Below are 142,862 nucleotides of genomic sequence, written 5' to 3'. Positions count from 1 at the left end.
GTGTCCCACTAACTGGAAAAGAGTCCTTTTGGGAGCTGCTATTGTTGCCTATGAGCTGTGGGACAAACAGGCTCTGTGGGATGCGCCCTACTGCCAGCTCATCAATAACATCATTACAGTGGAGGACATGTGAGTTTGTCAGGTTTGGGTAAACTTCCTAACCGTTTTTCCTATACCCCATTTGCCCCCATAAAGTTTACATGTTAAGAAATATTTTTAAAGGTTACATAGTGCAGAGAACTGAAAGAGGCATAAAATTACATACTTCTTTCTATCTACCTTTTGTATACCAATTCATATTCCTCGTCATTAATTAGTTGGTCTTGGTGTATTGTTGCACAATGTGCATGGTAATTTGAAATGTGTTTCTCTGGTGTTTTTTTACAAACATTTTACAAGCTAGCTACCAGAACAACAGTACAGTAACTATCTTCGTGGCATTCTTTCTTTTTTTATTGATTTCAGAGAGGAAGGGGGAGAGATAGAGAGAAACATCAATGATGAGAATCATTGATTGGCTGCCTCCTGCACACCCCCTACTGGAGGGGCATCGAGCCTGCAACCCAGGCATGTGCCCTTGGCCTGCATCTAACCTGAAACCCTTTAGTCCGCAGGCCTACACTCTATCCACTGAGCCAAACCAGTTAGGGCTTATTTTTAGTTTTTTAATGGTGAGTTGGCTGAACAGCCTACCATTTACAGTCAAATTTTCTGAATAGCAACTGCTCCGTTTTATTTATGCTTCTGAGGGAAATAATAACCTAAAAACACACATAGATGTTGGGAAGTTTTAAGAAAAGCTGATAGACATGAATTTTCAATTTAGATGCAGAATGTGAACATTCCAAATGGTAGCCAACAGCAGGGGGACGAAACCAATGTACACTAAACCCTGGTGTAATGCCTTCCCACCTGCATGTTTCTCTCTTTCCCTCTCCCTTCCTCTCAGAAATCAATAAAATATGTTTTTAAATGAATAAATAAATAAATACAAATAAACAGAAGGCATATATTCTATACTCATGCTTTTCTTCCATGATTAAAGATCTATTAATAGACCTTTGTTAATCCTATAAAGGGGCTGTATTTATACATAATTAAAAGATAGTACTGGAGAAAATATAGAAGGGATAGTAAATTTTATGTATTTCTATAGGAAATAAATCCTGATTTGCTGATTATCAAAACATGATCTGATTTATGTGTCTATAGACTTGTGGCCATAAGAATAGAAAAATAATTTTGGAAATAGATTCTGTTCGGTTTAAAATTCAACAAATAAGAAAATCTCCTATGGGCTCCTATTCTGACCGCTCTCCATACAGGAGAAATCCACTTTCACCAACCTGTCCAGTGGGTAACATATTAAAGCTTTAAACTAAGAAAACAGGTTTGTTAGAATTTAAGCCGCTCTCAGGATTGTTCTGGTGTTTGTCATTTTTGTAGAATTCACTCTATCACAGGAGTGCTGTGCAAGTAGAACAATTTACTCTCATTTTAAATTTATTTACGCAGCAAGTGACAGGAGTCCGTCACATCGCAAAGCACTGCTCCCAAATTTCCTTTCGCACTTTATTGAACTCACCCCTGTGGGCAGGCGCCCCTTCTGCTCGGGCAGGGGCAGGGGTGCTGAGCAGGCAGGATGCAGCCTCACGTGGGAGAACACGTTTGGAGTCTGACTCCGTGCTCGTATAGGTCAAGTCCTAAAGGGGGCTTAGTCCAGCCAGGTCATCTATCTTCCATGTTTCTGTCTCCATAGTTTAAAAAGTGCAGCCTGTCCTGTCAGTAGGATTAAGGTGAACAGAAACTTCCCTTTTGTCCTCTGCTGTTAGTCCCATGCACTGGGTAGGGAAGGGATTTCCTTTCCCCAAAAAATGTGGCTGATTTATTTATTTACTTATTTATTTTCGATGACTCCTTGTTGCCTCAAGAGTGTTGCCCTGTCAGATAGTAGTGGTGGCTTCCCATGGATCCATTTGTTGCCCTGGTGATGTGCCGCTTCACTTGTTGGTACTTCTATATATACTTCCACAAGCCCCTTCCTGTGAGGGGCCTGGTGACAATGCCTGCAAGTTTTTTAGGGCCAAGAAGCAGCACACATCATTCCTTTCCTCTGAACACGACAGCGGGCCCTGGTCAGTGAGCCAGGAGCATGAATCCACAGCTGCCCTCCAGGGACTCTGAGCCCCCCAGTCAGCAGCAGGAGAGCAAAAGGGGGAGGGGCGGTCACCTCTTCACACTCCTCCCAACTCCAAGTGCTGGGATGCAGGAAGGATCTCAAAGAGCTGCACCTTGTTTGATGGGTAGAGTCTTAGTACAGCTGGGTAACCTGGACTTGTTTCTAAACAAAATTCAGAGGCGTCCTAGTAGCTCAGAATGATATCTTTGAAGACAGCCCAGTTGACTAAAGTTGTTCTGTGTTGGTTTTGTCTCCTCCTCCTCCTCCCCTAGGAATGAGATAGAAATGCATTTTTTAAGTTACATTAAGTTTGATACTGATGTTCCTGCCAGTCTCTATGCTAAATATTACTTTGACCTTCGATACTTAGTGCATGAAAACAACCCTCTTGTTCTAGTTAAAAGTCTTTGCAAAGAAAGATCACAGAGCACAGAGGTAAGGCTGTGGAATCACTAAGTGGGGTTTTCTGTCAGTCACCTAAGCCAACATCTGTTGAAAAATTCTATGAAGTGATGATTAGGAAAATGGAAAGCTTTTTAAAATTAACATATTACGGAAGAGCTTCTGAACCCTTTTGCATCATATTGCTGGTGCTTTGTGGTTTATACAGGATCCCTCATTATTAAAAAATTCTAGATCTCTTTTGTGACAGTAATTCAGAATATTTTAAATCACATTTAATCTGTTCATGGTTTTCCATGTAGCCCTCTACCCTTTCTTTTAACCATATATTTCTTATAATTGTATAACTAATCATGTTGACAAGCATAATCCACTTCCCACTCATAAATTAGTTTGCAAATTCATCTAACAGTTCAGTCCCATGAGTTTATTAGACAGAATATTAGTGACTAACCTGAGGGACCTATATTTAGAATGTATAGTGTGTGTTTCAAATCCTGGCTATAGAAAGCACATGGTGTTTTAATGGAAATGGTAAAGTACCTGGGATAAAGAAGTAATATTTGTGGCTTATCAATTTGGGTGAAAATACAACAAAATTATTCACAACTGAAATGGACACTTTTAACACGGACAGTGTCTGTGGTACCTTGGTGGAACTTTAGAATAAGATGTGTTTCTACCATAATCAACATGCAAGTGAAATCGGTCCTTATGATGCTTCAGTCATTAGATCTTCCCTACCTTCCTGTAACGTTCAGCACTGTCCCACTTCATTACAGTTTGCTTGGAGTAGATAGTAACTAAGGAAGATTGGATAGAATTTGAATAGCTCACAAAACACTGATTTTGCCCAAGTGTATGTTTAGTATGTTTAAGGAACAAATGTTCAGGCAACAGATGATATTGTTCCTTGACATCACTGAGAACCCAGAATTTAAATAATTCTAAATTCCCTTGCTCTGGCAATCGAATTATAGCCCTTAAGGGACTTCCCTTAGTGAATTTTCAGAAAGAGGCATCCACAGGACCTGGCAGTGTAGACCTCAGCTACCCAAAGGGGCAGGAACTATACGCTATGTAAAGGAGTGTGAATGGGTGGCTATCAATGATGCTTTTTTTAAAGGTTGGAACCCTTTTTTTAAATTGTATTTGGTTTCCTTTCCTAGGTTATTTCCAGATGCTATCAAGAAAAAGACCTGCGCAGAACTTCTATAAAAAGATCTCTTAGCGCTGACAATGTTATTGGCAGGCAACGCACCAAAGCCATGCTCTCTAAAGAAAATGAGGGGTTGTAACATCATGAGACCCTCATCTACAAAAACTACAGAAATACCACCTCTTATTCTAAAAAGCAGTGGTAACAAGCACTTAAAAAAACAAAGGAGGTTCCTGGCTGGCTTGCCTCAGTGGTTAGAGCATCAGCCCACTCACCACAGGGTCCTGGGTTTGATTCCCAGCCAAGGATGTGTAACTGGGTTGCAGGTTTGATCCCTGGCTCCAGTTGGGGCCCGTGTAGGAGGCAACCAATAGATGTCTCTCTCACATAGATGTTTCTCTCCCTCCCTTCCTCCCTCCCTCCCTCTTTCCTTCCCTCCCTTCCCCTCTCTCTATAAATCATTGGAAAAAAATATCCTAGGGTGAGGATTAGGAAAAAAATAAAAAGACATAAATAAACCAGAGGTTTCTCTCATATCTTAGTGCAATTTTAAACTTTGATATTCTGTGCTTGGGCATCCAAGGCACCCCTGCAGAAGTATAAATGCTACAAATTTATAAAGCACCATTTAAAATTTAATTAGAAAACTTTACAGGAAAGATCCAAGATGGCTGTGTAGGAAAACGTGGATAATCACCGACTCATACAACTACATCAAAATTACAACCATTATTCAGAACTGCCTGAAATCTGGCTGAATGGAAGTTCCACATCTAGAGAAATAAAGAAGAAAGTACATCTAGACTGGTACAAGGGGTGAAGGCATGGAACTGGATAGTCTGATACCCATCAGAAAAGAAAAAAGAAAAAAAATCCAAAAATATGAAGATAGTGTAAGGAGCATATGGGGCCACTTCAAGGGTGCCAACATTCACATCATGGAGGTGCCTGAAGGAGGAGAGACAGAGCAAGTTATTGAAAATCTATTAGAAAAAATAATGGCAGAAAACTTCCCCTGCCTAGAAAAAAAAATAGACTTACAAGTCCAGGAAGCACAGAGAGTCCCAAACAAAAGGAACCCAAAGAGGCCCACACCAAGAAACATCATAATTAAAATGCCAAGGGTTAAAGACAAAGAGAGAATCTTAAAAGCAGCAAGAGAAAAGCAGTTAGTGACCTACAAGGGAGTACCCATACAACTGTCAGCTGATTTCTCCACAGAAACTTTGCAGACAGAAGGGAGTGGCAAGAAGTATTCAAGTGATGAATAGCAAGAACCTACAACTGAGATTACTCTACCCAGCAAAGCTCTCATTTAGAGTTGAAAGTCAGATAAAGAGCTTCAGAGACAAAAAAAAAAGCAGCTAAAGGAGTTCATCACAACCAAACCAGTATTACATGAAATATTGAAGGGCATTCTAAAGAAGAAAAGGAAGAGGAGGAGGAGGAGGAGGAGGAGGAGGAGGAGGAGGAGGAGGAGGAGGGAGAAGAAGAGATCAAAAATATGAACAGTAAAATGGCAATAAATATATATCTATCCACAATTAAATCTAAAAATCAAAAGAAAAGAAAAAGGAGTCCAATGAACAAAATAAACCAATGAATAAAATAGAACCAGAAGAATGGAAACATAGAACAGACTGAAAAATCTATCTCAGAGGCAAGGGGGACATGAGGGTGGGAAGAAATGAACCAAAGATCTGACATGCCTATATGCATTACCTATGGACACTGACAATAGGGTGGTAAAGGCCTGAGGCAGTGTGGGAATTAGGTGGAAGGGGCAATGCACAGGGGAGGGGGACATCTGTAATACTCTCAACAATAAAGATTTTTAGCCCTAGCCGGTTTGGCTCAGTGGATAGAGCGTCAGCCTGCGGACTGAAGGGTCCCAAGTTCGATTCCGGCCAAAGGCACATGCCTGGGTTGCAGGCTGCATCCCCAGAAGGAGGTGTGCAGGAGGCAGGTGATCAATGATTCTCATCATTGATGTTTCTATCTCTCTATCCCTCTCCCTTTCTCTCTAAAATCAATAAAAATATTTTTTAAAAACAATAAAGATTTTTAAAAGTAAATAAAATTACATTTCTCTTAAACTTATTTAGTTTTGTAAGTTGTAAATAATCTCTTAATTTTCTGTTTCAGCCCCCTCTTGAAGATGGCAAAGACTGGCTTAAACAAAGAAGTTTAATATTTAAATATTAAGCATTGTATTTGTTTCAGCCTTCATTGAATGAAACAAAATAGCTTAATATTTAAATATTAAACATATTGAACCTTTATGACACATCCCTCCTTGGCTGAAACAAAAAAATCCATTTTAAATATTAAATGTTTTTTTTCAGCCACAATTGGCCAAAAAGTATTAAAATTTTAATAGTGAGCTGTTTTGTTTCAGCCAATATTTGCATCTTGAAGAAGGGTCTGAAACAAACAATTAAAATTAAAAGCTTAATATTTAAAATTTATGAAACTAAGTAAGTTTAAAAGAAATTAAAACTTCAAATGCTGTTTTGTAAATCAGTAGCATTTATACTTCTACAAGTGCCAAAGCTTAAAAGGCACTAAGACTTTATACCTTGTATTTTTATAGAAATGTCCTCCTCTTTTAAAAATAGTTCTCTGTGGTGGAAATCCAAGGTGATGGCCCAGTCGGTGGAAGTTACCCTCACCTCTTCCCAGGACCAAACTGGGATTACAATTAAAATATACAGCAGTGATTTAAAACCATTTTCATCTCATGGAACACATAAACTAATTACAAAAATTCTGCAGCATACTAAAAAATGTATTTTCTGCCTATCTGACAAAAATAATAGATATAATCTTTATTCGTTCACCCCAAATGGCTATTGATTTGTTGGCTGTTGCCATTTTTTATTTGACAATCTAAGGGGAAAGACTAAATAGTCAGGTATTGCATGTTTTAAAATTGTTTGCAGCACACCAGTTGAAAATAATTAACCTAGAACAAAACTTAAGAACATATTAAACACACACACACACACACACACACACACAAATATCTAGAGCCAATAATGTCAGATTCACAATTGCTGTCATCCAATAAAAAAAAATACCAGGCAGGGAGCAGGAGCAGAGTAGAGGGGATCAATGGAAGAAAAAAAGGGACATCTGTGATATTTTCAACAATAAAGATAAATTTTGAAAAATAAACATCATGCTTACTTTGAAAGAAAGACATAAAAAGGAAAGAAAGAAAGAAAGAAAGAAAGAAAGAAAGAAAGAAAGAAAGAAAGAAAGAAAGGAAGGAAGGAAGGAAGGAAGGAAGGAAGGAAGGAAGGAAGGAAGAAAGGAAGAAAGGAAGGAAGAAAGAAAACCTACCAGACAAATAAAGAAGCATGAAAAATAGTCTCTATAATGAGAAGAAAAATCAACCAATTGAACATGACCCAGAAATAAGATGACAGCAGACAGGGACATTAAAAGAGTTATAACCATATAAGAAAGTATGGGTGTGTTAAGGTGGGACAGGGAAGGAATAAAAAGACATGAATCAAACTCCCAGAGATGAAAGAACACTTGAGAAGAAAACACGGAATGTGATTAACAGTCAACTAAATACATAGAAAGAAAAGATTAGTGAACTTAAATACATAACAGAAAACTACACAAAATAAGAGAGAAGATAAAGAAAAATAACAGAGCATCAGTGAACTATGGGCCAACTTAGAGCAGCCCAATCTATACTTATAATAGGGTAGTATGCAAATTGGTTGGGATGCCGTCACATGACGACTGATCAGCAGGAAGGCGGGGCAGCAAGCTATGTGCGGGGGAGAGCTACAAGTGGCGGTGGGCGGGGCAGCCAGCTGAGGCAAGTGGCAGCGAGCTACTCATGCACAGATTCATGTGCAGGGCCACTAGTATATATATAATTGGGATCCCCAAAGCAGGGTGGAGGAGGAGGAAATGGTGATACAAAATATTTTTCAAAATATCAAGAAGACAGTGGCGCAACACCTATAAAGGGCTGAAAGAAAAATATTGTCAACATAGAAATCTTTTAATGATACAGACTTTTTCTGTTATATAAAATCTGAAAATATTCCTCCCCTGCGAAGCTGTGCTACAAAATTGTGAAAAGAAGTCCCTCCCACAGAAGAATGATGGGACCCAAAGAAAACTACTTGAGAGAACAAAGGTCTCTAGAAACAATAACTAGATGGGTAAATATAAAATCATTTTCTCATTTTAATAATGACACTAAAATAAGAAAAATAAACGGGTTCTCTTTATCCGCATCCTCGCCAACACTTGCATGATAAAAAGTTCTGGAAATAGATAGTAGTGATGGTTGCACTGCATTATAAATAAATTTAGTGCCACTGAATTTTGCACTTAACAAGGACTAAAATGGTAACTCTTTTTACTTTAATTTTATTGTTGACACTTTTATAGCTGTCCCCATTCTCCCCTCTTTGCCCACCTCCACCCAGCCCCCAGCCCCCATTCCTTCTGGCCATCTCCCACACTGTTGTCTGTGTCAATGGGTTATGCATATATGATCTTTAATACCTTCTCCTTCTTTCATCTAGTCCCGCCTCCCCCAGCCCCTCTGCCAGCTGTTGGTCTGTTCCATGTACCCATGCCTCTGTTTCTATTGTGTTCATCAGTTCATTTTGTCATTAGATTCCACATATAAGTGAGATCATATGGTATTCGTCTTTCTCTAACTGGCTTATTTCACCTAGCATACTAATCTCCAGGTCCACCCATGCTGTCACAGAAGGTAAGAACTCCTTCTTTTTATGGCCATGTAGTACCCCATTGTGTAAATGTACCAAAACATTTTTATCCGCTCATCTACTGATGGTTGGGTTAATTTGCATACTCACTCCTGGTTGGCTGACAGGTGTCATGGAGGTATGGTCAATTTGCATCTTTCTCTTTTTTTAGTGTAGATTCTCTATCATCTCTAGTTCTTGGGGTGCTAATCCTCAATTTATTGTGTCCTGACTGTACCTCACGGTGGATCATTTCCTCGGGCAGTCTATGGATTTAATTGTGAGCACTTCTTTAGCAAGGTGCATTGGTTTTTTAGATATTCCATGTGCCTTTACTCATAAAAGTGTGCCCTAGGGAGATTGTGCATCTGCTTTTGTCATAGCTCTTGGGAATTCCATCCCATTTAGGACCCATTTTTATAATAATATCTGGCCTTCAGAATTTCAAACCATATGACCAGTACTAGTTCAGATCTTACACCTTTGTGTGGGGTTTTAATTTCTCAGAGGAGTCCCCTTCTCATGCACAAAGCTCCTAAGGCACAAACTGGTTTGAGACCATGAATGTGGTCTGTCTAGTGCTCTTGTCACAGAAGGGCCAGCTCTCCAGGATGCTGCTCTTAACCAGCAGTCTTAGTTCCGGCCACTTGCCTGGTGAGGGCCACATTGTTGCCCCCATCCAGGTATGGATACTAAAGTTCCAGCCCATGGTCATTCAGACCTCTGTCTGGCATCCGTGCACTCGGGAATTCTTGGACATGATTTCATAATGGCATAACTTTAGTTTTCAGTTCCATCTTCTGTTATGACCCCTAGATGTTTCTTTTCAGAAAACAAGCTTTCTCCATTCTATACAGAATCCTGCTGTTTGGAGTGGGAACGGTTCTGAACAACTCTTGAAACTTTTGGAGTGGGAAGCGTGGCCTCAGCTGCGTTTTGAGTTCAAAAAGTTTCCTAAACAAGACTCTCTCAGACCGTATTATTAGCACCATTGGTGTGTTGCCATCTATTTTGAGGAGGTACACAGACATTAGCCATCAACAACTCTTAGAGCATCAATGTTTTTCAGTTTTTTACCTTTTAAAGTAAATTCAAATCTCTCCTATTTGATAACATGATTCTCACTTTATAAAATTCTGTAAGGTAGAAATGTTTTAAATATCTGATCTTTTAGGTGTGTTGAGGTTTGTTAAAATAAAAAAAAATTAGGAAGTTACTCTGAACTGTAATCATCACCCTCTTAGGTATCATCCGAAGGCACCCTCCACAGCAAGTTATTATCAAATTAGTCTTTAAAAGTAATCACCGCGCTTTATAACAAGCAGAAAATGACATTTACTTTCTGTATCTTTTCCAAAATTCTCATTTTCATTAATTCCAAAGTACAGTTTCTTCAAATACATAATTTCTAAAGTACCTGAAATTGTTGCCTAGTTACCATAAGAGGAAAATGAATTGGATCTCTTCCCTCATGATAAGTCCATTCCTAAGCCTCTACAATCAGCCCAGTAAGCACAACGGACGCCTGCCTGATGGGGCATTCCTCACCGTGCCTCTTCTCCAGGCCAGTGGCCACTCCTGCTCCTGAGATCTCTGGCATTGGCGCCATGCTCTCCATATCGGTAGGAGAAATATGAAGTGTGGAGGGTTGGGTACCAGTAGGCACAAATTGGGGGCAATACATTGGTAGGCTCTGATTTTTATCTACATCACTGAGATGAGGTTTCCTCAATTATATGACACCCAAACACAGTAATGGTAGGAGGAGTTACCTTTCAAAAACAAAATTTGTTTCTGACTGTATAGGACATCTCCAAGACTTTTATAAGCTCTTTTTGCCATTTGTCACAGCATTGACAAATGACAAAAAGAGAGTTTTTGAGAGAGTTTTCTTTAAGAGAGTTTTCTAAGGAAAGGGTAGGAGTTATTGCTCATTTTACAGCAGAAGCTGCCCAGTCCTACAGGCCCTCAGGTGTCCGCAGGGCACACCTGGAGCATCCAGGCTGGTACTGATCTGAGACCTTTCTTCATGCAAGTTTTCCCTTTTCATCAAGAATCTCAATTCAGTAATTATTTCTAAATAGTCCTTCTCTTTGCCCAATGGGTGGGTCTAACCCTCTTATTCCAATTCCATGTCTCACCTCCACCATTATTGAATTTCCCACATGTATCACCATCCGTTTGACATTGTTTCTATAAATGCTGACTCTGATTAATATAGCTTGTAGAGTAACAGCATGCTTGTGTACAATTCCTAGGACCTGGTTGAAGTTGGTGAGTGATTAGAATATCGACCCTTGAACCAAAGGGTCACGGGTTCGTTTCCAGTCAAGAGCACGTAACAGGGTTGCAGATTTGAACCCGGCCCCGGTTGGGGTGAGTGCCGGAGGCAATAAATGTGTCCCTCTAATCTTGATTTTTTTTTCTCTCTCCCCCTCCTTCCTTCCTTTGCGCTCTCTATAAAAATCAATGCAAAATATATCCGCGGGTGAGGATGAAAACAAAATCCTAGGAACTATCTTCAGAAGATACAGACTCCGACCTTCCACCATCCCAGTTCCGGGAGTTTTGCTGACCTTCAACTGCAGAACCAGGATGAAATAGAACCAGGAGGATCAAGAGCAGGAGGACCGAGACCAGGAGGACCGAGACCAGGAGGACCCAGACCAGGAGGACCGAGACCAGGAGGATCAAGAGCAGGAGGACCCAGACCAGGAGGACCGAGACCAGGAGGAACGAGACCAGGATGACACACACAAGGCCATCACTTGACCAGTTTCAAGATGTATTGGAATGGACTGTGCAGGGCTGCATGCAGAGAACTTTTCAGTCCCCTCCCCTTGATCTTTGTTTGCTTTCCCTCTCCTTCCTCATGAAAAGCCCAGCCTGCACTGAGATGTTGAGACAGACTTTGTGACAAGAGCCTCCCCATCTTCCTAGTTGGCAGGCTCTTGAATAAACCACCTTCCTTTTTTATCAACATCTGTCTCATGAGTTTGGCTTTCGTGGCCCCAGGCTCCTGAACTTGGGTTATGGTTAAAACTGGTAAATACATGATATGGTGAGCCAGCCAGGATACATGGACCCTGGTAAGTCCCAGTGGGCCCAGCCTGGGTTCCCAGAGGGTTGTGGCAGGCTGACCCCATGGCAGGGGTGGCAGGAACTTCCTAGCAGCTGCCAAGAGCTCTTCAACTCATGGGCGTCTTGCTCTCCCTCTCAAGGCATCAGCCACTTGAAATGCTTCGCTGGTGAAAGGAAACGGGTGTCTGGGAGTCAATGGACCCCAAAGCTGGGTAACGTCTGGTGGGCACACCAGGAGCCACTGCCCCGCCGTCTGGGATTCTCTGAATCCTTTTGGATTCCCTGGGAACCAATAGGCACTGCATGGCGGCAGGCACGGCCCAGGGACTAAGAAAAATCCCAGTTCCCAGGTGTGGGATTTGGTCGGAGCCCCCTTTTGGTTTTGGTATTTGAATTTTGGTGTATTGTTTGCTTTTCTTCTCGCCTACCTCTTGTGGGGTGTCTTACTGATTGTGTTCTTGATTTGAAATAGAATTACTTAAAGAAACTTGCTTAGGAGCCATACTGCTATAGAGCTGCTTGCTCCTTCCTGTTTGTCTAGTTGTAATTTTGTGTGTAAACCTTGACTGTTAAGCATGGGGGCCTCCACATCAGTACTGAGTGGCAGCCTCTTGGGTCACATTCTGGCCACGAGTGGTCCACCTGTGGTTATGAGCCAATGGCCAAGAAAAATATGGATTTTTAATTGTAACACAGCTTAACCCCTTTATATTTTTGGGTTTGAAGAGTGATGGCCCCTAAATAGTTCTTCAAACTACTATACTATGTTGCAATTGAAGTTGTTTTGCCAAAGGCCTGGTAAATGTGATATGGTCTGTTACATGCAAGCTTTCATGTTGTTACATCATAAGAATTCTGCTCAGAAAGATCTAGATTAATGGTTCAAAGAGGGAGGGAAAGTACTTATTTCCCTCCCAGACAGTAAAACTCACAAGGAAAGAAGTCTTTTAAACATTCTAAATCTTCCTCCTTGAGGTCGGGGAGCTGCCTTAGCCCAGGGAACAATGAGGAAAGTAATGCCACCCCCAAACCCCACACAGGCTGTGCATGCAACTGGAGCGACTGCCCCACCCCCTGAATGTGAGGGAATAAAATGGTACTTTTCAATGCAAGCTGCAGGGCCTGATATCCCCCTGCCGTTTCCCAGCTTCCTAGAAGTTGTCAAGGTCATGTTATCTTTTTTTAAAAAATATATTTTTATTGATTTTTTACAGAGAGGAAGGGAGAGAGATAGAGAGCCAGAAACATCGATGAGAGAGAAACATCAATCAGCTGCCTCCTGCACCCCGCACCGAGGATGTACCCGAAACCAAGGTACACGCCCCTGACTGGAATCGAACCTGGGACCATTTAGTCCGCAGGCCAACGCTCTATCCACTGAGCCAAACCGGTTTCAGCCATGTTATCTCTTTATGCCTCTTTAAATATGTGAGTGTATCTGTCAATGAAAAAAACATGTTTCTGAAAATTATGAAATGTATTGTTTTTAGTTGTCACTAAAACTTAAAATTTATAAGAATTTAGAATTCTAAGTTATAAAAAAAAGTATATGCTTTTGATAATAAAAAGTATAAGTTAACACAATATTTTTTTAAATTGGAAGAAAATAAATTGTTCTTAAGTTAGTTATTTTTGAATGGGTTAAAAAAAAAAAATGGCCCTAACCGGTTTGGCTCAGTGGATAGAGTGTCAGCCAGTGGACTGAAGGGTCCCAGGTTTAATTCTGATCAAGGACATGTACCTTGGTTGTGGGCACATCCCCAGTAGGGGGTGTGCAGGAGGCAGCTGATTGATATTTCTCTCTCATTGATGTTTCTAGTTCTCTATCCCTCTCCCTTCCTCTCTGTAAAAAATCAATAATTTTTTTTTTTAAACGGAAAGCGACTAAGAGAGACACAGAGGTTCATGGATGTCACAGAAAGTTCATGCAAGTTGCATAGGGTCTTTGCAAGTTGAGGAAGGATTGTGTAGAGGTAAGAAGCAAAAACAGAAAGAATAAAAGGAAATTGAAAAATGAAAAAGAATTTTAAAGGGGACATACATATTACAGGAAGAAAGGACAATGAAGGAGGAATGAATACTCATGAAGGTAAATGGAAATGGGGGGAAGGGAGGGAATAAGGAACAAAAAAAAGGTACTTAGATAGTAAAACGGAGTGGTAATTTTAATGACAAAAGAAAAAGCCAGGAAGTGCCACTTAATTTTTCAAAACCAATTGTAATTTCCCCATTGGAATCCCAGGTACAACTGACACCAGGGAACTAATGAATTGCTTTCTTAGTCTGATATACTTCCATTTTGAATTCTAAATGTTATCTTAAAATATTGTTACAAAAAAAGCAAATTCTTTTGTCAATTGCATTTATAATCAAATCTATAGCCATATCATTTTAAATATTTTTTGCCATTTATACACAGTCATTACTTAACTTATGCATTTGCAAAAATGTTACATCTTCTGACTTATTCTAAATATGAATTTTTAAGAATACATTTTCAAATCATACCTTTAAAATAAATAAAGATTTCTAGAACTCTAAGAAGTAACTGGAGTCATAGAAATACTGTCAAATAATCAAGATAAATAAGAATTGATTATGGGACTGAATAAACTGAAAATAATTATTGTTTATGACTTTGTTAAAAATATTGCTGATTTTTAAATTTTTTTCTTTGTTTTCTTAGAGCAGTTTTGTGAATTGTACCTTTTAATAATCAATATTAAGATGTATTTTTCTCCAAACTTGATCTCTCCAGAATTTAAAAACTCTTTTAATAAGTGACTATTCTTATTTTCATGGCAATATGTTTGTTTGCATGAATCCAATAAGCATCTGATTTCTTCATAACAGAACAATTGTAGTTTTATTAACCAAGACTTTGACTGGAATGTTATGTTTGCGAAAGTCATGCCTAGACTCTGTCAACAAAAAACTTTAAAGAATAAAGATTGACTTTAAAGCCAAGAAAAATCCTTTGGAAAAATGTCCTGGTACCTGTCCTGGGAAATGACAAGGAAAGACCTGAAGACATTTTGGTGAACTTGAAAACATGAGGAGTTCACCCAAACCTGTAGGTAATCTACAGGCAAAGCCTGATAGCAACTGTGTGGCTTGGCTTTTTGCCCTGAGAGGCTATTTAAAATTCAATGAAAATTTCTTGTGAAATTCTAGCAAAACAGATTTTTAAACGCTATGTAATGAATTGCTCTTTCTATTGGGTTTATGCAATAATAAGGCTAAATTGAAACAGGACTTAATACATTAGATGAATTGGTTATAACTTGACTGCTTAATAAAAATAAGAATAATTTTTAAAAAATAAGTTTCAATAAAATCTATAACACAATTATAGATATTAGACTCTAATTCAGTTAATTGTCAGTAAATGTTATTTTTCACCTATAACCTAGACTGGATCCTAAATTCTTCTAGTTTTCTGAAATATTTTGGACATAATGCTCTAATTTCAATGGAAATGAAAGAAAAATTGTAAGTGGAGAATTGTAACTCATCCCACCATTCTTTTTTGTTTCTATAAATGCTGACTCTGACTAATGTGTGGTTTTCAGATAAGCAGCATGTTTATATGAGAATCCTAGGAGCTAACTTCAGAAGATGCAGACTCTGATCTTCAGTCACCCCAGTTCCAGGAGATTTGCTGACCTTCAACCATAGAACAGGATGATGTAGAACCAAGATGACCAAGACCAGGATGACACAAACCAGCCCATTACTCGACCAGTTTCAAGATCCTTATCGGAATGGACTGTGCTGGCCTGCACTTAGAGAACTTTCAACCCCCTCACCTTGATATATCTTTGTCCTGTTTGCCTTCTCCCTCCTTATAAAATCCATGCCTGCACTGAGATGTTAAGATGGGCTTTGCAAAAAGAGTCCCCCGTCTTCTCAAGTGTCTGGCACTTGAATAAACCACTTTCCTTTTTCATCAATATCTGTCTCACGAGTTTGGCTTTCAAGGTGGCAGGCAGCTGCAGGTGAGTTTCAGTTACATTATTATCATAAATCTTCTCCCTGTTATTCATAAAATGAGTCTACATGTGTTTCACATGAGCCAACTGCACATTTATTACTTTGGCTTGTGTTGACTATTGACTACAATCTTCTAAATTATAACAGGTGAACCAGTGTTATCAATGCAGGAATGGTAGAAATGACTGTGACAAATTTTCAGAAAGACAAACATGACTTGGTATATATCTTGTGATGGGAAAGTATTCTAACATATAAAAGACATCTGAGCCCCGATTGGTTTGGCTCAGTAGATAGAGCATTGGCCTGCAGAAAGAAGGTCCCTGGTTTGATTCTGGTTAAGGACAAATTCCCGGGTTGTGGGCTCAATCCCCAGTAGGGGACATGCAGATGCTTATACTATAAAAAAATTTTTTGCTATAAAAGAATTATTGGAACAATTGGCCAAACTTAAATGGGGAGTATGTATTATTAGATGGTATTGTTAATTTCTGGATTCTGGCTATGTAGGAGAGTAGTCTTATTTATTGTAGGGAAACACAAAGAAATAGTTAGGGGTGATGTAGTGTCAAATTGACAACTTACCCTCAAATGAGTAAGGAAAATAAAATTCTCTGAACTGTGCTTTCAACATTTCTGTGAGTGTTTCAAAATTTAAATGTTATTTCAAATTTTTAAAAACAAAAAAAGTACATTCAGAAGGGTCAAGAATTACATTTATATTTATAATATCAGAAGCAGCATCCTATATAGTAAAGACTTAATATGCTAAGTGTCTGGTGATCCGGTCTTCCACTCAACCAATCAAAGCGTAATATGCTAATGATATGCTAAGGGTGCTCAACCACTCACTATGATGTGCACTGACCACCAGGGGGCAGGTGCTCTGACTGGCAGGTTAGCTTGCTGCTGGGGTCTGGATAATAGGGACTGAGCGAGACGGGACGGACACACCCTGGACCCCTGCAGCTGTCCCTCCCCAGCTGGCCAACCTCCTGTGACCCTCCACAGCCCTGATAGTGCACTGGTGGGGTCCCTTGGCCTGGTCTGTGCCCTCTCGCAATCTGGGAAACTCAGGGGATGTCAGAGAGCCAGTTTCGGCCTGATCCCACAGACCAGGCCAAGGAACCCCGAATTCGTGCACCGGGCCTCTAGTTACTTATATCAGAAAACTAAAAAAAAAAAAAAAGCATAACAATTTTAGATAATGACCTCAACTGTTTAAAAATATAGAAGGGTTATTATAAAGAAATACATTAAAATGTTAATATTATGTAGATCTATGTGGAAGGACTATGGTTTTTTGGGGGCATTTTTTTTTGGGGGGGTGGGGGGGCTTGCATTATATACAGAAAGAATGGGAAGGCTCACTAGAACCAAGTAGTAGAATTTAATCATAAAGTTGGTAGAAATGAGGAAAGGGATTAGATGAAATATATATAATAAATAGCAGGATTTAATAATAGAGTGAAATTGCATCTATATCTTTATTTTCTGATAAGTCAACTATGCATACTCAAACTGTATTTCTCATACAACCTAGACCTGAAATGCAAGCTAATGACTTCCTTTGCTGCTTAGCAATAGAAATAGTGGTGGGTTCCAAAGCTGGAGGAAGGCTGGTTGCACTGGATTTATTAAGAAACTAGAGGCCCGGTGCATGAAAATTCATGCACTGGAGGGGGGGGGGCGTCCCTCAGCCCTGCCTGCCCCCTCTCACAGTCCAGGAGCCCTCAGGGGCGGGAGTCAACCTGGCAATCAGGGGAAGGCAACACCCTTATCACACCTCTGCTGCTGCTGGCCCTTGTTACCTGAGCCTCGGGCAGCCCTAAGCAGCTGGGCAGCTGCCATCTGAGGCTTGCCTGCGCCTCAGGCATTGGCTGGGCAGCTGCCATCTGAGGCTTGCCTGAGCCTTGGGGCAGCCCTGGGCATCTGGGGGACTGAGGGGACTGGGGGACTCCAGAGGCAGGTGCATGGAGTGGCCAGATCCACCTGGGGGCGGGCCCAGCCATGCAGCGCACCTGCCGCCCCAGCGGGGCTGCCATCTTGTGGCTCTGGGCGCTGCCATCTTTGAGGGTGTGGCAGTCAATTAGCATATTCCCTCCTTATTGGCTGTGGGTGCTGCCATCTTTGTGAGGGGGCAATGATCAATTAGCATATTCCCTCTTTATTAGATAGGATGGTCAAAAATATACTAATCCTGTACTACTATATGTAATACTTTAAACAATAAAAAAAGAAATTAAAAAAATAAGAATATACTAATCCTGCCTACTGCTATACCATGGGAATCCAAGGGTTTTTCTAAAGTCATTTTTCAAGTTTTATTTGACTCCCTGTGTCTAATGTAATCTTTAGTTAAAAAGTGAGTTTAGTCTTGATTTTAGGATGAATTTTAACATGTACTTTAATCTTTCTAGGAACCTTAACTATGTAGTCTAAATTTGGTTTTAAAGTCAAGATATAATTCACATAGCATACAATTCACCTTCTTAAAGTATTTGTTTGGTTTAAAAGGTAAGTTTTTAACATGGCACAAAAATTTCTCAGAGGAAATAAATCTTCTTTTAAATAATTCTACAGAATTGTGTGTTTTTAAAGGATGCTCATATTTTAACATTTGGAAGGAAAATGATGAGTTGAAATGAATGGGGAAAGGTCTGGGTGGCCCCTTCATTCGCTTTAACTAAGGTAGAGACATCTGACCTGGCCACCGCAAGCCGAAGCAGTAAAAGTAAAGTTGATCTTCAATGGCACCCCCATCCCATTTTCTTTTTTTCCTTCTTCCTTTTTTTTTTTTTTTCCACTTATTCCCCATCACTTCCCTTTGGCCCTACCTCTGGACAAACTCCCTTTCCCAAATTATAATCCACCTTTGGGCTGTATTGTCACCGTGTCACTGGTGGTGTTTTCTGACCATCACAATCCACTGAGCAGTCACTGTGGCTCAGGCTCTTCAGTGGAGCTGTGGGGAGTCATGCCCCATTAACTACTGCTCCTGGGAACAAGTTCCAGCCCTGCTCAGGCTGAAGTGGGGTGTGGCTGTCCTCTCTCTCCCCTTTCTCTTCCTCTGTTCGTTCAGTAGGGGGCGTACAGGAGCATCCAATCAATTATTCTCTCTCATCATTGATGTTTCTGTCACTCTTTCTCTCCCTCTCCTTTCCTCTTTGAAATCAATAAAAATATATTTTTAAAAGTCACCAAATTATTTAAATATATAGATTATTATACATTAATTATGCCTCGCTAAAGCTGTAAAAAAATGTAAAAATTAAAAAGCTGTATAGCCCTAACTGGTTTGGCTCAGTGGATAGAGCGCCAGCCTGCAGATTGAAAGGTCCCAGGTTTGATTCAGGTCAAGGGCATGTACGTTGGTTGCGGGCACGTCCCCAGTGGGAGGTGTGCAGGAGGCAGCTGATTGATGTTTCTCTCTCATTGATGTTTCTAACTATCCCTTTCCCTTCTTCTCTGTAAAAAAACACACACCACAATAAGCCGAAACCTGTTTGGCTCAGTGGATAGAGCGTCGGCCTGCGGACTCAAGGGTCCCAGGTTTGATTCTGGTCAAGGGCATGTACCTTGGTTGCGGGCACATCCCCAGTAGGGGGTGTGCAAGAGGCAGCTGATTGATGTTTCTCTCTCATTGATGTTTCTAACTCTCTATCCCTCTCTCTTCATCTCTGTAAAAAATCAATATATTAAAAAATAAAATAAATTTTTTTAAAAAAATAAATAAATAAAAAGCTGTACAAAAATCTTACATGTCTTGTTCCTAATGGGGCATAGTTACTGAGACATCCTTTCAGATACTGTCACATGTCAACAAGGCAACTTCACATAATGGTTAAGACTGTGGAATAAGATACTCAGGTTCTGCTATTTTAGCAGGTATGTCACGTTGGGCAACTTCTCTGTTTCTCAGTTTCTTCCTCTGTACCTTCTTCAATGGGCTGCTGGTAGGAGCCCACACATGATGGAGTGACACAAAATAAACAATAAATATCAGCTATTGTGATTGTCCTTAACCTTTACTGGAGGGAGCATTCAACATGTTTGCTTAATTGCCTATATTTTATGATGCATTGACATCTTAGGGCCTTGCAAATCTGGGGGAAAACCAACCTCCTAGGTAATTCCTACAGACAGCAAACTTGCCTTTGAGCATGACTTTATTTTTTTTTTTATTGAGGTATTATATGTGTACATATCTTACCATTGCCCCCCCCCCCCCCCGCCAGCATGACTTTAAATGCAAGCCAACCAATTCAGCCACCTCCTTTAGCCAACTCTCCCACTCTAAACCAACCTGCCCTGCCCTAAATCACCCCAGGACCAGGTAACAGACAACTAGGGACCACACCTAGGCCCACAGAAATTATTCAAACTAGTCAATTCTAGGCCTGCTCAGCTTGCCTACCCCGCCTCTCACATTCCTTCCCATAAAAATCATAACAAAGGCTCTGCCCATGCTTTCCCCTCACTCTTCCTGACCAATTCTGGTGCTCCTCCCGTGTGGCCCTGAGTGGCACGGTGTGCCCCCTTTTCTTGTGAATTGTATGTAATAAACTTCTTTTTTAAAGACAATTGTCTTCCTGTCTGTCACTATCCATGACTGAAACAAATTCCAGGTATAGTTTTATTTATTTATTTATGTATTTATGTGTGTGTGTATGTATGTTTGTATTTTATTTATTTACTAGGGGCCCAGTGCAAGAATTTGTGCACCTTGAAAGGAACTGTGGGCCATGAGGCTGTGGTGGGCACAGGGGTGGGTCTCAGCCCATCCTCTGCACCCCCACTCGGCCCCTCCTGCCACAGCCCCCAGTCCTCTCTCTGCCGGCAGCCACACTACTGCCGCTCCTGCTGCTGCCGCTCCCATGCACTGACGGCACCAGCCCTGCTCACACCCACTGACAGCGGGAACAATTGGGGCCGGCGCCAATAGCGGGTGTGAGCGGGGCCAGCACCATCAGTGGTGTGAGTGGTGGCTGCTGCCCCAATCACCCCTCAGGAACAGGGGGAGGTGGAGAAGCCCTCAGGGCCGATCGGGTGCTGGCAGTGGGTGTGAGCAGGGCCGGTGCCTGCAGCAGGTGCAAGCACCGGGCAGGACCACAGGGTGCAGGAGCAAAGAATTTTCAGTAACTACCATAGGCTCACTCAGATGACAGCGACCTTGGTCTGGCGCCCCCACTCACCTGCTCTACCATCCCACCACAACCGAAACCCACCATGTTCCATGCACACCCCCTGGTGGTCAGCACATGTCATAGCGACCAGTTGTTCAGTTGTTCCACTGTTTGGTCTATTTGCATATTAGCCTTTTATTATATAAGTTTTTTGGGGTTTTTTGGTTAATCTTCATCTGAGGATATTTTTCCATTGATTTTTAGTGAGAGTGGAAGAGAGAGGAAAAGTCAGAGAGAAACATCAATGTGAGAGAAACATACCGATTGGTTGCCTCCTGCACAAGCCCTGACCAGGACCTGGGCCAGGGAGGAGCCTGCAACCAAGGTAAGTGCCCTTGGCCAGAATCAAACCCGGGACTCTTTGTTCCGCAGGCCGATGCTCTATCCACTCAGCCAAACCAGCTAGGGCCCAGGTATATTTTTAAATGGAGGGTATTCTTAAGTCTGCAGACCCTTATTTTGGGAGAAGGCAATGGTTAGGAGTGGGGGAATCCAAAGAGGGGAGGAGCGAGCTCTGTCTGATGTCCCACAACCCCACCACCCCAGGAAAGGGGTCCCTAAGGCAGAGTGAGTCCTCTAAAAGTAGGACCACTCACCAGTGCCGTGCTCATGGCAGCTCAGAGCCAACTTCTAAACTTTCAGGAATTTTGTGAATCGGTTGTTAAGCTGTTGGTAGCTTGAAACCAGCCACGATGACAGTATTTATACCACAGAAGTCTACACACTCTACAAATGTGACAGATCAGGACTTTCCCACCACCACCTGCTAACACTGTCTGTTAAATGTTTACATGTGATGAACAACATAAACTGATGGACAAAAATAGATCCAGAGACATAGAAGCATTGAACAGACTGTCAGACCTCAGAGGGAAGGCAGGGGAGAGGCGGGGTAAGAGATCAACCATAGGACTTGCATGCACGCATCGAAGCATAACCAATGGACACAGACAGTAGTGGGGTGAGGGCCTGTGCTGGGGGGTGGGAGCGGACAGGGAGAGTTCAATGGGGGGAAAAGGAGACATGTAATACTTTCAACGATAAAGAATTTTAATTACAAAAAATGTTTACATGTGTACCACTGCCTCTAATGTCATATCTGCTTCTCCGTTTGTACTGGAAAGACAGAGTGAAAGGAAGCGTTTCCCCCTGGAGCTGCTCCAGACAGGGCATCTGCAGCCCACTCCCAGGACCAGCGGGGCCCGGCCCGGGACTGGGGTTGACCCTTCCATCATACTCCACACAATGGACCCCAGATCTCCAGACAGACCTCATTTCCCTGCCTGACACTTCTCGTCCCCAGTGCCCCAGCCTGGATCAGCCCAGTTCCCCAGATGCTGAACTGCCAAGTTTGTCAGTGTGGGACCAGTAGACCCTAATCATGGCCACACTAGGGAGAACTCACACCCCAGTCCTCATGCAGCCAGAGGGGGAAGGAACTTCCACTCCACCCTCCAGTGGGAAAACCCTGGGGAAACATCCAGGTCTTCTCCGATGGGTGTGCTTGGCATAAAAAATCAAGGGTACCCAGGAGAGCCCTCTTTTCTCTCTCCTGGCTCTGCCCACCACAGAGCAGGCACACCACTGATGGGGCAGCTGGTGAGTCCTCAAAGCCCTCCCACCCAGCTCAGATCAGAAGTAACGCTCAGCTTGTGGTTGGGGCCCATGATCACCCTCTGTCCGCCACCTGCACCTTTCAAGTGGTTCAGACTCAAAAGGCAGGAAAAGGAGCCCCTAAAACCTAAGCCATCTGTGAGGCCCCATCCAACATCACCCCTTCACATCCTATTGCTCGCCCCTTGTTCCCCCAACCACACGGACCTTCCTCCAGTTCCTGGAAAATGCCAAGTTCACCCCCAGCTCCGCATCTTCCTCAGTGCTTCCCAGGGCTGGTTCCTCCTCACCTCTCAGGTCTTGGCTCGGAGGCCACTCTATGAGACAGCCGCCTCCATCATATAACCCTGGCTTATTGTCTGGGTTTCTGAAACTGCATGTGCTCACCTGTTTATCTCCCTGCCCCTCAGGTCTTATCCGTTTGGTTCACTGCTGTGACCTAGCACCTAGGACAATGCCTGCAAAATTGCAGAGGATTAGAAATGTCTGTTGAATAAACTGAATGTTTTGGGGACAAGGGGAAATGAGTATTTTTCTTTATTTTGTTTGGTTTTTTTTTTTTTTTTAATCCTCACCCAAGGATATTTTTCCATTGATTTTTAGAAAGAGTGGAAGAGGGAAAGACAGAGAGAAATATCAATGTGAGAGAAGCACATCGATTGCACACATTCTGACCAGGGCCTGGCCGGGGGAGGAGCCTGTAACCGAGGTGCTTGCCCTTGGCTGGGATGGAATCCGGGACCCTTCGTCCGCAGGCCAACGCTCTAGCCACTGAGCCAAACCAGCTAGGGCGAGTGTTTTTCTTTAATAGCAAAATATAGATTATGAAAAACTTGAAAATACAAAAAAAATACAGTTTAGAACCTTCTTTAACATTTTGACCACAAAAGACGAGTCACACCTGCACTTCCTGTGTCTTCTCCATGCATGTAGGTATAATCAGTGGTGTGGGTGCACATGTAGACAGTCCTTCCAGGCTCCTCAGGGACCCCTGACTCCCAACCACACTCTTGTGCACCCATCCTGTTTCTGAGGACCGCCCTGAGAATGACCCTTCGTTGGAGACCTCTGGGGCTCAGTAAAGTGTAAGGCTTTGCAACGTAAGCATGAGGTAACGATGGTCTTCCCCACTTCCAGATGTGGGGACCAGACTGGCTGCTGTCACAGAAGCCACACAACTGACAAACAATTCCAATTGTCTGGCAGTGCCAAGGCCTCCTTTCTCCCTACCTTTGGCTTTCAGGGCCGTCTAGCCCTAATTACCTGCCCTCTGCAAGGTGCTTGCTCATTAATGAAAACTGAGACGGTCAGGGACGGGTGGTGAGTCATAGCCACCAGTCCGTAGACTCCTTGGGGCAGGCCCTGATGATGACCAGACAGTGGGGCAGGCCCTGACACAGGATCCTCTCCGCCTCCGGACCCTCCCACTCCAGCCCCTGCAGTTCCAGGACCCCGAGCTTGGGCATGGTGCGGCAGGAGGAGATTATTTCAGCCGGGGAGAGCATTTCCAGGGTGCCGCGCGGGGCCTGCAGGCACAGGCTCTCCAGCGCCGGCATTCCCTCCAGGACAGACAGGCCGGCGGCTGAGAGGCCCGTGACGGTGAGCCGGATCTTCCGCACATCCCGGAGGTGGCGGCTGATGGCCAGGAGGGTGTTGTCGGCCGAGAGGGCACAACCCAGCACCTCCAGCCTCTGCAGGTAGCTCAGCTCCTGCAGGCTTGCATCCAGCCCGGCCTCGGTCACCCGGTACGTGCCACCCAGCACCAGTGAGCGCAGGGCGCGGAAGCACGTCAGGCCCTGCAGGTGCTGGTCCCGAAAGGCAGGGACGCGGTCCAGCACGAGGCACTCGAGCAGGGGCAGCACAGTGGGGTCCTGCCCCTTGAGGAGCCAGGCCATGGGAATCTCACAGCTGTGCAGCTCCAGGGTCCTCAGGGTGCAAGGCAGGCTGGTGACTGGCACCATGCTCAGGTCAGCACGGTGCAGGCAGAGACGCTGGAGGTTGGGGCACTTCTGGCCCAGGGCCCTCATCAGGGCTGGGGACAGCTGGGGAGCCTGGGAGCCTGCGGACAGGTAGCCACACAGCCGCAGGGAATGGAGTCTGGATGCCATGTACCGGCGAAGGAGGTGCCACATGACTTTAGGCCGCATCTGTAAGAGCCAAAGATAGGGGTGATGAGGAGGTGAGAGACACAGGGGATCTTTCAAGGTCCCCGCCCGCCTGGAGTCAGACAAGCCCCAGCTGGGCTTCTCCTGCTCCCCTAGAATTGTCCTTCCACCACCAGCCTCACCCGACCAGACACCTCTCTGGGAGGAACAAAACAGTTCAAGTCCACCACTTTGACTCCCAGAATGGAACAAAGGCAGTGAAGGAAAGAGAAGATCATAACAGATCTGTCTTTAGCAACAGACTGGATTCTCATTACGATCTGGAGTAAAACAGCAAAGCAACCCCCCGGGTTTTTCTCCCTTTTTCAATGACCACCATGGAGAGAAGTAAGCAGTGTAAAATAAAACTGAAAAAGGCTAAAACTGCCCAGGGTACATTAGATCTAGGTTTAAAAAAAAAAAATGCCATAGACTGATAATAGCGAAAGCTGTCAAAAATTTACCCTAGGAAGTTAGCCTTAGTAGAAAACAAACCAATAGTGGCCCGGATCAGGCTGGTTGGCTGCTGCGGTGCGTGTCATAGCCATCCCTCATTCCACCGTTCTGGTCACTGGGCTTTTATCTCTCTCTCTCTCTCTCTCTCTCTCTCTCTCTCTCTCTCTCTCCCTCTCTCTCAAATCAATATTTAAAAAGTAGTGCATTATCTAAACTTTAGAAACACATGAACAATACTGTATGTTGCTAATGGGTACACATATAGGAAGTGAATAAAAACGCTAAAGGAAGGCTACAATTCCATTTTAGAATAGTGGTTACCTCCGAGGAGGGTTACAAAAAGTGCAATAAACTTATCAATAAATGTTGTGTGTATATATGTATGTTTCACATGACCTGCAGTAAATACAGCCAAAAGCTAAAACAGGTTAAGTCTTGGTGGTACCTATTTATCTGAAACCATGTTATCCTCTATACATTTCTATACATTTGAAATAGTTCATCATAAAAACAAGAAAGGTGAAATGCAAATGATAGAGAGTGGAAATGGTTTGGTTGCACTACTCAGGAAGTTAATTCTGTTGACTATGGAAAATGATTTCCCCACGAAGCCTCGGTAATAATAATCCTAAGTGATAATCTCACCAGCTGCCAGCATTTATCGTGTGCCCACTGTGTGCACTCAGACGCTAAGCCCATTCCGCGCACTGTCTCGGTTATTTACATTTTGGAGATGGGGAAACAGGCCGGGAAGGTCGCAGAGGAGCAGGTAAGCGACAAGGCCAGGTGGGGTGCGCCCCGGAGCGCCTAGGCTGGAACCGCGCACAGGGGCGCGGCCCAGGCCCGCCCGGCCCACCGCACTCACCCTGTAGACGGTCAGGTCGACGTGTCGCCACAGCCACCGGTCGTCCACCAGCCTCTTCCAACGGTGACAGACCCTGAGGAGGGAGACCGGCGTGAGCGCAGCCCCAACCCTGCCTGGCCCTTCGCCCCCGCCCTGCCCCCCTCCCCCCGCGGCGCGAGGCCGCACCTGGAGAGGCGAATCCGGTCCCGCACCGGGAGGTAAGAGAAGATCTCCAATAGGACCGAGTCCGGCAGGTCCGAAAAAGTGGCCATGACCCCGCCGGCTGGCATTTCCACTGCTGGCTAAAGGAACTCCGGGACTCGCCCGGGGGCGCCCCCGGAGGCGGGGGGAGTGGGGTGCCAGCTGGGGGTAGCCACGGCTCCGGTAGCCGGTGGAGAGTTTTAGCTTTCCTTCTGAGCGAACGCGGTGGAGTGTCCCTGCCGCAGATCTGCCCCGGCCGCCAAGGAGCCTTCAATTTCAAAGGAGAAATAAGCTGGGAAGGCGTGGCTGGGCCGCGATGACGCAAGGGGGCGTGGTTAGTACTGTGACGTTTCGGGGCGGGGACCAATCCGGAAGGCGTGGTTAGGGCGGTGACTATGATCGGGGGGCGGGGACCAATCCGGAAGGCGTGGTTAGGGCGGTGACTATGATCGGGGGCGGGGACCAAACCGGAAGGCGTGGTTAGGGCGGTGACGATAATCGGGGGCGGGGCGGGATGGGGACCACGCCCGGAAGGCGTGACAGGAGCTGTGACGAGAGGCCGGGGGCGGAGCTGGGGCGGTGAGGAGGCCGAAGCCGGGGTTAGGGCGCCCCGGCCTGGACCAAACTCAAAAGGCTGGCTGAGGCCAGGGAGCGGATGGAGAGAGTCTTGGAAGGCGGGGCTGGGAAACAAGGTCCAGCTGGGAGGCCGTAGCTGAGGCGGTGAGGAGCCCTGGGAGCCTGGCGGAGAGCGAGGCTTCTACTTTTTAATACTTAACTATGCTTTTTGATGCATGTGCACGAGGATAAATTTGTTGCAGTGGGATAACTTAAGGGGCGTGTTAAGTTCTAGCCGGCTTGGCACAGTGCATAGAGCGTGGGCCCGTGGGCTGAAGGGTCGCGGGTTTGATTGGGCACCTACCCAGTCAATTCCGTGTTTGATTGCAGACCCCATCGCGGGTTCCACTCGCGTGTGCGGGAGATAACCAATTCACATCTATGTTTCTCTCTCTCTCTCTGTCTCCCACGCTTTCACTCTCTAAAAATCAATTTTAAAATGTCCTCGGGCGGGGATTAACAAAAAAATAAAGGGCTCTCTTATAAAAAAATAAAATAAAGGGCGTGTTGACATTTCATTTCGATTGATAGTAACAAATTGTTCTCACGGAGGCTGAGTTGACAATCCCATCAAATATCACTCATTTTTAAAATAGCAATTCATAAGGAAAGTAAAACTTATTGAAACATTTTCATATTGATGAGTGTTCAGGTTGCTTCCAGATTTACCACAATTATTGGAGCTAAGCAATATATTTGTACATTTATATGAATGTATATGTATTGTAGGGGTTCAGAACAAGTCACCCCAAGATGTGCCTCTGAGGTATGGAGATTGTTTTGAGCTAAAGGCAACTTGAGCCTCCAGCGCCTAAGAAACTTCTGTTCCTCCCTTGACTTCCTTTGACTTGAATTAGGGGGCTTGTGCATAATAAGAAATTGAGATAACTTCACCTGCTTGTAGGACAGGGCAAACTTCTATTTGTTAAGCATCTGCTCTTCCCATCAGCCTGCAAAGATGGTTAAGCCCTTAAGGCACCTTACCTCAACCCTAGCTAAGAATATCTATGCACTCATTGTTCCTTTGTCTCTGAATCTCCTGCATTTGGGGTCTCTCACGCAGGCAGGTACATATATATGCAAGTGATAGAAAGTGGAAATAGTGGCAATAGTCGGGGGTGGGGCGGGAACCTGGACCAAACTCAAAAGACATTTGGTTGTTTTCTCCTGTTAATCTATCTGATGTCCATTATTAAATCAGCTGAAAGAACCTTGAAGGCAGAGGAAAATTTCTTCCTCCCCCGTAGTGTGTGTGTGTGTGTGTGTGTGTGTGTGTGTGTGTATGCATATATACACCTCCTATGTTTTTGTTAAAGATAAATAACCAGGAATCACTTTGATGGCTTAAAGATAAAATAAAGTTTAGTTTTGAATAGGTTTTGCTAAATCACACCCTCAAAAGCAGGCGTCCTCAAACTACAGCCCGCAGGCCAAACTACAGCCTGCGGGTGTTTTTGCCATTTTGTGTTTTTACTTCAAAATAAGATATGTGCAGTGTGCATAGGAATTTGTTCATAGTTGTGTTTTTTTTTTAAACTATAGTCCGGCCCTCCAACGGTCTGAGGGACAGTGAACTGGCCCCCTGTTTAAAAAGTTTGAGGACCCCTGCTCAAGAGCCTACAATGGCAATAAACATGTTTTTAATACAATACACACTAAAGCAGGAATTGGAGCAATTGAAAACTGTTTTCAAAAGAATGCAAAACTCGTTAAGATGTATACATTAAATTTTGTGTGTCAATTATATCTCAGTAAAGCTAAAAGATACATCTGTATGCTCGCACTTATCCATAAATAAGAAGTAAACACTATGACTTTCACATATTAGATTAAGAGATGAAGCCAGAAAATGCCCACACTGGCCTTGGTGTGAGGCCACAGACCCTCTCCACCAGTGCAGGAGGGCAGAATTGACACAAACTCTTTGAAGACAGTTTGGCAATATAGATTGCAGCCTCTATTGGACCCAATACTACTACTTCTAGGATCTCAAATTGTCAAAAAGAGTGAGGTGGGTTTTTCTGTGCTGCTTGGAACAACCTATAGGATATTGTTTGCTTTAAAAAAAAAAAAAAAAGTGTAGTGCCCTAGCTGGTTTGGCTCAATGGATAGAGCGTCAGCCTGCGAACTGAAATGGCCCAGGTTCGATTCCGGCCAAGGGCACATGCCTGGGTTGTGGGCTCAATCCCCAGTAGGGGGCGTGCAGCAGGCAGCTGATCAATGATTCTCTCTCATCATTGATGTTTCTATCTCTCTCTCCCTTCCTCTCTAAAATCAATAAAATATATATTTTTAAAAAGTGTAGAGAGCAGTGTATATGTGTGTGTGTGTGTGTGTGTGTGTGTGTGTGTGTGTGTATTAATATACTATTCTATACCTCCTATGTTTTTATTTGTATAAGATAAATAACCAGGAGTCACTTTGATGGCTGGAGATATCTATAATTCCAGTAAAACAGATACACAAGTTATTGTACCTTTATAAAGGCCTGTAGAAAAACTCAATTGGTTGGGCATCATCCTGAGCACCAAAAGGTTGCTGGTTCAATTCTCTGTCAGGGCACATGCTTGGATTTCAGGCTCAATCTCTGGTAGGGGGGGGGGGGTGCAGGGAGCAGCCAATAGATGCCCTGCTCTCCCATGGATGTTTCTCTTTCTCCCTCTCCCTTCCTCTCTCTCTCTAAAAATCAATAAAAATATCTTTTAAAAAACTAAATCATTAGCCCTAGCTGGTTTGGCTCTGTGGACAGAGCATCAGCCTGTGGACTGAAGGGTCCCAGGTTCGATTCCAGTCAAGGGCACATGCCCAGATTACAGGCTCCATCCCTAGTAGCGGGTGTGCAGGTGGCAGCCGATCAATGATTCTTCCTCATCATTGATGTTTCTATCTCTCCCTCTCCCTTCCTCTCTGAAATCAATTTAAAAAAAAAACACAAACCCTAAGTCATTAGTTTCTGCCTTTGACATAAATCAAAAGGTCCTTGTCTCTTTTGAAACATGTTAACACATTTGAAGATGCAGAGATTATCTTTAGAAAATGGAAACTTTTAAGGATAGTTGTTCCTGGGAAGGGGCTGGGGTCTGAAGGGTAAGCAGACTTTATGTGCTATATATATACTTCTGTACTTCTTGAATTTTTACCAGGTGCAAGTATTACCTTTAAAAAACATAAATTCCAAATGTTTATTAATAAATCGAACCCTTTGGTGTTTTTTCTCAAAGAGCACAAAAAACAATGCTTCCTGCTCTGGCAGCCATCTTGTGACTGGGAGAAAAGATCAAAAGGATTGCACAGAGGTCAAGTCACGTGGCAGGACCGCAGCCCAGATCTCTCTGATGCCAGGTCGTGGGCCTCTGTCACAGTGTTCTGTGGTCTCCATCTCCTCTGGAAAACCCAAGCCTCCGTGCAGGGGCAATGCCTCCTGGGCTCCCGCTCACCGCACCTGTCACAATGTGCGGCAAGGACCGCTTCATCCATCTTTTTACTCGTAGGACCACCTTGGTCACTGCTGTATCTCCAAGGCCTGCTGACACACTGAGATGTCGGGGAAAGGGACCTCCTGAGCAACTCCCTCCACCCCTACGATCATTCCCCCCGTGGTGAACCCTGGGTGGGAGGGTTGCCTTTAAATTCAGCAGAACCCAGGTGTCCCTGCTCTCGGTACTTACAGGAGGTTCCTAAGAACCATCTTCTGCGCTGCCTGCAGAGTGAAGGGAAAGGATCCCCACATCCAAGCCCTTCCTGTGGGTCGGAAACCCGGGAACAAGGGGGGCTGCCCAGCTTGCTCCTTGCGTCATGACCCGGAACTGTCCTTCCTGGGAAGCACCTACCTCGCCCAGAAGGAGCCAATCTGGCTGCAGATCCTACTGCCTCCCGGACCGGGGGTGGGGCTGCCCTGGACCTTCCATGGGCAGTCACTGAGCCCCTGCATGGGAAGCCCCAAGTTATAATGACCAGAGTGTGGGATGGTCACGCAGGTGTGGTGTCCCGTCCCCTGAGGCTCCTCCCCCCTCACCTGGGTTCCGAGAAGTGTCTGTAGCCCTGGCAGCCTAGGCCTGGGACTTCCCATCAGTCCACCTGGAGCTGGCAGCCCGCACCCCGCACCCCAGGATCCTCACCGCTCGCCATGGAGCCCAGCCCCCAGCAATCCCAGACTTTCTTTTCCTCCCCTTTCCATTCTCCCCCAGCCCATAACTCAGCATCATGATCGTGTGCTGCAGCTATCTTTGATCACACATTGAGAAATGAGAACTTTAAAAAAAAAAAAATTTACTCCCCCACCCCCACCGCCAATTACAAAAGGAACATATGTTCATCGTAGATAACCTGGGAAAATACCAAAAATCGAACAAGGAAAATTAGCCTCAGCAATTCCATCTGGTGGTGTCAACGTAAGAAACATCCAAACTTGTGGAGAATTTTTATAAGAGTTTATCTGAGCCAAACTGATGACCTGTGCTGGGAGGCAAGATCTGAAATGCTCCGGAGAATAACAGTTTTGCAGCTTTTATGCATTTAAAGTTAAGGAGGGAACCTACATGCAGATGAGAGAGAGCAAGGCGGGGATTGGACTACATGATAGTTAACAAGATTACTGCTCTCTCGCTGGGGGTGAAGCTTATTACAAAGATGATGATCTAGGTGCACAGAAACAATGGACCGGGCTTGCTTAAAGCAAATATAACTTTACAAAAACAGCATATGCCTGGGACGAGATTACCCACCTTGACCTCCCAGTTTGGAATTTATGATCAGAGCACCCTGCGAGATTACTTTTTTCATCCACAGCATTTAGGGAGGGTGACCCCTGTCTCATCAGCCCTGCAGCACAGGGGCTACACTGCAAGTTTAAGATCGCCGCAGAGTGGGGGCGACCTTTCTTTAAGACACAGGCCTGGAAAGTTTTGCTTGTGCTGTTTCCAGTTTCTTTGCTGATGTTGTCGGTTAGCGCGCAAAGTCCATTCTAATAAGTGCTGGCACCCAGGCCAGGATCAGGCGGTTCCCTCCTTCATTGACTAGTAGAGGCCCGGTACCCGACATTCATGCACTAGAGGGGGAGGGGCGGGTACCTCAGCCGGGCCTGCGCCCCCTTGCAGTCCCGGACCCCTCAGAGGATGTCCCCCTGCCTGGCTTCTGGCTGAGCAGCGCTCCCCCTGTGGGAGCACACTGACCACCAGGGGGCAGCTTCTGCATTGAGCGTCTGCCCCCTGGTGGTCAGTGCGCGTCATAGCGACTGGTCCTTCCGATTGCATATTAGGGTTTGATTCGTTAGGATAGTCTGCACCGCAGGTGTCCCAGGAGGCGGAGCAATAGCCAGAGGGAAGGCCCAGCCCTGAATGAAGGCAGGGCCCCCCCACCCCCACCCCCACCCCCGGGATGAGTGCAGGGCTCCACTCGCTCCCAGTAGCTGCAGTGAAAGGCTCCGTCGGGCTCAGCAGCGGCAGGTCACCTACCCCTCCCCAAGTCACCCGGGCCCCTCTAGGGACCCCACCCACTGACGGTGTCTCCCCTCAGCGAATGGAGCCTCAACCAACGAGCTGGGCCCCGCCCCTGACCTCTGACTCTCCCTCCAGGGGGCCGGCCCCACTCTGGGCCCGCGCACCAACCGCAAGGATCGCCCCGCCCAGTCTAGAGCCCCTAAGCCCCGCCTGTAGGGCCGGCCCTATTACCAGGCTCCGAGGAAGGGGCGGGGTTTAGGCTGCGTACTTCCGCTTCCGGTTCCCAGCGCAACTTCCAGTCCCCGCTTTGCTGACGAGCGAAGAGGTTGTGGCGTCGGCAGGTTCCAGGCGATTCCAGGTGACTGCTCGGGTGGGGCGGTCCCGAGGTGGAGAAAGCGGACGGGATCCGGCCATCGGCGGTCCAAGGGCCTGAAGCGGGGAGGCGCGGCGGCCTGGGCTCCGCGGTCCCGGGACACGGAACTTGGGGCCCCAGAGGACTCGGGTCTGAGGAGGTGGGAAGAGAGCGCAAGTTTCAACCTGAGGTCTTGGGGTGCGGGAGACCCTTAACGTGCTGACCCCCGCCCTGTGTGGCTCCGGACAGGATGATCGAGGTTGTTTGCAACGACCGTCTGGGGAAGAAGGTCCGCGTCAAGTGCAAGTATCCACGGACTGCAGAGGGACGGTGGCGGGGAGCGGGGTCCTGGCATAGGCATCTGGGTCGGTGCTGTAGGGGGGCGGGGGGCCTGGCATAGGCATCTGGGTCGGTGCTGTAGGGGGGCGGGGGGCCTGGCATAGGCATCTGGGTCGGTGCTGTAGGGGGGCGGGGGGCCTGGCATAGGCATCTGGGTCGGTGCTGTAGGGGGGCGGGTGGGGAGCCTGTAAAGTGCAGTTAGCCCTGCAGTGCCCTCCCACCACCCGTACCGTTTCCCTTAACTCCTCTGCGCCAGCACCGATGACACCATTGGGGACCTCAAGAAGCTGATCGCAGCCCAAACGGGGACCCGTTGGAACAAGATCGTGTTGAAGAAGTGGTGAGTGCAGTGACCCAGCGGGGCTTCGGGGGCTCGGGGACCCGGGGACCAGGCCGGAGGTCCGGGTGGGGGGCGTGCTTGCCTCCAGGGTGAAGACCGCCTTAGGTTTCTGTCTGAAAGGTGTCTCTCCCGCAGGTACACGATTTTTAAGGACCACGTTTCTCTGGGAGACTGTATCCTTTTGTGTGATTTCTTGAGGAAAGGGCTCCACACCGTGTCCTGGTCCTTGGTTCCACACCGGGTCTGTCAGAGACTGTGCTCATACGGTGTTTAACCAAGTATGTAGCACTTGGTAAGCATTTGGAGAATTCGAGTCATGTCGTTATTTTGCTGGGGGAGGAGGGTGGTTGGTTGGTGAAATATTTCGAGGCTTAGAAGACACTTTGAAGCAGGTCGGGGTGGAGTGAGACTCTGCCATGTCTGCGGTGCAAAAGGAGCAGGAAATGTTATAGTTTGTATTCTTTCCAAATCAAAATGGCCCAGTCCAGAATGGCTTCCTTGGCCCTGGCCTGAGCGAGCAGGCCCCCTGGCCCAGCTGTGAGAGATGAAAGGGTGGGGGCCCGGATCCACATTAAAGGATTCCTTAACACCTTCACTTCAGATGAAATCCATGATGGCATGAACCTGGAGCTCTATTACCAATAAAGCGGATTTCCTTCCTCGTCCCCTGTCCCCCCTCCCCTTTTCTCCTGCTCTCAGCCCCAGCACTGGAATGGATGCTTGTTTTTAAAGTCCTGTTAATAAAAACTTAGAACAGCTTCATTGTTGTCATCTTTGAATGAGGCCTGTCTGATGAGGGAGGGTTGGTAATCTGATTGTCACTATACTCTCAGTGCCCGATGCCCATTATGAGTTCAAGATTGACTGGGTCAGTGAGGGAAGAGCAAGCCAGGAGACTGGGAGCCTGTGTGGGTTCCTGGAGGGCAAGAGATCCTGAGATTATTGTCACCCTGAGAGACCCAGGGCCCTCTGGGTAGGGACAGTACTTAGGAATACAGGTTCTGGATTGAGACAGACTGTGGGTGGAATCCCAGCTCTTTTATCAACAACGACCTGGGCAAGTTACTTGACCTCCCTAAGCCTTCATTTCCTTTTCCAAACTGGAACTGATAGTTCATGGTCGTGTTGCCAAGTGTAGATGAGATAAAATGAGGGTAAGCACCTACAATTCTTGGCACTTACAAAATCCTAGTGGACAGAGCAAAACAGCGTGGCTTAGGCTGAATTTTGACTGATCATTAGTAGTGGGATTTGGGGTCATCAGCTTCCTTTGATCTTCAGTTTCCTCTTCTAAAATGGGGTACCATGATGATACCCACATCTCAATGAGATAATGTGCGGGGGCCTGATGCGGCGGGGGCCAGACATGGCGGGGATCTCCCTTTTCCGAGTCCCACGCGGAGAGAGATGAACGAACCGGTTCTAAATGGAGGCAGCCAGGGATTGAGAAATATTAGAAATAAAGAAAACTAGACGCAGAAATAGATTCATGAAGCTGGGAGCTGGGTGGGCCGCCATTTTCTCTGATGGAGAGGCAGCATGACGAAGACCCTATGCAGCGCAGTTTATTTTATAGGCCTAGATTTACATATCTAGTCCCGCCCCTGCCGACACCTGGGGCTGCTATGAAGTCAGAACTGATTAACATGTCCAGCCTTATTGGGGAAGCATGTTCCCAGGGTGTGACTCGGCCTACGCCCTGAGTTCAGCTGATGATAATTAAAAGAAATGCCCAGGTGTCTTCCCAGGCGGCCCTCTACATAATGCAGTTAGAACAGCAGGATGTCTGTTACGTAGTGTTACCAGCTGTCTCCAGTCTTCTTCTCTCAGGTGTGAGTAGACAGGACACCAAACACCCCATCTCTGTTCCCTTAGCCACAGATCCTGGGGCCGACCTTGTCCCTGTCCTTTCCCAGAGCCATATTCTGGAGGCCTTTGCAAGAGCTTCACCCAGAACCTTGCTCTATTCTTTCTCCCCTCTCTGGTATTGACCTAGCCTATCCTCAGTAGCTCAACACAGTCAACTCCAGCCCACTGCTCTCCCCCGCCCCCCAAGCTCCTGCCAGCCTCTGCCTTGCCTTCACCACCAAGCTTCTGGGGAGATAGACCTGCCAGCTGCTTGGGAGGCTGCTGGCCTGGAGTCTGTTGAGAATGGTTTCTCTTTGGACTCTACCTGCCTCTTGGCTTCCCTTCTATCCCTAAGACAGACATGTCTGTTTCCCACTACCCTCGCTCTTCCTACCCTTAGAGCTCAATATCCCCCTTTTATCTATTAAAAAAAAATTTTTTTTAACTACAGGACAGCCTTTTATTAACCAACTAGAGGCCTGATGCATGAAATTCGTGCAAGAGTAGGCCTTCCTTCCCCCAGCTGACAGCACAAGCTTCGCTCCGGCACCCTGGACTCAGGCTTCCCTTGCAGAGGGAGGCCCCGCCCACCGGCCACAGCCCACCTGTCAGTGGCCCGGGCCTCCCTCTTCAGGGCGATCGTGGGGTGATGGCCGGGCCCAACCAATCGCATCGCACCCGCCTTGGCTGGCCTGCTGCCAGTGGGTATCATAGCGTGGTCCCGGATGGTCGTCCACATGGTCAATTTGCATATTACACTTTTATTATATAGGATAGATGTCACCCCAATAAATGTAATTTAAAATATATAAAAAGAAGTTAATGTAAAACCTAAAGTAAAGCAAAATAAACTACATGACAGCCTTGACAAGGTGATTCCTTATTTCAAATCAGAATAGAAAATATGTGCTAAAAATAAAACCCTTTTCCTCACCCTTTCTCTCCTGAGGACAGAACTTTTTAAGCGCATTTGTATTAACATCAGTTTTACTTTTAAAAGATAACTATGCTAATATCTGCTTGTAAAAAAAAATCCAAATGTTTTTTCAAATATTGTTTCAGCCCTAGCTGGTTGCCCAGTGGTTAGAGCATTGGCTTGAGGACTAAAGGGCCCCAGGTTGGATTTGGTCAAGGGCACCTGCCTTGTTGTAGACTCCATCCCTGACCCGGTCAGGGGAAGTGTGGGAGGCAACCAGTCGATATCTCTCTCCCACATCGATGTTTCTCTCTCTGTCTCTTCCCCCTCCCTTCAACTCTATAAAAATCAATGAAAAAATATATACTCGGGTAAGGAGTAACAACAACAAAAATTGTTTCATATTGACATCCCCCCTCCCACCACTGCAGTTATTAACATATTTGAGTGAATCCAGACATTTTCCGAAATATAACCTATAGTTTTTTATAAAATCGGGAGAATTATACATTTTATAATATTCACATACTGTGCATCAGTTTGTTTTTTATGCTTTTGATATTTTTCCATGTAAATTATATGTCTCATTCTTTTTCATTGGTATTTTTATTGGCTTTATTTATTTATTTATTTATTTATTTACATAAAAGGGCAGTATGGAGGGATTCTTGTGATGATGGAACTGTGGTGGTGGATGCAGGACTATTTGTCAGAAACGATGTAGGAAGAAATGGAATGCAGGCCATCTAATGAATCTGCTTGTATTGCAAATGAATCACATGTCCACACTGAAGAAGGTGGGGAAGATACTTTATTGGAGTAAATCTGAATGATCCTACTCCTTTGGAACAAACTTAGTGCTTACTGGTTTCTAATTGTATTTAGCTTGTGGTTGGAATTTGAAAAAGTGAAAACCTAAATAAAATAGGTGAAGTTCCCTGACTATTCAGGTGAATACACACACACACACACACACACACACACACACAAGAAGGTGAGGAAGGCAGCTGACCTAAGTTTGGGGAAAGTATATGATAGGATACTAGAAGGCTAAAGACAAAAAGAAGTGTAGAAAAACACTGTACTCTAGTTGGTAAATATGTTCCTCACAGGGATACGATTTAAAAATTCTGAAACTTTTATACGTACACATTCATCTACACACAGAGTTGAACAAATGGGTAAATATATTGTAGGTAATGAGAGCCAGGTTTCTCACTGCTGGAGAAAGAAGTTACAAATAGCCCAGCCAGCGTGTCTCAGTGGTTGAGTGTCGACCTATGAACAAGGAGGTCATGGTTCGATTCCCTGTCAGGGGATATGCCTGGGTTTCGGACTAGATCCCCAGTGTGGGGCATGCAGGAGACAACCAATCGATGACTATCTCATCATTGATGTTTTTTATCTCTCCCTCGTCCTTCCTCTCTGATATCAATAAAAATATGTTGTTGTTTTTAATATATTTCTTTATTGATTTCAGAGAGGAAGGGAGAAGGAGAGAAATAGAGACATCAATGATGAGAGAGAATCATTGATTGGCTGCCTCCTGCATGCCCCCTACTGGGGATCGAGCCTGCAACCCAGGCATGTGCCCTTGGCCGGAATCGAACCTGGGACCCTTTAGTCCGCAGGCTGACGCTCTATCCACTGAGCCAAGCCAGCTAGGGCTATGTTGTTGCTTTTAAAGTTACAAATAAAATGGGACAGGAAGGGTAGAAGGGTGTTGTTGGAATAAACCTGTGGGACTGGATTAGAGTTAGAGGCATCAGTGTGGACGCATGGTTTTTATTTACTATGTAGATAGACATGCAGATATGTGTGCATACATATATGTTCTTGCTTTTTCCACTTAGAGGGACCAGAAGCAGTGACACCCCAGTGCAATGAGCATGTCCAGCACCCAGATCTTTGTTTCTAAACAACATTCTCCAATGAAAGGAACTAGAGCTTCTTGGAGAAGTGATTGGTTCTAGAGCGAGGGCAGGGAAAATACAAGCTGGGCATGGAGCATCTAGTGGTGTCAGGAGGTAAGAAGTGCCAAAATAAAAAGGATGGAAGCATGTTGAAAGGGCACAGTCTCAAAGTATCCCTCAAAAGTATTATTACAATAGTAAGTTCAGAAATTGCCTTAACCAAGTGATCAAAGTTAATATTGCAAGTGTGGTAGGCAGCCTCTAAAATGGCCCCTAATGATCCCCTCGTCTTTGTGTATTCACATCCTTGTGTAATCCCTTCCTCTTGAGTACAGGCTAGGCCTAGCTTCTAACAAGTACAGCATGGCAAAAGTGGTGGGATATCACTTCTGAGATGAGGTTGCAAGGAAACTGGCTTCTGTCTTGCTTGCTCACTTGTTCATTGATGAAAGCCAGCTGCTATGTTGTGAGCTGCCTTATGGAGAGACCCCCAACAAAGAACTGCAGTCCTCAGACAAACATCCTATCAGTACTTGAATCCTGCCAGCAGCCACCTGGGAGAGCTTGGAAGTAGATCCTGCCCCAGTCAAGCCTTCAAATTAGAACACAGCCACCCCTGCTGACACCAGCTAAACTGTGCTTGGATTCCTGACCCATAGAAGCTGTGAGAAAATAAGTGTTAATCCACTAAGTTGTGAGATAAGTGTCATTGCAACAATAGATATCTTAATACAACCAGGAATACATTGCATACCAGGTATGATGCACTGAGGTTATATTGTCTCTGTGGTATTAAAACATCAGAATGGGCATTCTGCTATTCAAAAGTATCAGGATGGTGCAACACAAGGAAGACCTAGAAATTGTCACATGTTGGAAGAGACTAAGGAGATGTGATGATGTGGATTCAAGTCTAGTCTAAAAGTATTGTACTGCCCTAGCTGGTTTGGCTCAGTGGATGGAGCATCAGCCTGCGGACTGAAGAGTACTGGGTTTGATTCCAGTGCCAGAAACCGACCGTTGTCTCACTAATAGAAAAGATGTAAAAGGCTGGTCAACCTTGAAGCTCTGAATGGTCAGAGCCAACCACTCCCTATCTAATTGAGACAATGGTAATTGAGGCAACTTCCCCATTTTGTAATCCTGTAAATCCTTACTGATACAATAATCCGTTTATTACCTGCCTAAGGGCTATGGGTGTATCCCAAACCTGCTTAAGGGTAATGGGTGTATCCCATAGTCTCAATAAAAGGGATAGCAAGGCCAGAGCCTAGCGGCAGTCCTCCCACTAGAGGTGGGCTCCCGCCTGGCCCCCCATATCGCCAAATTAAATTTCTTCTAGTCTCTTTCATTTGTGTGCAGCCCTTCTCCAGAACCGGAATCCTAAACCACGCGGGACGTGAAAGGGGATCCCACATTCCAGTCAAAGGCACATGCCTGGGTTGCAGGCTGGATCCCCAGGGTGGGGCGTGCAGGGATCAGCCGATCAATGATTCTCTCTCATCATTGATGTTTCTATCTTTCTCTCCCTCTTCCTTCCTCTCTGAAATCAATAAAAAAGTTTTAAAAAAGAGTAATGTGCCAATGTTGATTTCTTTTTTTTAATGTATCTTTATTGTTGAAAGTATTACAGATACCCTTTTATTCCCCCATTAATCCCCTCCACACTGCTGCCACCCCCCATGTTGATTTCTTAATTTTGATAATTACTCTATGGCAGAGTTTCTCAGCTTTGCCACTGGTGGCATTTGGGGCTGGATAATTCTTTGTTGTGGGGGCTGTGCATTGTAGGATATTTAGCAGAATCTTTGGCTTCTACCCACTAAATGCTAGTAACAATGCCCCCTGACCCCACCCATTTGTGACAACCAAAAACATCTTAAGACATTGTCAAATGTCCTTTGGGGAACAAAATCACCTCTGGTTAAGAACCTCTGTTCTGTTATTAGCATCTGCTAATACAAGGGAAGACTGGGTGAAGAGTATATGAAATTCTATCTTCTATACTAAAACACTTATACTACTTTTGTAACTCTGCCCTAACTCTAAAATTATATATTTTTAAAAGATTATTATACTAATACATGCTCATAAAAAATCAAAATGGCATAATTTAAGTTGTTCATTTCTTCATCTGTATCACCAGTGGTGTTTATAACATATTTGATTGAATCCAGAAAATTTCTGTGATATAAATCTATAGTTTTTACAGCATTAATTATACATATTCTAATACTGGTACTGTTCATTAGCTTGCTTTTTTATACTCTTAATGCTTTGATATATTTCATAGATGATGTCATTAAGTAATTTTATTTTTTCATTTTCTTATGCCTTTCTACATACTATAATTGCTATGCTGTACTATGATTTGCTTTTTTCCACCCAGAAAATACATCCCTGCTATGTATGGGCCAGGCACTGTTTTGAATGCTTTACATAAATTAACTCATTTACACTTTACATCAAAGATATGCATGAAATATATTTTATTTCTTACCCTCATTTTTCAGGTGGGAAAGCTGAAATGCAGAGGTTAAGTAATTTGTTCAAGGTCACAGCAAATGGTAGAGCCAGGCTTTGAACTCAAGCAATCTGGCTCTTAAGTGCTCTTAACCTTCTAGCGAATCCTGTCTCTACTTTCTTGTGAACATGTTTCCCTCTTTTTCACTGTGCCTTATTCCTTTTTGGTGATCACATGAGGGCCCATTCTGTAGATGAACTGTAATTGAACTCTCCTGTTAGTCTCTCTTACTTCCATATTTATCTCCAGCCTTGGGTCCCCAACCACCTCCTCAGTGTCCCATGGACACCGCAGACTCCATTTTAAATTAACTCAGATTGAACTCATCATCCTCCAACCCTCGCTTCCTTCTATGTCCCCATGTGAGTGGCAATGCCAACACCCACCAGTCATCAGGATGGAGGCAAGAGCCAGCTTGAGAGGGAATAAGTGAAGGTGTTTGGGTCAGTGGCACAGGCAAAGGGTTAGCTTTGCACAGAAAATAAACTAAGGGTTAGTCTTGAACATCTGAAGGAAAGAGGGAGGATGGAGAAGCCAGATTTAGGCTTCGGGTTATTAGATGCTTATCACCAAGGCAACTGCGTTGCTATGGCAACAGTAAAGACAGCACCGCATCTCCCAAGCATCTGGTCGGCTGCCCTTACCTCCGCACCAGCTAGACACTTCCGTCAGGTGGGCTGCGGCCCTCCGGAAGCGGCTTAGGAAGACGGGAATTGCGGCTGCAGTAGCCAATCAGATAGGCTCTGAGGCTAAGGACGCGCAGGAGGGATGGGGACTTCTTTGAAGCTTGCAAAAGGGAGTTGAGAAGGCGGGAGTGTATCCCTTCCTCACCACTTAGAGGCCCGAGGACAGCAAGGAGGCGGGGCCCAGGTAAAAAAAGGTGAGGTGGACACGCCCGCTTTCGCTTTTGCCCAATAGAAAGCCAGTTAAGATGCCCAATGGGAGTCGTCGCCAGGCCCGGTGCCAGGCGCGCCCCGCCAATAGGCGGCAGCGCTGGGCGGGTGCGGGCGGCGGAGGCGGGGCGGCGGGGGCGGAGCAGGCGCTGCCGCAGGAGGGAAGATGGCGGACGAGGAGAAGCTGCCCCTCGGCTGGGAGAAGCGCATGAGCCGCAGCTCAGGTGCCACGGGGGTCCGGGCTGGGGCGGGGCCGCGCGGGTCTGCGGGAGCAAGGCTCGAGCTCGCCCTCGGGCGCGGCGCCGCCGCCCTATTCCCGTGGGGTCTTGGCTCCGCATCATCCCGGGTAACGGCCCCGGCCCGCCCTGTGGAGGCTCCGAGCCTCTGGAGCCGGGAAGCCGGAGAAAACCGGCTGGGCCGGGGCCGGGGAGGCCCAGCGCGTTGCGGGGGCGGGGGGGCGGGGAGGGGCTGGTGATCCCACGGTATTCCTCCAGGCGATGGCCCTGGCCCCGCGGACCGGGCCGACACCTTTCGGCCTAATGCACCTGACCTCGCCGGGGAACCTTTGCACCCGCTGGTCCTGGGGGTCCATCTCTGGGGGAGAACACCCGAAGTCCATGCTTCTTAGGGTGTGGCCCCAGGGTATGCCCCGGCCTCTGATGCACAACCCACTCCTGCTACCACTCCTGCCACCCACACCTAACGCTGAGCCCCTGTTCTTGGGTCCGATATAAGGCTTACCCATAGTAATAATGTCAACAACAGGGTACTTTCATCAGCTGCAGGCATTGTGCCAAGCGTTTTAAGTGTCTTCTCTGAATGGCCACAACGCTGGGTAGCCGGCAGTCATTACCCCCATTTTGCAGGTGAAGAAACTGAGGCCAGAAAAATGAAGGCATTTGCCCAAAGTCATTCATTTCTGGGGGTGGGGGCTGAGGGCTGGGTTAGAACCCAGTCGTTTTGACTCCAGAGCCCCATGCCCTTGTCACTGCAAACTGCAGAGCAGCAGGCCCTGCATCTTGTTCCACCCCTTCATTGTCCATAGTAATCATCGCTGCAGTAATAACTCTGATGAGCACTTTGCATGCCTCATCATGGACTCTCCACATTAACCCCATGACGTTTGATGGCCTCATCTCTCACTTCACCGCCACTTTTCAAGGAGATAGAGTCCGTTACCAAGGTTTTATAGACCTTCCGTGGCTCAGCTCTCACTCCCCTTGCTCCAGCCTGGCCTGTGGCTGTGACCTGTGCCATAAACCTGATGCTCTGCTCAACTCTGGCCCCCCAGGTCTGCCATTTCTGCTTGGCTTGGCCCTGACAGTCCTTGGGGTGACATCCAGCCCTTCGCAGTGCTGGGCACAAGTCCCCCATGTAACCCAGGCAAACTCTGGGCCCGTGGAATGACACCCCTTTTTTACTGGGCCCCTCCCATTTCAAGTTTCTTGTGTGCCGTGTTCACTCCATGCTCCTCAGTCGCTGAGTAACATCTGGCCCCTTGTTGTGTAGCACAGTACGCTGTGGGGGGAAAAGGAGAGCTTTGGTGTCTGACACACCTGGGTACGGTTCCTGCCTCCCTCCATAGTGAGCCTGGAGCACAGTAAACACTCGGGAGACATTACCTAGTTTTGTCACCTATAAAATGGAGATCGTAATAGCTGTCACACTCTTAAAGGTGTGCCAGGAGCCATCCTAAGCACTTGACAGATGTGAACTCCTTCAGTCCTTACCACAGCCCACCAGGCAGGTACTGTTGTCATCTCCATGTTACAGGTGAGAAAACCGAGGCCTGGGGAAGGTAGGTCATACGGTGAGTGAGAGGCAGAACCAGGTTGGAATAGGTGGTCTGACTGCCGAGTGCATGTTTGGAACCACTTCATCTCCCTGACCCTGGTCCACCTCTGGGGTGGGGCTGCCTTCTCTGTTGTCACCCTGGCTCATTCAGAGTTATCAGTGACTAAGTTACCGTGTCTTATTTGCTTGCCTGGTGGCGATCCGTCCCCACCTAGAACGTTAGCTCCCTAAGGGCCTGTGGCATGCGGTGGACGCACAGTGAATTTGCTGAATCATGGCATCTCTTAGGCCAGTCCCTGATTCTGGCCTCAGGGTGGTGTCCTGTGAGCAGGCCCAGCTGAATATCCACCTCCTCTCCCTCCAGGCCGGGTGTACTACTTCAATCACATCACCAACGCCAGCCAGTGGGAGCGGCCAAGTGGCAACAGCAGTGGCAGTGGCAAAAATGGACAGGGGGAACCTACCAGGGTGCGCTGCTCACACCTGCTGGTCAAGCACAGCCAGTCACGGCGGCCTTCATCTTGGAGGCAAGAGAAGATAACCCGGACCAAGGAGGAGGCCCTGGAGCTGATCAACAGTGAGCAGAACTGGAGACAGGATTGGGGGGGGGGGGGGGGAGGGTACCTCTCCCTGAGGGGGCCAGACCAGAGCAAGCCTGGTAGAAATCACACCAGACCCTCTACCCCAGCTTGCTCGGCTGTGAGGTGTGGCATTGGCCGACACAGAAGTGCCTGCACGTGACGTGAGCCTGGCCCACACGGCCACCTCTCCTTTCTCTTTCCGTCTGTAGGAGCGGGAAGACCCAGCGTTGGGGCTAGCAGATCCTGTAAGCTCTATGACCTTAGGGGCCCACGTCACCTCCCTGAGACTCAGTTTCCACCTCTATAAAATGGGCATCGTCACACACCTGCCTCTGAGGGTCGTTGTGAAAATTCAGTGAGATGAGGCAGTGCATGGCGCGCGGTGTGCCCTCCGTCAGTGGGAGTGATTGATGAAGCTGTCAGCAAGCAGGGTTCTGCAGTGCATCCAGGAGTGGGTCCGGAGGCAGGGAGGGAGGGAAGGTAGCAGTACAGAACTGGCCAGCAGTTGGTAAGTTCATTCTGCCGGAGGGAGGAGGCTGTCTTGGCTCTCTCCTGTTTTCTCCGCGTCTGGAACAGGGGTTGGCAAACTTTTTCTTAAAAGGCCAGATGGTAAATATTTTAGGTTTTACAGGCCCAACAGTGTCTGTAAGCTCCGCTTTGTAAAATGATAGCGTTAGACAAAATGTAAACAAATGGGCGTGGCTACATGCCAATCAAACTCTGTTTATAAAAGTAGCAAGCCTGTGGGTCATTGTTGGCAGAACCCTGACCTAGAGCTGTCCGGTACCTACATGCGGCGATGTCCACTTACATGAAGTAGTGTTAAAAATTGGTTCTTTAGTCATGCTGGCCACACTTCAGGTGTTCAGCGGCAACGTGTGGCTAGGGCTGCCGTCTTGTACATGCAGATGTAAACATCTCCATCCTCGGGAAAAGTTCTTGTTGGACAGTGCTAGTCTGGATCTCACCTGTGATTTCATCAGTCACTCAGCCTCTCCCACCAGAGACCCCAGACCTCTTCCTGGCTGCTCCTACCCCACATAACTGCTCCCTCATCCAGGCCCAGACAGCCTGAGTTCCCATTGGACTCTGCCAGGTCCTGGCTGTGTGACCTTGAGCAAGTTGCCTAACATCTCTGAGCCTTAATTTCTTACTTGTAAAATTAGTATTTATAATAGGACCCACCTCACAGGGCAGTTATGAGGACTGTGACCTAATACAGTAAAGCACGAATAACAGCACCTGGCACTTAGTTAACGTTCTATAATTACTCGCGGTGATTATGTTGTTGTTATTAGCACAGGCCTGGCAACGAGTACACAGCCAGTCAGTATTGGCTGTGCTTAACTGTCATATCACTTGGTCCAGTCCTTGGCCGGTAAGATATTACTTACACCAGTGATGGGCAACCTTTTGAGCTTGGTGTGTCAAACTTCGCCAAAAAACTGAGCATAACTCGGGTAGTGTGTCACTTTGAGGAAAAAACAGTATTTCGCAAATGTTTCATCCTCAGGAGCAGCAAATGTTTCATCCTTGGCATGCGGCCGCCTCAGCGGCCGTGTGTCATCAGAAATGGCTACGCGTGTCAGTGCTGACACGTGTGTCATAGGTTCGTCATCACTGACTTACACACATGCATACCCCCTCCCCCATATGGTGTCTGGCATGATAAATGGCACCTGTTAGCCTCATGCCTCATAACATTATAGGGAGGATCTCAGTATCTCAGTTCTTGCACAGAATCTGAGGCAGATTAAAAAACTCGCTTCCTGAGCTTCCCGAGGGCAGGGACTGGATCCGCTCTGTCCCCCGTTTCCCCACTACCCAGCACAGCCTGGCCCATGTGAGCCCGCAGCATTGTTTGGTGGAGCAGTAGGAAGCAGAGGATTCCTGGCCGAGGAAATGACAGAAATAAAGGCCTGGCGCTAGGCTGTGAACGGAACTCTGGAAGGCTGTGCAGGGGACTGAAGAGGGACTGCATCCTTCAAGGGCAGGTCCTGGCCAGGTTGAGGAGGGCCCAGAGTAAGGCAGAGAGCTGGGGTCTTTCCTGGTCATTGCAGGAAACATGGCCAGGTGTGACCCGGAGAGGGCCTGCAGCGGTGTGCTTCCAGAATTGTGTGGCTGGAGGTGAACAGCCAGGGAAGCCAGAAGGTCCAGAGGCCAGGTTGGCTGGGACCAATTATGAGTGATGGGGAAGCGGGGGGGCAGGGGGGGAGATCTGGCTGCCTCAGGGGAAAGGGAGGAAGCGAGTGGAGAAAGCCCAGAGACAGTCTTGAGATGACATCTTGGGTCCTCCCAGCTCAAGTGGTCCCTGTTCCGGGGCTTCTGGACCACAGGAGAGAGAAGACGTAACAGGCGTTGGCGATTGAGTGACAAGAGGTGCCACCACTGGTAGAGAGGACTTGGAGGGAGATGCAGTCTGAGGAGGGACTCACTAAATCTGAGGGGCCTGAGGAAGAGACGTTGGGAAGGCAGCTGGGAGGGGGCTTGGGCTCAGCTGTGAGGACTGCCTGGGAGTGGCAGGTGAGGATGCCTCCCCCATCACTAGGATGGGGCAGGTGTGTGGTAGGGCTGACACTGTTGTGGGGCCTGGGAGTGCTGAAGTCGGCTTGGGTCTTGGGGAGGGTGCTCCCCGTAAGCAGCCGGGCCCTGGGGCCTAACCTTAAGTGGATGCAGACTGGGTTAGCAGGGGTAGGGCATGTCCACCTGTGCGGAGGGCCTGGTGGAAGCTGTGGGAGGAATTGCAACTACAGATGATGTGACTTGAACTTGGAGGTGGGTGGGAGGGGTAGAGGATATTCTAGAAAGATTTAGGAGGCAGAATCCAGAGGAATAGGTGATGGATTCGATGGGCGGGGTGGGGTCAAGTCGGAACCATGTAGCCCGACCTGGAGTCACACAGAGGTGGATCCTCGTGCCAGCTGGGTGGCTTTCAGCAAGTGTCTTCATTTTCAGAGCCTCGGTTTCCTTTTCTGTAAAATGGGGACAAGGTGGCCCTGAAGGTCCAGGGAGTACTCAGAAGAGCAATGGGCTCAGTGTCTGGTGCTCACTGTCTACGTGCTAGAGCCTTGACCTCAGTCATTTAGGCGTGTATGGTGGGGGCCAAGGTCAAGACCAGGCCTTTGCTCTCTGGCAGCCCCTGCTGCCTCCCCAAGGCTGATGGGGAGAGCTTTGGGCAGGGGTGCAGGAGCTGGTGGGCTCAGGGGCAGACCCTCTGATGACCTTGGGCAGTGATCTTCCCCTTCTGCCTCCGTGCCCTGAGACACTGAGCTGGGGCTGGGGCAGGCCTCCTTCGGGGTTGTTAGGAGGGAGCAGTGAGGTGCAGGCTGGTGCCATGACAGCGAGCTTGGGGCGTTTGGGCTCCTTTTTCTCCCGTGGAAGTGAATGTTCCCCTGTCGTGGCCTTGTTCCAGGTGATCAGGAGATGAGGGTTTGGGCAGCACACTTTGTAGCTGGCAGCCGGGTCTGGAGTCTCATCAGTACCCATTTAGAGCCAGCGCTGCCCGTTGCCCAAGGGGACAGGCTGCCTGCAGTGAGAGCCAGTGCTTCCGAGTTTTCTGCTGATGCCCCTGTTCTCAGCCGGCTCCTCTGCAGCTGCTGGGCTGTGGCCAGGAGCTATCAGCGATCGAGAACTGGCTGCCTGTATCCTGGTGTCCTTGTCTGCGGAGGCCAGGCCATGGAGAAGCAGAGGGATGGAGAGCAGGTGCGGACGGCTTCTCCATGACCCTGTCCAAGGATCGAGGGTCAGTTAGTGCTGTGGTTCAGATCTTCCCGCCCTAGGTCAGTGACTCCCAGCCTGCTGGCTTCAGGCTGGGTCTCTGGTCTCTCTGGGCCCTTTCTGCTGGGTCTTGGGACTTCTGGGGTGACAGGACTAAACCCGTTACCTTTTTTCTGTCCAGGCTTCTTCCCTTGTTTGTCTCCAAACCTTTTTAGGGTCAGAGACCACTATCTATTTGCTCATTCACTTCCTCAGGTAATTTGCTGTCATCACAAAGCCTGTCCTTGGTGTGTGCCCATGTGGAGAGAGAGGTGGAACTCTCTGGTGTCTCTTCTTATGAGAACTAGTTATTGGCTTCACTTAACCTTAATTATTTCTGTAAAGGCCCATCTCAATACAGTCACATTGCGGGGTCAGGGCTTCAGCACATGAATTGGGGCACACAATTCAGTCCATATTGTGGGGACCGATAGCTAGTACCTGTCAAGGGCTTGCTCTGGGCCAGGCCCTGCTCCAAGGTAGGAGCTGCTAATTCGCCCATTTTACAGGTCAGGAAAGTAAGGCTCCGAGAGGGAGTCACCCAGCAGGGTCACAGAGGTCAGAGCAGTATAGCTGGGATCTGCACACAGCAGTTGAGGTCCAAGTCCGCCCGCTCTGCCTCAGGCCTGTGTTGTGATCCGCCTGCAGAGGCAGAGGCTGCTCCGTTGCGCATCCTGTTTCAGGACCTGAACTCCCCAAGCAGGCGGAAGGCGCCTGCTCCAGACTGGGAGCTCCTGGTGCGGCTGCCTGGTCTGCCTAGCTCTCTGTCCCTGAGAGCTCCGTTGGAGGGGGGTAGGGTGGGCGCTGTCTTGGTGACTGGTGTTGACGCAGTCAGGTGAGGCCCGGGCATTGCCGGGGAAAGGCCAGGGCGTCTGGTTTGTTCTTTCTGTCTTGCCTTCTCTTTAGTATTTGGGCCTGAGGTTCACAGAAAAAGTATGAGATTCTGGCATTTCTGCCTACAAAGCCCAGTGGTGGATCCCTCTCCCTCCTTCCCCGTGGCCTGTTTCTGTCTCATTTATTCATGAATTCCTTCAACATTAGTGAACATCTGCTCTGTATAGTGCCAGGTGCTGGGGACACAGCAGTGAGCAAGGTTAACCCAGCCCCCATCCTGGTACAAGGCAGGCCAAAGACGCATACACAGGACAGTGTTAAATGCAGGGCCCAGGGGGCACCTCACAGAGCGGGGTCTTAGGAAAGGCTCTTGGGGCGGGGGAGTTGTGGGCAGAAGACAGCAGGCCAGCTTCAAGTGGGAAGAGATGCCTGAGCAAGGATGGCATTATGGACACCATCAGGGTGGCGGGTGGATGGGGCTGAGGGAGCAGAGAAGCAGGGTAGGACTGGAAGGGACATCCTGTGGGGTGTAAGAGTGGAGCTGAGGGGACACAGGAGTCTGAAGGTTCCCTTGCATCTTGGCTTGTGGCCAAGACCAAACTCCTGAAGGTCAGCCTCTACAAGGTGAACTGAGGAGGGAAGCGTTTTTTTAAATATCATTTCAGGCTCCATCTGAGCAGAATGTTTTCTGAGAGAGCTGGCTGCTCCGAGGAAGATTTGGGTGCTTGAACTATGGGGCAGGGTGTTATAGCATCGGCCCATGCACTGAAGGGTCGAGGGTTCGATTCCCAGTCAAGGGCACGTACCAGGGTTGCAGGTTCAAGATCCCCTACCCATTTAGGGTGCGTGCAGGAGGCAACTAATCGATGTGTGTCTCTCACATCCATGTTTACCTCTCTCCCCCCCTCCCTCCCACTCTGTCTAAAAATCAATGGAAAAAATACCCTCGGATTAGGATTAACAAAAACAAAAACAAAAAGCTTGACTTTTACCTGGTTTTCAGGCTGGCAGCGCCTGCACACACACACACACACACACACACAAACACTGTGTGCTTCTTGGCCAGGCCATCTGGTCTTGAGGGTCCCTGCAATTATGCCCATGGCCAGCTGCTGGAGGATGCGGCCAGGCGGTGCTTGGAGTGGGCTCAGGTCTCGGCCTGCCTCTGCAGGTGCTGGGCATGTGCGGACAGAGTGCCTCTTTAAGGCAGGCAGGTGCACATGAAGGGGGTGGTGCGCTGTGTGCTCAGGATCCCGGGCTGGCAAATTGAGTTCCAGACAGAAGAGAAGAGGAGGAACCTTGGTGCTGCGAGGGTGAGGGCAAGGAGATACCTGGAAGTCCAGGGAGAGGAGGAGGAGGGCTATCCTAATGACATCTGGTGCAGGTCAGAATCACCTGAGGATTCATCTGGCACAGAGGCACCACCTAGCAGCCCCAGGGAGGTGTTCCAACCACACCAGGGCATTGTGGTCAAAAACCACCACATCGTGCAGGCAAGGAGTGGGGCTTCTGTCACATCGGTGAGTCTGCCCGAGCAAGCAACACACCAGACCAGACTGAGGTGTGCCAGCGAGGAAGACAGGAATGGGCAGGTCAGGGAGAAGCAGAGACAGCCTCATCAGGGATGTGTAGCCCATATGGAAGGGAGAATGGTGATAGCAAGTGACATTTCTCAAGTTGTCACTCCGTGTCCGGCACTGTGTAGCATGTCACTGTGGTCTGCTGGCAAATGACTAACAATTGAGACTCAGAGGCAAAGGGATGGTGAGAACGAGACAAGAGTGACAGGGACATGGGGAAGGCAGGGTGATGGGGATGGTCGTGGGAGCATCAAGCAGATCAGACACCAGGACACTGGTTGCTGCTGTGATGTACAGTGAGACAGGTGATAAGCATACTGTCATGGGCATGCCATTTTAATGGGTCCCTGGCAGATGGGTGACCGTGACCTTGAGGTCATACAGGAGTCCGAGAGAGTTGGCTGCTCAGAGGACGATTTGGGTGCTGTGAACTGTGGGGCAGGGGGTGGTTAAAAGCTTGACTTTTTGCCTGGCCCGTGGTTAGAGCATCGGCCCACGCACTGAAGGGTCAAGGGTTCGATTCTCGGTCAAGGGCACATACCTGGGTTGCTGAATCCTTGTTATATTTGTGTGGATTGGGGGAGAGTGATAAAGGCAGCAGGAGTTTAGGATGGGTTGTGAGACCAGCATGGCTGTTGAGGTTACTGCAGGGTCACAGTGCACATGCGTGTGGAAGGCACCACTTCATGGACTCCTGTGCCTCCAGGCGTGTGCAGGGAGAAGGCATTTGTGGCGGTGTGTTAGCCTGTGGGGGTGGTGAGTATTCACATGTGCGTGCACATGTGCACGTATGCAGTAGAGCGAAGGTAGCACGGCTTCGTTCTGAGTGATGTGCCACTGTTCATCTAGCTCTCTGCCTGTCCCGCCCCTGACATGGTCTCCTGTGTGCCTCTTGTCGTGTGTCCACAGGCTACATCCAGAAGATCAAGTCCGGAGAGGAAGACTTTGAATCTCTGGCTTCACAGTACAGTGACTGCAGCTCGGCCAAGGCCAGGGGAGACCTGGGTGCCTTCAGCAGAGGTACGCAAATAATGGGCACCACCAAGCCCTGGGGACCCTCTGGCCCACCAGCATGTGGAGCAGGGGTGGGGAACCTTTTTTCTGCCAAGGGCCGTTTGGGTATTTATGACATCATTCACGGGCCATACAAAATTATCAGCTTAAAAATTAGCCTGCTAATGTTTGCTCAAACATTTAATTAACTCCCCCAATGCCTGGGCAGGGCCAGACCACATGATTTCGCAGGCCTACACTGCGGGCAGTTCCCCCACCTGCTGTGGAGGATGGTTGGGATGGCCCCTGCGGCACAGGCCTTCAGGGTCCGCCAGGTGGCAGCACCGTCCCTTCCTCAGGCTTCAGAGGCTGCCTTGCTGGTAGAGGGCAGGGATGACTGCAGAGCCTTCTCCCGAGTCATTCTCTCCTGGGATGGGGAGTCAGTCTGTGTTTCTTTGCACATTTTTCCCCATCACAGGCCCCCAAGCTGCATTTTGCCTCTCCTCCAGTTGGAGGTATAAGGCAGGGCCCCTGAGAGCCCCAGGGTAGTCTCCCATAACCTCTGCCCCTCCCTTACTGGTGGGGAAATAGGGGTGAGGGGAGGATGGGTTGGATCAGCAGCTCTGAGTTTAGGGCTGTCTGGTTGGGGCAGTGGGAAGGGAGGAGCAGAGGGGACCAGCTGACCACCTCCTCTTCTTTGTCTTCCTTTCCCTCCATCCCCAAGATGCCCAGGATGGGGCGAGGGGTGTGGGGTAACCAACAAGGAGCTGCCGCCCACCCCGGGAGGCAGACGGGGCAGACAGGACAGATGATGTGGCAGGGGCTGGGAGCTGGGTCTAGGGAAACATTCATCACTAAAGTGCATCTCTAAGCACGCAGCAGCAACAGCAGCTCTGCCTGACATCCCTCATGCTGTCCTCAGGCTTCCTGGGGCCTCTTTAATGGCCCTGCCACCTCCAGCCGGGCTGCTCAGCACTGTGACAGGGCCATAAACCAAGTGACAGATGAGTGGGAGACCGGGCACAGGCGGGAGCCCCATCTGGCTGTCCTGCCTGGTCCGAGCTTCTGCCACATCTTGACCCCCACACTTCATCCCTTACGTTTCCCCAGGTCAGATGCAAAAGCCATTTGAAGATGCCTCCTTTGCGCTTCGGACAGGGGAGATGAGCGGGCCCGTGTTCACGGATTCCGGCATCCACATCATCCTGCGCACGGAGTGAGGGGGCAGGTGGCCCAGGCCTGGCCTTGGGGTGGGGCGGGGCAGGCAGGGTGGCTGGGCCTGGAGGCCCTGCTTACTGCTGCCAGCCGAGCATGGGCGCCTCTCCCTGCTGGTGTCACGCAGTATTTATTGTTCCCAAATGGCTAGGAGAGGGGCTCTGCACCATAGGGGCTCCCTGTGGGACCCAGGTTGGGGCTGTCCCCGCCAGGTTCCCCCTCTTTTGGAATTGACTTCGGAAGGACAGCGGTGTGGGGAGGCTCCCAGAGCTCCCAGACCCAGGGGCTGGGGGTGACCTGTCCCAAAGGGAAGGCCTAGTCAGCTGAGCTGTCCCGTGTCCAGGATGGGGTAGGCGGGCCTTAGGTTGTTTCTGGTTATGCCATGTTCCTCTCTTAAATTGCAAAAAGCAGATGCTCTGTGTGGGGCGCAGGCTGCTGCTGCCGTGGGGCCCTCTGAGCAGCAGTGCAGCACCCTCGCACCCTCCATTAAACCTGGAACCACTGCTCCGCTGTCCTGTGTCTCATTTCCTCCCGCTGAGGGGAGGGCGCACTGTCGGGGGAGCAGGCCTCTCCCGCCACCCCGAGTGTCCAGCCTGTGTTTCCTCCCCGAGAAGCCTCCACATTCTGGGCCTGAGGACAGCCAGAGTGCATCCCCGCATCCAGGCTCCAGGGAAGCGGGGCACGGTCAGCGCCAGCGGTCCTCAGACCTGGGTGTTCCAGAATGCAAGGACCCTGCCTGGACCCCACAGCCCTGGACTCAGCAGGGCAGATGGAGCTGGAGACCTGCAGGGGATCCTGGGAGAGCCAGATTTAAGCCTCTGCCCTGGGTGCTCCCGGCACACACACACCCCCACCCACAGGCCACCCCGGTGAGAGTGAAGGATGCCCCGCACCCTGATGCTTCCCTGGCAGGTTGTGCCTGGGTCCTGCCGCCTCTGCAGATGCTGGGGAGGCCTTGTGCTGGAACGCGGGGCAGGGGGTGGCGGGGGCGGGCTGTCAGATCAGAGGGGATCTCTGGCTGATGGGGGAGGTGGTGGGCTCTCCCTCTTAGGGTGGGGGCTGTGGGTGTGGCCTACCTGCTCTTCATCCCTCACAGCTGTCCCTGTGCCAGGGCCTGGGCTGGGGACTCAGAGTTCATTCTGGGAGTTACGGGCCTGTTAGGTGGTTATGCCCACTCCGCTGCCCCCCTTAATGGGGACTAGCCTGCATCGGGGATAGCAGACTGCCAGGGGTTGGGAAGCTGAGCAAAATAGAGCCTTGACTGGCTTGACCCCAAGGGAGGCACGAACCCAGGCTGAGTCTCAGTCACCCGGGCAGATCCAATCTGGCAGGTTTCTGGAGCAATTGCTCTCCGCCTGCCGCCTGCTGGAGCGTTTGTCATTAGGAAGGTGTAATGAATTTCAGCTCTAGTGGGCTGGGGAGACTCGGCTAGTTGGCTGCACCTCCTGGCAGAATCTTCCATCGCCTTTGGGGGCCACAAGGCAGGCAGCAAGCAACCCCACTGTGTCAACAGTTCTGTGGGGTCAGGGGAGCGATCACACCCCTCCTGGCCCAGTGGTGCCCCTGGGAAGGATCAGAAGTGAGTGCTTGTGGGGCAGGAGGGTGTCGGGGTTCTGCTTTAAAGCGAAGGGCCTCTGGAGAACGGGCACTTTCAACACCAAAGGCCCAGAGGAGGTGGCCCTGGGCTCCCAGGTGGCTAAGATGCTGCCAGGGAGCGGGGTGTGTTTCCTGTCCTGGTCTTTGTGGCGCTCCCTGTCACGCCGGGCTGCCATGTCTCTCACGCGTGCATGTGGCCGTGTATCCCTAGTTGTCTCTAGGTATGTCTCCAGTGCGACCCTGGGAGTAACCCCCTTCCCATCTCCCCACCTTCCCAGTCTGGGTGTGACCCCTGCCTCTGTGGGCCACCTCCCCTTCCTTTGTCTAGCTGTGCAGCAGCCAAAACCCAAACACAAAAGAACGTCACTCTTAGATAAACAGGTCCCCAGAGCCCACTCGGAGTCAGGCTGATTCATGGCTCAGTGGCTGTGGCTTTCCTTACCTGCTCCACATCCCCCCACCCCCTCCTGCCCAGAAGCGAGGTCAGAAATCCCTGCCTTCAGGATGGTGACAACCGTGTATCCTTCCCTCCCCGCTGAACTTCGTTCCAGGGACTGGTGCTCACTCCTCCACACTGTGCACCAGCCCAGGTTTCTGTGGCCACAGGGCGGGGCCAGTCCGTGTCCCCTCAACTCAGGGAAACGCTGGTACTGCAACTGCTTTCCAATGGAGCCAGGTGCACATCCATGAGGGGAGGTCAGAGTTAGCAGAGAGGGTGGCCAAACAGATGACAGATGATGCTGGCCTGGGGAGGGTGTGAGTGAATTATTCCTGCCTGTCCTTTGTTGGATATACTGTTGACCCTGGAACAACAAGGCTGTTAGGGGCACTAACCCTCATGCAGTCAAAAGTCCCCCAAAACGTAACTACTAATAGCCTACTGTTAACTGGAAGCCTTATGGATGATATAAACAGTCAATTAATACATACTTTTTATTATATGTAGTATATACTGTAGTCTTGCAGTAAGCTGTAGAAAAGGAAATCTGTGCTCTCCCTCTCAGAGCACACCCCACTTGCCCTTCTCCCTCTTCCCCTAGGCACATGACCTTTGCCCTTCTCTCCTAAGCGCCAATGGGCCCTTTTGCTTCTGAAACTTGCTTGCTCCTGAGCCTACGCAACCCAGCAGGCTCACTTCTACTACCTCTGTAACTTTCTAAATAAACTTTCTCTTAAAGTTTGAAAAAAAAAAAAATCCTAAGGACGAGAAAATACATTTGCTGTATTGGGGGCGGGAGACGGGGGGCGGGGGGACTCGCATGTAAGTGGACCTGCACAGTTCAAACCCGTGTTGTTGAAGGGTCAACTGTATATCCATGTAAGTATATCCAATATAAGGAGTGCTGGGCCTGCCTGTATGTGAGAGAGAGGGGGAGATGGGGGGCATGATGCCAGGTGCTTGTGGCATCCATTTGAGGACTGGCATGCAGATGGGACAGACACACACCCACCTACCCCTTTTCTCATGTGAGTCTCCAAGTCTGTGTATATTTTGGACAAAGATTGTCGAACTCAGCAGTCCCAGTCCCTCACCTTACTTTGGGAAAATCCGCTAGGAGAACAATGCCCTAGCTCCCCACCCCACGCCCTGCTCACCTTGGAGATTTGCCTCCAAATAAATACAGTCAGAGGGTGGCGGGCGGAGGGTGGCGGGCGGATGTTCTGAGTGCCCCAGCCCAGGGCCTGTCTTCTAAGCAGGTACAGAGCAAAGTGCCTTTCAACATGTCTATCCAGGGATCGATTCTTTTCCTGTCAAACTTGTTAATTTAAATGGAAATTAATTGCTCCTCTTGAACATTTCTTTAAAAATTGGTTTTAAATGAATGCATTAGGCAGTCACATTTATTATTCATTGGTTTCCTTCACAATATGGCCCCGGTGTCCCGAGTTCCCGGAGAAGCCAGCGTGGAACGGAGATGATTTAATCAAGGAGGCCATTAATTAGAGCTGAGGAGCTGCGGGAACGGGGGTTTCCACCCAGAGGAGCAGGCTTCACAGCCTCTGGCCTCAGCGGGGTGGGGGTGGGGTGGGGGTGGGGTCTGGGCCAGTAGGGTTCTTTGCACAGTTTCTGTTCAGGATTCAGTGGGGACCATATGTGGTGGACAGTACGACCTTTGTTCCCGGCCACCGGCCCCAGAGGTCACTCTCCCACTCCCCTTGCTGTCTCATCCAGGCCACTGGGGACCTGGCAAAAACAAAGCCTTCATCTGCTCTTCCCTTCTGTGACCCCACAGCCACCCCCATCTCTGCCTGACTCCCTCTCACACCCCTTCCTGTCTCTGTTACTTCCCAGCTCTTCCTGTCCTTCGCCTCCAGGAGTTGCCGTCTCCACGTTGGGTCCTCCATGTCAGGCCCACGCCGGCCCAAGCCCCTTCCAGGTGGATGGGGTCCAGGTGTGCGTGTGTTCGACTGAAGGCACCAGTGCACCTTCAGGCTGTTCCTGGCCTTTGGTTGGTAGTTAACTCAGGACAGGTGCCTCTCATACAAAATATTTTGAAATTACAAAGCCAAGAGAGGAGAAAAATGAAAACTTCTGTGTCCTACCCACTCATACCCAAATTCTAGAAGCAGCCAAATTGTTAAAACCCCATTAAAAAAGTTGCCAGAGGGCTCAGCAATGCACCAGACTGATCAATGAGTGAGAAAATGATGGAGAATATTCATTTGAGGCCAGTTTTCATTGCTGCGACAGAATTCTCAGGTGTTTGGATCAAATTGCTTTCAAACAAATCGTTTTCCATTGAAACAACTTGCCTATTTCCCCAAAGGGCTTGGCCGCCCCCCCTCTTCCCCCTCCGCCAGGATGGGCTTCCCTGCCAGGGCTCACACAACTTGCTGCATGGGATGGGGTCCAGCGGGGGTGGGTCTCCAGGCTCAGACTCACCCTGCACCACCGCCTCCTCTGCCCCTTCTGGACACAGAACAACCAACGCATCAAATGTCAAAGGTCCCGTTTATTCCGGCAACCAAGAAGGTAAAGGTGTAAATGAAAATAAAAATAAACAGATCCATGCACTCAGCTCCTTGGAGGGGCAGAGGAAAGGTTCAGAGAGAGGGGGAAGGGAATGGGTGGGAGGGAAGCAAAGAGGGGAGGGAAGAGAGACAGGCAGAGACAGGGAACGATCTGGAGAGTCAGATCAATAAAAAGAAAGAGGGACATCAATAAAAAGGCAGGATGACAAAGAACTGGAGTATCAAAATCAGATCAATAAAGGAGAAGAGACAACATTGAGAAAATGCACCAATAGAAATACAGAGGCAGAGAACGAAAGCTGGGCGAAAGGCAGGGAGAGAAAAAAAAAAAGACAGGCGGGGAGGTGGGGCAGGACAGAGACAGATCAACTTGAAGGGACACAGGCAGAGTAGAAAGGGCCCCGGGTGGCCCTCTAGGGGTCCCCAGCAGTGCTGATGACGTGGAAGAGGGTGACATTGTAGAGCACCTGGTGGCCGTTGTTCCAGGTGTAGAGGGCCCGCTCCCGGGGATTGTAATCCAGCATGGAGATGTGGGAGTACTGATTGTGAAAGGGCACGTCCGTGTACTCGTAGCTGGACGTGTTGGTGAAGTAAGCAAAATAGACCTTGGCCCCGGCCAGGTGGGAGTTGGTCACGTAGAGGACGCCACAGATCATGAAGGCCTCGCCCGCGCTGCGCTTGGGGTAGCCAGTGTCCCAGGATCGCATGACCTCAAGGGTGTGCGGGTCTAGCCGGCTGACCACAATGTTGCCTGCATTCTGGTTAGTGGTGTACACGGCCCAGAGCCCGCTCTCATCTACCATGAAGTCCATGTCAGAGAAGCCACCCCAGGAGTAGGGGAAGGTGTTGTTGTAACCAGCCCCCGGAAGGCTCCTCTGCACCAGCACGGAGCGTGAGCGGAAGTGGTACTTGACTACCACATTGCTCTGGTACTTGTTGTAGAACAAGGAGCCATTGTATACCACGTGGCCTGTGCCTGCCCACGGCTGGGGCAGCAGATGCTGGATAAAGTTCTGGCCTTTGATGAAGTCTCCCAGGGTACGGAACTCCAGAACGCGCCGGCCCTTGTAATAGCCATCCATGTACCAGACCTATGAGAGAGCCACCGGTCACTGGGGGGCCACTGCCAATGACCCAAAGTCTGCAGCAATCACTCAGGAATCGACCATGGTCATTAAGAGTCAACAGTCAATAAATGGTCATTCATGACCTATCATAGTCACAGTGTTTGGTCTTAAAACACACACTAAATGGACAGGGCTTGATCCCTACGTATCAGGGAAAATTGCAGTCTCTAGGGACTCACTGGACCTGGAAATTTACTGGTCATTGGCTATTGGATGGTTAGTGGTCATTGGACAGCCATTGGCTGATGAGAGGTCACTTGAATTCATTGCCCATGGTAACCCCTGCAACCATGAGATGACCAGGCCTGTGATCAGCACCTTCATCATCATCATCACTCACCAGCATATTCATTAGCCCTACAGCCCTTACTAGGGCTGGTTACTGGGCTATGCATCTTAAAAACTTTAATGCCAACATCATCACAACCCTTTTGGAGATAAGGAAATTGAGTATCCAAGACATGAAGGAACCTTGAGCAGCAAAGAATTGGAACTGAGATGCAAATCCAAGTCTGGTTCCCAAACCCAAGCTCTTAACCACGTGGTTGAACCACCATAATCCCTGGGAGGCCAATTTTCATGGCAAGGATATCAGTCACTAGTCACTGGGCAGTTAATGAATGGTTCCTCTAGATCAGAGGTGATTGGCAATTGTGGACATAGAGGCCACTGGAAATCCAAAGGCCATTGGGTGGTGCTGAGTGGGGGGCTTAGAGGGAGCTCTAGTTCTTGTGAAGGCACAGGTTACTAGGTAGTTACTTAAAGGTCAGTGGTCATTGGGAGCTGGTCAGTAGTACCAGTAACCATTAGTCTCTATACAGTCATGAGAGGTCATCAGACTTGGGGACTCAGAGGGCTAGAAGGTCCTTGATCATTTGGTCATCACCAGTCAAGGGGAGGTCCAAGGGCTCTGAAGATCCAAAGACACTTTGGGCTACAAGAGAATCATTGGTGTGAAATCACCAGGCACTTATGGACAACCACAGGCTGTCCCTCCCAGGTTCCAACCTCTCGGTGGGCACAGTTACTCACCCGGCTGTCCGCACTGGGGGCCATCGTGTCGGTCATCCAGGAGCCGAAGCGGGACCCCATGGCTCTAATGGTGATGGGGTTACTGACCCCAGTCAGCTTCCCACAGCCTGAGAGGCAGGAACAGGGGGAATAAGGGAGTCAGGGGTGGAAAGAGCCCAAGGGAGGTAGAGCAAGGATGAAGTGGGACTGGGAAGAGGTGGGATCAGGGGTGAGAATGGATCCAGAGATCTGGTTCCAAGATGGAGTTAAGTTGGGGGTGAGGAGCTAGAAGTCAAAGGTCAGGGCCATTTTCAGCTTTGGGTCTATTTGTGACCTTGGGAAGGGAGACCAAAGGTCAAAGTTTAGATGTTAGAGGTCAACATTGTTTGGCGTCTGCATATACAGGTGGTAGTGGGGTTGGACATGGAGGTAAGGGGTCAAGGTCAAGGGTCAAAGCATACCCAGCTTCTGGGCGCAGGCGTGGAGCCGGGCCTCCAGAGCCATCACCCGCTGCTGCAGGTCCTCATACCCGTAGGCACCCATCTCCTCCTGGATGGCTGCAAGACTGCCGGACAGATTCCTCACCTCTTCGCGCAGGCGCACAATAGTCCGCGTGTCTGCCTTATACTGCTCCAGGACCGAGCTCAGGGGCAACAGCTCCGTCATCCTGTCCTTCAGTTCCTGCTCACCAAGACGGAACTGTCGCTGATCCCTATCCCTGACCTTTAACCCAGACATGACCCAACCTTTGACCCATAGCCTCACCCCCTATCTTTGACATTTGGCCCATACTGGACCCTAGATCCCAGCCAACCCTCAGTCTTCCCAGATGCAATCTCACTCTCAGAAAAATGGGCAACATTCCCAATTCTTCTTTTGACCTCTGACCTGACCCCAAAGGACCCACCTGGAAGCTCTTGGCAGAGAGGGACCCATCAGCTGCCCGGAGCCGCGCATCCAGGTTCCGCATGAGGGTCTCCATGCTGCGCACGTACTGGAGGTCACGGTACGTCCGCAACTCAAGGACCTCCATGGACTGGGAGACATTCTGGACCTGGGAACTGGGAGGGTTAGAGACAGCCAGACTCCTGCCCCCAGCCAACCTTCTCCTCCCTTGATCTTACCAACAGCCTCCCAATGGCAAGCCCATCCATCGGCTCCACCCAGAATGGCCACCATCACTTTTCACCTCTCTCCTCTCCTCCCTGGCCTCCTGCTCCCACCCCAGCCCCCAACAGTCAGTTCTCCATAGAGCAGCTAGAGGGAGTTTTTCAAAGGGAAGACTGGATCTCCCTTCCTCTGTGGACTCTGCGGGCTGGTTCTGCCCACTTGGCTGCCTCTCTGCATGTGCATCCCCTCCAACCACCAGTCCCTTTCACTCTCACAGATGCTAAGTTCCTGTCCTCCTCAGGGTCTTTGCACTTTCTGATCCCGCTACCTAGAGCACTGTTCCCGTCGTCTTCCCACAACTGTCTCCTTCTCATCATTCAGGTCTCAACTCCAGCATCACCTTCTCAGAGTAGCCTTCTCTGATCACCGTCTCCAGTAGACACTCACCCACTCTCCCCTCACCCAGCTATTATCTTCCCAACTATGACTGTTATCTGAAACGGTCTTATTCATCTGTTACCTTCAGATGGGATCCTCAGAGGCAGACCCGGTATCTAGCCTGTCCACAGCCAAATCTCTAGTGCCCAGCATGGGTCCTAAGCAGATACTTAATAAATACTTTTTGGCTAAATGAGTAACCTGAAATTCCCTAGCCCTTGGCCTCCTAACCCAGACTGAAGGCCCTCTAGCTCCCACCTCCACCTGGGTCAAGTGAGCTGCACATAGCCAAGGTGAGCCCCACCTGGCTAAGGTGAACTCAAAGGCAAGTTGTTGAAATACAGACTTTCCACATGACCTTGGAAGTTCTCAACGGCCTGATACCCACCCTGGCCACCACAGAGCAGGATATAGCCATTGTACACAATCAGGGACATTACATGGGAAGTCCCAAACTGTTGGGGAGAGCAATTCTGGTGTAGTGGGTAGGAGAAAGTCCCAAACTGTTGGGGAAAGCAATTCTGGTGTAGTGGGTAGGAGGAGCCCGCAGAGTTAATAGGTGGGAGACTCTTGTGATGACAGGGTCTCTTCCATTCTCTGCCAAGCCTCAGCTTCCTCTGTTATAGGGTGATGGTGGGAGGTAGCTGGTCCCTTTCAACACCAACATTAGAACTGTCTAATGGGCAGTCAGCTGGGCAGTGGCAAGGGCAGCAAGCAGTGTATAAAAGGCACCAAGTCTACAGAGGGATGTATTGAAAGGGGACCATTTTCTATTGACCATGATCAGAAGGGGAAGGAATCTTTATCTGAGCCTCTTGGCATAGAGGGTGAGACCGCTCCTCAAGGGACACAAAACACCTTCTTAGCAGGTGAGTATGACAAACTAAAGGGCTGAGTGGGGCGTGCACAGTGAGGGTGGAGCTCACACAGGCAGGCGGCAGATGCTGCCCCTGGGGTCCTCTTTCCTCCTGGTTCCCACACAGAGTTCAGCTTCTCCGCCAAAGAATCGCTGAACAGATATTAACTAAAATATCCATCTGGAGGGGAGGCCGGTTGTCTGCCAGCTCCGAATAACCTGCATGGCTGGACATGGCCCTAGCTGACCTGGATGGGGGCGGAGGGCAAGATGAGAATTGGGAGATTTCTCCGAATTCCCCAAAGAAACCGGAAGGTTCTCACCTTCTCCATCAACTGCCGCAGCTCCCGACTCCTGCCGTCCCGGGCGCAGGTGCTCTGTGCGGGGATCACGGCCGTGCAGATGCATTTCCCATCAGGGGCCTGGGCCGAAGTATAGAGCTGCCAGCCTTCTTCTGGGCTTTGGAAGAGGGTCTGTGGGGAAGCCACGGGTTAGAGAGCAGGAAGCCAGGGGGGACTCAGCCATCCCTCTCTGGAGGAGAAAGGGGAGCTACAGAAACAACAGATGCCTTTTACTGGATCCCTGGAATGTGCAGTGACTGATGCATGGGACCCATATTACAGATGACAAGATGGAGGTACGAAGAGTAAGAGAACACCGCAAGGAATTGTGGGATTTTAGCCCTTCCACAGGCAGGAATTTAATCTCTCACACACATTTGCACGCACACAACATTGCCTCCATAACCACCATTAGAAATAGGGCTGCTCGGACACCCAACCCCGGACCTCCCTTTCTGCTTCCTCAGCCCAGAGACACATAAGCTCCGGATACACCTCAGAGGCCACTAAGCACAACCCTATTGTTGTCCCCTCCCCATCTCTGCCCCTGCTCCTGAGACGCCCAAGCAAGGCAATGGCCACAGGGTGACAATCCTGAGGGAGACTTCCGGGCCCTTGAATAGAAGCCGTCACTTTAAGACTCCTCCTAAGCAAAACTTCAAGTTAGTTGATATAACTCAGGTAATTCCGGGATCTATCGTGGCTGTGTTTGCAAGCCATGATCCTTGGAATACTGGCGATCTTACCAGGTGTGCTGGAAAAAGGGTCCTCTGTGGTCAGGTAAATTTGTGCCTTGTTCAAAAAAACACTGACTGCCAAAACTCTGATATTTCTTTTAGCAATATATTTCTTCTATTTACGTCAGGCAAGTGAAACAAAAGAAAAATAAATCAGACTATATCAAACTAAAAAGTTTTGCACAGCAAAGGAAACCATCAACAAAACAAAAAGACAACCTACTGAATGGAAGAAGGTATTTGACGAAATATCCGATAAGGGGTTAATATCCAACATTTATAAAGAACTCATAGAACTCAACACACACACACACACACACACACACACACACACACACACACACACACAAAGTCCAATTAAAAAATGGGCAGAGGATCTGAGTAGACAGTTCTCCAAAGAGGACATACACATGGCCAATAGACATGGCAAGATGCTCCGTGGCCAGGTAGCTCAGTTGATTACTGATTTGGGTATTGTCCTGATACACCAAAATTGCAGGTTCGATCCCTGGTCAGGACACATACAAGAAACAACCAATGAATGCATAAATAAGTGGAACAACAAATCGATGTTCTCTCTCTCTCTCTCTCTCTCTCTCTCTCTCTCTTTCTCTCTCTCTCTCTCTCTCTCTCTCTCTCTCTCTCTCTCTCTCTCTCTCTCTCTTTCTCTCTCTCTCTCTCTCCCCCTTTCTTGCTCTCTCTCAAATCAATCAATAAAAAAAATTTTAAGGATGCTCAATATCACAATAAAAAAAAAAGAGACCACAATGAGATATCACCAAACCTTTCAGAATGGCTATCATCAATAAATCCAACAAACAACAGCATGGTGAAGATGTGAAGAAAAAGGAACCCTCATGCCCTGTTGGTAGAAATGCAAATTGGTGCAGCCACTGTGGAAAAAGGTATGGCGGAGCCTCAAAAAATAAAAAATGGAACCACCTTATGACCCAGCAATTCCACATCTTGGCATATATCCAAAGAAACCCAAAACACTAATTCAAAAAGATATATTACCCCTATGTTCATTGCAATGTTATTTACAATAGCCAAGATATGGATGCAACCTGAGTGCCATCAGTAGACAGCTGGATAAAGGAGATGCAGTGCATATATACAATGGACTATTACTTGGTCATAAAAAAGAATGAAATCGCTTGCAACAACATGGATAGACCTAGAGGTAATTATGCTACGTGAAATGAGTCAGACAGAGAAAGACAAATACCACATGATTTCACTCATATGTGGAATCTAAAGAACAGGATAAATGAACCAACAAAACAGAAACAGACTCATAGATGGAGAGAACAAATGACATTGCCTGATGGGAGGGGGTTTGAGGGATGGGTGAAAAGGTGAAGGGATTAAGAAGTACAAGTAGGTAGTTACAAAACAGTCACAGGGATGTAAAATACAGCATAGGAAATATCTACACTAATAAAAGAGTAAGATGCAAATTGACTGTACCTTTGTGACCCCCACCAGCCAGTCAGGAGTGGGTATGCAAATTAACCCAACAAAGATGGCAGGTTAATTTGCATATGCAGGCACCGAGTGGCCAGGGGCGGGACACAGGTGCTCCGGGCCTCTGGTCAGCGTGGGAAGGCGGAAAGGCGGCTCTGGGCCAGAGCGAAAAGGTGGCTCTGGCCAGAGTGAAGGTGGTACCAGCAGCCAGGGGAAGGAAGGCCCATTCTTGCATAAATCTCGTGCATTGGGCCTCTAGTAGTCAATAATATTGTAATAACTAGGTATGGTGTCAGGTGGGTATCTGGATTATCGGGGGGGATCACTTCTTAAATTATATAAATGTCTAACCACTATGCTGTACCCCTGAAACTGATGTAAAATAATATTGAATGTCAACTGTAATTGAAAACTAAAATGAAATTTAAGAAAGCATTGACTGCCACTGGCTGGAACATGCTGGGCCTCCAGATCAGGCCCCCTTGAGCTTCTGGAGTGAGTCACAAGTCCCAGGCCTTTTGTGTTTTATCGGGGCACGATGGCCTCATTTGTTCGACAAGTATTTGTTAAGCGCCTACTGTGTGTCCACCCTGTTCTGGATCCTGAAATCACAGAGTGAACAAACACACAAATACAAAAGCTCCTCTAGGAGTGCACATTAGAGAAACAGAAACAAACCATTAAGTAAACGTCCTGTATTTAAAGGGTGATGAGTGGCATCGAGAGAAGAAATGCAGGGAAGAAATGGTGGGCGACGGGGTTAGAGGTGGTTGGGGTTGCAATTTTAGGGTGGCCTGGATAAAGGAGATGCAGTGCATATATACAATGGACTATTACTCGGTCATAAAAGCCTTTTCCAAAGCCTTCATGTGAAGATGCATTTGAGTCAAGACCTGAAGGCGGTGAGGGAGAAGCCAGGGAAGGATGTTCCATGCAGAGAGAACAGAAGGTGCAAAGGCCCTGAGGCAAGATCCTGCCTGGCGTGATTAGGAAACATGGAAAGCGGCTGGTGTGGCTGGAGCAAAGGGGTAGGTGGTGGTGCGGGGCCAGGGAGGAGGGAGAGGAGAGCAGGGAGGGGACAGGGCCGCATGTTCTGGGCCTGTAGGCAGTGAGGAAGATTAGATGTTTGCTCTGAGTGAGGTGGGAGTCATAGAGGGTTCTAAACGGAGGATAGAAATGACCTGAGTCCGGTGCTCACAGGCTCCCTCTGGCTGCTGTGGGGGAACAGACTGTGGGAGTCACAGACTGTGGGGGTCAGGGAGCAGGATGAGGGCAGGAGACCAGGGTAAGGGTGACTGCATGTCCCGGCAAGAGATGGGTGGTGAGCGTAGAGGTGGAGAGATGATGGGTGGTGAACATAGAGGTGGGAAGTGAAGGATTCTGGTCCCATCCAGGATGTATTCCTACGGGCACTGAAGAAATTCTGATAAAAGCCCAAATGTTTTACAGAGAAACAAAGCCCTATAATAACTGATCATTTGCAAGCCATTCACTGAGCGCCCAGCAGAAGCCAGGCTGTGTTATGCACAATCCTGGAGTCTCCAGCTATTATACGCCCACCTTTTCTCTCCCACTCAATAAAGCTTGTTTTCTGAAAAGCTTATTAGAATGTGAGTGAGTGATATAATTGTACAGACGAGCTTGACTCCTCACTGATTTATAAGAAACTACTGTAATTAGCCATTGTTTATGCCTATGCACAACCTTCTGAAGTTGGGGAAACCCCTCTCTACGAGCCCATGTGGAGGAATGACGTCACTCACCTTCCCAGACTCCCCTGCGCGCAGGTATGATTCAGGTGGAGCCAACATTCATGCCTCTGCAGTCTTGCGGCAGCAGCGCCCGGATCACCCAATGCCAAGGGCTTTCCCTGGTGGTCTGAGCCCGCTCTGCCTTTGCACTGGGCAGGCTTCTCCCACCCGCAGGCCTCATCCCTGCCTCCTAGGAGTTAGTGATAAATGCCTCCCTCTCGCCTCCCTGGTAGGAGAGCTCTGAGGTGTGCACAGCACGTAGTTTCCCAGGGGAGCCCATTAGGACCTGTACTCCGGGTGCCCACAGCAGCACGCTGCTCACTAGCTCACCCTGCATGGGCTTCCTTCCCTTCTCCTCTCACTTCTCCCACTGGGTCCTCTGGGGATCACCTCCCAGGGGAATACTTGTACTCAACTCTTCTCCACCTCTGCTCCTGAGGGAGCCCAACCCAAGACAAGAAGGGTGACTCAACACAAGAAGGGTGAGTCAAGGAAGCTTTCCCCTAGTTTCTGGAAGACCATAGCTAGCTTTGCCTCCTTTCACAACAAATCCGGTTCTTCAAAACACACACACACACACACACACACACACACACACACACACAGCAACAAACGTGAGTCCAAGCTTCCCCATCCACGTTCCCTGGCTCTGATCCCCAAGCAATTTGGACAGAACCCCCTGAAAATTCTCACTTGTGCAGACCAAGCTGCCCAGTTCCACCTATTTAACATCTTCCTACATCTCCTGGGCTGTGCTTTGAAGCAAACAATCCACGTTCTCTCAACAACTGAATAATTGAATTGCAAAAGAGAAGCAAGATTTAAATGACGAGGAGAGGCGGCCTCCACGGCTTTCCTAAAATAATTGTCTGCGTGGACACCCCTCGCCAGAGTGCTCTCTGCAGCAGGGTAATTAAATGCCGGGGGTTTGGCCGCCAACTCTCAGCACGGCAGCGATCACCCGTTGTCAGGTTCAAGATCAAATACTACACAGGGGCCACTGGGATGACCTGGAAGGCTTGCTGTTTGAGGGCCCAAGTGCCTGCTCTCCCAGACTGGGTTTAGCTTGGAACCAAAGTCATGAACTCTTGGAGGTCACAGACCGAGGGACAGAGCATGGCCTGTGCTGTGGGAAATGCTGTAACAGCAGGTGTGAGAGCCCAGGTAATTGCACCTCCGATGAGGTGGCCTGTCTCACCTCAGATGTGGCAAATGCTCCCCAGAAGCCAGCCGCTGTCTTGGCTGAGACGCTGGTTCCGAGTTTAATACCCCTGCTAATGGCCTCTAAGAGGGTAAGTATGTGCTCAGTGGCTGCTCAGATTGTCTTTCTGGCTGGGGTTTTTCCAAATACTTTCGCAGAGGCTGCTGCCCCAATTACGCCGATGTCTCTGTAACAGATTCGGGATTGACTGAGCCTGAGAAACTCACGAAAAAATTCTCTTACTGTCACACCCAGGTCTCAGTGCCCAGCTCTCCCACCCACGCCTTGGTTTAAAAACAATTCCTGGGTCTTCCAGGGGCGGACGGATTGCTCCAAGATCCTGGGGGCAGCCAGCCAGCCAGCGCTGGCTGCGGGGGATTAGCCTACAAGAATAGAGCAAGCAGCTGGCTCTTAATAAGACAAGGATATTATTGCATTTGAGGCTGGACAATTTAATCAGGAAGCAGAAGTGGCTTGGGGCTTATACATTTATTTGTACCCTGCCTTGTTCCAGAGAGGACTCAAGTGGTTTACAAGAATATGTAAAATACCACAGATAGCTCCAATTTAAAAAAGAGTGGGAATTAGGTGTTTCTGGAGGACAGTCTGCCAACCCAAAGCCAAAGCTTGACGGTTTCTGTATTTGCATTTGACCCAGCCAATCCAAGTCGAAGAATTTAGCCCAGGGAAATCATGTGGACGAACAATTGCTACAAGGATGCTCGTTAAAGTCCTGGGGAAAAAAAATGGTCAGCTGGAATTTTCCCCTCATGTTGTCCAATCATAGGAGTATTGATTTCAAAACTTAAGGTGCATTCACAGGAGGGAATACCATGCAGACATTCAAGTTAGGGATTAGTGGGGATTTTTATTGCCATCTTCAAGGGTATCTTATTTTCTGAGTTTTCCACAATGAATGCATATTGATCTTGCAAAGATTTTTTTTTTTCCTCTGCAAGGGAGAAAAGGAAGACAGAGAAAAGCAGGGACATGGAGCCAGAAGCCGAGGCTAAGAAAAACTGATCCCTTAAGACCCCGAACAACCAGCATATGGTTGGGCCATAAATTTGGCTCCTCGCTCCTTAGCTGCCAACTCAGAAAAGGAAAGCTGGTCATTTCTGCGGTTCCCCGTGTCCTGAAACAGAGTACACCAGATGCTCAGGAGAAAGCTCAAGTATTTTTGGTACCAAGAACAGGCAAGGATCGCTCCCACGGCCCTCCCAAAAAGGCGTCTGTGTGATGTCACCAGCATCTTTCCAGACACCACCCTTACGATAGAAATGACCCCTTCCTCCGGCTGTCTCTTATTCCCACTCACATGGCAGAGGAGAGCCACACGGTCAAGAACAGTGTCCTGGGTCAGGCTGCCTGGGTTTATGTCCTGGCTCGGCCACTCACTGGCTGTGTGACCCGGGCAACTCAGTTAACCTCTCTGTGCTGCCATTTCCTCATCTGTAAAATGGACATGATCACTGCACCAGCTCGCAGGGTTGCTGGGAAGCTTGAATGTGTTTATACTATACGCACGAGCCATGAGAACAATCATCAGAAGTGTTGGCTGCTATTGATTATCAGCTATAACCCTCATGACACTCTATAACTTCCTACAGTGAAAATCGTTAGAGCTTAAGTCACTAAGTGGAGACGATCTGGAAGGACTGATGAAAGTCCTGTGGAGTTGGGGCTGAGGCTGCAGAGTGATGAGGAATCACGGAAAGTCCAACGGCGCTGCGGAGCGAGCGAGCGAGGAGCCCCGCCGAAGATGGGCAGAGACGCTTGCTGCGTCCTGGCCCCCACGTGGCCCGGCGGCTTCCTGTCTTAGGACACGGCCTTGACGTCATTTGGCGGAGGCGAGTCCTGCTTCATCTTTACCAGCAGTCAACGCGGCTCGCAGTGCCGGGTCCTCCCTGTGCCATCTTCTAGTGGCCCGACCCTTGCTGGAACACACCATGCTTTTTTCTCACCTCCAGGCCTTTGCACTGGCTGGACCCTCTGCCATCAACACTCTCACCCCATCTCCTGGCCGGGCTCCCTCTTCCCCCTTCCTGGGGCTCAAGCATAAATGTCTCTTCCAAAAGCAGCCTCTGTTGTACTTTTCCAGGAACCCACCTCCCATGGCATCCTGTGCTTTTTCCCCCTCATCCAGTGGCTCCCAACCTTTTTTTGGCCATGCCCCACCTAAGCATCTCTAAAATCCTGACCCCCACCCCCTTCACCGCCCCCGTGACATATACTTCTTATTATTCAAAAAGTGAACTCCTATTCACGTGGAGGAAGCCTAAAAGGCCACTAACTTGGTCTAAACAAGCTTCCCAAGACCATGGCATCCCTGAAAGAGAAAAATAAACGAACGAAAGGACAGTTGAAGTACTGAGGAAGAAATCACTAAGACATTGTTTAAAAAATAATAATATGAAGTGATGTGAAAAAATAGCAAATGAAGTTTCAAAACATATAATAGAGAACTGTAATGCATCAATATGTCACAATATATATCTATATACTGTACATGAGGCCCCGAGAACCATAAGAAATGCAAAAAATTCACTGTTAATAACTCATTCTCGAATTGCCCCCCTTAAAAATCAAATTGCCCCCCCCATGGGGCGTGTGCCCCACGTTGGGAACCACTGCCCTAATCCTTCTATTTCTTACTATATGTTAAGCATTGTTCTAAGTACTTTGCATGTTTAACTGATCTGATTCTCACCACAATGCGAGGAGGCAGGCGCTGTCATTTCTCCTCCTTTGAGAGGCAACAAAACTGGGTGCAAGAGGGCTCGTGTCTCTTGACCAGTCTCACAGCCTGTAAGTGGTGGACCTGGGATTTGAACCCGTGCCATCTGGCTCCAGACCGCAGCACCATGCTTCACCTCCCCTGTCCTCCTGCAAGCCTGGTCACAGTGGCCTAATGGACCTCATGGGTGGGAGGAATTCTGTGTGCTTTGCTCATCACCGAATCCCCCCGGCCTGTCACAATGAATGTTTGTTGAATGACTGGATCGGCCAGTGGGACAGAGAGCAAACATCCCCGCAGATCCACCGTGCGTTCCCCCTTCTGCCTCTCCCAAGGAGGCATGTTCTGAGATCAGGCTGCAGACGGACGCCCAGTGGGCTCGGAGGCAGCCGTGGCTTCTCTTAGAAGGGTGGCAGGATGGCCGCGAGGAATGATCGGGGACGCGCTTGTCTGCCATTTCTGAGCTATGACAGGGGCCATGTCCCTTTGGAGGGCTTGAGATAATAGCAGGCTGCCCCTGTCAAACCTCAAGGCACTGGGCAAATCCTCGGAGTGATAAGCCTGACAGGCCTTAAAGAAGATATCAGCTCATCCATGCCGAGAAGGAGCGCTGGGGCCTCCCTCAGCCTGAGCAGCTGGGGCTCTGCCTGTGAGAGCCTGTGGCTGGGGGAGGGGTCGGATGGGAGAAACCTCTAGTCTGTCTATTCATTCATTCACTCACTCATTCATTCATTCACTCATTCATTCTTTCATTCCCTCCCAACATAATTAACCCATCCTGCCCTGAGAGGCTCTCCAGGCTGGCAGCACAGCACAACCCTCTAAAGCCACCCAAGTCTTGGCAGAACACCCCAGCGCCCCCCGAACCTCAGTCCAAGCCAGTACTTATGTTCCAGCATGCCTTCGTCTCTGCCATCACAGTGCCCATGTGGACCAATAACCAATGAAGCAGACTTTCTCGGGAAAGGCGGGAAGAGACACAGGCCTCAGAGTTCAACTGACTTCCTGCCCTGGAGTCCGGGGAAGGGGTGGAGGAGCTTGCCTTGTGCGAGAATTTACAAATACGAAGACCCAATGTAAATTCAGAAATGAGCCAAGATTTGGAAGCAGTCCAAGTGCCCACCAGTAGATGAGTGGATTTAAAAAAAGGCTGTGGTACATTTACACAGTGGAATACTACTTGGCCATAAAGGAAGAAATCGGACCTTTTGGGACCGCATGGAGGGACCTGAAGGGTATTGTGCTAAGTGAAATAAGCCTGTCAGAGAAAGACAAGTGCCATATGATTTCACTTGTATGTGGAATCTAATGAACAAAATAAATGAACAAACAAAATAGAAACAGACTCATAGATACAGAGAACAGATTGACAGCTCTCAGAGGGGAGAGGGATTGGGGCAGGATTAAAAAGGTGAAGGGATTAAGCAAAGAAAAAAATCATAAACACAGACAACAGTATGAAGATCACCAGAGGGAAGGGGGGTGGCGAGGTAGAAGAGGGTAAAGAGGGGATGAATTGGGATGGAAGGAGACTTGAATTTGGGTGGTGAACACACAATACAGTATACAGATGGTGTATTATAGAATTGTACACCTGAAATCTATATAATTGTATTAACCAATGTCACCCCAATAAATTCAATAAAATAAAATAAAAACTTAAAATTTTTTTCAGGAATGAAAGAGGAGAAGTTACAGTGGACACCCCAGAGATACAAAGGACTATGCAAGAATACTATGAAAGGCTGTACAGCACCAAATTCTATAACCTAGAAGAAATGGGCAAGTCTTTAGAAATATAGCCTTCAGAAACTGAATGATGAAGAACTGTAAAATCTAAATAGACTAATCAAAGTAAGGAAACTGGAACAGTAATCAAAACCTCCCCAAAAATATACATCTACACAATGGAATACTACACTGTGGTAACAAAGAAGGAATTCTTACCATTTGCAACAGCATGGATGGGACTGGAAAGCATTATGCTAAGTGAAATAAGCCAGTCAGAGAAAGATAAGTATCACATGATCTCACTCATTTATGGAATATAATGAACAATATAAACTGATGAACAAAAACAGATCCAGAGACAGAGAAGCATCAATCAGACCATCAAACCTTAGAGGGAAGGTAGGGGAGGGGAGGGGTAGGGGGGAGAGATCAACCAAAGGACTTGTATGCATGTATATAAGCATAACCAATGGACACAGATACCAGGAGAGTGAGGGCATGAGTGAGGGGGGTGGGAGGGGTGAATGGGGTGATAAGGACACATATGTAATACCTTAATCAATAAAGAAAAATAAATAAATTTTTAAAAAACTCCCCAAAAATAAAAGTGCAAATTTAACACCTATCATTCTCAAAAAAAAAAAAAAAAATTGAAGAAGAGGCAATACTTCTTAACTTATTTTATGAGGACAATATTACCCTGATACCAAAACCTGGCAAAGACAACACAAAAAAAGAAAATTACAGATCAAAATCTCTTGATGAACATAGGTGCAAAACTCCTAAACAAAATACTAGCAAATTGAATACAACAATGCATTAAAGAGATAATACATCACAGTCAAGTGGGGTTCCTTCAGGGGTGCAAGGACGGTTCAACATATGCAAATCAAGCAATGTGATACACCACGTTAATAAAATACAGGACAAAATCATATGACCATATCAACAGATTCAGAATAAGCATCTGACAAGATACAACATCCACTTATGATTAAAACACTCAATAAAATGGGTAGAGAAGAAAGTACCTCAATATAATGAAGGCCATCTATGACAAACCCTCGGCTTATATACTCAATGGTGAAAAACTAAAAGCTTTTCCTCTAAGAACAGGAACAAGACAAGGATGCCCACTCTCACCACTTCCTCAACATAATACTGGAAGCCCTAGCCAGAGCAATCAGGCAAGAGAAATAAATAAATGACATCCAAATTGGAAGGAAGAAATAAAATTGTCACTTTTTGCAGATGACATGACTCTACATATAGAAAACCCTAAAGACTCCACTAAAAAACTATTAGAATCAATAAACAAATACTGTAAAGTCGCAGGATACAAAATCAATGTACAAAAATCCATATATGCTATATACTAACAATGAAATGTCAGAAAAAGAAATTAAGAAAACAATTCCATTTGTAATTGCAACAAAGAAGAAGAAAATACCTAGGAATAAGACACATAAAATGGGTGTGGCAATTACAAATCTGGAGGGAGCCCTGGCTGGTGTGGCTCAGTTGGTTGGACGTTGTCTCATTTACCAAAAGGTTGCCGGTTTGATTCCTGGTCAGGGCACATGCCTGGGTTGTAGGCTCAATCCCTGATGGGAGGCATGCAGGAGGCAACCAATCGATGTTTTGCTCTCAATGAATGAGTGAATGAATGAATGTTTCTCTCTCTCCCTCTCCCTCTCCCTTCCTCTCTCGCTCGAAATCAAATTTTAAAAAATAATCAAGAGGGATATCTCTGATGCAGAGGACCTCTCCCATTCCCACCCCCGTCTTGAGGAGCGAGAGGTCCCAGCCCCACACCTGGCTCCTCAGGGCACCAGTACCTATAACAGCTGGCTGTGAAAATCAGCAGGTACTCAGTCCTGGTGAGACAGGGGCTGCTGTAGACTCGGGCATCCTCTTAAAGGGCCCCCACACAGACTCACTCACAAACACTCACCCTAAGCTCCAGAGAAGGGACACCAGCTCATAAAGCACCAGGGACAGCCCAGCCGGTGTGGCTCAGTGGTTGAGCATCAACCTATGAGCCAGGAGGTCACGGTTTGATTCCTGATCAGGGCACTTGCCTGGGTTGCAAACTCCATCCCCAGTGGTGGGAAGGGGGAGCAGGGAGGCATGCAGGAGGCAGCCAATGAATGACCTTCTCTCATCATTGAGGTTTCTATCTCTCTCTTCCTCTCCCTTCCTCTCTGAAATCAATAAAAAATATATTTAAAAAAATTTTAAAGGCACCAGGGATATATGAGGAGGAACTGGATTCTCTGGCTTCAAGGCGAGGGCTGGAGGGGCAACTCTCTCCGGGACAAAGTGCTGGCCGGCAACACTGTTCCTTGTGGAGCCCTCCACCCACCGCCTGCAGGTGCCGGTCGGTGCCAGAGCTGAGTCGCCATCAGCCTAGCTGACACTGATCTCCCTGCCCTAACGATTCTCTGGCACCCACCTCACCCGATTCACATGCCTGGCCCGAACCTTTTTCAGAGGCTAATCTACAGGAGAGGCGCTGCAAACTTTCCTACAATCTCTCCAAGGTCCAAGAACCCCAAACAAGCGATGGCTGGCCCCCAAGGGCCCTGTCCCTCCGGCTAAGTGGCCTCCAGACTGGCATGAGTGGCCGCCAGCCTCGGTTCACAGCATAACCACTCCCAGGCCCCTCCAAGCCTAGCACATACAGCTACCAACTGCAGAGCACTTCCTACCTTCCACCAGGTGGCCCGGGCCTGGCCTCTTGCGGGGGGCTCAGATGGAGTGGCTGACCTTGGCCTGCATCTGAGCCCTTCCCGAGAGGCCCCAGAACCAACACTCCTGGTGGCTGGGGTCAGACCACACCAGAGCACCACACAATTAGTGCCGCACATGACACACGCAAAGGGTGGACTTGGCAGACACCAGAGTCCTGCTAAAGGGATGCTGCTCCGTGGGGCCAGCCCCCACACAACAGCTGGTTTCCTGCAGTCACAGCCAGTCCTCACAGCCAGTCAGCCTGAGGGTCAGTCCCACTCACTCATGTGCCAACAGCCCTCAGGGCTCAGCTACAAGAGGAAGGGACACACCACCCACACAAGCGACACCCCTGGAACATCTGGCTCAGGTGATCAGTGAGAGTGCGCCCCTGGGCCCCCAGGACACCTACCACATAAGGCCACTCTGACAAGACTAGGAGGTGTGGCAGTTCTACCTACTACCCAGGAACGAACACTGAGAGGCAGCCACAATGAGGAGACAGACAAACATGTCCACAATGAGAGAAAAGGAGAAAACTCCCCAAAAAGAACTAAATGAAATGGAGGCGAACACTTCACCAGATGCGGGGTTCAAAACACTGGTTATAAGGATGTCCAACGGACTGAGGGGAGGAGTAGAAGGGAAAGAGGGAAGTGGAGGGTTTCTTCCATATTTGGAACCCAAGTAATGGAGTGGATGAATGGGGGTGCCATTTATTGAGCTGGAGAACGCTGGAAGGGGAATCCATGGGAAGTCAGGGAAGAGCAGCTTTGGGGGTGGGGGATGGAAATCAAGAGTCCGGCCTGAAGGCATGTTCAGGTCATGATGCTGTGACCACATTCAAGTGAATTTGTGAAGTCGGCAGCTGAGAAGGGGAGCAGAGAGATACGCATTTGGGTGCTGTCAGCAGACAGACGGGACCAAAAGTCATAGGAACAGCCCTGGCTGGTTTGGCTCGGTGGATAGAGCATCGGCCTGCGGACTGAAGGGTCCCGGGTTTGATTCCAGTAAAGGGCACATGCCCAAAGTTGTGGGCTTGATCCCCAGTAGGGGGCAAGCAGGAGACAGCTGATGAGTGATTCTCTCTCATCATTGATGTTTCTATCTCTGGCTCCCTCTCCCTTCCTCTCTGAAATCAATTAAAAAGAATACATATTTTTTTAAAAAAGTCATAGGAATGGATAAAGGAGTGGGCCAGGCACCAATCACCCACCACCAAGGTTTTCTATTTTTTTTATTTTTTAAATATATTTTATTGATTTTTTACAGAGAGAAAGGGAGAGGGATAGTTAGAAACATCAATGAGAGAGAAACATCGATCAGCTGCCTCCTGCACACCCGCCACTGGGGATGTGCCCACAACCAAGGTACATGCCCTTGACCGGAATTGAACCTGGGACCCTTTAGTCCGCAGGCCAAAGCTCTATCCACTGAGCCAAACCAGTTAGGGCAAGGTTTTCTATTTAATTTAACACTTATAGAGCTCACGCTTTGCGATAGACTGAATGTTTCTGTCCCCCCAAAATTCATATGTTGAAACCTAGCCCCCAATGTGATGGCCTTTGGAGTGGAACTCATGCCCTGAGGACACAGCAAGACGCGGGCTATGACCAGGAATCCGGTTCTCCCTAGACACTGAATCTGCCAACGCCTCGATCGCGGGCTTCCCAGCCTCCGCGGGTGTGAGAAATAAGTGTGTGTTGTGTAAGTCACGCCATTCTTTGGATTTTTGTTACAGCAGGGGACAGTTTTGACCCCCTTTCTCCGCCTCCTGTGCTCTGCAGTGGCTGCACCTCCTCTATGGCTTCAGCTCCCACTGGTAGTCACCGTCCTGGACTTCATCTATACCACCTCTTCCATCCGACCCCAGTTCCGGGGGGTGGGGGGGAGAATAGAGGCTCTCTGCTATTGCTCGTCTCTGAGGATCAGCTTCATCTTCTCTTAGTTTCTCATCTCTTCCATCATCTTGGTAACCAAGCCCCTGGCTTAAAATCCCTGAAAGACCTAGAAGAGTTGTATTTCTCTAGTCAGCCCCTGAGGGGCTGCTCACTAAGTACCTGTGCGTGAACAGGCGGTTGTAGAGTTTAACTGTGTGTTGTGTAAGTCACGCCATTCTTTGGATTTTTGTTACAGCAGGGGTCCAAATTCTGATCTTTTCCTTCCTGTGTCACCTTGGGCAAGTAGCTTAACCCCTCAGTGCCTCTCTTAACCTCTCTGCTTACTCATCTAAAAATTGGGATCTGCCCGGCCGGCGTGGCTCAGTGGTTGAGCTTCGCTCTATGAATGAGAAGGTCACGGTTTGATTCCTGGTCTCGGAACATACCCGGGTTCCAGGCTCGATCCCCAGTGTGGGACATGCAGGAGACCGCCAATCAATGATTCTCTCTCATCATTGATGTTTCTATCACTCTCTCCCTTCCTCTCTAAAATCAATAAAAATTTAAAAAATAAATAAATAAAAGCTGGGAGCATAATGGCTGGACTTTACAAGGTTGTTGTCAGGACGGTGAACTAGTACGTCAAGAGTCAATCACAGGCCCTGGCCAGTGTGCTCAGTTGGTTGGAGCATGGCCGCGTGCATCAAAACGTTGCTGGTTTGATTCCCAGTCAGGACACATACCTATGTTGTGGGTTTGATCCCCAGTGGGGGCCCATATTGGAAAAAACCAATTGATATTTCTCTCATACGTCGATCTTTCTCTCTCTCTCTCAAATCAGTAAAACATATACTCCAGTGAAGATAAAAAAAAAAAAGTCTCAGAAGGAGGAAGGGGGTCAGGAAGAGATTAACCAAAGATCTTATATGCATACTAGAGGCCCAGTGCATGAAATCGTGCACGTGTAGGGTCCCTAGGCCTAGCCTGCGATCAGAGCCATGTCCCTGCTCCTCGATGCTGCCTGCCACCCCGGGACACTCCGCAAAGCTGTCGCTGCCCCGTGAGTTCAGTCCCCAGTGCCGCTCCACTGCCACCCAGCCTGGTTCCTGTGGTTCCCCGTTGGCCATCCAGCGACGGGAGCCTGCTTGCTGGGGGGAGGGACCAAGAGGTGGTCAATGTACCTCATAGCAACTGGTCGATTGGTCGTCCTGGTCGTGACGCCTGGCCTTTTATTATTATAGATATGCATTATCTATGAGCACAGACAATAGGGTGGTGAAGGCCAGGTGGAGGGGGGCAAAAGGGGGAAAAAAGGAGACATCTATCATACTCTCAAAAATAAAGATTTTTTTAAAAATATATTCTATTGATTTTTTTACAGAGAGGAAGGGGGAGGGATAGAGAGTCAGAAACATCCATGAGAGAGAAACATCGATCAGCTGCCTCCTGCACACCCCCTACTGGGGATGTGCCTGCAACCAAGGTACATGCCCTTGACTGGAATCGAACCTGGGACCTTTCAGTCCCCAGGCCAACACTCTATCCACTGAGCCAAACCGGTCAGGGCTTCACACGTTTTCTTTTCTTTTTTTTTTTTTACTTTTCACTTTTCTTAATTTAGGTATTATATGTGTACATTTCTTACCATTGTCCCCCCCACCCCACACTCATACATGCCCTCACCCCCCAGTTTTGTGTCCATTGGTTATGCTTATATGCATGCATACAAGTCCTTCGGTTGGTCTCTTATCTCGCCCACCTCTCCCTAACAAGATTTTTTTTTTTTTAAAAAAAGAAGTCAATCACAGCATCTGGCACTGTGTGAGTGCCCGCCCAGTGACGGGGAGCTTTTACGTCAACTCACAGAAACAGCACTGTTCTAGAATTGTTCCCTGTTCCCCGCTGACTTTTTTAAAATAAACTTTTTATTTTGGATTTACAGAAAAGTTATGAAGATAGTACAGAGCTCCCATATGCCCCTCACCCAGTTTCCCGTTAACATCATTACATACATCCATGGTCCGTTTGTCACATCTAAACAGTGCATCACCATTACTAAACTCTAGACATTATCTGGATTTCTCCAATTTCTCCACTCATGTCCTTTTTTCTGGTCCAGGATCACACCCAGGATCCCACGCTGCGCTGCGTCGTCACATCCCCTTCATCTTCTCCGGTCCATAATCCTTTCTCAGTCTTCCCTTGTTTTTCACGACCATGATCATTTTGAGGACTAGCGGTCGGGGATTGCCCAGAATGCCCCACTGGCTCGTGAGGGCAGGACCGGAGTTCTAATTGTCCCTGCAGTCTCCCCGGCTCTGAGCCGCATGCGGGGCACGCAGACGCTGCTTCCCAGACACTTCCTGAATGAGCGAATACATGCATGCAGTCGTTTGCGGCTGTATCCTCCCACACTCCGTGTTCTGCAGACATCCCTGCCAGAGGCTAGATCTAGAAAAGTTCACAGCGGAATAAAAGCCCTTCTCCTTTCAGAAAGAAAGATTCGTTTTTGATCCCTTTTTGTAGACATCAAGGGTTCATTTCTTTAATATTGTACCAAAGAGAAACGGCTACATTTGCATCAGACAGTCACATTTTTTCAAGGCAAGCGGGAGAGATCTTTCTAGCAAGACGGCGTCTCTTCCTTCACAGAGCTGCCCCTTGTGGTGTCTCTGTTTCTCCCTCCACCACGCTGGGCCTCCGGCAGGGGGCGGAATGGAAGTGAGGGTGGCTCCGGGAGTATCCCCACTTGGATGTCCTCTCTGCTGCAACCCAAGGAAGCTTAGAACCTTGCAAAGTTGCTGAGACCGAGTCAGCCTCCGGAGCTGGTGCCGGAGCCTGGCGATGAATTAGAAGCTCTCCTTCCCCTCCCCCCTGAACGGCACGGTATTTACCACGGGGACCGAGAGGCCTGCCTTTGGGTACACAGAGTGTGCCCTTTTTCTAACATTAGCTGATCAGAAGCGGGAATTCCCTTTCACCATGCAGGCCTGCGGGCCTGGCTGCTTTTTCTTTCTCAGCCCTGGGAGGCTACGCGGAAGGCAGGGGATGTAAGAGAAATGCCCACAGTGAGTAATTTCCCCATCACCACGGTCCCTGCTGCTGGAAGACACCGGCCCGGGTTTAATCTCTCGACTGAAGTTTGTCAGAAGTAAAAATGAGCCTGGGTGAGCTCTTCAGACACTTCCCTCGACGTACAGGAATTCAATTTCTGGCACGGGCATAAATTTGCAGCCATCAGCGCCTGTGGTGGGGGCTGGGGCTGGGCACCCTGGCTGGGGATAGATTGCTGAAATCAATCCGTCAGCACGTGGAAAAGGTCGTCATGGGGTAAATTTATCTTCCAAGGCGTTTCACACGGATCGCTGCAGCCACCCCTTCTTCAAAATGGAGGTGCTTGCTGCAAGGCTCCCGGGGCGGGCGGGGCTGCGTGGGGGAAGGCCTTGAAGACTGAACAGTGCAGCTAATGAAGCAGCCACGGGAGCCTGGGGGTGGGGGCAGAGGAGAGTCTGCCCAGCAGCGGCTCCACAGTGGCTGTGTCCCTCCCCTGAATCTGGTGGTTCCTCTGGGTATCCCTTATCTTATGGACGGAGTTGTGTTTCCCCCAAATCCCTATGCTGAAGTCCTCACCCCCAGGCCCTCAGAATGGGACTGTATTTGGAGACAGGGCGTTTAAAGAAACTACAGGGGTGGTTAGGGGAGGCCCCAGTTCAATATGGTTGCTGTCCTTGTAGAGAGACCAGGACACAGGTATGCCCAGAAGGAAGACCAGGTGAAGACAGGAGAAGGGGGCCATGGACCAGCCAAGGAGAGAGGTCTCCGCTCAGGAGCCAGCCCAGCCCTGCTGACGCCTTGTCCTTGGTCTTCCAGCCTCCGGGACGGTGAGAAATTAAATGTCTGTTGTTTGAGCTGCCCCGTCTGGTATGTTGTTATGGCAGCTCGAGCAGACTGCTACCCTCTCCTGCACCATGGCTCTCCCTGAGGCCTGCGGGTAGCCGCAGCTCCCCTTCTTGCTGACCCCAGGGGTCTTCAACGCCCCCTTGCTTGTTCTCTTACCCCCGCCCACCGTTCTGCAAAGAGTCATTTGTTGGACTCTCCCTGCTCATCCTGTTGTGGGGAGCCAGGTTGTGCACTGGGACTCTGCCAGACACAGTGTTGTGGAGCGGGGCCACACAGGGTCCTGAATAATGGACTCAGAGTTCACCCTGAGGGGGCAGGAAGCCATGGAGGTTGTGTGCATTGGTTTGCTGGGGCTGCCATAACGAAGTACCCCCGACTGGAGGGTTTAACAGAAATTTAATTGCTCACCATTCTGGGGCTGGAAGTGCCGCCCGCGCCGATTTCTCCCGAAGCCTCTCTCCGTGGCTTGCGGGTGGCCATCTTCCCCCTGGGTCTCCCCGCGGTCTTCCTTCTGTGCGTGTCTGTGTCCTAATCGCCTCTTATTTAAAATATATATTTTTTTATTGTTTTCAGAGAGGAAGGGAGACAGAGAGAGATAGAAACGTCAATGAATCATGGATCAGCTGCTCCTGCAGGCCCCCTACTGGGGATCAAGCCTGCAACCCTGGCATGTGCCCTGACCTGGAATCAAACCGTGACCTCCTGGTTCATAGATTGATGCTCAACTACTGAGCCGTGCCAGCTGGGCCTAACCTCCTCTTATAAGGACAGCAGTCATATTGGATTAGGCCCATCTTAATGATCTAATTTTAACTTAATTACCTCTTCCAAGGCCCTTTCTCCAAATACAGTCACATTCTGAGGTCCTGGGGCGAGGACTTCAACATATGAATGGGGGGTTGGGGAGGGAGTTCTGCCCCATAACCGTGTGTGAGTGGGGGAAGGATCTGGTCAGGAAGATGATGGAGGGTGGACTGGCCAGGGCAAGACAGACAGAGATACCTGCCCGTGAACTGCAGGTGAGTACCGAGGGGCTGAAAACCCCATCCTAGGATTTTTCCAGAGCTTCCAAAGAAACGAATCCCACAGACAGAAAACAGCTCCCGCCGGCAGCAAGGCACGTCCCCCGCTCCGAGGGGAGGGGGCGGCGGCGGCCACCTGGGTCAGGGAGCTCTTTGTTATCGAGAATGGGCCCGTTGAAGGGAAATCGATTCTGGCTAAGCGCTGAGCAGCTGCTCCCAGCCAAAGCTGCGAGGGAGCGGCCCTCTGCCCCCGCTCCCCCAGGCCTGGGCCAGGCGCCAGCAGGAGGCTGAGGGATGTTCTTCCAGGTGGCAGATCCCAAAAGGGCCTTCCGTCAACACGCATTGTGGCCGCCAGGGCCTGTGTCCATCCGAGGTGGAGTTTCAGCATCGCCTCCATCCCGGGCCTCACCAGAGACCAGCCACACGTAGCCACGATCACGGTCCCCAACTTGCCAAGCGCTGCCCATATGCCAGACACTTCACACGCACGATGCGTGCGCGAGGGACCTCCTAGCGCCACCTCCCAGCTGGGTGACCTTGAGCGAGTGACTTAAACCTCGCCGTGCCTCCGTTTCCCCGTCAAACGGAGCTACCAGTAGCACCCGTCCCTTAGGGTGGTTGTGGAGGTTAAATGAGTGCCTGTGCAGAGCTCCAAGCCCTACAAATAAGAACCGGGTAATGTCAGCTACTGCTGCTGTCTCCACTCGCCTCACAACAGCTCCGGGAGGTTGGCGGTATTACACGCTGAAGGTCAGGGAGGAAAAGTCGGGGGCAGTGGCTGGTGTGCCACCAGCCTGTTCAGGGTCAGAGGTCATGCCTGATGGCTCGTGGAGGAAATTGAACGTGGGGAACGTGGTGCTGAGGAGCCAGAAGGGGTGAAAGAGAGCAGGGGAGAAGGTGAAATAACCCAAAGAATAGCAACTGCAAGAAGCTGCAGGGCTGGCAGGGGAAAGGGAGGAGTAGTGTTACTGAGCCCAGGAGCCAGGCCACCAAGCTGCCTGAGTGGATGCCAGGTGGGCACTAGACCCCGGAGGAGGGGGGGCGGGGGGGGGGGGGGGTGAGACAGGCCCTGCCTGCAGCAAAGAAACCGGGAGAAATCCCCCAGGTTCTTTCTTCCTCCCGCCTCTAAACTCCCACCACGGCCTTCTATTGGCTGAGTTTAACAGGAAGCCAGTGAGCAAGGCAACCTGGAAAATGTAGTTTTCAGTCAACTCCCCTGAGATAGAGAACAAGGGAAGGGCGAGGAAAGAATGGATCTGAGGGACACCAGGTAAATGACCAGCTAGCTAATAGGACTCAGGACCCAGGCTGCCTCTCTCTAAAATTGCCTTAGTTACTGAACGACACACCCAGGGAGCTTTTGCTCATGTCTACTGTCCCGTTTCATCCCCTACCATAAGCCTATGAAAGAACAGGGGATTCTTCTTGTCCAGAGTTAAGAATTAAATTTAAAAGTCACCTCCTCGGGGAAGCCTCCCCTGACTGCTCCCTTAAAGAAATCCTTCTCAGTCCCCATCTTCCAGCCTGACATTTGTCATGGCAGAAACCATACTATGTATTTGTTGGCTGGTGTGGTGTATGACCCACTAGGAGGGACATGTACAAGGACCTCAAGTCTTGGTCTCTACCATGTTTCCAATGCCTAAAAGCACTTGGCACATAGTAGGTACTCCATAAATATTTGTACAAGTTTTTTTTTAAATTGATTTCAGAGAGGAAGGAAGAGGGAGAGAGAGATAGAAACATCAATGATGAGAGAGAATCATTAATTGGCTGCCTCCTGCACGCCCCCGCACTGGGGATCGAGCCCGCAACCTGGGCATGTGCCCTTGACCGGAATCGAACCTGGGACCCTTCAGTCCACAGGCCGATGCTCTATCCACCGAGCCAAACTGGCTAGGGCTGTACAAGTTTTTATTTTTTTATTTTTATTTTTTAAAATTTGTTGATTTTTTTACAGAGAGGAAGGGAGAGGAATAGAGAGTTTGAAACATCGATGAGAGAGAAACATAGATCAGCTGCCCCCTGCACACCCACTCCTGGGGATGTGCCTGCAACCAAGGTACATGCCCTTGACCGGAATCGAACCTGGGACCCTTCAGTCCGCAGGCCGATGCTCTATCCACCGAGCCAAACCGGCTAGGGCTGTACAAGTTCTTAAAACCTTGAGATAATGGTGCTTGCTCTGTATATTAAGTGGCAGAGCTGGAATTTCAAACCCAGGTCTGTGAGCTGTACAGATGCTGGTATTTCTTCTCTGCTGCACTCCTGTCAGCTGCCCCAGGACTCTCCAAACTCTGTGCATCCTCCAGGCCTCAGAGTAAACATCACCACCTCCAGGAAGCCTTCCCCGTTCCTGCAGACAGGTCCCGATCTGCTGCTATGTGTGTCTCCACAGTTCCCTACCCCTCCCCTCTAGCAAGTTTCTTACATTTTGTTCTCTCCCTTGCCTAGGAGAGAGTCTGTGTGTCCTGTTAAACTGTTAGCTCCAAAAGGGGGGCAGGGCTCAGGCCTTTCTTTCTTTCTTTTTTTTCTTTAGGTCTTTCTTCTTTCCCACTGTGGCCCCAACACAGCACATGCTGGACAGAGTAGGCAGGCATCCTCAGGTCAGGAATGAATGAACGAATGAACGAATGTCTCTTGCACATGGCAAGTCCTCAATGTCACCTCTTTCTCCCCCACTGTCACACACCTTCTGTTCCATTCCCTCAGGATCCCCTCCCTCCTTCCCCTCCCTCTCGGAGTGGATACAGGGGCTCTGGGATTTGGAAGGAGGCGCGGGGTTTAAGGCAGTTGAGTATAGCTCTGAAGCACATAGACCCCAGAGCCTAGTGACCTGAGTTCAAATCCTGGCTCCTCCACATTCTAGCTGTGTGAACTCGGGTAAGTGATTTAACTTCGCTGTGTGTCCATTTCCACATCTGCAAAATGGGGGTGAGAGCTGTGCCGCCCCCCCCCCCCAGGGCCGTGGGAGAATTACACGAGCCGTTCCGACCTGCTTCGGGGCAGCATCTCTTCCCCTCAGCTCCCTTCTGCGATTCCCAGGCAATCTGGGAAGCGAAGGGCTGAGGCTCTGGCAGTTAATGAATCCGGAAAGGATCTCAGCTGTGTCAGGGGAGCCCCGGTGCCAAGTTGGCCTGATTTCCATGCCGAGCGAGCTGAGAACAGGCCCTGGTGTCAGACATCCATGCTGTGATGGGCATAAATGCCTGGTGCTCCTCTGACCCTCTTTGGGGGAGCCTGGGGCGCTGCCCAGACCCCCTCACTGACCGGGTGCACCCACCCTGCAGCTGCTGAGAGCGAAGGCCCGCAGCTAGCACCGGTGACCTTCTCTGGAGACCTGCCCTTGGCTTTTGGGAGCCAGCACACCCTGGAGACACCTCGCAGGGGTTCCCCACCCCCAGGAGCAGCCAATGGTTGACTGATGCGGGGGCCCCAAAGCCCACTCCTTTGCAGTACAATTTACCTTCTTGGAGGGAACCCCACCCCCGTGGATCAGGCCAAGCTTAGACCTTACTGGAAACTTCATCCTTGGTCAACCCATCCCCCGCTCAGTTTTACTTCGCTTAGGCCCCACTCCCAATTAATCATGCACCCCAACTCCCCGTCTCAGGTTCTGCTTCTCAGGAACCCAACTGAACGGGGAGGGGGGCGAGGGGAACAATGACCATTCAATGTAAGGGAGTATTCACGTGGGCATCCCTCCAAAGCTCAAAGTCACACCCAGGCACCAAGTTCTGTCATTTCCACCTACATATGCAATCCGTCAGCCAACCTGAGAGGAGCCCTCGCTTCAAAATGCATCCCAAATTCTGCCCAGTCCACCCAATCTACATGTGCAGCGCCCATCGCTCCCCGAGGCTCACTCTGCTGCATTTTTCTGTATAAAATTCCCTACTCCTTGACCCTAGATTAAATGCATCCTGTGTCTTACCCGTCTCCTCCATGATATTAACAGATCCCCAAGGGCAGGATGATTTTCACTTTGTTCATTGCTGTGTTCTCCAGTTAGAATAGTGCCTGGCACAGTAGGTACTCAATAAACATTTCTGGAATTAAAGAATGAGTTCTTGAAATGCCTTCATTTACAGACGGTTTTCATTGTCTCTTCCTTGTACAGCTTTATCATCAGAATCTACTCACTGCTCCATCTCCCAATGACCATCTACCCAGTACAGTTGCCTCTGCCCTGGCCCCCTGACTCCCACCCTCACCTCCCATAGTCTGTTCCCACCACAGCAGCCAGAGGGCACCTGTGAGCACCTGAGTCTGGTCACATTTTTTTTCTTTTCTTTCATATACAAGAGAAAGTTTATTTAGAAAGTCACAGAGGTAGAAAAAGTGAGCCAGCTGGGCTGTGTGAGCTCAGGAAGGAAATTACAGAGGCAAAGAGGGGCCCTTGGAGCTTAGGAGTGAGCGAGAGGGCAAAAGTATGCACCTTGAGAAAAGAAGAGGGGGAGGGAGAGAGAGAGAGAGAGAGAGAGAGAGAGAGAGAGAGCGAGCAAGCGAGTGCCAAGTCACATTCTTTCTCATCTCGAAACGCTGCCTGGCACTCGTCCAGGGTGGTTCAGTGGTTGAGCATTGACACAGGAACCAAGAGGCTGCCGGTTTGATTCCAGGTCAGGGTGCATGCCCTGCTTGCTTGATCCCCAGTAGGAGGCATGCAGGAGGCAGCGGGTCAATGATGTTACTCTCTCATTGATATTTCTCTCTCCCTCTAAAAATCAATAAAAACGTATTTTTAAAAAAAATTCTGCATGGCTCCCACCTCACTGGGGGTAAAAACCAAAATCCTCCCCGTGGCCCACAAGGCCCAGCAAGATCAGCCCAGTCACCGCCCTCCCCTCACCTCCTCCATATCCCCCTTAGCTCACTGTGCTTCAGCCACACCGGCCTCCTCGCTGTTCCTGCAACACCCAGAGCATGTTTCTTTTATATCCAGTCTTTGCACACGCTATGCCCACTACCTGGAATGTCCTTCTACTTCCTTCAAATCTTTACTTAAACGTCATGTTTCAAGAGCACTTCCCTGAGCTCCTACTCCCCCAGTCAGAACTACATGTATCTCAGCACTAGTCGGCCCCTTACTTTAGCAGCTTCCAACACACCATTTGCACATGAATTTTGCACATTACCTTCCTTCCCCTCCAGATGTCAGGCAGGGGTTTTTTACCTTTTGCTGTTCGTTGCTGTGTCGCCAGCACCTAGAGTAGTGTCCTGCACACAACAGGCACTTGGTATCTATTTGTTATTTTTATTTATTTTTTGTTTTTTTCAAATATATTTTTATTGATTTCAGAGAGGAAGGGAGAGGGAGAGAGAGAAAACAGACACATCATTGATGAGAGAGAATCATGGATCGGCTGCCTCCTGCACGCCCCACACTGGGAATCGAGCCCGAAACCCAGGCACATGCCCTGACCATGAATCGAACCGTGACCTCCTGGTTCATAAGTCGACGCTCAACCACTGGGCCACGATGGCCAGGCTATTTGTTATTTTTAAAAATCTGCACAGCCACCCTATGAGGTAGGGACTCTCAGCATCCCCCTTACAAAGATGAGGAGACCGAGGCCCAGACAGGGAAAGTACCATGCTTAAGCCATGGGTCAGAGAGGGCCCATGAGCTGAAGCCATGGGCCTCTGTGGGGTGTGTGTGTGTGATTACATGCAACTTGTAGTGTGTGCCAGTCTGAGCCGAAGTGCTGTATCTGCCTGAAAGTGGACACAGGAGGCTGCCAGACAAGTTCAGGCAGATTTTGCACGTCAGTGTCTATGTGTGGAAGGGAGACAGTGGGGCCAGGCCCCAGGCAGGTGCGGACGCGTGTCTGTGTTCAACCGTATGTGAATGTGTGCATGTGTGACAGTGCGCTGGAGGACAGGAATTCGTGCATCCACAGCCACGCTGTGTTTGTGCGTGTGTGTGCACGCGTGTGAACGTGCACGGGGTAGTTCTGCGAGGCTTGGATGGGGCTAGAGCCAAAGTTGAAGGAATGTGGGGGGGGTGAGGGAAGAACCCCATCAGCCACAGGCCTGTTATTTATAGACGTATCCTGGTTCATAAATTCCTTTTTTTTTTTTTTATCTCCCTCACTGCTAGGGCCCTATAAATATTCATGAGTTTCCTGCCTTGGAATATTTAAGTAGTTGGAAGGAGGGAGGAGTGGGGCAGGCCTTGCGAGGAAGGAGAGGGCCCCATGTGGTGGTGGTGGTGGGGGGACTTGCAGCAGGGAGGATGGGTTCTCTCTGGATTTGCCTTCTCCCCTCCAGCTCCCCTTCCAAGCTGCAGCTGGCAAGATGGGGAAGGTTTTTGGCCAATACGGAGATCTCTCAATGCCTATTATTATTCTTCCCCAGTGTCTGTGGAAAAATACCGCCCACTCCAGGGGCAGGGAAGGTGTCTGCGCTGTTGCCTCAGCTCTGACTCTAGCTCCAGCTTGGAAACTTATTACCCTGGGACCCCCAGCTCAGGAGGGAGGGGGAGACCGCTCAGATGTGCCACAAGACAAAGGCACTCTGGAGGCAAACCAGGCGGAGGGCATGTGTGGCCTCCCGCCTCATCCTCTGGAGAGGATCAGGTCGGAAAGACTGGTCCATACGAGAGGGAATAAAGTGTGCGTGTATGGACTGCATATGTGAGCGTGCTAACTCTCGGAATGTGTAAGAGACTGTGGCAGCCAATAGAAGTGTCCACAAATGTTCTAGTTCTTCTCTCCAGGACTGTACTTGGGTGCTGTGTGTGTGTGTCTGCTGTGGTGTGACTGTGAGTCCCCGTGTGTGATGAGCCGGTGCGGAGTATGGGCCTCACTCTAGTCTGATAAGCGGGGTCACCGCCAGCATGGATGGAGGGGTGGCCACCCTGGGCATTCCAAGCTGTCAGCTCTGCTGAGCATGTTCCAGGTCCTTGGGCCTGAGCCAGCTTAAACTTGGGTCCTAGGAGAAGCTGGCACTGGAAAGTTCACTTCACTTCCCTTCATTAGTCCTGGGATATGCCACGTCATTTGCCATGGACATTAATCCCAGAGGTACTCAATAGTTTGAGCAAAGTGGAGGCCCCCACAGGGCAAACCTATTCTGCCCTGATTTCCCCACGATCAGCCCATTTTCTGTTTCTATCCTCATGAGCTCTGTTCTGGTCTATCTCAGGATGCGGGTTCAGCACTAGTCCACCCAGTACTCAGGTTCAACTCTGGTCTATCCCAGGAGCTGAGTTAGGCCTTGTCTATCTTAACCCTGCTTCACCCAGGACCCGGACTCTGCCCTGGTCTCCTAGGAGCAAGTTTGTCTTTTGTCTATCCCCAGATCCAAGTTCAGCCTTTGTCTCTCCAGGGCTTAGGTTTGACCCTAGTCTGTCTCGGAGTCAGTCATGGAGTATCTTTAGACCTCAGGGGAGCCTTAGCCGGTTTGGCTCAGTGGATAGAGCGTCGGCCTGCAGACTGAAGGGTCCCTGGTTCGATTCCGGTCAAGGGCACATGCCCAGGCTGTGGGTTCGACCCCCAGTGTGGAGAGTGCAGGAGGCAGCCAATCAATGATTCTCTCTCATCATTGATGTTTCTCTCTCTCTCTCTCTCTCTTCTCTCTGAAATCAATAAAAATATATATATTTTTAAAAAGACCTCAGGAGAATATCCCTGCTCTGTCCCAGGACTTGAATTAATCCCTAATCTCGAACCTGAGCTGAGCCTGGTCTATCTCAGAACCCAGTCTCCACCAGGTCTATCTCAGTATCTGCATCCACCTTCCTCAACTTTCACAATCAAGTGAGAAAGCCATAGCCTTTTCCTGAGCATCTCCCAACTCATGGAGCACTTTCCCCCAAGTGCTCAGGACTCTTGGATGAATGTCCGCTGCAAATGATTGGTGTGACTACGGATTACTGAGGGTGAGGGGATTTCAATTTTCCAATGCCATTACCTAAGATTCATTAAAGTAGATTATTATGAGACTTTCTCAAGAATTATTACAAGGCTTTCTTGATGGGCTATTACGAACGGCATTAATTTTCACAAGTTGGGGACTCTATGAGAACCCATCATGAGGTTACCTCATAAATACTGGAGTTGGACATCCCCATCTGAGCCCTCTCTAGGCTCAGATGCCAGACCTCAGGCCAGGAGTTCAGGAGGGGACCTTGAAGAGGGTGTCCTTCGTGGGAAGGCCAACACAATCGCCCCCGTTGTGGGGCGATTTGAGCTGAACAGGAAGACTCGAAACCTTCTCCATTCTCCTCCACCCGCCCGTGAACTCCCAGAAGAAGACAAGAGCCATAAAATGGAGCCTCTCTTCTCCCCTGTTGTAATTGATGAGCTTCTGCCCCATCCTGGCCCCGCTCTCCTGTTATAATGGAAGAGCTGCCAATCATCTTAAGGTTGGTGCAGCTATTCTTGCTTTGTTCCTCTTCTACCTCCTTGGGAATCTCATATCATCAATATACTGTCTTTATCTTGCATAGTCAACCTCTTCCTCTCAAGAAGCACTTTCTCAGTAGTTAAGTACACTGAAGTCTCTCCTATTAAAAAACAAAACACCTTACTTGACCAGTCCCTTCATCTGTCTCCTACTTCTCCCCTCCTCTTCTTAGTTGCCTACACCAACTGCCTCCATTTCCTCACTTCCTGAACTTCCTCCTCCACCACTCCTATCCTGACAGTACCTCCAACATAGCTCTTGCAAACTCCACCTCATGTTTCTAAATCCAATGGATGCCTTTCCGCCTGCCAAGTTTCTTGGCCTCTCGGCAGCATTCGACTCTGTTGATTGCCCTCTTTTTCTCTCTGTGTTTCCTTCCCTTGGGCACCATCACATATACTTGCATGGTTCCCTCCTACCTCAAAGCATCTCCTTTGCAGACTCATCTTCCTCCACCTGGCGGTTACATGTTACTCTAGACGCAGGTTTCTCTACCTGAGCGCTATTGATATTTTGACCAGAAAACAATTCTGGGCATTATAAGATGCTCAGCAGCATTCCTAGCTTCTACCAGTAGTATCTCCTCCCAGTTGCAATGACAAAACATCTCTAGACATTTCCAAATGTCCCCTGGGTGCAAAGTCCTAGCTGAGAACCACCGCTCTAGACTCAGCCTTGGGCTCTCTCTTTGCCTCGATCTTTCTCTAAGGGTTCTTACCCCTATCAAACCTCCCATCACCACCTGCATACATATACATCCTCACAACTCCAGATCCAAATATACAATGAACTTCTTGACCCTTGGATGTCTCAAAAGCATCTCAATCCCAGCATGCTCAGAAGGAAATGCAAGTCTGTCTCTCTTGAACCTAGTTCTCAGGTGGTACTCCCATGTCACCATTCCCACTTCCCCTGGTCAATGGTTCAGATGTGCAGGCACTATCCCCACCCCCACTCCTACTCCCTCATCAATCTGGTTGACTTCAATGCCTAGATATTTTCACACTTCATGCATGGTTCTCCATCTTTAGCACCACTCGGTGATCCAAGCCACCCCCACAATTCAGAAAGTCTGTCTGGTCTACCTTCATCCACCCTTTCCCTTTCCAGTCCATTCTATACACAGGAGCCTCAGAGAACTTTTACAATGCACGTCTGATCATGTTATCCTCCCAACTAAAACCTCATTGGTAAGTTCCTTTTATTCTTAGGCTGTAGCTAAAACTCTTTAACATGGCCCCGAGGCCCAGCGGGTCTGCCCTTTCGTTACCTCTCTGCTTTCATCCTACTCTGTCTTTCCCCTCCACGGCCTTCTTTAATCTGTCACACTGTCCACACTTCCTCTCACCCCCAGGGCCTTTGCATAAGCAGTTCCCTCTGCCTGGAATACCCTTTGCTTTCTGCTTCAGATCTCAGCTCTGACTTCCTCTGAGCTTCCAAATTAGATTAAATCCTCCTATTAAAAGCTCCTATGACACCAAGGATCTTTTCCTCAAGCTGTTATCACAGCTGCAAGTTCTATCCGTGAACGTTTGATCATCCCTGTGTCCCATTTTGAAAGAAGCTCCATGCATCCATGTCTGCTTGGCTCACCATCTTAACTCCCATGATGGGCACCTAGTAGGTCCTCAAAAGGACTTGTTGAACAAAAACATGGTGGGTAAATGGCCCCGCTGCTTTGAGGATCGAGTTCCGAGTGGTGTGCCCTGGCATTTGGGGCTCTCCATCACCTCAAGATCTAAGCTCTCAGTCTAGATAAAGATTAGAGCAGAGACCGAAGGGCAATAGATGCCAAATGGGGAGCAATGATCAGCAGAAGTAGGGAGTCAGAGACAGGAATGACCAAGAGAACATAGGCCTCCAGGGAAGGGTGGTAATCTTGGGGAGACACTGGCCTTCCATGGAGCATGGAAGGGGGTGCAAGCCATTATCTCCTCCCGGTCATTAAGGCAGGGTGACCAGCTGACATCTGGTCTGCTCTTATTCCCCCATTTTTTAGAAATTCTCCCTAGGCCTCATGCTTCTCTCCAGCTACCACCCTGTTTCTCTGTTCCTTTCTCTCACCCCTCACATCTAATTCATCAGCAAGTCCTGATGGCTCTGCTACGAAGACATGAGCCGAATCTCCCCACTGCTCATGATTCCAACGTTCCGGTCTGGCTCAGCCACCACTGGCTTTTGCTTGGACTCCTCCCTGATCTCCCTGCTTCCACCCTCTCTCCCTGGAATCCATTCCCCGTAACAGAAGGGACCTTTAAACACTGGGGATCAGATCATGGCGCTTCTCCCCACTGCAACTTGCCCTCTCATTGCATTTAGAATAAAAACCAACAACTCACTTTGGCCTGTGAGGCCCTACTGCAGTGTCCCCTGCCAACCCGTACCACCTCATCCCCGCCTCCTCTCAAGCCACCCCAGCCCTCCCTTTCCAGAGGTAGTCACCACGCTCATTTCCATTCAGGGACATTTGCACTTGCCGTTCCCTCTCCAGAATGTTCCTCTCCTGTCCTTTCCGTGGCCGACTCCTCACCTATCAGGTTTCTGTACAAATGTTGCCTCCCCAAACTTCCAAGTATAAGATGATTAAGTTCTGGGGATCTATTGTACAGCATGGTGACTACAGTCAACAACATCTACACTAATAAAAGAGTAACATGCTAATTGGCCGTATCTTCGTGATGCCCACCAGCCAATCAGGCGTGAGTATGCAAATTAACCCAACAAATATGGTGGGTTAATTTGCATATGCAGGCACTGAGCGGCCAGGGATGGGGCGGGATGCTTGCCATGGTGACAGCGCAGGCCTTCCTCACCACCCCAGCCGCTCCGGGCCTCTGGGCAGTGTGGGCAGGAGCAGAAAGGCAGCTCCAGCCAGAGCGAAGGCGGTGCTGGCAGCCAGGGGAAGGAAGGCCCATTCTTGCATGAATCTTCGTGTATCAGGCCTCTAGTTGTATTATATACTTGATAGTAGATCTTAAATGGTCTCACCACACACACACACACACACACACACACACACACACACACACACATAATTATGTGAGATGATGGAGGTGTTAACTAACTCTAATGTGGCAATCATTTTGCAATATACACATATATCAAATCATTTCATTGCACACTTTAAACTTACACAACGTTATACGTCAATTATATCTCAAAAAAGCTGGGGGGAAACGTCACCTCCCCAGAGAGCCTACCCCAATGTCCCAACAAAATGAGGTTCTCTGATCACTTTCTTTCACGTCTAATTTTTTTTTTTACATCACTTAGCTATCCAAAATGAATTTGTTTAGTTATTTGCTTACATGTTTATTGTGTCTCCAATATAAATAAACATCACAAGATAGCGGCAGACCCATCATATTCACAGCTGTGTCTCAGCACCTACGACAGTGCCTGAGCCTGTCATTCACTCACTGGACCAACTCACAGTTGGTCCAGTGAGTGAATGAATGAATGATGATGTCTATCACTGCCTCCCTCCCAGTGCCCCTTCCCAGAGAATTCCCTTACCTGTAAATCCCTCCTGAGAGGGAGACCTCCATACCCACATGTTCCCAGGCGCCCAAGTGTCCAGTCTCAGAGAATTGGACAAGTGGATTCCTGATATATGTTGAAAGAGACAAATTCTCCAGTCCAGGGAGTTGGAATTGAAACATGGAGGTCAAGGTGATTAAAAGGTGCGGGGCCGTGGACCTAAAGGTTCATGGGGAACCAGAGGCTGCAGAAACCCAGAGTCATGGGCAGGCTAGTGTGAGGGGTGCAGAAACAAAGGGTGCTCAGAGCGGGGAGGGGACAGGAAAGTGGAGATTTGCTTCTAAATCCAAAGTAGTCCAGCCCTACCGCCATCCCTCTGCACAGTGCTATTACTGGATGATCATTTCTCACGTGTTTGTTTATTATTGGCCTCTTCCCACTAAAATGTCAGCTGCATGAGAGCAAGCATCTTCTCCATCTTGTCTACCTGGTGCATAGTAGGTGCATAATAAATATTGGCTAACTAAATTGAGAAATGGGTGAGTGAATTATCGTTTTCCAGGTCTCTGGAAGCCTCAGCTATTGGATTTTGTGACATTCCCTGCATTCATTACCTAAAGGTCCTATTTCACTGGGCCATTTTAGGCGGCTTTCTATTCCAAACTGACTCTCGGATACCCACCCACCCCTAGGCAGATGGACCGGAACTGTGATGCTTGGAGGCAAATGAGGATGAAGAGAGGTGTCAGGAAAGAGCCCACCAGTGAGAGAGGAAACCAAGGTTTTCAAGGGCTGGCTCTCTCACAGGAGAGCAGGAGAGGAACAGATGAAGCTGGGAGGCTCGAGGGACACTGGGGTGGGTGCCAGGTCAGGCAGGGGGATGAGAGGAAAGGCTGGGAAGCTAGATACAAAGGACCAGGGTCCATCTGCATTTCATGTGGTAATAACGATTCTACTCAACGACAGTGATGGTCCCTCACATGCACTGGGCTCTTCCTTGCGCCAGGAACCACTCTGAGCCATTTCTGAGCACTGGCTGCCCCAATTAGCTCTGATGGGAGGGGGTGTCAACAGGGAAGAATCTCCGCTAGGACAGCCCGGTGAGCAAGGCTCTGTATTCTTGGATGGCGTGACTCTCTACTTCCCGTGTGACTCTGTACTCCCTCTCCACTCTTGTTGGCTTCAAAATCTCAGTTGGCCGGAAGTCCAGGGCCTATGAGGAGATTTGGTTATTTGTATCCCAAAATAGTGGCATGTAGGTGTTGGGGCACACAGGGGTTCCGTGACTGTCTGTGGACATCAATGTTTATCCACGGGCACCTGTGAGCATCATTCTGGACACATATGGAACATCTAGGCACATCTGTGACTAGCCATGTGTATAGGTGCACGTACCTGCAAACCCAGACGAATGCCAGTGTACATCAGTGGACAAGTGCAAGTGTATGTGCACTGTTGCCCATGGCCATGAGCGTCTCCTTCCGTCAGACATGTTCACAGCATGCTATTCCTATATACTCCGTACAGCTCATGAGCCCGCAAGTCCATCTTGATATTTGTATACCGGGTATATTGATGTTTTTCTGCCTCTCTCCTTGAGCATTCATGTCCATGTGCCGCCCTATAGCCATGTATGTGAATGTGCATTGCCTAGACCTGCAAACAGCCCTGTCACAGTGTGCCCGTCACACAGGTGAACGCCTCCTTAAAAATACTCTTCGTCCACCCTAGCCAGTTTGGCTCAGTGGATAGAGTGTCAGCCCGGGGACTGAAGGGTCCCGGGTTCAATTCCAGTCAAGGGAACGTACCTTGGTTGCAGGCTCGATCCCCAGCCCTGGTTGGGGCGCATGTGGGAGGCAACCAATTGATGTGTCTCTCTCACATCGATGTCTCTCTCTCTCTCTCTCTCTCTCTCTCTCTCTCTCTCTCTTTCTCTCTCTGTCTCTCCCCCTCCCTTCCACTTTCTCTAAAAATCAATGGGAAAATATCCTTGAGTAAGGACTAACAACAACAACAAAAAAGACAGAAAGAAAAAAGAAAAAGAATAATAATCTTGGCCCTCTGTGTGCTATTCTGAACAGCCATAGACACATGTGTTTGTCCACCCAGAAACCACAGACATGTCACGCATGTCCATTTAAGAACATGCATGCCCTTCCACGTCTAATGCTCTACATCTACATCCATATGCGTGCGCCTGCCTGTATCTGGCAACATCCCCACACTCCTCTCCGTGGGCAGTGACATCTGTGTACATTCTCCCAGCTGCCCTCTCAGGGCTCCCTGACTAACTCATTAGCATTGCAATCAGCCCTGAAACACTCCTGCGGAATTCACGCTTTACAAATAAGCCTGGGGTCCTGCTGAGGTCACAGGGCACTTACCAGGGCTAATGAAGCCAGCCTCGGCCAGGCCAGCGGGGGGTGGGGAATCCCGGCCTCCCGGAATAGCCAGGGAACGCACTCACCAATGAGCACACTCCCCTTCCTCCGACCAATGCCCCAGCCAGTGCCTGTCTGCAGAACCGAAGTCACATTTCAAGATATTTCGAGTGGACGGCCCAGCACTGCCCGGGCGCCACACTAAGGCTGCGTCACCAGATCTGTCACCGTGCTGACGGCTGCACCACTCGCCGGGGCACGGCACTGAGGGTCCCATCAACAGGCGTGTCATCACACTGAGAGCTGCGTCACCTTGTTGGGCATTACAGTCAGGGCTGCAGCATCACGCCTGTCTTCACGTGAGGCCCGAGTCGCCCTCTAGGTCACACCGCGAGGGCTCCGGGCTGAGTATTACACTGAGGGCTTCATAACTAGAAAGTAACCATTGAAAAGCAACCTTTTCCCTCTGCACTGGTGACTCCTCTGTAGGGGGTGGGAGGGGCAGGCAGAGGTGCGCTTGCCAGGTCATCGGAAGGGGGCTGGTAAGTCTATAGCAACGGGGGAAACTGGGGGCTCTGAAGCCATGCACCGAGGGAGGGAGGCCACAGAGAGCAGAGGGGCAGCCAAGAGCTGGAACCCAGCCCTTCTCGTTCACCAGGGCTGAGGGGCTGGGGCTGGGGGTACGGCCAGCTCCTCCTGGAAGCTGTAGATATTGTCATGCCTCCAGGCTCCCGGCCAGGGGACCTGCAAGACATACCTGGCCATGCCCTCGAGGAGAGACGCCCCGGGCACACGTGGGCATGCTGGGCGCAGACATTCTCCGGAGAGACAGGCTCTGACCTGCGCCTACGTGTCCCATGTGCTCAGACATGCCCAGTGGCCATCGGACTCTCCCCATACAAAGCGGCGTGCCTGCCACAGAGACATGCCAGACATGTTCAAACGTGCCATGGCCCACCCTGACACGCAGGGCAGGCTCCGTGTATAGGCACACGCCCCGGCACGCTCTGAGTCTATACCCATGTGGCCACCTTGCCCTTCCGGATGGATTGACGGGGCGCGGAGAGAAGGCTGTTATAAATTAAACATTGAGACAGCCATGCACTCACTGGCTGCTTCTCTCCCAGGAGGCTGCGGGAGGACAGGGTGGAGGAGAGGGCAGGGGAAGAGAGGCTCGCTTAATTAATTAGTTCTAATTGAGATATCTTCGTAAATATCTCTTTATGGAAAGACAGGAGCCCGCCGTTTCCTGGGAATTTGCCATCTCTACTCGTCTCCAGCCCCGGAGTAGCGCAGAAACGACAAGAAAAAGACAGAGCAGTCCAAAAGGCTGCTTGAACCTCAGCTGTGCCTCTGATAATGACGGCGGCGACGCTCAGAGATGCAAGAGATCCAGGCAGAGTGGTGGGCAGAGAGACCGTGATCCAGGCAGGAGCGATGGGGAAACGGAATCACGGGGATCACAGGGCAGGAGGCAGGACCCCAGGAGCCGGGAGACTGACACAGGCAGAGAGGCAGAGACGCAGGAAGGGGGAGCGACAGGCGGCGAAACTTCACAACGGGGAGGACCAGAAGTGGGGACAGGTGGGCCCACGGCTGGGCAGACAGACCCCCCTCTGCCTTCTCGCGGTCTCCCCATCTCCTGGGCAAACCACCCACTGCGGCAGCAGCAACAATCACGCCTGATTCCTTCTGGCCCTGCCGCCCTCCCCCTTGCTCTCCCTCCCCCATCGCTCCTGCAATCATCTCCCTTGTTCAAAATGAGCTTCTGCAGCTGCAGCCCAGACAGCTGTTCCATCCTGGAGCCAGCACTGGGGCAGGGTGGCTGGATCCTAGAGGGGCGTATGTCCTCCTGGCGGCAGGGGGGAATGGGGATGGGGGGGAAGGAGATGGGGTCACTGGATACCCCGAGTCCAGTACCCTTCAAGGGCTCATGATGGTCTGGCTCAATCTGTCTCCTGAATCCGCCCAGCACCCCCCACAGGTCCTGGCTCCTCCTGGCTCAAGAGCTTTCTCAGGTCTGAGAATGCTAGTCTCTCCCCCACCCCCTGTCAGGGTCCTGGACGTGAGATGAGACTCTGGCAACATGAAAATAGACTCTGAGAGAGAGAGAGAGGGAGAGAGAGAGAGAGAGAGAGAGACAGACTGAGAGACAGAGACACCAAGAGACAAGAGAGAATCAGAGTCGAAAGAGACAGAGACACACGGACAGAGAGGACCAAACAGACTCAGAGACACAGATAGAGACAAGACAGAGATGGGAGAAAGACAGTAAGACAGAGACAGACAAGCAGACAAAGAGATAATCATCAATATTCACTCAACAAACATTTATTATACGTCTGCTGTGTGTTATGAATACACAGCTAGAAAGAGAGAAGGAATAAAAACAGTTAATGGAACAAAGATATGAGAGAGAGAGAGAGAGAGAGAGAGAGAGAGAGAGAGACTCAAAAGACGAGAGTTTAAAAATAGAGACGCGTTAAGGCTGAGAGAGACAGGGACTGGGAAGGAGCTGGGCCCCCTGGTCTCCCAGGGGGAGCCTCTTCCCTCCCACGCGTGAACACATCCAGCCCCACATCCGACTCTCAAAGCGCCTGGGCCCCCCAGAGGGCTGCCTTTCTTCCTCGCCCAGCTTCGCGGCTGCTCCCTGGCTGCTCCCTGGCCGGGCTTCACAAAGAGGCATCAATCACCGGGGCCAGAGGTGAGAGGATGCTGGGGGCCTGAAAGACGCCAACAGGCAGAAGCCAGCGCCTCCTCTGGCAGAAGAGGAAGCCAGCGTTCGCCTCACCCCAGCGGCCGTGAAAGCTGCCTGTGGTCTGACTGGGTGGGCGAAGGCCACACCTCAAGCCATTTCTATAGGTGTTGGCATCACACTTGGGGTGGACGGGGTCCAGGGTGGTGGTCACCTAATGGGTTAAGTCTCCTTCCCACCTTCCCAGATCCTCAAACACCCCCCCCCCCGCCCCCGCTGTCCCACTCCAACACCTTCACAGCCCCCCCCGCTCCCACCGCCCCCTTCACTTGGCCTCTCTCCCTCCACCTTCCCCGCTCTGCCTTTGCTTTATTCATCCTTCATGTCTCAGGGCAAATGTCATCTCCTCGGGGAGGCCTTCCCTGACCGCCCCTTCCCAATCGCATGCCCTGGTGGCTCTGCATCGGCTCCTTCCTTGCCCTTATCAAACTGCAATTACACAGCCCTTCGCACGGTTCCATGTTGCCGGTGCCTCCCTACGGAGCTTTGTGAGGGGGAGACTGAGTCTCTCCCGTTCGCTGCTGCATCCCCAGCCCCACCCAGGACCCAGCACGTGAGGGGCTAACACTGCTCCCTGGGGAGGACTGCCCTGCTCTTTGGTGGCAACACCACTCCAGACCTTTATGTGGGAAGCTGGCAACGTGCACCCTTTCTGGACACTCGTTCAAACCAGGACGCGAGAAAAACTGCATTGAGGAACAGGCCCCTCTGAGCCCTGGGAGAAGACGCGGGTCAGCGGGAGGGCTCGGGGGCCGTGGTCTCCTGGGGTAGAACGGAAACCATTCGGAAAACACCTACCGCTTGAACTGAGATGTTCCCGGTGATAAGCAAGAGGGGCAAAGATTTTGCTCACATGGCATTTCCAATTCTGATGGTGGTAAACAAACAATTACCATGATGATTTCCGATCATTAGGAGTGCTGGGCAGAAAATAGAACAGGTCCGCATAATAGCGCGGGGACGTTTCAGCCGAGGCAGGCAGGGACATCTTTCTGAGGAGGTGACATTTGAGCTAGGACCTGAGCAGTGAGAAGGAGCTGGCTAGAGGGAGGGTTATAGGAAGGGTGTTCCCAGAGGGTGGCCTGGCAAGTGCAAAGTTCCGGAGGCGGGAACAAGAAGGTGTAGAACCCGGCCAGTGTTGCTCAGTGGTTGAGGGTGGACCCATGAACCAGGAGGTCACAGTTCAATTCCAGGTCAGGGCATATGCCTGGGTTGCGGGCTCAGTCCCCAGTAGGGGGTGTGCTGGAGGCAGCCGATCAATGATTCTCTCTCATCGTTGATGTTTCTATCTGTCTCTCCCTCTCCCTTCTTCTCTCTGAAATCAATGAAAACATTTTAAAAAGAGAAGAACAATGTGGAGGGATAGATGAGTGGTCCAAGATCTGAGATTCAGGCAGGTAGGGTCTTGTAATAATAACGGTGATGGCGAGAAATAACAACAGCTAACTTTTACAGGCACCTTCCATATGTCAGGCACACGGCTGAGCACAATGCTATAAGGTACATCCGGCTATTATCCCCATTTTATGGATGGAGAAACTGAGGCTTCACAAGTTGGGCCAGGGTAAGGAATTTAGATTTTGTGCAAGTGAGGTGGGCAAAAGTTAAAAGGCGACAGATTTCACACTCACAATCTTGAAGTATTTTCCAATAATTAGGTCTCTTGAAAAAAATGCAATAGGCAGCCTCATATTAATTCCTGACTCCTATCCCCTCCAAGGCTCCATCTTTGACACTCAAGATGAAGTACAGGCACCTCGAGCAAAGTCCCTTTGTGACACAGACCCTTCTGACCACTCGGGCCACTTCCACATCCTCCTAACCTGGCGTTAAGTCTCCGCCCACTCTGAACTGCCTCTGAGCCTCTGAGCCTTTGTCCATGCTGTTCCTTCTGTCTGGGCTGCCCTTGCTCTGTCTTCATCTGGCCAATTCCTTAAAGACACAGTTTGGGCATCGTCACCTCCAGGAAACCTCCACGGCACCCCAGCGACCCTCCTCTGCCCCATAACACTCCAAACATCACTAGCATCTCTGTTGGTGAGACTGCGATGTGACTGAAGTGAGGGGCATTGTTCATTTTTATATTCCAGAGTCTAGAGCCCCTCCCAGTACAAAGGAGGTGTTTAATAAATATTTCCTCACACTTGGAGGTGTTTAGCAGAAGCTGTGAGCAGGTGAATATGGCAGGTGCGGTCGAATCCACAATCACCTACTTTTCTCCACCTGCCTGGCCCCGGCTCTGGCCCAGTCCCCATCATCACTCACCTGGACCAGTGCAGTGGTCTCCTCCCTGGTCTCCCAGTTCCCGCCCTCACTTCCTCCCCTGCCCTTCCCACCGAGGCCAGAGGGAAACTGAACACCTGAGCCAAGTCCATCCCTCCTCTGCTCAGAACCCTCCTTAGCATCCCATTTATTCATTGAACAAGTATTTCTTTTTTAAAAATATGTGTTTATTGGTTTAAGAGAGGAAGGAAGAGGGAGATAGAAACATCAACAATGAGAGAATCATTGATCGGCTGCCTCCTGCACGCCCCACACAGGGGATTGAGCCCACAACCCAGGCATGTGCCCTGACCAGGAATTGAACCATGACCTCCTGGTTCATAGGTCGCCACTCAAACACTGAGCCATGCTGGCCAGGCTTAACAAGTATTTCTTAAACACAAACTGTGTATTAGGCCCTGGGCTAGGCATTGGAGCTACGACAGTCAACAAAAATTGATTTGTTAAAATATCCCTTCCTCGAGTTGCTGACATCATAGCGGGGAGAATCAGACAAGATAAATAAGCCAAATACATAGAGTATACCAGAAGGTTAAAAGAGCAACGGAGAAAAGGAAAGCATGAGAGGGAAGGGGATACATGAGGAGTTTCACGTTAAATCTAAAGTTCCTACAAGGCTCCCCATCCCAAACGTGATGTGGCTTCTGCAACCTGCCCTCCCTCATCTCCTCACGCTCTCCCCGCCCTTGCTCACTCTGCTCCAGCCACACTAGTTTCCTCACCGTTTCTCCAACATTCCATATTCCCACTTCAGGGCCTTTGCACTTGCTGTTCTCTCTACCCATAATTCAGTTCCTCTAAGCCCATCTCACTTCCCTCAGATCTCTGCTCAAATGTCGCCTCCTCACAGAGGCCACTCAATCTAAAAGTCCGCCTCGTCACTCTCCACTCTGCTTTTGCTGACTGCTGTGTTTCTTCATAGCACATTTCAGCACCTGAAACAGTGTAAATTTTCCTATATACTTATTTCTCCCCACCCTGCCCTAGAATGTCAGTTCCATGAGGACAAGGATATCTGTCTATTTTGTTCACTGTTGTATCTTGATACCTAGAATAGGGCCTGGCTCATTATAGAAACTTAATACATATTCAGTGAATGAACGAATGAATGAATGACACTCTCTAAGAGAATTCTTGTCACTTAGGATAAATGAAGGAGAGACTGAGAGCAGCAGGGCAGTATTTAGGGTTGTTCACACATATTAGGCCATTCCTCTCCACACGGGTCATGGTAAGACCACACTTCTTACCCTCGTTGAGGTTAGGCATGCCATGTGACTTGCGTTGACCAATGAAATGTGAGCAAAGGAAACATGTGTTACCTTCAGGGCAAGGCTCTAGGAGCTGGGGGTGGGGTGGAGGGGGGAGGGTTGCTGGGCCCTCCTTTTCCAGTCTCTGTGATTACGTCACCATAGAGCCTCCATCACCCCGGGTCCCGGAGTGACCACCATGGACAGTGCTCTCCAGCCAACAATGGACACGCAGTGCAAGAGAGAAATAAATCACTGAGACATGGGGCTGTTTGTCACTGTAGTGGAACTCGGCCTCTCTCGACTCGTATAGAGCATCTGGGGCCTTTTCCTCCTCAAAACTGTCAAGAAGACATGGATTCTGCACTTGGGTTCTTCCCAGGAAGGTCCTCAAAGAACATTTTGCTGATAGTGCTCAGCCCCTCCCATTCCTCTCCTGAGGAAGAGGGTCCTCCCCAAGCAGAATTGCCTCCTCCATCTCCCCTTTCTTCCCTCCAGCCCGTAAGGATGAGGGAATGGACAAGGACATAACATATAAGGTGCAGGTAACTCACTTCAGGCCCATAATGACGGCGGCCGCTCGCAATGCGGCTGACAGCTTTTAGTCTGGTCCTGGATTTATGACCCCCAGGTGAGGAGCCATTCCATTGAAGGCTCCCATCCCACAAGAATGGTTTATGGCTGGGAGTTGGCCAAAGATAGCAGCAGTGGCAGCTTCCCCGTCCTTTCCAGAGATGGTCTATAGCACCCTCTCTTAGAATCTCTTGGAATGCTAAGTTGCTCCTCTGGATCAGATCGGGGAGGGGAAGCCAGAGACAAGAAGGCCCAGAGTCTGGGCTCACCAGCTCTCACACCTCACACCTCACACCTCACACCTCACACCTGAGGTTCTTTATTAAGCCAAATACCAGCATTCAAACTTGCGCCTTGTAACTGGGGATTCTCACTACCTGCGCTCCTGAACCCGTCAGCTTACTTACTCATGTTGGTGCTCCATACCTTCTTACAATGCCTTCTTACTAAGCACCTACTATGTGCCTAGTCACTTCCATCTGTCCTTCCCACTCCTTAGGAAAGTGGATTATTGATTTAAACATTTAAAAATATTTATTCCAGGCATATTATGTGCTTGGCTACAATGGCAAACAAAGTACCTCCTCCTTACTGAGCACCTATATCAGCAATTTTCAACTGGTTTACGGCAAGAATTTTAAAAACATGCAATACCTGACTATTTAGTCAAGGACGCTGACCTCTTTTCCCTTAGATTGTAAAAAAAAAAAAAAAAAAAAAAAAAAGACAACAGCCAGCACCACAATAGCCATCTAGCATGAATGAACCAATAGTATACCTTTTTTTTTGTCAGCTCAGCAAAAAAATATATTTTTGGTGTGCCGCAGAATTTTAGTAATTAGTTTATATGTGCCATGAGACGAAAAAGGCTGAAAATCGCTAACCTATGTGCACCCAAGCATTTGTTTCCATTTGAAGGTTGAATCCTTGAATCCTTATGAAGATTTGGTTGATTCAGCCACTTGACAAATACAGAGTGTCCCTGTATACACACTTTAACAGCTGACAGCTCAATTTTGAAAATGAAATGTATTTTTACATTTTTTAAAAATATTTGTATTGATTTCAGAGAGGAAGGGAGAGGGAGAGAGAAACAACAATGATGAGAGAGAATCACTGATCAGCTGCCTCCTTGCACATCCCCCACTAGGGGTCGAGCCCACACCACCAGCATGTGCACCAATGGATCGGGAATCAAACCATGACCTCCTGGTTCACAGGTCGACGCTCAACACTGAGCCACGCCAGCCCGGGGGTGGGGGTGGGGAATGAAATGTATTTTAATAACCACTGCCTTTATAATTATTCAAAGTGTGTGTATACATTTTGGGGGACATTCTATATTTATTGCATGCCTACTATGCATCAAGCCTTAGGGTTCAGTAGTGAGCAAAACATTGATGTCCACATGGGTCCTATGGTTTAATGGGGAATCTGACTCTTCTTGACAATGGGGATACTGGAACTTAAAGAGATCAAATAATTCCCCTCAAGGTCATTCTGCTAGTAAATTTCAGGGCCAGAATTCAAACCCAGGTGTCTGACTGGGAGTCCCATCTCTAACTGAGAATCTATGTCAGGCACTGGGCTGGGGCTTTCAAGCATAGACATGCTTGACACAGAGGAAGCACTCAATGATTTTGTTGACTAAACAAGATGGATGGAAGGATGGATGGAGAGATGGGTGGATGGAAGGATGAATAAATAGAGGATAGATGAAGAAATGGTTGGATGGTGGATAATGATTGAATGGAGGGATACGTGAATACATGGATAGAGAAATAGACAGATGGAAGGAGAAATGGAGAGACAAATTATGGCTAATGGATGGAGAGGTGGATGAAGAAATGAATGGAAGAATAAAAAGATAAATGGATGAGTGGATGGATGGATGGATGGATGGATGGATGGATGGAGAGATGGATGGAAGAATAGAGATGGGTGAATGGATAAAGGACGGATGGATGGAAAGCTGGACAATAGATCTGTTAACCATGACAATTCTGTGAGGTAAGAATCACCATGCCCATTTTATAGATGAATAAACTACACAGAGGCGAAGTCACTGGCCCAGAATCAAGAGCAAGTCATAGAGCAAGTTGGGAGAAAGTCTGCACCCCACCTAGGTCTATGAGACACTCCCAAGACCCTTCTAAAACACCTTCATGTCACAGTTCCCTCCCAGGTCCTGGCTCTCACTCCACAGAGCCCTTCTGGCAAAGCTTAGTGAGACTCGGGGATGGGGTGGGGATCAGGGGTGGGAGAACTATTAGCTCCAGCAGGCAGTTTCATGGAAGCATTGATCAAGGTGCTATTAACTACGGATGGGCCAGAGTGGAGACCAGGTCTGTTTGAGCGCGCGTGTGTGCGCGCGCGCACACACACACACACACACACACACACACACACTAATATTTACAGAAAACACATGGTACACAAAGGAATCCACCCACATACATATAATACAAGGTAGGCATAGATACACACTTGCACATATATGCACACTCTTCTGAAGACATACATGTCTACACTTAAAATGCACACAAAACACACATATGCATATGTACATACTTGTACAGACACATATGCACACACAAAATCATAACTCAGAGACCCACTCTTACACACTTATGTACATGTTCCTCAGACATAGCATATGCTCTCATTGACACACCATACACTGCACGTAATCCATGCACACATTTACAAAAACTCGCACTCCTAAGATGGTGGGGGAGAGGAATCTGGCTTCTGATTTCAGTGAGACAACATCATCTTTCTTGCCCCTCAGAAGGTAACAGCAAGAAGGCTGTCTCATGTATACAAACTCACGTGTGCACATGCAGTCACATAACCCATGCAAATCCACAGTCAGGGACATACAGCTGCAGATACACACGTAGGTGCGTCTGCACCTAGTCACACTCACTCAGGGACACACTCACGCTCGTCCTGGGCTGCACCCTTACACACGAAGCTACACTTAGACCCTCATGCTGGCAAAGCACATGAACTTCCTCGCAGCCCCCTTTCACACACACCCCCCCACCCCCACAGACACACAGATGGGCACACCGGGGCGCACTGTGAGGCACAGAAAGACACTGGTCCACACACTGGCTTCCGGTCTGAGAGTCTGGACTGAAAGCCCTCACCTGTGCCAAACCCAGTGAGTGCCATTTCTCCCCAGGGGCTGAGCCAGGCCTGGCACAGTGCATGGCACCCCCTCTCCGCTTGCCTGGAACTCTTTGGAGCAAAGACCCCTTTTCTTTCATGGGAGGGATGGGAAGAAGCAGCGTGGTAGCCAATGGAAGCTGGACCCGGTTGCTGGGGAAGTTGGGGGGAAATCAAGCAGGAGAGGGAGCCCAAGCATCCCAGCTCCTTGCGAGGGGAGGAGTCCCGCCAACAGATTGAGGAGGGGAAGGGGTGGGAGGGACATAGCTGGAGGAGGCTGAGGGAAGTTTTCCATGGAGGATGCCTCCCCCCCCCCCCCCCCCGCCTCCTCAGGACCACCAGGACCACCATTATAAGCCCCCTCCCTCCCCTCCAGCTCTGTGGCTGGAAAGCTAGAGGACGAAGGTGATAGAGGATGGGATGGCATGGGGGAGGGGGCAGTACTGGAGCTTCGGGGCAGCGTCAGCCCCCCCCCCCCCCCAGGCTGAGACCCTTCTGGGAGGGCAAGTTATGGGAATAAATATTCAGCACGTGGTAAGGCAGGCAATGAGGAGGGAGATGCTGGGGGGAGGGGGGGAGACACACACACAAAAAGAGATACAAAGTCAGAGACAGCGCAACAGAGACAGGGAGAGACAGAAACAGAGAAGCAAACCACAGGCAAAGGAACAGACAGACAGAGAGGCACACGCAGGCAGACAGACAGACACGGCACTATTCGGAGACACCGACGCAAACGGAGAGATCCTGAAGGTGGAGGCACTCGGAGACCCCGAGGCTGCCCCGTTCAGAGGCAGTGTCCCCCACCCTAACCTCCGCTCTGTCCCACCCCGCCCGGGCCCCGCCGCCTCCGCCCCGGACGGAGCGAGCCTCGTACATCGTTGCCACTCGGACGCTGCTCACTGATCATAGGAAACAGCAGTAACAGTAGCGGAGGGTCCCGGGCCCGCCGCCTCTGCGCCCGGCCCCCGGCCCCCGGCCCCCAGAGGGCGCCCCCGGGCCGGGAAACTGGGGGACGGGGGTCCCCGGGGGCTGCGGCGGCGGCGGCGGCTGCACGGGCACCACGCCCCCCCGGGAGCGCCCCCCGCGCGGCAGCCACTCACGATTTTCTCGGAGGCGCCGGCGCGGGACACAGTGCCGTTGAGCCCCACGAGGGAGGGCAGCGTCTGCGACATCCAGTTGGTGACCATGGCCATGGTGCTCAGCACGGCCCCGATCTTGAGCAGCGGCACCGACATCGCGCCCCTGCCTCATGCCCCGCGGCCGCCCGCCGCGCGCCCCTGCTCCCGCCCGCCCGCCGCCTGGCGCTCCGTCCCTCGCCGCCCAGCCGCCCGGGGGCGCGAGCGCGAGCTGGGGTCGGGCCCGCCGGCCGGGGGGCTCAGGGACGCGGGCTGCGGCTCCGCGCGCCGGGCGGGCTCCGCTTATAAAGCGCCGGCTCGGCCCCCGCCCCCTCCCGCGCCTCCGCGCCGGGCACTTCCAGCCGCCGTGACGTCACGGCCCAGGCCCGGAGCCCGGCGGGGGGCGGGGGGCGGGGGGCGCCCCGACTGCCCCACACCCCTCCCCAGGCTGGCCGCCCCCAGCCCGGGACCGCCCCTCCCGGAGAGGGACCACCGCCGCGCCCCTACCCGCCCCACGCCCCCAGCCGCGGCACCCCCAGCCCCGCCCCAGCGGTGTCGCCCCCTTTCCCACCACCAGCGGGGTTCCCGGGCCACCCTCGCGCTCAGAATCCCTGGCGCCCGGCCCCCGCGACCACCCCACGCTGGCAGGGGCCCGGAGTCCCAAGTCCCCACTCGTCTCCGGTTAGGACAGCAACCCCGCTGTCTAAAACCCGGGACGCAGGTAGGAGAGTCTGCGGGGACGGGGGGGCAGGATGGTGCGCCCCCCTGAACCCCGCAGCCCAGGGTCTCCTTTTCCTGGGGAAGGGGCTTTCCTGGGACCTGGGCCACTCTGGGTCGTTTCAGAACCAGGGAAGCCCAGAGTGGCGGGTCCGAAGCCGGTAGACGCGGTGACTTGGAGAAAGGTGCGGAAATGGGGGTCACTAGGGCAGCGGAGGATTCCCCGCTGCACCGGGGGCGGCACGGTGGCCGGGTACAGCGGAGACTGGCAGCCTTTTGCAGACGAGTCCCAGGCGGCTCTCCAGTCACCGCTGGAACTTGGAGTGCGGGCGGGAACTGACACCTGGGACCCTCCTCCAGGCCCCGGGACTGCGGGGCCACCCCTGCTTGGGGGAACCGGGCGTGCGGAGCCCCCGCACCTCCCACCCACGCACCAGCCGCCGGCGGGGGCGGCGAGGCTGCCGGAGGAGCGCCCGGCGAGTTTCATTTCCTCTGTTTTCCCCGCACTCACGCCCCCTCCTGGCGTCCCCGCATCACCTCGCGCCGCCGCCGCCCTCAGTCCGGGCCGCCGCCGTCTGGAGGCGGCGATGACTCAGGCTTTTGCAAGGTCTCGCCTGGGGAGCAGCCCTGAACACGGGGGTGCGTGCCTTGAACGGTCCTTCTTTTCTGAGCTTAGCAACAGGGAGGGAGGCAGGTTCTGCCCCTGTGTGACTTCCGACAATGACTTCTCTCTGCCTCAGTGTCCTCATCTGCCAAGTGGGTGGCTGTAAGGACCACGGACCGAATGTGTGCAAAGGGCTCCGGTGTCCTGAGAATCAGTGCAAGATATTGAGCACCCACGAACAACCCAGGCACTGCGAACAACAAACAAAATGCCTGCCTTTGCGTCGCGGAACATTCTGTGGGGTGAATCAGACAAGAAATAAGAAAACAAAAGTAAAATAAGACATGGGGATGCTGGTGGGGCAGATAAATAAATTCGGAGTAAACCTTAAGCAGGGTGGTTTGGGGAAAGGGACATTTGAGCAGAGATTTGAAGAAGGTAGGGGGGAGCCATTTGGATATCTGAGGGAAGAGTTCCAGACGGTGGGAACAGCAAGTGCAAAGGCCCTGGGCAGGAGCATAAGTGTTCAAGGACCAGGGAGGAGGCCATTGTGATTGGAGCAGAGTGAGCCGGGGGGGAGAGTGGGGCGGGGAGGGGGGAGAGAGATGGTGCTTGTAAAGCATTTTGCAGAGTGTCTGGGACATGGTGTTTCATATATAGTAACCGCTGTTCTTTTAAAATATATATATATATATATATATATATATATATATATATATATATATATATATATATATAAATTGATTTCAGAGAGGAAGGGAGAGGGAGAAATAGAAACATCAATGATGAGAGAGAATCATTGATCTGCTGCCTCCTGCACATCCCATAATGGGGATCGAGCCCACAACCCAGGCATATGCACCTATTCGGAATCGAACCGTGACCTCCTGGTTCATAGATCGACGCTCAACCACTGATCAACGCCGGCCGGGCCGCCGTTCTTATTATTATTTGCAACTGATACTGAGCTTTAAAAAATGAGATGTGTCCTTGCGTACTGGTGCTATCGCTTGCATTTATGAGGGCTGAACACTGCAGATTTGCTTGCTGAGCAGTCGTTGCAACCTCCCATGAAAAGTACAGTGACTTCCCTATTTACAGGTGCGGAAACTAGGCTCAGCGAGGAGAGGGGACCAGCTCAGGGTGACCCAGCAGGTAACTGGGGTCCCAGGTCTGATTTTAGATGCCAAAACCACTGAGCTTCGAGCCTCCTGGCTGAGAGGATTTGGAAGCCAATGATAATCTCCCCCAGCATCGGTGCTGTAGGAAGCGGCCCTAGCTCCTTTCAGCCGAGCTTCTCTAAGGCGTGGCCTTCACTCACAGCTGCCCTTGCTGTCTCTTCTTCCTCCCACCTCCTCCATCCTTCCAAAACTCCTCTCCAAAGCGGCTAATGACCTTCCAATGTGCCAGTCCCACAGCCTCACACGAACCCTCACTTAGTCACTCTCATAGGGTAGTCTTCATGGATCATTCCCTCCTTCTTTTTTTTAATCACCTGATCATCTCAATAGATGAGAGAATTATTTCTTTTTTAAAAATATATATTTTTAGCCCTAGTTGGTTTGGCTCAGTGGCTAGAGGGTAGGCCTTCGGACTGAAGAGGGTCCCGGGTTCGATTCCCCGTCAGGGCACATGCCTGGGTTGAGGGCTTGATCCCTAGTAGGGGGCGTGCAGGAGGCAGCCTATCAACGATTCTCTCTTATCATGGATGTTTCTATCTCTTTATAAATATATTTTTATTAATTTCAGAGAGGAAGGGAGAGGGAGAGAGAGATAGAAACATTCATGATAAGAGAGGATCATTGATAGGCTGCCTCCTGCACGCCCCCTACTAGGGATCAAGCCCTCAACCCAGGCATGTGCCCTGACGGGGAATCGAACCGTGACTTCCTGGTTCATAGGTCAATGCTCAACCACTGAGCTACACCGGCTGGGCCATTCCCTCCTTCTTGAAAGTAATTTGTCCCTTGATTTCAGACACCTTATTATTTGTAGTTCTGCCCCCACTTCTCTAGCTGCACCATCACTGTCGCCTGCCTTCTCCCTAAATATTTATATTTTCCAAGGCTTTGTCAAAGGTCCCCAGCCCCTCTCTGTACACTTAGCCTAGACCATCATGCCAGAGTTTGGGTTCCATCTGGCCTCAGGAGCTTAGCACTTGCTGTCCTTTGCCCAGAACACTATTACCACAGATACACATGGTTTGCTCATTCACTTCATTTATCTCTCTGTTCTCTCATTGTATGGGTAAGATACTTGCCCTACCCTTCTCCAGAAAACTACATTTCCCAGGTTCCCTTGCACACTGGCTTCCTGTTAAACTCATCCAATAGGAGGCAACAGAGGGAGATTGGAAAGTGGGGAGGAAGGAAGGAGCCAAGGTATTTCTCTCCTTCAGCTTGGGGTGGGGGTGGGGTATTCTGAGTGGTTGAAGCCAACTCCCACACAAAAGCCCTTTTCCCATCACATCACCCTTTGTCATGTCCCTCTAACAGCTTTGTACTATGGCTTATTGCTGGATTCCCTGATCATGCCATCAGTTTGGCTTCTCAACTCTTCCATCTCACACTCAACCAATTCCCTGTATTAAATTCCCTCTCTTTGAAACCCTAGAGTAGTTTGTTTCCCTGACTGGGCTCTGAGTAATATGGCCATTATGGACCTTCCCTGGCCACCTCATCCACACCACTCTCCATCCTTTACACTGCTCTATTTTTTTGAACAGCATGTGACATTCTATTCTTTATGGTCTGTCTGCTCCATTAGACTTGCCATTTCACAAGTCTGTATTTTTCACAGCTGCATCCCCAAGACTTAGGGCAGTAATTGGCCCAAGAAATTGCTGAATGACTGATTAAATAAACCTACAGCTGGGGCCTCCCAGAGGTATATCTACAGCCCAGATCTCCACCTGGAACTGAGACGCCTGTGCCCATCTGCTTCTTGGACAGCTCCACTTGTGCCTTTCACAGTGGGGCTAGAGCAGGTGGCATCCACCAGCACAACCTCAATCAAAGAGGCAGGACTGCCCTGGCCGGTGGCTCAGTTGTTGGAGCATCAACCTGTACACTGGAAGGTTGCAGGTTTGATTTCCAGTCAGGGAGCATACCTAGGTTGTGGGTTCAATCCCTGGTCCTGGTCCTGGTCCTGGCATGTACTGGAGGCAGCAGATTGATGTTTCTCTCTCATATTGATGTCTCGATGTCTCTCTCTCTCTCTCTCTCCCTCCCTCCCTCCTTCCCTCCCTCCCTCCCTCCCTTCCTCTCTGTCTAAAATCAATAATAAAAATGTATCTTTGGGTGAGGATTTAAAAAAAGGCAGTACCAAGTAATGGTGATGATGCGGCAAAACCAGAACCTATTGCAAGTGGGAGTATAAAATGTTGCAACCACTTTGAGAACCAATTTAGCAGTTTCTTTAGAAGTTAAACAGAAACTTACCATAAGACCCAACAATTCCATTTACCCAAGAGAAATCAAAACATGTCCATGGAAAGGCTTATATATGAATATTCAAACAAAGCAGCATTTTTCATAATGAAGGAAACCATCCAAATGCCCATCGACTAGTGAATGGATAAAACTGGTCCAACCATATGATGGAATGCCATTCAGCAACAAAAAGAAACAAACTACTGACACATTCTACAATATGGATAAGCCTCAAACTATTTGGCTAAGTGGAAGAACCAGACAATCACTAATTTCAAGCAATTTCACAACTTCAGGTGAGAGTGAGGATGGACTGAAATGGGCACGAGGGATCTTTTGGGGGCGGGGGGTGATAGAAATGTCCTAAAACTGGATGGAAGTGATGTTTGCACAACTCTGTAAATTTACTAAAAGCCATTGAATTGCACACTCAAACAGGTGGATTTTATGGTATGTAAATTATACCTAAACGAGAGGTCCGGTGCATGAAATTCGTGCACAGGGGTGGGAGTGTCCCTCAGCCCAGCCTGAACCCTCTCCAATCTGGGACCCCTGGAGGAATGTCAGACTACCCATTTAGGCCCCATCCCACCTACGGGCAGTCAGACATCCCTCTCACAATCCAGGACTGCTGGCTCCCAACAGCTCGCCTGCCTGCCTGCCTGATTGCCCCTAACTGCTTCTGCCTGCCAGCCTGATCACCCCCTAACCACTCCCCTTCCAGCCTGATCGACGGCTAACTGCTCCCCTGCAGGCCTGATTGTCGCTATCTGCCCTCCCCTGCTGGCCTGGTCCCCCCAACTACCCTCCCCTGCAGGCCTGGTCCCCCACAACTGCCCTTCCCTGCAGGCCTGGTCTCCCCCAACTGTCCTCCCCTGCAGGCCTGGTTGCCCCCAACTGTCCTCCCCTGCAGGCCTGGTCCCCCCCCCAACTGCCCTCCTCTGCCAGCCCAGTCACCCCTAATTGTCCTTCCCTGCAGGCCTGATTGCCCACAACTGCCCTCCCTTTCAGGCCCGGTCCCTCCCAACTGCCCTCCCCTGCTGGCCTGATTGCCCACAACTGCCCTCCCCTGCCAGCCATCTTGTGTGTCGGAGTGATAGTCAATTTGCATATTACCTCTTTATTATATAGGATAAAACTGTTAAAAGAGGGAACATTCTTAAACTTCCCCTGCAAGGCCCCTTCCCTGAGGTGCCCTGTGCTTGCACTGACATGAGGATGAGTTCTTCCTTAAACTTTGCACCCTATGCTCCTTGCTTCCCAGGAACATAGCCCAGGTGTTCCCATAGTTAGAAACTACAGATCTTGCTCTGTTTTACCCCTTTGTTCTCGCTTCCTACTCCGCCTGCCAAGCCAGCAACAATGCGGCTGATTTTGATGCAGAAATATCTCCAGAGAGTGTCCTCCCCGCTCCATCACCATCATCACTCTAAGCATGGTGTTTGGGAGTGCTGTAGATGGAATGTTTGTTCTTCCAACATTCACATGTTGAAGCCCTAACCCCCAAGGCGATGGTATTAGGAGGTGAGGTGTTCAGGAGGTGATTAGGTCATGAAGGTGGAGCCCTCCTGAACGGGATGGTGCCCTTCTAAAAGAGACCCCAGAGAGCCCCCATGCCCCTGCCCCCATGTGAGGAGGACACAGCAAGCAGACCCTACCGGTGAACCAGGAAGTGGGCTCTCACCAGGCACCATCTCTGCTCGCACCTTGGTTTTGGACTTCTCAGCCCTCCGGACTGTGCGATGTAAATGTCTTTTGTGTGTGTGATAGAAATCTATGTTGTTTATAAACCACCCAGCCTGTGGTTTTCTGTTATAGCAGCCTGCGTGCACTAAGACTGGGAGCCATGGGAAGTAATGTTTTTTCCCCTGAGAATTCCCAGGAGGAAAAACATTAACATCTGTCAGAAACAATAACAATTATTGCTAAGGTTTGTTAAATACATATCATGTACTGGGCACTGTTTGCAGTGACATACATGTAATAACTCATTTAACCCTCAGAATACCACTATGAAGTAGACATGATTCTAATTAAAATGAGGAAATAGAGGCACAGAGATGCTAAGAAACTTTCCCAAAGGCCCCCAGGATTCTATCCCAGACAGACAGGTTACATGGTGCTGAGTCCATCAGACCTATTCATAGGGGAAAGAATTAATGTTGATCCCTACCTCACATCATATGCAAAAATCAACTCCAGGTAGATGGTACATCCTAAAGGTGAAAGGTAAACAATAAAGCTTTTAGAAGAAAATATAGAAGGATATCCTCATTAGTCTGAGGTAGGCAAAGATCACTAAAACTGGACAGTAGCAAGCACTAACCTTGAAGGAAAAAAATCATTTGAACTACATTAAAATTTTAAACTTTTATTGATCAAAGATACCATGAAAAGAATGAAAAGACAAGCCACAGAGTAAGAGGAGGTATCTGCAATCCTATGTCCAATAAAGAACTCATATCCTGATTTTCTATTTATATAAAATATGTATAGATAGAGATATTCCTGCAAATCAATAAGGAAAAGGCTGGCAGCCTAATAGAAAAAATGGGCAAAAGACTTGAACAGACATTTCACAAATGGAAATACCTGAGTAGTAAATAAACATGTGCAAAGGTAGTTAGCACTATCAGTCATCAATAACTGTAAATTAGCCTGGCTTGTGTGGCTCAGTGGTTGAGCATCGATCTATGAACCAGGAGGTCACAGTTCAATTCCAGGTCGGGGCACATGCCCCGGTTGTGGGCTTGACCCCAGTAGGGGGCTTGCAGGAGGCAGCCAATCAATGATTCTCTCTCATCATTGATGTTCCTTTCTTTCTTTCTCTCTCTCTCTCTCTCTCTCTCTCTCTCTCTCTCTCTCCCCTCCCCCCATCCCTTCCTCTCTGAAATCAGTAAAAATATATTTTTACAAAAGAACTGTAAATTAAGCCCATAAAGTGATATCATTGCACACCCATGAGAGTGTCTGAAATGAAAAAGACAACACCAGGTGTTGTGGCAATGTGGCCCTCTCAGACAGTACTGGTGGAAGAATAAATTGGTAAACTCTTTGAAGAGCCTTCGGAAGCTTGGAAGGCTGCTTGGTAATATCTCCTAAAGCTCTGTATACCCCCCACAACCTGCAATCCTACTCTTAGGTATATACAGTTGAGTCTCACTATTGGCAGGTTTTGTATTGGCAAGCTCGCCTACTCATTACTATTTACTTATAACCCCACAAATCAATAGTCGCAGGGTTTTTGTGGTCATTTGTGGACATGCACAGAGGGGCAAAAATTTGGTCACCCTCAGCCATGCTCTGCCTTCTTGTTCCAGCTCTCCTAACTGTAAACATGTCCTTTTCAGTCTATTGAGTGCCAAATTGTTCACATTTTCATGGTTCTTACTGGTGACTTCTCTATTTTAAGCAGCTCCTACGCATAGTGCTAAAGGGCTGTCTAGCGTCTCCAAGCACAAGAAGGCTGGGGTGGGTCTTCAGGAGAAAATACGTCTGGTCGATAAATTTCATTCAGGTATGAGTTATACTTCAATTGACTGTTAGTTCGATGCTAATGAACCTACAATTTATATTAAATAGGGTGTTTTAAACAGAAACACATATAAAACAAGGCTGCTATTGTTTGGTCCACAAATACGTTGTGACCAGAGGCTTGCAGGAATCTAACCCTGCGATGATTCAGTATTTGTTAATTCCATGTCCACGGGGTCTTTATAGAACACTAGAGGCCTGGTGCACGAAATTCGTGCAAGGGTAGGGTCCCAAGGCCTGGCCGGCAATCAGGGCTGATCTGTGGGGTGACCGGCAGGGCGATTGGGGGGCCCCCTGCTGGCACCCGCCATGGCTGGCCTGGGGCCTGCAGGCTGGGGCAGCTCCTGCATTGAGCATCTGCCCCCTGGTGGTCAGTGCGCATCATAGCGACTGGTCATTCCACCGGTCATTCTGCTGTTCGGACAATTTGCATACTAGGCTTTTATTATGTAGAACACTAGAGGCCCGGTACACGAAATTTGTGCACTCGGAGGTGGGGGGTCCCTCAGCCCGGCCCGTACCCTCTTGCAATCTGGGAGCCCTTGGGGGATGTCCAACTGCCGACTTAGGCCCACTCCCCTAAGCTGGCAGTCGGACATCCTTAGTGCTGCGCTCGCCAGCTGTGAGCCTGGCTTCTGGGTGAGCTGCACTGACCACCAGGGGGCAGCTCCTGGGTTGAGTGTCTGCCCCCTGGTGGTCAGTGCATGCCATAGTGAGCGGTGGAGCAACCTTAGCATATTACACTTTGATTGGTTGAATGGACGAATGGACGACTGAACACTTAGCATATTAGGCTTTTATTATTTAGGATAACTACTGTGAATGAAAAGAATCTACTGAACACGTATAGCCAAACATCCTTACAGACATGTGTCAGAGTGTCTACGTCAGCACTGTTTGTGTCAGCCACAAACTTCACCAACCCAAAGCCTAAACCAGATATATCATGGTATATTCACACAATGGAGCACCATAAAGAGATGAAAACACACGATCTATCACAAAACAACCATATGGAGGAATCTTACAAACACTATGCTGAGCAGAAGAAACCGAATACCAAAAACTACACACTTCATGACTTCATGAAGTTAAAAAGTGGATGAAACCAGCGTGTGGTGAGAGATGTCAGCTTAATGGTGGGTTACCCTGGGGGAGGGGGGTGGAGCGGGTACCTGGAAGGAGCATGAGGGCGTCTCTGGATTTTTGCCAAGTTCTGTTTCTTTTTCTTATAATATATTTTTATTGATTTCAGAGAGGAAGGGAGAGGGAGAGAAACATCAATGGTGAGAGAGAAACATCAATCGGCCGCCTCCTGCATGCGCCTCACCCTCCCCCCACTGGGGATGGAGCCCACAACCCAGGCATGTGCCCTGGTCGGAATCGAACCGTGACCTCCTGGTTCATAGGTCGATGCTCAACCACTGAGCCATGCCAGTCGGGCAAAGTTCTGTTTCTTGGCCTGGTGCTGGTAACACTGTGTCACCTCCAGAGAACGTGTCAAGCTGCACCTTTACGATTTGTGCAGGTTTTATGTCAAGAGGAAATGTATTCAAAAATATGAATTAGGGCATCAAGCATAAAACATAAGTCCCATCTCTGATGGGCAGCAGGTAAAAAATAATAGAGCTTTCCAGTAGAAAAGCTGGAAATCACACACCAAGCAAAACTAAGTGTCCTTGGCAGCAAGCCAAGTGGCCTCTGTCGTCTGGGCCGTCTCAGCCCACACATAAAACAAGGTATGAATTCCTGTCCACGCACACACCGCTCTGTGGCCCTCAGAATACAAATGGTGTGAGCCTTCTAGCCTGTGGCTGGGTTTAGGTTTTTTTTCTTGGTTACAGCAAGTTTTGGGAAGTGGTGTTGAAATATCTCTTTCTCCTCCATCCCCCCGCTTGGAAGAGCTGTTTTTTCTCTCCTCTCAGCGCAGTCTTTCTCCTGTCATCTCTGCTTCTCGCCTGGTTCCGAATTCCAGGAGGAGGTGGGAAGGAGCCAGTAGGCCTCGTTAAGGACTTCAGACACCAGACAATGAGACGTACCCTCCCTCCGCTCACCACCCCCAAGTGTTAGTCTTGCTGCGCCTCTGGTTGCCACCAATCTGCCTCGGGCCTTGTCAGCTCCTAGAAATAATTCTGTCTTCACACCTTTACTCTTCCCACTCCAGTCTGTCTTCCATGTTATAGCGAGAGGATCTGTCCCTCGCACAGATCCAACCATGTCTCATTCCTGGCTTTAAAACCTCTTTAAACAACAAATACAACGCAATTTAAAAACGGACAGAGGACTTAGCTGGACATCTCTCCAACGAAGATGTACCAATGGCCAAAGAACACATGAAAAGATGCTCTGCCTCACTAAGCCCTTAAGGAAATGCAGATCAAAGCCACAGCGAGAGAGCACCTCACCCCCATGAGGATGGGCCAGAATCAAAAGTCAGATAGTAACAAGTGCTAGTGAGGGTGTGGAGCGATTGGAACCCTTGTGCACCGCTGGTGAGAATGGAAAATGGGGCAGCCACGAAGGAGAACAGTATGGGAGTGCCTCAAAAACTTAAATGCATTACTGGCTCCTCGAGCTGCTTGTGTGCTCATTCGGGGCGGACCTGGTACGCCTTTTGTGAAGCGACTCCCACACGAGTCAACAAAAAGCCCAAGGAGTCAAGACTAAGAACGTGATAAGAAAAAGCTAAAGGAGTTCATCACCACCAAACCAGTATTATATGAAATGCTGAAAGGTATTCTTTAAGAAGAGGAAGAAGAAGAAAAAAGTAAAGATAAAAATTATGAACAACAAATCCATATCTATCAACAAGTGAATCTAAAAATCAAGTGAATTAAAAATCGGAGGAACAGAATAAACTGGCGCATATAATAGAATCATGGACATAGAATGGGAGTGGATTGATAATTCTCAGGGAGAAAGGGGTGTAGGTGGTGCAGGAAGAGACTGGACAAAAATCGTACACCTATGGATGAGGACAGTGAGGGGGGAGATAAGAGCAGAGGGTGGGGTGGGAACCAGGTGGAAGGGAGCTATGGGGGGAAAAAGGAGAAACAATTGTAATAATCTGAACAATAAAGATTTATTAAATTTGAAAAAAAGACTAAGAAGGTGATCATGTTAATTTGAAGGTGTCGGGGCAGGATGGCTCTGGGTACAGTTGAAGATTAAGAGGCACAGGCCACTTAGTAAACGAATGAAGGCCTATTGTGAAGGACAGGGTTTGCCAATGAGGCAGCCAATCAATGACACAGACACGCCGGCACTGGTGGAAAGGGAGGATGAAGACACAACTGATGTGTTCTGGCAGCAGACGGGAGGCGTCCACTACGAAGGGAACCTGCTACTTTATCCAGAACTCGGTTCCTCCAGGCCAAGGAGACATTCTCAGTTAGAACACCGCCATTTCCCCATCCCCATTCCCTTATTGTGCATAAACTAACTGTTGTACATGCACAGCATTTGCATTTTGTAAAATAAATGGCCAATGGTATGTTTTGATCGACATCAAATGGAGATGGGCTGGGAGAAAAATACTGGTTCTGTGAAAGTACCCCCTTTCTCCATTAGTGGAAACTCATTCAGCTTTTATCTTTATATCCCAGTAGGTTATTTTGCTCTCACTGTTTAACAACAACAAAAAGAACAACATAAAGATCCTTGCACACCTTGTTTGATTGCAGAATTTTAATGCTTTTCATTTATCGTTGTAAAACTAAGGACAATTTTATAACTTTTTTGTACGTAGCTGTTACATGGAGGGCGATCTGTCTTTAAGAAGGGATACATTACTCTAAAAGAAATGAGTCCTAGATAGCTTTTCCTTTAAGTCAAGCATCTTGTTGTTTAAACTTCTTGTTTAAAATGAAAAAAAAGCCTTAAATACATTATTACCATATAATGCAGCAGTCCTACTTCTGGTATATATTCAAAAGAGCTGGAAAAGCCCAGTTGGCATGGCTCAGTGGTTGAGCATCGACCTATGAACCACGAAGTCACGGTTCGATTCCCGGTCAGGGCACATGCTCAACCCCCGGTGGGGTGAGTGCAGGAAGCAGCTGATCAATGATTCTCTCTCATCATTGATGTTTCTATCCCCCTCTCCCTTCCTCTCTGAAATCAATAAACATATATATTTTTTAAAATACTGGAAGAAAGGTCTTGAAAGATATTTGTCCACCCATGTTCCTAACAGCATTATTATTCACAATAGCCAAAAGGTGGAAGCAACCCAAGTGTCCACCAAAGGATGAATGGAAAAACAAGATGTGGCATATACATACGATTAATATTATGCAGCCCCCCAGAAAGAATGAAATGCCTTTTTACAACGTGGACGAACCTGGAGGACATGATGCTAAGTGAAGTAAGGCAGTGACGAAAAGAAAAATCTGCATGGCTCTACTTATATGAGTTCCCAGAGGAATCAGATTCGTAGAGACAGAAAGTAAAATGTTTGTCAGGGGCTGGGGGAGGGAGGATGGGGAGTTATTGTTTATTGGGGACAAAGTTTCAGTTCAGGAAGATGCAAGAGTGCTGGAGATGGATGCTGGTAAGTAATGGTTGCACAAAAACACGAATGTACTGCCCTGGCTGGTTTGGCTCAGTGGATAAAGTGTTGGCCTGCAGACTGGAGGGTCCCAGGTTCGATTCTGGTCAAGGGCACATGCTTGGGTTATGGGCTCAATCCCCAGTAGGGGGCATGCAGGAGGCAGCCAATCAATGATTCTCTCTCATCTACCTCTCTCTCCCTCTCCCTTCCTCTCTGAAATTGATAATATATATTTTTTAAAAAAAATAAAATAAAAACATGAATGTACTTAATACAACTGAATTGTACACTTAAAATGGATAAGAGTATAAATTTTATGTGTATTTTGCTGATTTTTTAAAAGATCTTCTATTGAAACACACACAGAGAGACATGCACACACACTCCATTCCATGGCCTCATACTGTCAGCTCAATAAATTGTAAAATCCTTAACCAGCCCGCAAGGTCCTTACAGCCAGATTACAACCTACCTCTCCAAGCTCACCTCCTTTCCCACCTCCTCATGCGCACCATCCCCACCCCACCGGATTCCTGTTTTCAGAACCCCGTGTGCTGTACGCATCGCTAGCTTGGCCAACAACCTGCTTCTGCATGGAATGTCCACCCTCCAATCTTCACTCACGCATCCTTCGAGGCCCCACTCAAATGCCACCTCCTCCTCCAGGAAGCCTTCCTGACTCTTGGCATTTTACACACTGTACCCCGTGCCTGCTGCATGCTCCCCACCGTGGCCCTGAGAACCCCTCCACAGCGAGCTGCGTCACAGCCCTCCACATCCCCAGTGCCTCGCTTGCTGTCTTTCACGTGGGAACGATGATGTATATATATCGTGCGCTTTTCTTGTGAATAACCGCAACTCTCTCAGGGCCTAAAAGGTCAGGAGCTGTTTGCCATATCATTCAGTGGCCTCAGCAGACTCTGCCTTTCGGTTGCTGTCTTCCGCACTGTGGCTCCCTGTCTTCCTTGCCCAGGATTGTTAGGACTGTGGGCAGAGGAAGAGGAAACAGCCACTGGTAGAGTCTATTCTGCCTGCTCTCTGCTCCATCTGCTTTCTCCTTGCTTCGTCACTGAGTGGATGAGTATAACACAGATCAGGTTTCCACTCTGGGTGTGAAGACACGTTGATGTTCTCAGACAAGAGCTCCCGAACAGTGGGAACAAAGTCTCCTGCTTCTGTCACCACTCCCTCCTCCCCAGCACAGCCAGACCCAACATCACACAAGTTAAGTCTTCCATCCCACCCCTCGACAGCTCACACTGTTGCCCAGCCTTTGGTGTCTAGTTTAAGGTTCGACACACAGAAGGCTCCCAGTGAATGCTTCCTAAGGGAACACACAAAGGCATGAATAAAGGAAAACAGCGAGTCACTGCCTCCCGAGCACTGGCAGTGAATTCCGGGGACACAAAGTCACTGCCCGCACCAGCTGCTGGGCTCATGAGAAATACACACACGCCCACAGGGTCAACACCTAAGGACACAGAGTCACGGGTGTACACACCCACAGGCATGATTATGGCACACACGTCTCCGTGCCCAGCTTGGTCAATGCCAAGGGCACAATCTCTAAACACACACCCATAGGCACTACAGTCACACTCCTTTAGAGCCAGGGTTATGGCGAGGCAAGCAATGTGAGTGGTGCAAGTGCAGAGTTGGATTCTGTCTTTATTTAAAGTTTTGTTTATTGTAGATTTTTTTGAATGAATTTTTATGTTCTTAAGATATTTCATTAATTTATTATTTATCTTGGTTTTGGTGCTTTGGGGCACCCCTTCAACTCTGCACCAGCGGCGAGCGCTTCACTTGCTTCACCCTGGACGGGGCCGTGACACACACAGGGACACCAGCCAGCACAGCTTTGCCATAGTCTCTCTCACACACACACACACACACACACACACACACACACACACACACACACACACACACAGTCTCTGCACCGACCTCATTCCACCACTAGGTGTCACCCAGTACCAACCCCGATCTTCCGTGGGAAGAAAATATCCAATTCATTTATTAACTGCGAGTCCTTAAGATTTCCTTTTACTGCCCTCCACCTGGGACATTTACATTGTCCACGGGGGCCTACTAAAACAGTGTCTAACTCCAAATAACGGCGGCCAGCAATGTGGAATTTTAGGCGCAGGGAAGAGGGGTTTTCCTGATGCTCCCTACCCAGGAGAGTGGTTGACTAGAAATGGGGATGGGATGGTGCAAGGCAGTGTTTCCCCGACTTTCCCGGGGCACAACAGTCCCACAGTTGGAGAAAGAAAAGATTCTGTGAGGACGAGGGGAATTCATCCATCCATTCATCCATTCAACAAATATTTATTGAGCACCTGTGAATGAATAAACAAATGTGTAAAGATAGTGATGACGGCTGTGAAGAAAAATACATCAAGAGCTCAGAGAATGACAGTGGATGTTCAAGGTGGGCCTCTTGGAGGAGGTGCCATTTAAGCAAAAGGAAAGAGAGCGGGTCAAGTAGCTACAAATCGTGGGGGAGCAGTGTCCCAGGCAGAGGGAATGGCCCTGAGGCATGCAATACAAACTGAACTACTACTCCTGTCCTATCCCATGGGGACCCCAGAAAAGAGGTGACCCCAAAACCAGATAGTGCCGAAGATGTCGCTGGATCTTAGGGAGCATCTAGTGGTCAGGAAGGGGGGCATCTTTCCCTCAGGGAAAGCTCTCTAGTAGCTCCACGGCACTCATGGGCCACACCTAGGACACCCCAGACAGACCCTGGAAGGACGACGACTCCTCTGACAGGTGCTACTCCCCTGCTCTCAAGGTCAAATCCAAACTCCTGCCCACAGCCCACAAGTTCCCATGTGGCCTGCCCCCTCCCGCTCTCCCCCACAACTTCCCTTTGCTCACTCCTCTCCAGCCACACCAGCCTTCTCGCTGCTCCTCAAACTCACCAAGTTTGTTTCCACCTCAGGACCTTTGCACTTGCTTTCCCTGCCTTGAATGCTCTTCCTCTGGATACCAGAAGGCTCCCTCTCTCGCCTCTTTCACGTGTGGCCTTAGATACCACCTCCTTAGAGACACTGTCCCTGACCATTCTGCTAAGACAGCCCCCACCCCACCACCATCGCTCTCTAATTCCCTTCCCCTACTTCTTTATGACACCTGCACTGTATTATACACTTAGCTTTGGCATTGTGCTGTGTATTTATTCCATTCTTGTCTGTCTCTCCTGCAGAAGATCGGCTCCAGGAGAGCAAGGATTTGATTACTTGGTTCATGGCTGCATCCCAGTGCTTTAATCATGTCGGCTGATAGAATGGACGAATGAATGCTTCCTAGAACGGACCCCTTGGTGGTGCCCAGGGCCCAGCAGGGACCGAAGAGGGAGCTCTGGGAAGCGATGCAGGGGGCGGAGAGGGGACAGAGCATCCATTCCTCAGACCCCTTCCCTCCCTGGGGCGTCAGGCTGGTGGGCAAGCTGGGGGCTGAGGGCGGTTTACGACACTGTATTGCCCGAGGCGGCCGCCTGCGGGAACTGCAGCGGGTGGTTGGACCTCACTAGCCCCGCCCCAACGGATTACCCCAGTTTAGCCCCGCCCGCCTGCCATTTAGCCCCGCCTCCACTGACCCCAGTTTAGCCGTGCACCCCAGGAAACCTCATGCTAGCCCCGCCCCAGACCACACCCTCCCCGCCCTGGGTCTGTAAGATTTACACTCTCTCCCGCACCCCTAGCCAATCTTGGCTGGAAGACAGGAAAACTAGAGTTCCTCGGGGCTAGCAGGGGCGGGGGAGGGGGGGTTCGCGGGGGGGACAGCACCCAGGTGGTGGTTGCAAGGATCCTTCTTGGAAATCAAATTCAACTTCACTCCTGGCTCATTTTTCCCCAGCAAATGCTAAAGTATAAGCCTCTTTTGATCTCTTGTCTCTTTCCCAGTTTACTCTCTTTACTTTTCTCTGGTTCACATCCGGGGTACCGATTGAGCACCTACTATGTGCAGCCTGATGCTAGGCACCCAGCATGCCTCCTATCCCGCCCAGTGTGTGGGTCCAAAGATGGGAAAACAGAGGAGTCCTTGGGGAAGGGGACCCCCTAACCTCTCCTTGAAAATCCTATCTAGAGTCTGACCGTCCCTCCCAGCGCCCCTTTCAGGTTGGGGTACAAGGGTCTGATTCCTTTCCTCTCTTGACCAGGAAAGAGAATGTGCGAGGGCTGGTTTCCTTGGAGCTTCTACCTAACCCCCCTCCTCGTGTCTGCACAGGTGCTGTCCACACGGGGGAGTGGATTGTTTTACAAGAGGGTAAACATGTGTACCCCGAAACCACACAGCCTCTGTGCAATTCCAGCTCTGCCACTCCCAAGTGTTCTGAGCTTGAGCAAGTTACTTAATTTCTCTGTGCCTCAGTTTCTCCGTCTGTTAAATGAGGGTAACAACAATAGCATCCACCAGGGGAGGGCCGGGAGGATTCAATGACTTCATTCATGCTTGTGCTTGAAACGGTGCCCAGTACAGAATAAGCACTTAATTATTAACGTCCGCTGTGATTTCAGTTCTTCCCCCCCCCCCCCCAGTTCCAGCTTCCCTCTGAGTTCCCACAGATCTGCGAGCCCGAGGGTGCTCCCACCCCCAAGATGGAGGAGGAGAGAGCTTTCCCAATAGCTGAAGAAAGCGTGGACCCCCACATTTTGCAAGATCCTCCAAGCCTGCCAAAGAGATGGGGCAACATGGAGAGGGAGACCTGCTTCTGTGAAAGCACAAATGGCGTGTTCGAGGCACCACCAACACGCACACGCACACACGCACGCACACGCACACGCATGGGTGCACACATTGCACACACAGCTAGGTCCTGAGCATGCTTCTTCACACCCCCTTTTAAGCGATTCACTCAAAGGCACCAAACAGCGCACTGTCACCCCAAAGCTCTCACACAGCGACACCTGGTCACAGGCATTTTGTAGGGCACCCCGGCAGGTGGACACTGCCACACATAGTCCTTTCCGCTCAGCGACAGCTGCCCCCATTCAGCCAGGATGAAGTCCTTACTTGCTGTCACATCACCAGTCAGACACCCAACCCCCAGGCACAGCCTCACAAGCCCACATTGTTACCCCAGCCTCCCAGCCACAGGCTCTTCCTCGCGTACAAACAGCCTCCCTGTCACACCCAGCTCACGCACAGCTGGACCCACACCAGCACAGCCACACAAACTCAGTCACACCCAGCCATGACACAAAGACACACGTTTACCCAGCACCCATTGGCACCTCACACATGTCCCCGTCAGTCACTCACACGTGAGCCCCGCCCCTTCTCCACCTTGGGGGTGCAGGCGAAGAGTGGGGGGCTTCGGAAGCTGGGCATCTCCAGCCATGATGGGGGAGTGAAGGGTAAGCGACACCCCAAAGCCCCCTGAAGTCCCCCCCCAGCCCCCAGCTCCCCTCAGCTCCAGCGAGATGGCGGGCGTGGTGGGCTCCGGGTCACCGAGGAGTCGAAACCCTCGAAGCTGGGGTCAGACTGTCCCCCAAACCATCCCAGCTTGAGGCTGGATCTGAAGCCCTACTTCTGTCCCCCAAAGCCAGAGTGGACCTTCCAGCCCCTCCCCCGCGGCGACCTCCGCCCCTCGCAGCCCTGGGGGCCTCGGGGAGCCCCAAACCCCGTTTCTGAGGGAACCCGCTGAGCCCCCTGCGCCCGCACCTGCCTGCCGGGCCCCTACCTGTCCGGCGAGGCCTGAGCACAGCAGCAGCAGCAGCAGCGGCGGGACCGTGAGCGGCCACATGACGCGCCCCCCGCCCGGTCCCCCCACCCACCCGCGCGGCGCCTTCGCGCGGGGACCGCCACCAGGCGCGACCCCGCCCGCCCGGCCGGGCGACCCTCGGCTGCCGCCTCCCCCGCCTCCCCGGCGGCTGGGATTCCGCCCCGCCCCCGGCCCCCTCTCTCGCCGAGTCTTTGTTACGGGCTCCGCCCCCCAGCCCCGCCCCCAGCTGGTCTTTGGGCGCCGACCCAGGGGGCCTGGGGACGCGGATGTTGGGGAGCCCGCTCTGGGGACGGTAGCTCGAGACAAAACCCCGCAGCGCCCCCAGGCCATTATGCAGGCGGGTCACGGAGGTGGGGGAGGGGTTCCATCACGTGTTTGTAAATTTCACCTCCCTGGACCTTTTCCACGCTGAAAATGGGGACAGGAGGGGGACCCAGAGGCGGGGGGAGTAGGAGGAAGGCCTGATAGCAAAGACGAGAAATTGAGAGGCTCCCCCCTTAAAGAACTCCAGAATCCAGAGGGAAACTGAGTCAAAGCCTGTGAAATTGGACATGGGGGAGGGGTGTGGTAGATGCAGCCTGGGAGTGAGAAGCAAAAACAGGTCACCTGAGACGGACCAGAGGCCGACGGGGATGACCAGCAGGGTGGGCCTGGCGCCCAAAGGAGGCACCCTGTTTTCACTCTCCTCACCCCAAGTCCCATTCCCCAGGGTCCTGCCACTCAAAGTCGCCCCTCCCCTGCACACCTGGGACAGTCTCTTACTCCCAGTTTCAAAGGCCCTAGATGTGAGGCCAAATCTTGAGAGAATCAAAATATTAAGGCTGCCTCCGGGCAAATTATTTGCATATGAAGAGCGTCCTGGTCCTGCCTCCAGCCTTTCTCTGCCTCTTCCCACCCGTCGGGACTCCCCAGGCAACTTCCCTCCCCATAACCCCTTGATGGCTTTTTTTAGGGGGCAGCAAGCAAGTCAGGTTATAGAAGAATCAGCCATAATATGGGGCAGGCCTGGCATTTTATCGACCCTACTGTGTGCCAGGCAGATAACACATTATGGATGGTTTTGTCAAAGCGAGGAGGAAGAGCTTGGTGTCCTGTAGAACCTGGGGTCAACCCTGGTTCTGTCACTTCCGGGCCATGTGACCTGAGGCAAGACCATTCCTTCTCTCAGAAGGCCCGCTTCTTCCTAGAATGGCTGAGAGGCATTTGTGAGCACCTAGCCAGAGCTCAATCCCCAGGGGGCTGTACAAAAGGAAGCTTGAGGCTGATGACACTGGCTAAGGGACGAAGGACACCAAACAGAAGCTGAGCCAGGAAAGGCCTCTCACCCATCCCTTCACCTCCTCTTTCCCAATCAGAGCTGGTCCTCGGCTGACTCCTCAGGCCACGCCTGCAGTAGGCATGGGATGGGAGAGGGATGTTGGGTGGTCTAACTCTCAAGCTCTTGACCAAGAGTGGGCTGTGGTCAACACTGGTGCGGAAGGACCCTGCTCGTCCCTTTCCTACGGAGCAATGGCCTTGTTAGTGCTGTGTTTCAAGACCGTGAACAATGTCCTTCTTGGGCTCTGGTCACTGAGATGTTCATTGTCATGGTCAAGCTATGGCCTGTGTTGTGTGATTGGCATTGGTCAATATGCCTCTGTATCAGGGGAGATGGTCCCTGAAAACTACGTGTTCCAGGTTCTGGTGACCCCTACAAACTATACTTCCCAGGCTCTGTTGCATCTGGCTAGGCTCAGCCAGGGAGGCCTGAGGGAGACGGGCAAGTGGGAAGAAGGAAGCCAGAATATGTCTCCCTCTCTCCCCACTTCAGGTGTCTCTAGAAGTGGCTGTTGTGTCTCCTCTGTGCTTTCAATCACACTGGACAGAATCCACCCTGGCTCAGCCCCTGGACTCTGGCGACCACCTCCTCTCTTTGCTGATGGCAGCTTACTAATCTAGAGTCAATTCATCTTCTCCCGTTTGCTCTTAAAGTTTAACTAACACCTCTGTTTTAATCCACATATTACATTTTTGCTATTGAACTACCTAAGGTGGGCTTTATTCATCTGACTGAACCCTGGCCAATACATTCAGTGCTGTGGTTGGGACCACAGTTAGGGTCAGTGGCAAACTCAGTGTCCTGAACATGCTGAGGTCAGTGTTCTGTTGAACTGTGATCTGGGCTGCCATCAGCATCCTGGTTCTACTGGAGTCAGCATTGTGGTTAATATTGTGGTCTCCACTGGTCATTCCTGGTTGTGTTGTGGTCAGTGTGGTAATCAGTTTCTTGGCTATATTGTACCCAGAGTCGCAATCACTGTCCTGGTCAGGTTCTACCCTTGCTTTGGACAGTTACCTAGACATGTTATGGTCAAAATTATGATCAGGTCCTACTGTGGTCAAGGTCATACTCAGTGTCCTGGTTGTACTATTATCCACTTAAAAGTCAGTATCGCCCTAACCGGTTTGGCTCAGTGGATAGAGCATTGGCCTGCGGACAGAAGGGTCCCAGGTTCGATTCTGGTCAAGGGCATGTACCTTGGTTGTGGTCACATACCCAGTAGGGGGTGTGCAGGAGGCAACTGATCAATGTTTCTAACTCTCTATCCCTCTCCCTTCCTCTCTGTAAAAAATCAATAAAATATATATTTTTAAAAATAAAAAAAATAATAAAAGTCAGTATCATGGTCAGTGCTATAATGAGCATGGTGTCTACCTTCCTCTGGGGTTAGTGTAGTGGTCAGAACTGTAGCCCATCATTGAAGAGAGATCAGCGCCTCTAGGACCTCAAGCAGCAAAACTGATCGACCAGGTGGCTCAGGGTCTGGCACAGGGCAGAGTCTGCTCTCCACCATAGGCAGGAGGCCAGGTTGGGGGGCATTGGATCCCCACTAACTCTTACCACCTAGCTAATTGGTGTTTGAGCAGTCATTCAGTCATTGCCTCTACTCTCCTGTGACTCCTTCAAGTGTCCAACCAGAGGAGGATATCATCAAGGCCTTTGTTTTCCCAGACCCTGCATAGGGCCTGACCAGGAAAAAAAAATGATCAAGAAGAATTTAATGGCCCTAGCCAGTTTGGTTCAGTGGATAGAGCGTCAGCCTGTGGACTGAAGAGTCCCAGCTTTGATTGCAGTCAAGGGCACATGCCCGGGTTGTGAGCTTGATCCCCAGTAGGGAGCGTGCAAGAGGCAACCAATCAATGATTCTCTCTCATCATTGATGTTTCTATCTCTCTCTCCCTCTCTCTTCCTCTCTGAAATCAATTAAAAAATTTTTTTTTAAAAAAGAAGAATTTAATGAGTGAATGAATCTACAGTGTGCATGTCTACATTTGCCTTTGCTCTTGCTGATACCTCTCTATATATTAGTCAGGCTCCTCTGGGAGCAAGTGGTAGAAAGGCAACTTGAACAATCTTAGACAAAAAAAAGGTATCCATTAGCTGACATTAAAAAATTCAGGGGTAATGGAATTCAAGCATAGTTGGATCCAGGGGTTCTGTTATATCATCAGGATTTTGTCTCTCTCATTTCTTGTCTCTGATATTCTCCACGAGGGATTCCATTTTAGCGAAAGATGGCTCCCAGGAACATCTTCCAAGCTCCACAACTTCAGCAAAAAGATCGAGCTCTCATTGGTCCATCCCAAGTCATGTGCCCATCCCTGAGCCAATCATGGGTTTGGAGCAATGTATTCTATGGCTTGGCCAGACCTCCCTTGCAGATCATTCCCTGAATCCAGAGAGTGAAGTTAGCTTCATTCAACCTATACTGGATAGAGAATAAAGGCAGATGTGGAAAATAGAAGCAGTCATGGGAGTTTTACCATCGAAAGGGAAAGAATGCTGTACAAGCAAAACCAAGAGAATGCTGTACAAGCAAGGGTTGAGGCACCCCCCAACCTCGTAACGTGCAATCCGATACTACAGAGGTGGCAAAGCTAAAAACTGTGTGTTGCAGACTTCCTTGCAGCTACACTTCTGTATGCCAATTAGGTTCTATAAAGTGGAAGCATGAGCCCCGCCGGCATGGCTCAGTGGTTGAGCGTCAACCTAGGAACCAGGAAGTCTTGATTCAATTCCCTGGGGTTTCTGGCTCGATCCCCAGTAGGGGGCGTGCAGGAGGCAGCCGATCAATGATTCTCTCTCATCATTGATGTTTCTATCCCTCTCCTCCCTTCCTCTCTGAAATCAATAAAAATATATTTTTTTTTAAAGTGGAAGCATGAGATGTGCGTGGGAGAAATGGGTGGAGGTCATCTTTCTTCTGCATTGCAGTGGCATGTGGCAAACACATTGTGGAGACAATGCGTTTTCCTGCCAGAGTGTTACTGTCTCCAGTCACCAATGCCACCAGCTTTTAGTGAGAGACAGTTGCATGTGACAATGATGGTAACTTCCAAATCTCTAAATTGCAACCGTCGTCATGCATTGTGTTTTTTTAAATAGTTTTATTGAGATATAATTTACATACCATACAATTCACCCTTTAAAGTAGTTCCATGCTTTTTGGTATATTATGTGATTAACTTTTAAGTTGTAGTAAAAATATATATAACATAAAATTTGCCGTTTTAATAATATTTTAGTATACAACTCAGTGGTATTAATTACTTCTGCATTGTTGTGCAACCATCAATACTATTTCCAGGCTTTCTCACCTTCCCAGATACCCCATAATTCTTAAGCAATAACTCCCCATTTTCCCCACCCACCCTGTACCTTCTAATCTGTTTTCTGTCTTTTTGAATTTGCTTATTCTATATATTTCATATAAGCAGAATCATACATTTGTCCTTTTATGTCTGGCTTCTTTTGCTTAGCATAATGTTTTTGAGGTTCACCCATGTTGTCAGAATTTTCTTCCTTTTTATGGCTGAACTAGAGGCCCGGTGCACAAAATTTGCTCACAGGAGGGGGTGTCCCTCAGCCCGGCGTGCACCCTCTCGCAATCTGGGATCCCTCTTGCAATCCGGGACTGCTGGCTCCTAACCGCTTGCCTGCCTGCCTGCCTGATCACCCCTAACCACTCGCCTGCCTGCCTGATCGCCCCTAACCACCTCTGCCTTGGCCCCTGCACCCAGGACCAGGGCTTCCCTCCCTCTGGCCAGCCACAAGCACCTGGGACCCAAGGCGGCTTCGCCCGGGCCAGCCACAGGCACCCAGGACCCTGGGTGGCTTCACCTGGGCCCCAGCTTTGTCAGGAAGGATGTCCGGAATGATGTCCAGAAGACGTCTGGTCTACCCAGTCTAATTAGCAAATTACCCTTTTATTAGTATAGATAATATTTCACTGTATGGAAGGGCTACATTTTGTTTATCCATGATGGTGACATATTCTTGAAGTCAGTGGTTCCCAGAAGGTGATTCCCCACCTTCCTATAGATAACAGAGGCAGAAGGTCCTGGGCGGGGAGGCCAATTCAGAAGTGATGTTCTATAGAAAGTCATCCTAAAGGCTCAGCCTAGAGCCCCATCGGCCAGCCTTTCTACAGTTTTTAAGCACCAAGTTCCCTGGTTTGGGTCCTTTTTTCCTATAGCGAAACCCTGATTGATATGTGCTTGGAATGTTCATTCTGCTGACCTGTCTGGAGAGGACCTCATCATTCATGAAGCCCAAATACTCCGGGCTGTGTGATGACCTACTCAGCACTGCACGCCTTTAATGACTACCATCCCCACTCATCAGACTCCCACTAAGAACTCCACACCAGGCTAAGCCCTCTCCATGCATTATTTTCTTGAATTCTTAAAATGACCCTGTAAGGGAGGAATTATTATCCCCAATTTAAGAACAGAAAGTTTGAACCTTAGAGAGGTTAGGTAACTTGACCAAAGCCACCATAAATAGCAGATAGGGGATTCAAATCCAGTTCTGCCAGACTCAAAGCCAACTATTGACCTCTATAGTATTATATTGGGTTGTTTGTTGTGCATTCTTCCTTTCCCATCAAATCCACGGAGGCAACTGAGGGTCAGTCCTGCTGGGGACCCCTGGGAGGGAAAGTAGAACCCATGCCTCAGAGTTGTCCCACCCTGGGTGTTCATTCTCCAGGACCCATGGTTATTGGAGAAGGGCTGCGTTCAGGGGCGTCAGCTCCTCAGCATTTCTGGCCTGGCCAGTGTGTGAGCTGAGGCAGCCCTGAGGCCGGACAAACAGTGCATAGAACATGTGAGGGCTGAAGGGATACAGGCAGGGCACCAACATCATCTGGCTGGGGCCCATTTCTCAGATGGAAAAATTGAGGCTCAGAGAACTTAAGACGCTTGACCAAGGGCACAAAGAGGATGTACAGCAGAGCTAAGACCATAATTGGGTTCGTGTCTGACTACAGAAGCGAGGCTCTTTATGCGATGTTTGCAAGGGAACACCCTCTAGTGTTCACAAGGCATCAGGAGGCCTGGCCCTGCCCAGGTGAGCTGAGCATCATCTTCACCCCTCCACCGGCCCTGAGGGCCCACTCATTCCAGCCCCTCCAGGCCCAGGCCTCCCAATCCCCCTCCGAGTGCTCACAGGAACAGAGCACCGCCCCTTTCAGTGTCCAGGAGCAGGCTCCTGAGGGAAGCCTGAGTTTAACCCGCAACTCTTGGAGTTCCCCATGTACCGTCCCCACCATTCAGCCCCGTTTTCTCCTACTCTTGGGCATTTCTCACTGTGGAACTGCTCCCACTCCTGAGACTTCCTTACCTCCAGGCACCACACACACACACACACACACACACACACACACACACACACACATGCGGAATGAGCCAGCTGTGGGGTGGGAACTTATCCCCCAGTTGCCCAGGCAAACTGTGAACTGACGCTCAAACATACAACATGGGCACACTGTCACCCAGGGACGCACACCTGGATACATGGTCCAGGCACAACATCACACCCACCCAGAACAAGCACACACAGCAAACAGCCAGATACACATCCCAGGCACAGGGGCCCACAGAAACATACAGCCACCGTCAGATGGTGGAAGAATATCGCAAATACAGCGACCCAACACACACAGAGACTCCCAAACAAAAAATACACACACCCCATGATTCAGGCACACAGCCCACATGCAGAGACCCCAAGTATAGACATGTAGTTCCCACACCAACTCACCCATAACCCACAACATAGTCACACAAACAACATGCAATATAAACACACAGTTCACATACATAGAGCATCATAAAATAGACATACAGTTAACACATGCACAGACCCATCGATGGTCACACAAAACAGGCAGGCAGTTCATATGCAAACATACATACAACATAAGCACATAGTTCATATAAAACACACCCATACACCTACAATTCAAACACATAAACACAGTACAGACAGATAGTTCACACACACACACACACACACACACACACACACAGACCCACAGAAACCCGTGACATGACACAGCCTCTGACATGTGAATCCCAGGCCAGGGCAGCGTGGGAATGAGGCTGTGAGAAGGGGTGAGGTGACCAGGATGACTCAGGGGGCCTCTCTGGGGGAGGAGAAGGTGGAGGGAAGGAGGGGGGCTGGGCAGGCATCCAGCACATGTGATTCCCATTACAGGCTTGGGAATTGAGGGATGAGCTGGCTGGACAAGGAGACCCAGCATTGCTTCCCAGCCCTGCCAAACCAGGAAGGAACAAGGCCCCAGTCCAGGGTTACAGGGCCGGAACTTGGCTCAGAACCATAGTAGCTCCTACCAGGAGTGGTCTACCCTTAGCCAGGCCTGATGGGCTCACTCATTTCAACCTCTGCAACAGCCCTAGGAAGGGTTTCACAGGAAAGGAAAGTGAGGAGCTCAGAGAGGTTAAGCCACTTACCTGAGGTCACACAGCCAGGAAGTGATGGACTGGGAAGGGAGCCCAGGTCTCTGTGCAGTCCCTGCCCCAGCCAGGAGGGAGATAGAAGGATTCCTCCATTCATCCACAAACACAGACCAGGCGCACCTTCCAGGCCCAGCCTGCACGCAATTTGTGGCTATGAACAAGGCAGCCTCTATCGTTAAGTAATTGAAAGTTAAGAGTGTGGCTAGGCAGTTGGCTCAGCATCATCCATCAAAAGGTTGCCAGTTCTGTTCTGGTCAAGCCACATACCTGGGTTGCAGGTTCAATCCCCAGTCAGGGCACATATAGAAGGCAATCGATCGATGTTTCTCACATTGATGTTTCTCTCTCTCTCTCTCTCTCTCTCTCTCTCTCTCTCTCTCTCTCTCTCTCCTAGCGTGTCTCAGGTGAGGATTAAAAAAAAAGAAAAAGGAAGTTAAGATTGTGGTGCATGCACAGATGGGCAGACTTCTCTGAGCGTGATTGGGGGCCCTGATCTAGCTTGGGGGGTCCAGGGTCAGGGAATGACCCTGCAGCTGAAACCTGAGGGATGAGTAAGAGCGGCAGGGCATGGTGGACAGAGAGCAGAGCAGATGCAAAGCTCGGAGGCCCACAGGTGCAGGAGGCTGGGTCTCCTCCTAAGGTATGGTGACAATGAGGCCGGAGCTGCCAGATAGAAGGACTGGGCTTTATCTTGGGGGCAAAAGGGAACCTCGGGAGAGTGAGGAGAGGAAAAGGACATCGTGACGTTTGGGCAACAGCATGAACAACCTACTCAGGACGGTACCCTGAATTTCCATTCTTCGGTGTTATACACCCCAGAGGCATTCATCCTGTGCACAGACAACCTGGGATGTGTGAACAGGAGCAAACTGGGAAACAGCTAAAAGGTCATGAGTAGGAGAACGGATAACTATGCTGAAGCAAGCATCTATTTTTTTAAATATATTTTTATTGATTTCAGAGAGGAAGGGAGAGGGAGAGAGAGATAGAAACATCCATGATGAGAGAGAATCATTGATCGGCTGCCTCCTGCATGTCCCTCACCGGGCATGTGCCCTTGACCAGAATTGAACCCGGGACCCTTCAGTCCACAGGCCGATGTTCTATCCACTGAACCAAACCAGCTAGGGCTGAAGCAAGCATTTTAAAAGCAATTAAAAAGACAGGACTAGAAATACTTGTGTCTACATGGGTAAGATACCAAAAAAAACCCCCAATTGAATAACAAATCAAGTTGCAAAAGAAAATGTTCAACGCTGTACAGTTATAGTTTAAAAACTTGCCAGATGATGTTGTGTGTCATCCATGGATACAGCCTGATTTGCCGGAAACATGGAGAAACGCTCTGAGCAGAAGCTCCCAGGGGAAGGGGAAGCAGGGAGTTAGTGTTAATGGGGACAAAGTTTCAGTTTGGGAAGATGAGAAAGTGCTGGAGGCGGTCATGGGGATAGTTACACAATAGTGTGAATGTACTTAACGGCACTGAACTGGACACAAAAATGGCTAAATGGCAAATTTTATCTTACGTACACTTTACCAGAATTTAAAATGTTTAAAAAATTCTCCACACTCATCTATCTACCCTTGGTGGGGAAAGGAGAGGCATGCAATGGCAGAAATGTATGTAGAAGGCGTCAAGTAAGTGTATGATGCTTTATTTCTGAGGTTGAGTGGTGCACACACAGTGTTCATTATAAAGTTCCCCCGACGTGTGTCTTTTAAAATAACAGCAACACGTTGACAGCATTTACCACACGGCAGACATTGTTCTAAGTGTGAGATCTAATTTAACTAATTTAACCCTAACACAACCTGATGCTATAGGTGCTATTATTTGCCCCACTTTACAGCTGTGAAGACTGAGGCGCAGAGGGTTGAAGGTCACGCCTGTGATAGTGGAGGGCTAAAACTTGGACCAAGTGCCAGAGGCATGGACGCATGGAACAGAATGACAGATCTCAGAGGGAAGGAGGGTGGAGGGACAGAGAAGTGACCAACCACAGAACATATATGCATATAGGCATAGCCCATGGACACAGACAACAGTGTGGGGAAGGGTTGGCGGGGGACAGGGGCTGGGTGGAGGGGGACAAAAGAGGGAGAAATGGGGGACATCTGTAATGCTGTCAACAATAATTTTTAAAAAAAAAAAAACTTGGCTCGGCTGGTGTTGCTCAGTGGTTGAGCATTGACCTATGACCCAGGAGGTCATGGTTGATTCCAGGTCAGGGCACATGCCCTGGTTGTAGGCTCAATCCCCAGTAGGGGGCATGCAGGGGGCAGCCGATTGGTGATTCTCACCATTGATGTTTCTATCTCTCTCTCCTTCTCCCTTCCTCTCTCTGAAATAAATAAAAAAAACTTGGACCAAGTGGCTTAGCTCTGATCACTACATCATACTGCCTCTTTCATTCATCGGTTTTGTCCCACTAGGAAATGTATCCGAGAAGAGCTTGTGTCTTGGACGGGGCATGAAAAGGGGCATGGGGAATTTTCTGGGGTGCTGGAAACAGTCTACCTCTCGCTTAGAGTGTGCAGAAAGTTGTCAAAAGTCATCCAACAGAGCACTTGAGATCAGTGTGTTTTATCATATACTAGAGGCCTGGTGCACGAAATTCATGCACTGAGGGGGGGTGTCCCTCAGCTCGGCCTGCGCCCTCTCACAGTCTGGGACCCCTCAGGGGATATCCGCCTGCCGGCTCAGACATCCCTCTCACAGTCCGGGACCCCTTGCTCCTTACCACTGCTCGCTACTCCTTAGTGCTGCTGCCACTGCCACTGCGCTTGCCAGCCATGAGCCAGTTTCTGGCTGAGCTCACTGACCACCAGGGGGCAGCTCTTGCATTGAGCGTCTGCCCCCTGGCGATCAGTGCGCATCAGTGATGGGTCATTCTGCCTTAACGGTCGCTTAGGCTTTTATTATATAGATTGTGTGCCTCAATGAAAGCAATTTTTAAAAATATATACTTTATTGATTTTTTACAGAGAGGAAGGGAGAGGGATAGAGAGTTAGAAACATCAATGAGAGAGAAACATCGATCAGCTGCCTCCTGCACACCTCCTACTAGGGATGTGCCCGCAACCAAGGTACATGCCCTTGACCGGAATCGAACCTGGGACCTTTCAGTCCGCAGGCCGACGCTCTATCCACTGAGCCAAACCTGTTAGGGCCGAAAGCAATTTTAAAAAAAGAAATATGCCCAATTGAGCAATCCCCTTCCAGGAATACATATCCAAAAGAATTGAAAGCAGGGTCAAAGCAGCATTATTCACAGTAGCCAAGAACTGGGAGCAAGCCAAGTGTTCACCGATGGATGAGGAGATAAATGTGGTAGACCTATGGAATGGGGTAGTATTCAGCCTTAAAAGGGAGAGAGATTCTGACACAGACTACAAAGTGGATGAACCTTGAGGACAGTATGCTGCGTGAAATAAGCCAATCCCCAAAAGACAAATACTGTATAATTCCATTTATAGGAGGTCCCCAGGGGAGTCAAATTCACAGAAACTGAAAGTAGAATGGTGAGTGCCTGGAGCTGGAGGGGGTGGGGGGATGGGGAGTTACTGTTTCATGGGGACAGAGGCTCCGTTTTGCAAGATAAGAAAGTTCTAGAGATCCGTTGAATAGCAATATGAAAACTTAACGCCACTGAACTGAACACTTCAAAACGGTGAAGATGGTAAATGTCATGTGTGATCTTTTTACCACAAAAATTAAATAAAAAAGAAGTAGACCAAGGGGGAGGGGGCATGTATAAAGGAGAAGAGAGCAGCATCGAGGCAGAAGAGGGCAGCTCTCACGGTCAGTGGGGTCTCTGGTCGGCTCAGCTTCCTGCCTCCCCAGCGCCTCCGCTGTCACCTGCAAGGCCCGGGCCCAACCTCTCAAAAGGAAGCTCTGGTGTACGGGGGGGGGGGGGGGGGGGGGGGGGGGGGGGGGGGCTCAGGACACAAGGCCACGCACCTGCCCTGGTGGGGACGGGCCCTTGTGACTCTACATGGCACGTGCCTGCGCGTGGCTGTGTGGGACGTCACTGGCTCCCTCCCTCTCTCTGTAGGAACCGCTGCTTCAAGGATGCCTCCCTAGCCCTAACCGGTTTGGCTCAGTGGATAGAGCGTCGGCCTGCTGACTCAAGGGCCCCAGGTTCAATTCCAGTCAAGGACATGTACCTTGGTTGTGGGCACATCCCCAGTAGGGGGTGTGCAGGAGGCAGCTTATCGATGTTTCTCTCTCATTGATGTTTCTAACTCTCTATCCCTCTCCCTTCCTCTCTGTAAAAAATCAATTTTATATATATATACACACACACACACACACACACACACACACACACACACACATATATATATTAAAGGATGCCTCCCTGGAGGAGGCTTTCGGCCTGCCCCACTGCCTTCTTTTTTCCATGGTGCCACCCGACACCTCCTCTCTGTGTTGGCTTACTGCCTATCAGCCCCACTGGAGTGCTCATTCCACCAGGACAGGCATCTTTGGTTTGTTCACTGCTGGATCCCCCGGGCCTAGAACAGCCCCTGGCACATAGTAGGTGCCCGGTAAGTCTTTGTTGGAGAGGGGGCGGGGATCTCGGAGATGGTCATGATGGAGTTCACCTGGGGTCTGTAGCTTATGTGTTGGTGGCACGTCTCTGTGCAGGGCTGTGTCCCTCTGCATTCCTCGCGTGTCTCTGTGTGTGACAATGGGTGTCTCCCTGCAGATGTGGCTCCATCTCTGGGTGCGAGTTTGTGAACACAGTTGTTTGTGTGTATGTGTGTGAGAGGGCTCTGGATATGTGTCCAGGCACAAATGGGTGTGTGCCGCTGTGTGTGTGGCCTGCTATTTGTGTCAACGTGTCTGATCTGGCTGCGGGTGTAGGGGTGTGTATAACATGGGCCTGCCCCCTGGGAGGCTGCCTGTGGGTCCTGGATGTGGCCTGCAGCTGTGGCAGGGGAGGTGGGGAAGTGAGTGACAAGAAGAGGGTCTGATTCCCTGGGCTCTTGGTCTGTGTGTATATGTGTGTAGAATCTGCAACTCCACACACTCCCCTCCCCCCGCCCCCAACCATGTCTGTATAAAAGCTACAGATGCCTCCAAACTGGCTGCCTCACCCAGCTCCGTGCTGGGAACAGTGGGTGTAATTGCTCTGGAAGCACAAGCAGTGATTAATTGTGGCCGCTGAATATGCAAATCAGCTGGGGGCTTTCCCAGCAGCGCCGGGTGCTGGCGTGGCTGCTGAGTAAGTACACAGAGCGGAGGGAGCTGAGCCTGGGAGGTTGAGAAGTCCCTCCTTACACCTTCGTCAATTACCCTTTAATGTAGCAGCACCCCGCTTTCTTAGTTCTTTAATGAGCTTTTAGCTAATTAAAGAGTTCTTATTACACTATTAATTGTTCCTCCCTCCAAAATACCTGCACCAGGGTGAGATTGGAATTACAAAAGCTAATGCCAGCTGATCTGTATTCAAACCCTGGGCGGTGTATTGGATGTATATTAATATACATAAATATATGTATTTTTCATCCTCACCTGAGGATATGTTTATTGGTATTATTTTAGAGAGAGAGAAAGAAAGAGAAACATCGATGTGAGAGAAAACAGGGATCGGTTGCCTCCCATACACGCCCTGACCAACTGGGGATGTATTCTGACAGGAAATCAAATGCAGCTCTAACCAACTGACCACCCAGCCAGGGCAGATGTCAATTTTAAAACGATAGGAAAAAATTCTATCAAAGGAGATAATGGGTTTTTGTTTAGCAAAATTTCTCCACCTCTTTGTTCCTCAGTTTCCTCATTTGCAAAATGGGGATAGTAACAGCAACTTCCTTTAAGGTTGCGATGAGGAACAAATACATCCATCCAGGGAAAACATTTGATGAACAGTGTTTAGCATGTACATGCTCAGTCATTATCATTATCATTATTAACAGTGTCAGTTGAACTAATCATGGATCATGTGGGCGTGAAGATATGGTCTGTAAGAAGGGTTGAGTGAATGGTTCTTCATAAGAAAGTGAGATAAATTTGATCTGAGTGTAGACAGCCTTAGAGGAAGGGGATGAAGAGTGTAGGCGGGGAGAGATGTCGGGAGGGAGAGATGAGAGAGGGCAGCAGAACAGCAGGAAATCCAGACTTGGGGAGAGCACACCTCCAGTGGCAAATTCACAATGGTGGGCAGTTTTGAGGAAAAGGATATTCCATATTAAATTTTAACTTGTTGATTGTCCTGCAATGATACCTCCTGGTTCACACACATGTTCACATGCTGACCTTCAGTAAATGTCAGATGCATTCACTGTATTAGGATAATTAATGTTAGCTGCTATAACAAGCAACCCTTAAAAATCTCAAAGGCTTAGCCCTGGCCGGTGTGGCTCAGTTGGTTGGCGCATCGTCCCATGTACCAAAGAGTCTCAGGTTCAATTTCTGGTCAGGGCGCATATCCAGGTGTGAGGTTTGATCCTGGTTGGGGCTTACAATTGATGTTTCTCTTTCACATAGATGTTTCTCTCTTTCTCCTCCCTTCCTCTTCATATCCTTGGGTGAGGATTAAAAAATATATATCAAGGGTTTAAAACAAGTTATTTCTTGGTCATATCTGATGGAGGTCTCCTTGGTAGCATTCCTCCAAGCAGTAACTCAGGGAACCAGGCCCCTTTCTAGTTTTGTATCTGACACCTCCATCCTACATATGGGATCTCCAAAGTCACCACGGAGTCACCATGGAATGGGGAGAAAGATCATGGAGGACTATGGAGAACTATGTAGGAAGTTTTATGGCTACCCACACCCCCATTAGCCCAGACTCAGTCACATGGCCCAAATCTAACTGCAAGGGAAGATGGGAAATGTGTTCTCAGGTGTGCCCAGGAAGAGGAAATAACACACAGCATCGGTGTTACCATATACATTCTTGAGGTAAAGAGATAAAGATGTTTGGGAGAGCCCTAGCCGATTTGGCTCGGTGGATAGAGCATCAGCCTGCAGACTGAAGGGTCCCAGGTTCGATTCCAGTCAAGGGCACATGCCCGGGTTGTGGGCTCAATCCACAGTGGGGGGCGTGTAGGAGGCAGCTGATCAATGATTCTCTCCCATCATTGATGTTTCTATCTCTTGCTCCCTCTTCCTTCCTCTCTGAAATCAATATATATATCCTATCTAATAAAAGAGTAATATGCAAATTAAACATCACTCCAACACACAAGATGGCTGCCCCCATGTGGACACAAGATGGCCACCACAAGATGGCCAGCTGGGGAGGGCAGTTGGGAGGGACCAGGCCTGTAAGGGAGGGCAGTTGGGGGCGTTCAAGCCTGCAGGGGAGGGCAGTTAGGGGTGACCAGGCCAGCAGAGGAGGGAAGTTGGGGGCGACTGGGCCTGCAGGGAAGGGCAGTTGGGGGGATCAGGCCTGCAGGGGAGGGCAGTTAGGGGCAAACAGGCTGGCAGGGGAGCAGTTAGGCATCAATCAGGCTGGCAGGGGAGTGGTTAGGGGCGGGGGTGATCAGGCTGGCAGGCAGAAGTGGTTAGGGGCAATCAGGCAGGCAGGCAGGTGAGCAGCTGGGAGCCAGCAGTCCTGGATTGTGAGAGAGATGTCTGGCTGCGCATTTAGACCGGACATCCCTCGAGGGGTCCCAGATTGGAGAGGGTGCAGGCTGGGCTGAGGGACACACACCCCGTGCACGAATTTCGTGCACCAGGCCTCTAGTATGTATATATATACTTTAAAGATGTTTGGGAGAGAAACTGAAAGGAAAGCAGGTCCAGGTCTACATTTGGGTTGGCAGAAGAAAGCACAGGGTGAAGAAATCAGCAAAAGCAACAAATCAGGTGAAGAGGTGACCAAGAGAAACAGCATCCCTTCAAGAACCCTCATTGGTATTTGAGGGTTTCTGGGTCCTTCACTGTGTGTGGAATACTTCCTCAAGACTCCATAAGACTCTACATGGCTCTTCCCTCACATCCTTCATGCCTCCGCTCAAGCGTCACCTCTTCAATGAAGCCTCTCTAACTGCCCACACCATCATTCTCTAGCCATGCAACCTGTTTGATTTTCCTTCACAACAACCACTACTTGAAATCACATTTATATAGAACTATCATCTCCTTCAGGAGTAACATTCTGAGGGCAGCAACCACATCACTCTTCTATCCCCAGCACCTGGAACAGTGCCTGGCACTGAGTAAACAGTCAATAGAATGAAACAAATAAGTGTGTGATGAGTGAACTCATCAATCAACCTCTGGACATCAACACTCTTCATGGTGGTAAGATTCTTAGTGACATTTATTGAATAAGGGAATCCAAGACAATTACTCAGGTGACCTTAGTGGGTCTGGTGGCAGGAGAAGTAGGGTAAGCTCTGGGTTTGGCGAAAGCACTCACCCCAACCTACAACCTCTACCCACCCAACCTCACCTGACCCAATTCAACACACACGCTCTCCATCACTCCTACCTCAACTCAACAATCTCCATTAACTGGTGAATGGGTAGACAAAATGTGGTCTCTCCAGACAATGAAATATTATCTATATACTAGAGGCCCAGTGCATGATTGAATCATGCACGTGTAGGGTCCCCTACATGCTTTCGCTTTTCGCGGTGGAGCTGGGTGCCTGTCCGCTGGTGCACCAGGCCTTTCAGAAGCCTCCAGCTCCACGGAGGCTTCTGAAAGGCCTGGTGCCGGAGCAGACAGGCACCCAGCTCCCCGACTTTTGATGGTCCCCGGCTGCTGAGGGGGGCTACCCTGCTTTTGAGAGGCACAGGGGGCGGGACTCCCACCCCCTGCGCCTCTCAACGGCCGCTGAGGGGGGCTGCCGCGGACACCTGGCTACCCTGCCATTGAGAGGCGCAGCTGGGTGTCCGCAGCAGGCCCCCTCAGCGGCCTCTCAACAGCAGGGTAGCCCCCCTCAGCGGCAGCGGATCCGTGCCTCTCAATGGCTGGATAGACCACCCCGAGTCCCGCCCCCCAGCCTCCTGCCGCCCAATTGTGAGCGTAGCGGAGTGATGGTAATTTACATGTTACTCTATTATTAGATAGGATATAAAAGCCTAAGTGAGTGAACGACTGGTCGATCAGTTGCTATGACACGCATTGACCACCCCGAGGGCAGACACTCAACACAGGAGCCGCCCCCTGGTGGTCAGTGCACTCCCACAGCCAACCTCCCGCAGCCAGCCAACCTCCCACAGCTGGCCAACCTCCCGCAGTCCCTCCCCTCCAACCAGCAGCCCAAATTGGCCCAGATCGCCAGCCAGGCCGAGGTATCCCACCCATGCATGAATTCGTGCACCAGGCCTCTCATTCAACAATAAAAGGAATGAAGTATTGATGCATACTACAGCATACGCCTTAAAACAATTAGACACAAAGGGCCACATAGTGTAAGATTCCATTTACATGACATATCCAAACTAGGCAAATCCATAGAGACAGAAGATGAGTGGTTGCCTACTGCTGAGAGGCTTGGAGGAAATGAGAGTGACTGCTAATGGATATAGGATTTCTTTCTGAGGTGAGGAAAATGTTCTAAAATTGATTGTGGTGATGGTTTCACTAGTGTGTGAATGTACTAAAAACCATTAATTGTATACTTCAAATGAGTGATTATATGGTATTGAATTACATCTCAATAAATAAAAAACTCAACCCAACATCTAATCCCCAATTCAGGCCACCTCAGACTCAACTCTCATCTTAACTGATCCCATCTTGACTTACCAAACTGACAATTCCCACCCCCTACCCATAGCAACTGCTACGTACCTCTACTTGGTTCATCCTACATCTCAAAGCAACCCTAATTCAATTTAATCCAACATCCAATTCCAATCCCTGAACTCAATCCACTCATTGTCCAACCTCCACCTCAACAGATATCATTAATTCACAACCCCAAATTCATTCAACTCACTCCAAACCAACCTCCAATTCAACTCATTTTCAACCCCTAAATTCCAGCCCCAAACTCACTTCAAGGCTCAACTCCTAACTCAGTTCTCTTCACCTCCAACTCATCCCCCGACTTTCTACCCAGACCTTTGACATCTAGTCCTTTCATTTCAAATCAAAACCACATCCCATGTCATCTCTCCATGTATCCCCTCAGCTCAGCCAGTGTCTCCTGGACTAATCTGGCTGTCTTTTCTTTCTGTCTGTCTGTCTTTCTTTCTTCCTTTCTTTCCTTCCTTCCTTCCTCCCTTTCTTCCTTCCTTCCTTCTCTCCTTCCCTCCCTCCTTCTCTTTCTTCTTTTTTTTCTTTTTTCTGGTTTGATGCCTTCTTAATGGGTTCACATTTTTTCCAGCTTTACTGAGATATAATGGACATATCCTATCTAATAAAAGAATAATATGCAAAATGACCATCACTCCAACACACAAGATGGCCGCCCCCATGTGGTCAAAGATGGCTGCCCCCATGTGAATACAAGATGGCCACCACAAGATGGCCAGCAGGGAAGGGCAGTTGTGGGCGATCAGGCCTGCAGGGGAGGAAATTTGGGGGGGACCAGGCCTGCAGG

The 142,862-nt window shown here is 49.5% G+C and overlaps 4 protein-coding genes across 5 annotated transcripts; 2 read left to right on the top strand and 2 right to left on the bottom strand.

Moving 5' to 3' along the window:
• Positions 1–22,560: 22,560 nt before the first annotated feature.
• On the bottom strand, positions 22,561–26,289 carry FBXL12 (F-box and leucine rich repeat protein 12). The gene is made up of 3 exons (XM_079773149.1): positions 25,993–26,289; positions 25,828–25,900; positions 22,561–24,509 (listed from the first exon to the last, which is right to left on the bottom strand). Exons 1-3 carry the CDS (start codon positions 26,094–26,096, stop codon positions 23,688–23,690), a joined length of 999 nt encoding a protein of 332 aa, XP_079629275.1. The 5' UTR covers positions 26,097–26,289; the 3' UTR covers positions 22,561–23,687.
• Positions 26,290–32,323: 6,034 nt separating this feature from the next.
• UBL5 (ubiquitin like 5) lies at positions 32,324–33,850 on the top strand. Its single transcript, XM_079772388.1, has 5 exons — positions 32,324–32,418; positions 32,662–32,718; positions 33,008–33,091; positions 33,227–33,264; positions 33,693–33,850. The coding sequence occupies exons 2-5, from the start codon at positions 32,663–32,665 to the stop codon at positions 33,734–33,736; spliced, it is 222 nt and encodes a 73-aa protein (XP_079628514.1). The 5' UTR covers positions 32,324–32,418; position 32,662; the 3' UTR covers positions 33,737–33,850.
• Positions 33,851–41,323: 7,473 nt separating this feature from the next.
• Positions 41,324–52,442, top strand: PIN1 (peptidylprolyl cis/trans isomerase, NIMA-interacting 1). Its single transcript, XM_079772420.1, has 4 exons — positions 41,324–41,409; positions 43,344–43,556; positions 50,640–50,750; positions 51,834–52,442. Exons 1-4 carry the CDS (start codon positions 41,352–41,354, stop codon positions 51,941–51,943), a joined length of 492 nt encoding a protein of 163 aa, XP_079628546.1. The 5' UTR covers positions 41,324–41,351; the 3' UTR covers positions 51,944–52,442.
• A 4,478-nt stretch (positions 52,443–56,920) lies between these two features.
• OLFM2 (olfactomedin 2) lies at positions 56,921–124,565 on the bottom strand (the record flags this gene model as incomplete). 2 transcript variants are annotated; one of them, XM_079772722.1, is made up of 6 exons in its annotated part: positions 56,921–57,598; positions 58,667–58,773; positions 59,107–59,326; positions 59,553–59,699; positions 61,373–61,522; positions 124,503–124,565. In XM_079772722.1, the coding sequence occupies 6 exons, from the start codon at positions 124,563–124,565 to the stop codon at positions 56,921–56,923; spliced, it is 1,365 nt and encodes a 454-aa protein (XP_079628848.1). The 2 variants fall into 2 exon arrangements, with proteins under 2 accessions (XP_079628848.1, XP_079628847.1); XM_079772721.1 differs by lacking the exon at positions 124,503–124,565 and adding an exon at positions 105,958–106,155.
• Positions 124,566–142,862: the final 18,297 nt, after the last annotated feature.

The sequence above is a fragment of the Cnephaeus nilssonii genome, assembly GCF_951640355.1.
Source record: "Cnephaeus nilssonii genome assembly, chromosome: 5".
In the NCBI taxonomy this organism is placed as follows: Eukaryota; Metazoa; Chordata; class Mammalia; order Chiroptera; family Vespertilionidae; genus Cnephaeus; species Cnephaeus nilssonii.
This window is presented reverse-complemented; position numbering and strand designations above follow the sequence as displayed.

What these genes read in the sequence shown, in the direction of transcription:
- FBXL12 (XM_079773149.1), bottom strand. Translation starts at nt 26,096, where the DNA reads ATGCCAGCCGGCGGGGTCATGGCCACTTTTTCGGACCTGCCGGACTCG. An exon ending in GACCGGATTCGCCTCTCCAG is followed by an intron (nt 25,901 to 25,992) that starts GTGCGGCCTCGC and finishes CTCCCTCCTCAG; the next exon opens with GGTCTGTCACCGTTGGAAGA. An exon ending in TCGACCTGACCGTCTACAGG is followed by an intron (nt 24,510 to 25,827) that starts GTGAGTGCGGTG and finishes TGGCTCTTACAG; the next exon opens with ATGCGGCCTAAAGTCATGTG.
- UBL5 (XM_079772388.1), top strand. Translation starts at nt 32,663, where the DNA reads ATGATCGAGGTTGTTTGCAACGACCGTCTGGGGAAGAAGGTCCGCGTC. An exon ending in AAGGTCCGCGTCAAGTGCAA is followed by an intron (nt 32,719 to 33,007) that starts GTATCCACGGAC and finishes CCTCTGCGCCAG; the next exon opens with CACCGATGACACCATTGGGG. An exon ending in CCACGTTTCTCTGGGAGACT is followed by an intron (nt 33,265 to 33,692) that starts GTATCCTTTTGT and finishes CCTTCACTTCAG; the next exon opens with ATGAAATCCATGATGGCATG.
- PIN1 (XM_079772420.1), top strand. Translation starts at nt 41,352, where the DNA reads ATGGCGGACGAGGAGAAGCTGCCCCTCGGCTGGGAGAAGCGCATGAGC. An exon ending in GCGCATGAGCCGCAGCTCAG is followed by an intron (nt 41,410 to 43,343) that starts GTGCCACGGGGG and finishes CTCTCCCTCCAG; the next exon opens with GCCGGGTGTACTACTTCAAT. An exon ending in CCTGGGTGCCTTCAGCAGAG is followed by an intron (nt 50,751 to 51,833) that starts GTACGCAAATAA and finishes ACGTTTCCCCAG; the next exon opens with GTCAGATGCAAAAGCCATTT.